The following is a 120,879-nucleotide window of genomic DNA, read 5'->3' as shown; positions in this document are numbered from 1 at the left end:
CCTCGGGTTCTTCTTCCTCCTCCTGATCCTGGCTAGAAACTGCAGCCACCCATCAGCCATCACCAAACCCTCCAGCGCATACTCTGCAACACGACTCTCTCTATACTGGGTGGCGACTATTGTCACGCCGTTGGAACGCAACGAGCGTTTCCCAAAGCATTATGTCCACGCGTCGTTGGGTGTATGAAAAAAATCTCCCGGTTCTCGTTACCTCGTATACTTTTTTATTCCAAGAGTATCTACGTCCGTTAAGGATACCGAATGTAACGATTTCGCATATGCCGAGTTTGCGGAACGTGATGGAAATTGAGACGTAGGTAGTTGGATTTTAGGCTTCAGGGAATCCGGGCGGGAGCGAAAAAATTTATAAAATCATTTCACCTATATACACGGTCGTTTCACTCGGCCGGTTACTCGCTCGGCTAATATACAGCTGGACAGCCAGATACGCGGCCAGTTACGAACCAGGCGAGATAATTACAGAGCGCTGTCGGACCGCTAAGTCAAACAACCTAAACATCAGTCTGTTCCTGCATAGGCGCCTCCGTCCGGGGAATGCGGTATGAAACCTATACTCAAACCTTGGCTCAAACCGCATTTTTTCACTCTTCTTTGACGAAAAAGTTCAGGTAAAGAAAAATTCGGCCCAACCAACTAGCTGAAAAAATATCTATGATCATTTTGGTCAAAGCGTGAAACTTGGCTGCAGGGTGAAAAATTTTTGTGTACAACTAAAGTGTAACTCATTTTTCGACTGTGGCTGTGAATAAAAATTATTGTTATAACCGTTTTGTTCCAAAGTTTTCAATTTCTCAACAATTCTGATTAAAGTCTGATAATGTCGATAGATAATAGTATCGACAATTTGTGGAGATACTATACTTTGAATGGATGAAGTTTTGATATCGAAAATAAGTACTAATTAAAAAAAAAAAAAAACTGAACCGGTAGTTGTTCAAAATTCAATTGAAATTCGTCTGAAACTATCGAAACTACAAAAGTTTGAGCCGACGCATGAACCGCTGCTGTTCATATCGCAAAAAAAAAGTGATGAGTAATTTTTAAAAACCTGTTCTCAGTTGGAAGATGTTTCTTTGACATTCAAAGACACGTGTCTCTATTAATTATCGTGTAGTTTGCGGCTCTTCTCGCATTTCCTGCCAATTGCACGCCTATTTTACAACCGATGTTCTAAATTTTCATAAACGTCTGTAATTCTGACAACGTATATTATCAGGGTGTCAGTTTTCAATCAGTACGTAACATTTCCTGCAATTAATTCCGTATTACAACGCTGTTCGTTATTGGCGATGCAATTTCGTCTCGGGTGGTAAGAATTGCGGTATAACGTGAATTCGGGCTCTCATACGCTTGACACACCGGGCAAATAAGCGATAAGTTGTAACAATACTCTTGACATACGCCACTGCGGGTGAGATCCTGCGGGATGGGAACTGGTTTTGTGGTTGTGAAAACGCGCGAGTCCATGTATGTAGAAATCGGTAAGTGTGAGTGCGAGGAGTGCAAGCGGCGAAGAAGGTACGAAAATTATAAAAGTTGAGCCGCGGAGCCATTGCGGATGCCGACCACATCAAACGGCACCGAAAGACATTTGAAATTGGTTTTCCTCGGTCGGGCTGCGGTGTGAAAACATTCGATTATTAGTCAAACACGTGGCCCACGTGGAGGAGCAGAAAGATCGAAGCGCTGCACGCTGCAGCGGCGGGACCGCCGGACCCGGAGGCTGGGAACAAATTTGTTCTTCTATTGTACTGCGCCCCATTCTGTTCCCTAACTTGTAACCTGCACGCCGATTCCTTCACTTAGCCCTCCTTTCATATCGTCACAATCACGAGTCGAGAACTCCCAGGCAACGAGATCCCCCTGCATCGTATATACATATACAATTACGCTTTCTTTTTTAAATGTTCAACTCGACCACTCGTATATCTTGCGTGACGAGTGACGAGGTAAACGTGTCTTGTTAGACACATCCTCTCCCCCTCTTCCACCCCTCACCACCGACTGATTGATTAAAATTATTATAATGATATATTAATGCAATTGCACCGATAACGACAACCTGCACGTCGCGAGAGAATTTCGCTTTGTCATTGCGTCGTTGAACCGGATTTTATGCATGCATCGGTATTTTATACTGCCGATTTTTTCACACGTCAAGCTCGCTCCGCCGCTTATCGAACCCTCGTTACAAAGTCGAAACTTCAATCCACATATCGTTTCTTTGCCGATTTTTCCACCGATTTTCAACCGATTTCTCTTCCAACCGACTCCTTATCTATCCACAAATTGAAGTGCGATTATTCAAGCATGTTATAACTCGTTGAGCCAGCTGTTTAAAAGTGACTAAAATCGCAAAAGCATAAAATCGGCGTAAATCGGATTACACGAGGAGTGTCGTTGACTGCAACGTCGCGTGCGGAGGGGTGATCGAACCGCAGCTTATTGTTGGGAACACCAGGAGTTAACTTCAGGCTTTCCATTCGGCATAACGATTTTAGAATATCTGTGACAATCCTGTCCTGTGCGTAGCTGGAGCATCGACCACGACAAAAGAATGAAACTACTTACAAACAAATATTTGTAAACGTATAATACAGAGGTAAATAAATAGATCCATACACATAGACCGATATTTGTACGGTTCGTGGATAGTGGGGGGCCCGGTTTTGAGCCGAGCAAACAATGCTTCGCAAAGAAATTCCCAGGGACCACCGACAAGCAGTTTTTCACTTCGGATCCTTGCGGTGTATACCTCGGTAGGCAACCGTGACCCTGGTACAGTTTGGTAGACTCTTCACCTTGAAGATGGTCACCCTCTGTCCTTCTCTCGCCGGGACCCACTATTCATTCCCTTATATTTCCCGCAGTTCGGCGGGCTAATCGATTTGAAATTGGGCCCGTGACTGACGATCCTTCGGACCTCTCTCTCGCTCTCTCCCGCGGTCCCATTTCTTTTGGAAAGAGCGAAGACCACCCCGCGACGGGACTGACGCAAGCATTCTATGTTCGCTTCGCTTCACCGTCGGCAAACTTCGCCAACATCCGGACAGTATCGCCGATCCGAGGATCGATTGCAACAGGTCCGATCCACCCGAACTGATCGGAAATGAAATTAGAAACGGATTCGACGAACGCTTGCCGGCGAAACCAAGCTGCGGATTCTTCACCGGCTCTCAAATATTCGAGCCAAGGGACCAACCCTCTGGCCGGTGAAAATATATGTTCAATCTTCAAGAAATCTCGAATTTTTGAAAATGGCACGGGTTCCATAGTAAGTATTTGATCAATTAGATTAGTCATAAATCGATTCTGATGGATATCGTTATATACCTAATAATTGATATCGAATACACAGGTTTTTTCTTTCAACTACCGATTTCTTAACCGATTTTACGGCCAATTTGTGAAGAAATACATGTATTCCCGACGCATTCAAACCGGCCACGTCGATTTCCCAACCGATCTTTCAGCGAGGCTACATACATGCGATTATATTCTCCGAATGACTTGTGAATGAATATCAAGAGGATGCTTTCAAACCGAATGTAATTTAGACGATAAAACGGAGCCAAATCATCGACACGCAATTCCCGCCGCTAGCTGGATCTCCATCCCTCCGTCCATATACCCATAACCGTATGTACCAGCATATACTATAGGAAAAGAGGAGAATCGGTTAATTTACCAATTAACGTCAATATATATTTGACTTTGGTTTAATGCGCGAAAGTGATTTCATGGCAGGCGAGAGACGAACCGATCTCCTCACCGTGATCGAATCGTCTGGATATGTAATTATCTCCGATACTTACTTCGGTTGTACACGAATAGTTTCCTAAGATCGGTCTTACAGTGATTAAACCGGTATCCTCAAGACTTCACCGCAGGTGAAATCGGGTCAATTAAAAAATCTTTTTTGGGATTCCTCTCAACGCTTTATATTCCGCAATAAATTTTTTCATAATTTCTGTAAAAGATCGATCAGTCGAGTATACAATTGAATACCTTGGCCAAGCTGACGACTTTAGAAAAGTCTTGATCGTCCGGCAGTTAGTTCGTCGAGCACTATTACCGATCTCCGAACGAGCCTTGCCGCTCCTGCGCAGGAAGGGTGTGAGGTGGATCCTCTTCTTCGCGGTTCTGCTCCCCGTCAGGATCGGCATCGGTGCTCTCCCTGCAGAGATATTTCAACAATTCCGAACGCCTCGTAAACCTCACTCTTCGCCTTGGACGCGGCGTGGTGTACGTGTATGGTAGCGTCGGGAAACAAGAAAGGGCTTATACGGCCTTAAAGTGGTTGGTTGCCTCGCCATGCCGTGCCTCGGAGGGCCGCCACTCCCAATTTGTTGTGGAGTTAGTGGAACGGCCGAATCTGTGCGCGAGGCTAAGTGTGCAGGATGCATACTAGGTGGACCGAGCGTTATGGCAGAACCCGAAAACCGCTCGTTCCTCACCCCGAGAGGAGGAGAGAAGGAGAAGCCGAAGAAGAAGAAGAAGAAGAAGAAAAGGACGAAATCGTGTCGGATACAACGTTTTTTCCCATATCTAACCATGACTCCCTTCCATTACCTCGTTCCCGAGTCAGTTTTGTGGATAAAACATAACTACACACATTAACGGGGTGAAAAAACGGGCCGAACCAAAGTGAAAGGAGAAACAAAAAACTTTTGGAGATATTTATTTAACCGAATACCGTTCACGGATTATTTTTGGTTTACGGTAGGACGTCGGGCTGAATACCGCGCATGCTAATCCTTGAATACGACATCGTGGCACCAAAATTCATATAAGGATCGTACAGGATCGTACATCGGTGATTAGCTAGACGTCGGATCCTCGTAACTCGGTCTTAAAGAAAACTGCTTGGCCTTAATTTCGGAGTTGAGCCTGGACTTGAAGTGTGAACGAATGTCATTTCTCGCCGATTTATTACCGATCATGAGCGGTGTTGTTCGAAATTCTGGACCGTCGCAAGTTTTTGAGTTTAAAAAAGTTTCAGTCATCATCGGTTAGTTGTTATCGATACCGATCTTGACGAATCGCCAAAAAATCGGCAATGATTACGAAGAAAAATACTCGAGACTGTGTCACATGGAACAAATTTGCGTGACGCACAAGCTTGTCAACTTCGGGTCCCAAAGAATCGGCACGAAGTGTGGTCTGCTAATGTGTCGTGGGCTTTGCAGCACGAATAGCAAGGCTTTGGATATTTTTCAAGACTATCGGGTTGACGCTGTTGATGCATGTAAACGTGGGTCAGCTCCGTCCGCATACGTGTGTCTAGGTATGATCGTCGAAGCCACGGAGGCGCGTTTGGCCGAGTAAAAGGAGGAAGATCCTCCCCCGGTCGACGAAGAAGAGGCTCTCGTAGTTCGGGCTTCGGGCACGCCCTCCCCGAGCACAAAGCGGCCTGTGGTATAAATTGGTTTGTTTGCCGCGGAGATGAAAGGGGCCGCTAAATGCTATCTTTAAGGTGTCGGATCAACGCAAATGTGGCTGAGTTACTCGTGATTATAGGATACCCCAGGCCCGGTCCATGCCTCGTTGCCGAAGCACCCGCAGCGGCGTCATATCCCGGGGAATCGATCCCCTGACGATTTTTTATCCCTCCATCCATCCGTAAGCACCGATCATCCTTTTGATCCACCGCAGCTGTGGTTTTCACTTCGGAAATTGACATTTTTTATCCAACCTTTGTCGAATTCCTTCAAACTGAAAATTCCAGGATCTTATGAACATTTGCTGATGTTCTCTTTTACACATTTCCCGTTGTGCTAAGAAAATCGGTAAGCGTTCAATTTTTAAAAATAATTATTCATAACCGGATATAACGTACTCAATAAAATCGTAAAAAATTAAATAAAATTCAGTCTTCTCCTCAACGATTTGTCGCCGATTTCTTCTTAAGCCTTCGCGATGACCGATTTTTTTTTTCGTTTATAGTCCACATCCACAGACAGGTACGAAGGTCATAATTATTTAGACTCAATTCTCGTGTATCCAATTCCGACGACTAATTACAGAGTTTACAAATCGTTATTGAGTGATTTTTTTTTGATACTTGTGTATATACATCTTATATTTACAATTTTTTTTTCCCTATATTGCCAAGACAAAGTCCGCGAAGGATTTGGCGTGAGGTGAGATGTGTTTTTTTTTTTTTCCATGAGGATGGAACGAAGCATGTACGCCACTGCCAGTCCGTCGATTTCTCTCTCCCTCTCGGCTCGTCTCTCTCGCGCCTGTTCTTTGCCGCGGCAAAGATGTGTAGGTAGGGTACGGGGAGAGTTGAACGAGCAAGCGAGCTCGGCAGACATTATACTACAAAATAATAATTCATAAATTATACGTGGTGCGTCTGTTTAGTGCGGTGGCTCTCGCAAGTCGTTTCTTATACCGATCTTCTCCGCTGCGGCACCTCCGCGTTCTCCCATTCCCCCGTAGTCGCGTTAAGCGTTCCTCACACTAATCCACACTGCGGTGAAATCGATTCCACAATTTTATTGGCACACAAGCCTTCACATCTATGTATACATATATACATTACACACACCTACAACCTGCATAACCGAAAATTCATTATACCAGCCATTAGCAACACGTAAATCGGCACCGCCGATTTCTCGCCGAATAAGAACCAGGAGCAGATTTTTATTTGACCAACATTTTTCACCGCAAACTTTGATTTGTTATGAAAGGCTCTCACGTTTCGCTTGCATTCTGTTTTTTTTTTTTTTTTTTTACCCCTCTTATCTCCCGCGATAATAAATATTTACAGTTCCATGTAAAAACGCTCTGATTAATCTGTACGAGATCAAAATAACCTCAACTCGAAATCGGTTCAGTCAGTTTTTTTTTTTTTTTCTTGTGCGGGCGCTCTTTTACTCGCGAAAGTCTTAGCGGAAAAGAGCCAACACAGAAACGACAGATCGCGGCAGCCGCGTTTTGATCTGCATAACCAGTAGCCTGCTTGTGTGTAATTTACATTAATTTCTAAGCCTCATTTTGCTATTTCGTAGATCGAGATTTCATCTGTCTCGTTTATACGGCAGCTGCGGTAAAGTATATTTCTCATATTTATTGTAGGCATGTGTATTTATGAATACCGGGTAGTAGATATAGGTATAGATACGTGTAAGATACGAGGTGTTCTTTGGCCGTATTAATATAATCATCTGATATAAAAGCAAGAAAAAAAATCGTCCGTTATATTGTATTATATGTACAACTGTGCGTTTGTGCTCGTGAAAATTTTAGATCGGCGCAGATTACGCTCTCGAAACTGCCGAGACCAATTATTACAGTCTTGGTAAGTCACCGTTTTACTTGTTTATAACTGCGCTCTGCCTCTCTAAGCGTGTCGATTTATTAAACTAATTAGAGCGCGCCGGTCGTACGAGGATTTATAAAAATAATCCGAAAAAATTCATGCAATTAGAAGCACGTTTAGAACCGGATATTCGAACAAAAAGTTAATAAATATTTCTTTCGCTTAGAAAGTTGAACGCCTGTTTTGCATTCAGACTAAACAGTTGACGATTATTCGGTAAAATTGATGTCTAAAATTGGTTGAAAATCGATCATACTTTTATTTTACTCCGATTGTTATCTACAGATACGTTTTTTAACGTTTCCTTGTAAAATCTTGTCGGAAATTCGACCACGTGACACTCGATACGGCGAAATCGGTACGCCGCTCGACTCGTCCATGCTGCACGCTGCAGTTTAATGTTATTAAATAAAAAGCTGGGGGCGTATAAGAGAGTTTTCGGAAGGCGGGCACCTTTCTTAGTCGCACCGATCCCCCGTACCCGAAAAACCGGCAACTCATCACACTTGTTTTCCGCCTGCCCGCGATTAGGTCTCCGCCACCTGGGGGGCCGAACCTTTCACACCTTTCACACCTTCGAGTTTCCTTTGTACACGTTCCTCTACGCCTGAAAGGCCCTCCACCCGGCAAAGGATAACACCGACGGAAAATCGGCGCTTCGCACCACCGACGTATAATTTTTTTCCCAATTTGATCATCACCTTTCAGACAATGATTATTCATCGAAGGATATATGTACGTCATTTGCTTCGAATAATGCAGGGAATACCAGCGGAATCGGTGGTCGGGACTATCCAAGTTTTGGTAAAATCATCTCAGCATTTTGGTAAAATCAAGTGGCAAGTGTCATCAGAAAACAGCGATCGGTAATAACAAAAATCACCAATTTCGGGTACAATCTCATTAGAACCGAACTGTGATTGACTTGAGCAATATGAAGACACGTGTATCTATAAATGTTATAAAATCCTAATATTGAAATAGTAGCAATATAGATCGGAAATCGGTGATAGAAAATTAGCGATTTTGAGCGTAATCTACTGTTTATTTATTTTATGAATACTGAGATCGTGAATATCGGTAAATAGTCTTAAAAAAATATCGTCGTCAATTGTAAGTAACCGGAAATCGGCAAGTCGATGCATAAATCCTTCATGATCTAATAACAATTCAATGTATTTAGCGATTTATTAAGCAGGTACAGTTAAGCGATACATATTGAGAAGGTAATTCACCTTAAATAGTAATAAATCGGAAATCGGTTATAAGAAATGAGCGATTTTGAGTATAATCTACTGTTTATTGATTCAATGAATACCAAGACGGCATGTAACTGTAATGCGATGTAAATGTCTAAAAAATATTATCGTCAAGTGGAAATAATCGAAAATCGGCAAGTTTGTCTCTGAATCCTTGATGATCTGGTAACAACTTGACGTATATAACGATTTATTAAACAGGTACAGCTAAGCGATACATATTGAGAAGGTAATTTACCTTAAATAGTAACAATATAAATCGGCAATCGGTTACAGAAAATGAGCGACTTTGAGTATAATCTACCGTTTATTGATTCAATGCACACCGAGATCGGCATGTAACTGTAATGCGATGTAAATGTCTAAAAAATATTATCGTCAAGTGGAAATGATCTAAAATCGGCAAGTCTGTGCCTGAATCTGTAACGATCCGGTAACAACGTGATGTGTTAAGCGATTTATTAAACAGGTGTAGCATATTGAGTAGACGTGGTTATAAAGTTAAGCGATACATACTGCGAAGGTAATTTACCTTAAGCTGCGTCAAGTGGTCGGATACGTGAGAAAGAAAATCGGTTTAATTATCGAGGTTACGTCCTTTGAGTAACAAGAATACGTTAGAGAAAATAGGATAAAAAATGCAGCGTGTCTAAAGAGCTAAGAACAGTATTTTACACTATTTTAGGATTACTATACCTGCCGATGGATAGGGAGAGGGAGGGGGGGGGGGGGGAGGGGGGGCGATGTAGGTATACATTGCCGTACCTGAGTAGCGGGCCAGGAGGCCGTCTTTTCGTCGAAGATACAAAGGAGGCCATAAACGTCAGCTTTTTAATTTATCATCGCCGGCTGCAGTGTGGGTAATCTAATTAATTTAATGACCGATAAAGCATTTGACGCCTCTCCCGTTGTACCCGCCACCAGCTCGCGTCGCGTAAGGGTGTGACATGATTCTTTGAAAACAATTACTCAGCTACCTGCACACTTGTCAATTGATTCGAATACCACAGGACTAAAAAATTTCGATCGTGAATACAGCGTGTTTGAAAAGGCGCGCCGTTTGTACCGCCAGCAGCAAAATGATACGGCAATTCTATTCTGTTTCTTCCCTTAACGCAACTTTCTTGACAAATAACAGAAAAAATTAATATATATATATATATATATGCACACAATGGAAGGAAAACGAATCGGGAAAAGACAAAGGGCTCCTTCACCCCAGAAGCCAAGATTTTATCTCGAGGTTTCTCCTGTTCGGTGGCAAAACACTTCGGGACCGTAAAAAAGCTATTTGTTCAGCCCCTAATGGAGGTCGGAGTCTGCTTTGGGGTGGAATGTCGACGGAATCCTGAGATCGTCGGAATCAGAAATTTCTTTCAGACTGTATCCGACGTAGATGAATCTATTCCGTGCGAAATAATCTGCAAATTGCATGTAATCGAGTGCGACATTTGTGCGAGTGGAAAATTAAACATTTTTATATTGCAATGGTGTTTTGCACACAAATTTTTTTTTTCTATTCATTCGCCTTCGAATTATTGTCGCGACACATTATAATACGCCCGTACATATCCGTGGAGATAATAATATCAGTGAATCCCAAAATCTTTGTTAAAATTCTTCTACAAGCTGCAGCAGCCGTAATGACCTCACTTTGTAGCATCGTGCAGTGCTCTGGCAACGAGTTCAACATTTCTGGAATTCACACCGGCCATACATATCCGGCCGTCTGTCGATGCGTAAACACTGTACTTCTCCCTCATTCTTTTGACCTGAAAAAAAATAAAAATAAAAAAAACGGTGCGGTTTCATTGATCGGGTGTATAAAGCGACTGAGAGGATCCGAAGTCCGTTTCAGAGACAGAAACCAAAGCAACATCTCTAAACCGGTTAAAGGAACGATCATGGGAAGAAAAAATACCAATGGATCGAATTTTGTTTGGGTACACAAACTTGCTCAATTACCTGTTCCGGAGTCATTCCCGTGAAACAAAACATTCCAATCTGATTGGTAACGTGATCCCAGTTAAGTTTCGTGCCGGTTTTATCCAACTCATTCTTGAGCGCCTTTCGAATGGAGTTTATCCTGTCTGTCATGGTCTTCAGGTCCTTGATCCACTGCCTTTTTAGATCTGGATCGGTGAAGATCTCGTTCGCAATCCGTACACCGTTTACAGGGGGACAGGAGTACATCGTACGAATGATGATCTTCAGCTGGGATCTCACTCTGGCAGCTTCATCCGCACTGGCAGTGACAAAGCTCAAGGAACCGACGCGTTCTCCTGGATTTTTGAGAAAATATCAATCAGCCCTGATGTTGGAGAGAGTGGAATCACGGTAAAAGTTCACTTCGTATCGGTGCAACGGGTCGAACGGAAGGTTCGAAAGCTTCTGTCTAGGGAAGTTTATTCGATGTCTTGTCTCACCGTAAAGTCCCAGGTTCTTGGAATAGGTCTGCACGAGTGCAAATTGGTGGCCATCGCGAGCGAAAATCCTGACGGAAGTAGCGTCCTCGTCCAGGTCGCCTGGAGCACGAGAACGAGGATTTTGTTTTTCAAACTTTGAACTGTCAGAAACTGGGTGTTACTTTTTTAAGCATCCAATGTTCCTTATTACCACTTGCCAAGCCCTGGTACGCCATATCGATCAGTGGAAATAATCGCCCCCTTTTTATCGCCCTTGAAATTCCCGCCCATTGTTCCGGGCTCGGATCCACACCGCTGGGGTTGTGCGCGGACGGATGAAGCAGGATAATCGACCCTTCGGGCATATTCTGCAAATGAAAAATTGGGATATTCTCGTCTCGGGGTAAAAATTTCCACATTTCTAATACGGCGGGTAACCGAACCTGACTTATTATACTCATCCGAGAGCTTAGCTTCGTTTTTGTTTCCGCTCACTTGTAACAGCGGGAGAAATAAACTTTCATACTTTTATGAAATTTGTGATAAAACGATTTTGTCATTTATTTATTGAGCAACTATCTTCGTAATGCTGACGACTATGCGGTTACCGATATGTCTTGAAGAACTCCCTCGTAGTCGAAGCATTTCTTTTCGTAATTGTAATACCGGTACATTTTCACCGGTCCAAGATGCCCCAATATCGGCGCGTGAGCAGCGTAGCTTGGATCGCTGATCCAGACCTCATTCGGGCCTCTGTGAAATTTTGAAAAAAATTCCAACCATACGCGAAGTGCTCCGATACCGGCAACTCCTTGTACCGCCGCAATCTGGATAAATGAAAATCGATGTTCTCTGGTAAAAATATTACCGCTTTGCAACGGAGTCAAGAAACAGTTTTAAAAAGTTATACCTAGTCAGGATCCATCAAAATTCGTATTTTTTTTTTTTTTGTAATTCCAATTTCGTAACGTACCTACAAATATTCAAGTATATGCACAGAAAATTTCTCGAAGTTACGCGCTCGTTTGAATTTGAAACTTTGATCGCGTTTTTCTCAAAACTAATGTTTTCAAAGTCGGTGAGCAAGATTTTTCGAAAACGGCTAAACCGATCAGTCTCAAATTTTTACACAAGCTTTATGAATATATTTTTCATTCCTTGATCGAAGGATTTTTTTCGCCAGTAAATATTTTCCGTTTTGTAATCAAGCTAAGGCGAAATTTTTTATGAAAAATCGCAATTTTTATTTTAAAAGTCGCCGTTTTGTTAAAAATTAATATTTTGCTTATTCCTTCGATTAAAGACCAGGTACTACCTTGTATTGACCGAGTCTTTTTTGTTTTTTTCATCGGATGATCCATTCCAGAGATATCTCGCTCACCGCAAGACGCCTTTTTTTAGAGGTGCTCCCGAAGATCGGTTATATCAGCTATGAAAGTCGTTGTATATGTTTAGAAATAAAAAATATGAGAACGAAGCTCAATGTTACCACAGTACATGTATAAATTTTTATAATAAAAAATTGAAACGTCTCTTCATAAAGAATCCTTTGAAAATCGCGTTTTTTCGGCCTCCTGACTAATTATAACCCTTTAAAATCCATTCTCATTCTTCAGATCGATATCCTCGCCCCCTTAATAAAATAAATATCACCGCTTACTCGCCCCTGCTTTATCAGCTCGGAATCATCTCCCAACACCAGCTTGACGCTGTTTAAACAGAAGTCCGCGGAACCGTCAATGGGAAGGTATTCCTTGTGGAGTTTTTTTGCCGCGATTTTTTTCTCCGCCTGAAAATCACGCGCACAGATAACATGGCGACACGTGTTGATTACCTCTCCGTGTCTCGAGAGATCACGGCCGTAAATGATGGAGCTTTCTGTGATAAGTAAAACCGACTGTTATCGATAATTACAGAGGAAATTAGCCTTCCGGATTACCTGACGAACGCACGGCAGCACCCATGGTTGCCCCAATTCGTCCCGATAGACACCCGCGCTGAGATCAACCTTATCGGTATTCGGATCTTGGTTGTAGGCCTCGCCAATTTTCAACATCAAATCCGGAGGCCCAGCCTCGACGTGATTCCACCACGGAGAGCTGAAGGAATTGGGAAAATTTTAGTCATCGTGCACTGAGAGAAATTTTTATTTCCGGTTACCGCTCAGTCCTTAACTATTTTCATTTTTCACTATAATCGAAAAATATAGTTCTAGGTAGAAAATTAAAATTAGTTTTGTAGCTGCTACCGGACAGTCTAGTATCCGTTGCTATTCTCTCTGATTACGATCACTGTTTCTATATTTTCTTGCAACTGTTGCGAAAATTTAATGCTCGTGCAACGATAATTTGACGTTAAAGCCTTGTTTAATTAAAAAAGTAGAGTAAACCGTAGAAACTGATCTTGCGTTGCAATTACCAAAAAAGGATCGTTTTACGCGTATCTCGTTTTTCGTAATTCCAACAACCTTCAAACAGTTTTTTTTAACCATACCTGTTTTACTAAGTTTTTCTAGTTACTATAAAAAATGAAATTTTTCTCAGTGTACTATTACGATCGTTATAAGTACGTCACTCGGTAAAATCAGCGAAATATCAGTGAAAGGTCACTGAGTAATTGGTTTATATGGGGCATTCCATGTCAAATTGGCAGCCCATGTAGTATGATGTTATTGCTGGCTCAAAAGGGTCTCGGGTTTTTTTTCAGATTTTTTTGTACCACTCGTGAGATCTTAACAAATCAAAAGACCAATTCTGAGAATGCTATTTTTAAAAATCTTAAAAACCTCGTGCCGTTTCTATAATTTGAAGTATGATTTTTGAACACAACACGACGATGGGATGTCAATATTTGCTCTATTTTTCACAAGTTTTCAGTTTTCCCTCGTTAAAATTGGAGTTTTCGATTCTTGTTTTTTTTTTTTTTTTCTTGTTTATAATAATTTTCTCACGTTATGCTCCGTTGCACTCATTGCGGTGTTACAAATGAAATAACTGTGATACCGCGGTACTAATTATAAATTGTAAAAAAGAATTGAAGAAGGCTGTAAGTGCCATTTTCTTTTCAAAAAAATAATTCTTCTTAGAAAGTATGCGTATGCGAAGGCCAAAATTTTCTCTAAAAAAAAAAAAACAACAAATATTATCTGGAAGAAAAAATGCCACTCGGAGCCTTTTATAATTTTCCTCTTCAACTAAAAAAAAAAAAAAACAATGAATCGTACACAGAAAGAATTAAATGCACCACTAATTGCCGCCGATAACTTTTACGACAAGTAAAACAATCGACATATTTCCAAGTATAAATTCGACCGATGCCAAAACTGATAAACAATAGAATTTGCGTAATTTCACGACGATTCGCGAGTAGAATTGTACAATTAAAAAATATCCCGCGGTTTATGATGTCAGTATTTTTATACCTTTTGTCTTTCATTGTTGCAGATGCAGGCGGTTGAAGTTAACCGGACGAGCAACGGACAGTGACTGATAACTAAATAAATTCCCGAGGATCGTCGCCACGGTACGAATCATATTGTACGACGTTTCTGGTATAAATGTGACGCCGGGAAAAAACGCGCTTTCTCAGTATTCACCAACTTTTGAGATTACTTTACTTGACGCTCGGCCTTATCGCGCGGCTAATTCATTGTCAGTTCGAAGTAACACGAGCTTGATACCAGTCAAGCGATGAATTTCATAAAACGTACGTACTTGTTTCACATTAACATTAGACACTTGTTTTTCAACAACGAATATCGTGTATTTCTCAACAACTCCTTAATTCTCAGCTAATAATACATCGGTTATATTTTGAACATTGAACCCGATTGAAAATAAAAAAATGGGTACAATCTATTTCGATCGACGTTGTCGGAGAGAGCTTTTACAACATCGCACGTCCGAGCACAAGCAGTGAAATGCTACGCAAGCTGTTCGAGCGCAAATAAGCTCGTATCTGTCGCTATTTTAGTCATAAAAAACGAAGAAGTTGTCGGCGTTGTTGTTGTTTGTAATTTATTGATTACTCAGTTTTACAGTGATCGAAATATGTTTAACGGTGGGACGTACACCGGATAACTATTAATCATTGAGAAATGTCCGCGAAGCGACGTTGCCGATTCTCGCATCCGTCAACCGCCGATTGACCCAGAAATCGAATCGCGTTTGTTGATTAATGGATCTTCGATACGTTTGGCAACCCCATTTTTTTCATTAAATATCAAGAAACCACAAAGGATAACGGTTATTTTTTATGATAAAGTATTCGCATCGTTCATTCTGGAAGCACGAGTAATTTTTCACCTTTGAGTATTGGAAATTCCGTATTCAACTCCACACGCGAAATTGCCTCGACTTTAAAGTCAAATGTCTCTTTAGAACGATTGGCCAGCAATGCTTGAACTTGTTGCGTTCATCCGGATTTAATTTATCTGTATTATATGTGTATACCTGTGAAAATTATATTCTCACATTTCGTTTCGTTTCACGTTCGGACTACCTTACAAGCTGCGCATTAAAAAAAAGTATCTGAAAATAAGGGAATCTGTTTTGTTATTTTTTAAAAACGAGTTGCTCAACGCACCGAACACTGATACGATGTTTGTACACTTGACTCGTTATCGGCGTTACTCGGTAATATTAATTTTCCTTGTCCACTGTTATATGTAATCACTGACGTGACGTAAAATGCGCAGATATATGTATATATATAAGCAACGGATAGGTCATCGGTCGAAACAAACAGAATTAAAAATTTCTACACGACAACAGAAGCCGTAATTTTCATTGAGTCATTTTTTAACGAGAGTTAATTTCAGTCATTTCGTACCCACGTTATTTTTTTATTTTTTTTCTACGTACGCATAATTCACCCCATTGATGAATAATCAAACTTGGGACTAGATATTCTGCCACGCGCGTGTAAGAGGGACAATAATTTAACTTTTATCACATTCGCTCGGTCTGCGCACTATGTAGCAATTGCTGGTGATTTACTGCCCATAATAGACTAATTACTACTTTCTTAGTTCAGGATTGCCCAATTCACTTTAAGTCAACACATCTGTAACCTTATCTAACTTCATCTTTAACACAGTTTGCTCAACCCAGTGTTTAGGGTTAGATATTTTGTGACATTGTCAAATATTCTTCAACAGATTGTAGGAGTCGTCAATCGATGGATTATTTCTTTTATAAGTGGACGCGAACAAAGATTCGTGTATTTATCGTTAGACCACAAAAGCAGCAAGATAAAAAGAAAACAAAAAGAAAAATAAAAAAAAGAAGAAGGAATCGCTCGTGGAATGGTCAGCATCTTTTCGTTTCGAGGGAAATTCGCACGTTGGAAGCATTTGGCGAAAAATATAGTTCACATGGGTATTTTTTTTTTTTTTTTTACAAGAAACTGTGACGTGTCGAGTAAAACCTGCTCTTCTTCTCTCCTCCGTGTGCATACCAGAGAAATCGTGGGACTGGATAGTTCACCCGGGCGCGTTTAAATACGGATAAAAGCTCGAGTTTTCTTGGTCATCTTTCAGCAGTGTGCGTAGACACGTACGACTAATTGTCGTAACATGTGCAGCGGGGTAAGAAAGGCGGGAGTCGTCGCATATTATATACTCGGTATAATTTACATGGAGGAAATGGATGTCGCTGGGTATAAGAAGTTAATGATTACACGTAGTTAGAGACTCCGGAGTACCTACAATCTGCATCGAGGGTTCTGGCCTTCTGGCTACCGGTGAAACAGGGAAAGGGAGGATGAAAAGAATACGCGGAGTAATTTCACGTGCAGCAACCGCACCGCGCGCGGGATCATGGAGGATGCAACGGGGCATCGAGGAGGAGGGTTCGTCCTTTCCGTACCTCGACGTCGAAGGGGGATATCTTGTTAGTGCGAGAGGAAGAGGCGTTCGCCGTGTTCGCGTTCCGTATTCCACTCCGACATGAACGGGCACACATCGTCCTGCTTGGTGCACGTGCAGAGGGTCCGCTATTCAGCGTATGGCGACCACCGGCAACTACCTGCAATCCATTTAATCAGCCACCTATGCGGTCTCGCGATGTTGATACTGGACTCTCTGCCCACATATGCGACTCGTTCGTACTTTTGCACGCTACGTGCGTTTGTCATCGACTGACATATGCCTGTCATCGTAAGCGAAGCCACTCTTTCCCCGATGCCGCTCCACTCGGCGTCCTCGATGAAAAACGGCGGAAACCTCACGGCGCGACGTGTATTACAAATGTCCTTCGATTTTACTCGCCGATAGTTTTCCTCTTTGATACGATAAGCCGATGCTGATACGCGTCGATGAATATTTATATGCGACATTTTTCCTTGCAGGGACGACTTGGCGGACAATCGAATTCTGATATAGCATTGGATTCGGGTAACGGAACATCGGAGGTCCGAGGAATGGCGAAATGCGTGACCAAGATGAACAAAGACGACCACATCCTCAGGGGAGCAGTTTGCGGCGAGACTCAAGTTTTCTTATTATAATTAAGGCTTCGGATACTCGACGTCGATGCGTCTCTCCCGATGGTCGTGAATGTCGGTTTTAACGTGTCAAAAACCAAGAGGAGAAACAGGATACGAACGTCATCCTACATCCGACCACTTCCTTGAACCGACGTTTCGAAATCGGCAAAAATTTATCGCCGATCGTTATTTGCGTGAAAGGAGAAAGAGGAGAAAATATTACGTACGAATAACCGAATAACGACCCGACTATTCTTCGTCACTCTCAAGATTCGCTCCGGAAGTTATTCGACTCCGCAAACCTCATGGCGCGTCATCGAATATCTTTACAGCTCGGTACGACCACTCAACAAATCAACAACAGCTACACTCACTCGTCAGTTTTATCGGCACGAAAGGAAGAGACCGAAGCGTACGAAGGGGAGACTGTTTCCGGCGATCACTTCACGTCGCTTGCACTCGGAAACGCTCGACGATTCATCATCGAGTAAATCAGTAGGTAGGCAGTATTTTAATAAATAACAGTCAACGCGAAGAGGCTGCAGTAATTGGGATCCTCGGTGAAAGCGTTTTTCAGCAAGCCAACTTCCAGGGAAATTCTTACGATGTATAAATATTACAGACGCAAATAAATTACACCAATGAAAATGCTTTATCGACGCCACGTGTTTCCGGATTGTGAAGGTAAAAAACTAGACCGATTTTACAATAATTTGGAATCTTTGCAACAATATGCATCGCGAATATTTACGAATCCTTGTTTCCAACCCAAACATATTTGCAGTCGAAAATATGAAACTTTAACTCTTACGCTTTCGCGCGAGCCGCCAGTTAATGGGGATCGAATCGAGGATCGATTTCCGTGTGTAGTCGGGATCCTCTCTTCATCGACGCCTCGCACGCTATGCATAATGCGATGCTCAAATTATTGGGGATGTCTGATGCAGCTGCCCAGCTCACATGATGCGCCATGGGCTACACTCATCCCTATACATCAGGTATCCAAACCGAAAACAAAACCCGAACCAACATGTAATAGGCAAGTTTCATCTTGCATATACGCGTATTTCGAATTTGCACTTTCACGGTTGGAAGTGAGTTGGTGAAAAATCTCCAACGATTAAACGGCAGACGAAAATTTCACAATCTCAGGCCCATAGTCGTACGTTTTCTATTTTACTGACGCGTAGGAGACGCTCACTTAATCTTTCCACTATTCTGTTCTTCAGACATCGTATAACTGGTTGACGATACTTCGTCTTATCTATATGGCCGCTACTGTAACCGGAGCTGTAAACGGGGAGTGAAGTAAATTCGGGTAACTGACATCGCTTTAATTAACCAAGGCAAACAATGATGTAACGACTGCTTATCGTCTGATTCAACGATACAAGGTGTTCTTTTCCTGCAACTGGAATATGCCTAAGATAATCGATGCTTTTTCTAGCAAAATCCGTTCCGCAGTTTTACAATTACGAATATCCGACCACCGATATTATACACAGTGTGTAAATACACGCAGACAATCAATCTTTCGCTTCGGGGGTTTAACAAAGTGCAGGAGATGACCGATGGTACGATTCGCATAACGAACCGACGACTGGCCTCTGAATATCCATTCAGTCCGTGGATCCACCGGTCATTGTTCAAGTTTTAAAATCGTATGCAACATGATCGGAAATATGTGTCTCGAACGGTCCGGGCGTCGATGTAAGAATGCGGCGGCATCGGCGTCGCGGCTGAAAAGGCATTAACATCGGTACACCGACCGGTCATTTAGTTGTCAGGATAAACTACACACTGCCCGATTTCACCCCGCGGATCATCGACTTGAATAAGAATGCGCACATCCTCATCCGTCAAGTATCACTCAAACAAACACATGCGTATACCTGATTCACACAGTTGCTACCGCGTCTGCACGCGACTATAATATATAAATGCGTATATCCTCACCTCGTTGGTTCAGAACTGTTATGTTTTATACCTCTGCCGTGATTGTACACCAATTGCAATTCGAACGCAATCTCGCACTGAGAGAAATTTTTATTTCCGGTTACCGCTCGGTCTTTGACTAATTTCATTTCTTACCGCAATCGAAAAATATACCTGCAAGTACAAAATGAAAATTAGTTTTCTAGCTGTTACCGGAAAGTCTAGTATCCGTTACTGTTCTTTCTCATTACGATCAGTGTTACTATATTTTCTTGCAACTGTTGCGAAAATTCAATTCTTGTGCAAGAATAAATTGACGTTTAAGCCTTGTTTAACTAAAAAAGTAGAGTAAACCTCAGAAACTGATTTTGCGTTGCAATAACCAAAAAAAGATCGACAGTAGCGCAAAATGGTTAGGCGTACCTCGTTTTTCGTAACACCAACAATATTCAAACAGTTTTTTTTAGCGATACCTGTTTTACTCAATTTTTCTAGTTACTGTAACAAATGGAATTTTCCTCAGTGCGGGGCTTAATTGTTATATTGTTTGGGCTGAGATATGGATTTTTTTTCATGTTCATCGCGATGGACACGTAGTCAAGTGTTGATCATTTGACATTTCGATAGTGGGCCAAAAAGGAATGTCTGATAACTAAACGGTCCAATGCCAGCGAAATTCGTAAGAAACTGAGGGACACAGGTACGTTAAGTGCGTGTAAAATTAGAAAACATGCGGTAAATTTTGAAAGAATGTAATAACGAAGCTGCGTAATTTGAAAATAAATAATAATTTAATAACCCAAGTTTTCACCGAGTGATATATACCTATACGTATAATTTCTCACTCCGTGCCAAGTTTATAAAAACGTCTTGTATTCTTACAGCTATCGTTGTAGATGAAGAACGATGATCAGATTTCATTATATACGTGTGCAATTTCTGCTGAGCCAGATATCCGTGTAGATTTATTTATCTCCGTAAGTATCTCGCGCAACTACTCGGTCGGTTTTATTTACTTGAGCATATATATCGCAGCCGGGCTGTCCAAAGTCGATATATTTCTTTGAGACGTAGGTACGTTGTACCTCCGCCTAGGTGTGTAACAATGTGGAAATGTGGTTAGATGGTCGGTTACGTGGGCGAGCTGTGGATGGAACCGCCATTTTGTTTTCTTCCTTCTCCGTGTAAGTATTTTAAGCGGCGGGCCGGGCATCACAAGAGAGAGAGTATAGAAATATATAAGTATTTATCGCGGTGTGTAATTATGCAAATCGTCTGCATGTTTAGTACCATTAAATTACCGGCTTGCGCATGCGGTCGTACTATATATCTAAGATATATATTAACCGCGACTATAATACACGTACGTGTATATGTGTGTATGTACGGCGAAAGATGGCAGAGGTATACATGGGCTGTATAGTCATGTACCTGAATCCGTGTAACACGCGTATCTAGGTAGGAATACGTGTATATCTGCGCGCGTGTGTGTGTGTGTGTGTGTAAATCACTTGGGTACATATAACGTAAACTTAATCTATACGCAAGTGTGCTGCTGCAATTTTACCTTCAATTATAATTATACGCACGTGGTTTAACGTCGCTTGTACGCGCGTGTGTATACATATATATATAATGTATATGCAATGTGAACTTGCATTATATACGCTCTTCGCGACTTACCAAACACGCCATTAATCGAGCTGCTGCTGCTGCTGCTGCTGCTGCCGCTGCTTATATTCTCGCTGAACTGCTCCTCCGCACTGCAAGAGCTGTGTAATCCATCACCCGTGTTTAAAATCGATCTTATCACTTTCAATTTTCGTAAATTTATACCGTCTGCAGCTGCGCTGCAGTGTGAATCAGGATGCGAAAGTGGCGCGAAGACCTTTATCCTGTTAGATCCTGAACTAGAAATCTCTCTTACCTATTCAGTCACCCTTGTTGGATTTTTAAACGAGATAATACGGGTAAGCCGATTAATCGAAAAACGTCGAAGACTTTGACGTCAGTTATACTTATATTAGACAGCGCTAAATACTTCGTACAGCAGGAGCCTCCGTTTTTTTTTTCGCCGGTAAAGATCTCGCGTATGAAAGTAAAAAATTTCAAGGTACCTGTAATAATTGAGGACTAGCCTGAAAAAAGTAATTGAAAGTAAAAAAAACGGGAGATTTTAGTAGACGTAAGACATGAATATACGACAGTTTAATATGAGTTACTGCCTTGATATCGCGTTGTTAAAACTGACCATGGATGGCCCCGCACTGCAACATATCATGAAGCTCGAGTTTATGATATGATTAATAATACTCCTAAACGATGCAAAAAGCAATTCAGTCACGGATAGGCGGGATCAATTTATTAACGCTTTGATGTTTCTTTGATGGTTTCTCGGCTGAATACGGCGAGCCTGTACCCCGGCATAACCGGAGAACGAATGTTCCCAGAGGTTCGTTACCTATACGTAGTACAACGCGCATTCGAAAGCGTATCTATACACCCCGCTATACACGGGTATTTATGTATACACGCTTCTCTGAATACCCTTCCTGCGCTGCCTGCCCGCCTTCCTTATTATCAACCAACAATGAACCGACATTAATTCAAAAGCTTTGTACCTATAATGTCTGAACTCGCGGCGTTGTTCGGTATCACGCTACTACTCGAAACACAAACCTGCTTCTTGTAGATACAATATTATATCATCTTATTTCACCTCGTTTTATGTACTCGCCACGCAACCGAGCTCGTATATCTACCCACAGGATCTTCCGCGAAGTTGGTGCGATGACCATCACACGTCTCGTTTACTCGTCGTCAGGTAATGTAAGTTATACATTACACACACTTCGAAATCGATCTTTAAGAATTCTTATACAAGACGACCCTCGAAATCACTCCGAATTTAATCCCTCACCTGTATTGAGCATTAATTTACGTTTCAAACCGAAATAGCAAATCGAGTTTTCTATTGTACAAGTTTCGTGTACGCGTTTCATGAAATACTGATATTTCAATATCGCGAGTGAAAAAGATGCGACGTTGAGAAAAAAAATTGATAATAATTTTCGTAATGCACTGTTGCCTCTCGGAAGATAGGTAAAGCGTTGAAGTTGCCCTGCTTTCTCTCAGATTATACAATGCAATCAGGTGACACCCGAGGATCAACGGTCAGCGTGCGACCGAGAGAATCGTGTAGGCATAAAAACGACCCGCAGCGGTGTTTCCCAATACCAATAAGACTGATCCTGATCGTTGTGACTCGGTTTTTCTCGAGGTATCGAGGGGCATCGAGTGACCGTGGCTCACGCTTCGTCACGGCTACGCTCGTGTCTCGAGCAGCCGCGGAGTTTCTCTTCCAGGTCCGCGCTCTCGGGAGTCTCTCTTCCAGGTCCGCGCTCTCGGGAGTCTCTCTTCTAGGTCCGCGCTCTCGGGAGCCCGAAACGCTGCAACCGCTTGTGCGTGGGCAATCAATCGCATACACGCAACACGAGGCGAGGGCAAGGCTTCTGTAATTCCATAAAATACCCGCAGAGTTTTGGTCGAGCCGCTGGTCCAGGGCAGCGAGCGATCGAGTCTCCAGTTCCAGTTCGAGCTCGTGCTCACTCACCGATCGTGCTGTAAGCAGGCCTACGGCTCGATGCACACCGAGGAGTGTTGTTACCGCGACGAGCAGCGCGGGCCAAGGTGTGCATAATTGATTGTTCCCCTTCGTAATTGCACCAGGAATTGACCGGGTTGATCGATCGCTTCGATTTGTATTATGTACTCATACACCGTTATGCCCTCGTATATTTCTACCCACCCGCTTTCTTCGATCCCCCTGCAGGCATATCGTCGATTGTCGTTTTCGATTCTACGATATTACGATATTATATTGTTAATTTACCGTCCGCTAGACCACACGAGGGATCGCGTATATACGTCGATATAAATAATATCTGTATGAAAATCGAATTTGACTTACTTATACTTACGTGTATATTGTTACTATTCGTTTCAATCCCAGCTGTAATCCATTTACGGCTATATCTTTTTTAACTCGTACCTATGTCCGATAACAAATTTACGCGGGCCTCGTTATATAGAGTCGGCGAAGAAATAATAGTCGAATCGACCATTCAGAGTATTATTATTACCATTATTATTATTTGTTACTAACTTTCTAAATACTTATACCGCACATGTAAATGCCGACGAGTTGGAATAATTTCATAGATACACATAATTTTATTACATGGCTAGGTCGCTTTCTTAGCCTATTAATCAAACGCGTTGGCTACAATTAATTTAATTACGAGTAGGTATGTACATAGTAACAGAAACATGTAGGATGTAATTATGGTTTCCGATAAACTAGAATTTATATTCAGTAGCTGAGGTAAAAAAGAAATGAGAAATGCATGCTTCTACAACCATGTTATCAATATCTTGTGCCGATTATAGTCTCTCCCCAGTCGGGAACTTTAATTATTTCCATAAATTACACTTTTCTAGATTCATCTTCACTCGCACACTTGAGACGACGTTTAATTGTATTTTTTACATTTCTGTGACTTCAAAAATCTGCCAATAGGAATTTGTATTTTATATGAAATGTATCATCTTAAGGTGGTCCGTTGGATCGAGGAATCACGGTCAGCCGCCATTTGATTCGTATTACTAATTCAATAGGATGACCGAAAGACCGGATCCCACGCGATGTCTTTCAACAAAAACAAATCAAGACTTTGACGAAAAAAGCTGGTCATAAAAAAGCAATGAGAAGGAAATAACATCGCGCAGCAGCCTCGAACGGCTCTGAATCCTCGAATTGCGGGGAGAGGGGGTGGTAGGAAAAAGCGATTTAAACGAGTTAGTTATGCCTTACGATCGAGTCGCTGTGACAACGAGAAGAACTCGTACAATTTTTGCCTCCGCTGGACAGTGTACAGGTGTACAAGGTATGGAATACTCTGTTATATTCTCAGGACACGTTTAGACACGCGTGGTTTTCTCACGTTTGGCAAATTACGCATCCACCAATTCTAATTACCGAATCTATAATGACCGTCCCGATTTAGGATCTCTGGCTCATGTCGAACCTGACAAAGTACATCTTACCACGTTCCTTTTTTTTTGACTCGTCGTTGGATCTCGAGGCACCAGTAATCGAATACGACTTTATGCAATTATTCAAATCACGTCGTCAGGAGTAACGTTCAGGACGAATGAATTCCGACAAGATATATTTGAAAATTTGATGCTGCCATTTATTGCTACACATGACCATACATTTTATTTTATAAACGTTTATTATCAATATCTTGCACAGTACACCTTCACGGAAAGAAACCCTCGACTTTTTTCTTGTAGAATTTTATCATTATCAATGAGTTGAGGGCGCGAATTTACACCCAAGTTGATGGTTTTTTCCGTCAGGGCACAGACGTTGTTACTGCAAAAAACTCGCTCAAACAGTTGTATGAAATCTTCATTTGGTAACTTCGTGCAATGCTCTGGCGACGCGTTCCACATTTCCAGGAGTTATACGAGCCACTGCAATCCGACCGTCCACCGACACGTAAACGTGATGTTCGTTGCCCAATCTTTTCACCTGAAAATCGTTGGTTTCGATTATTCATGAAGGAAAGTAACCAAAGACATCAGCCTATAAATGCAGTTTAAGCATGGCTGCCGTTTACACGCATGCGATTTTATTTCGTCTCTACGATAACTTCCAGCTATCCCCTGTACTTCAGCTGATGCTAAGATGAAGTGTGCTGGGGAATTACCTGTTCTAAAGTCAACCCACTGAAACAACACATTCCGACTTGATTGGTAACGTGATCCCAGTTTAATTTCGTGCCAGTTTTATCTAGGTGTTCCTTGAGCGCCTTTCGAGAGGAGTTTATCCTGTCTGTCATGGTCTTCAGGTCCTTGATCCACTGCTTTTTTAGATCAGGATCCGCGAAGATCTCGTTAGCAATTCTGACACCGTTTACAGGGGGGCAGGAGTACATCTCGCGCATGATGATCTTCAACTGGGATCTCACTCTGGCCGCTTCATCTGCACTGGCAGTGACAAAGCTCAAGGAACCGACGCGTTCCCCTGAATCGTGAAAAACGGATCAAAGTAAAGAAAAGCGAATACATATTATACTTTTATTATTTTCTCACCGTAAAGTCCGAGGCTCTTGGAATAGGTCTGTACTATTGTAAACTGGTGACCATCTCGGGCGAACAGCCTTACGGAAGCAGAGTCCTGTTCTGTGTCACCTGTGAAGTAGAAACAGTGTCATTTAACTCGAGGATATTCGTCTCCTTTCTAGAGTGTCTATCATCGTTAACTACCCTTTGCCAAGCCAAGGTGAGCCACATCGATAATTGGATAAATTCGCCTTTTCTTCAACGCCCCCGATATTTCAGCCCATTGTTCCAGAGTCGGATCCACGCCGCTGGGATTGTGCGCGGAGGGTTGAAACAGGATAATCGATCCCTCTGGCATTCGCTACAACATTTTGGTTTGAAGAATTCAACATACGGCACCAAGGCGTCGAAACTCGTTCGGTATTACCGATTTCACGAAAGTTAATAATTACCCCGATGTCTTCAAGGAACCCAGGGAAGTCGAGACATTTCTTGTGATAATCGTAGTAGCGGTATTTTTTAACGGATTTAAAATGTTGCAGAACCCCCTCGTAAGCACCGTAGGTCGGATCACTGGACCATATTTCATTAACACCTCTGTAAAATTGGGACATGAATTCTAGCGTGACACGAAGTCCGCCAGTGCCACCAACTGCTTGGATCATCGCGACCTGAAATAACGTCAAGAATCCGGGTACTAGTGCTAATGAATCTCCGAGTAAATACAAACTCAGACAGATTCCTTCCATCCGTTTGCCTCATATTTCGTGCCACCTAATAAAATAGTCATCGCATACTCTGCCCTCAGCCAACAGCTCCGAGTCCTCGCCGAGCACCAGCTTGGTGCTGTTCAAGCAGAAGTCCGGGAAACCGTCAATGGGCAGATACTCCTTGTCGAGGTTCTTCGCCGCCAGTTTCTTCTCGGCCTGAAAATCACCCGGGGCTTTAGTGGCATGGTTCCAAAGTTTTTACGGTTTCGGTTGCAATTCGAACACAACAACGGTTTACCTGGCGAACGCAAGGCAGCACCCACGGATTCCCTGAATCATCTCGATAGACGCCAGCGGTCAGATCCACCTTTTCAGGATGTCGATCCCTCGTGTAAGCTTCCCCGCTTTGCAGCATCACGTCCGGAGGAGCAGCGGACACATGACTCCACCAGGATTCACTGAAATTGAACAGAACCACTATCATGTTTAGTTATCAAACCCGAAAGACAACGACTTCGAATCATTCCTTGCACTCGACCAGTTTCCTCACTTTGGCCAGAAAAATATTCTAAGATTCCGTGAATGCGATCAATGGAAACGTATTTCATTGGTGGTGTTCGTTCACAAGAAGAACACCCAGGACCTGTACCATAGATGTAAACACTCTCCAAACACGAGCGTACCTCAGTTAATCACAACGGCTTTGTTCTCGTGAAAATAATAACTTACGAAACAACAAGCGTTGGTTTCTATCGTGAACAAAAGTTATTACACCGACAAAAATCAGTGTTCGGTTTCGTGGGAAATTGCATTCTTGGAACTTGTTTCATCGATCAACAACAAACAATTCAAGTACTCTCCGAACATTAAGACGCAAGTAATTCGACAAGTGCGTAAACTTATCATCTGTTCAAGCTTATCGAAATTCGTAGAGGTAGAAGCTTTTTTCCGCACCGACAACCCGAGTGCATGAAAAATTGTTGACTTTATTTAATGATCGGCAGTAGGAATTGTAGACAGAAACATTCCTGAATAATTTTGCACATTTTAGAGAATGGTATAAGTGGAATTGATGAATAAGCCGGTCTAGTAAAGAAATAAATTAAGAAATAACGAATTCGAGTACCGCCGATGACATTCCAAAAATAAATCATAATATTATGGATCCTCAACGTAAGCCATCATACATATTCACGTTCATCGTTCGATAAAGCAGACGCCGTTTACTGGACTCAGATAATACTTTACGTCTACACGCTTTTACTCTCGAATGAATTGACAAGGTTGAAAAATCATTAGCGACGTATTTAAAATTCCATTAACTTAAATCTTCAAAGATCGGTAGACATTCATTTGCGATTGCATTTACAAGGAATGCTTGCCCGGATTTTCATATCCTCGATCACTTACCTCGAGAGAAACACCATGACAGTTTCGGAACAACCAAACGACTGGTACGTTGTCCAGCGAGTAACTAATATCGGCTCTATTAGAATGCCCCTCTGTATACCGGTTGTTCTAATAACCGTTTAGATACGAACTTCCGGCTAACTTGACGATACACTTGACGTATGTAAACAATTTAGGAACGCCTTTGGACCGCTCGAGCTGCGACGTCAAATATTCCCACACTTATTCTCTTTCCTATGACATCACACGTGTGTGTCTTTCTAATTCATTTATCGGTTTCGACACTTTGTTATCACGACTTTAATTTTTATCCATCGATTTCTGCTGGAACTGCTTCAATTATCTTCATCTATCGTGCAAATTGATGGATAATTTGTTTTCAACTCATTAATTGTATTATGAAGCTCACGGTGGAAATCTAAATGGATAAATCGCACAGATAAGATATCTATACGTGTCTGTTTTGCTACTCTACGTACCAAACAACTCGTTGGATAAACATTTAGATTTACAATTAGACGTCACTTGACTACATTGAATTAGCGGTATCGTCCCTTCTAATTCAGCCCAAGAATAGTGTAAATATCTGTAACGTGTTTTCTGATGTAATGGAAATATAAAAATTTTCCTCGGAAAGTGAAATTTAAAATAAAATGTCATCCAATTCATATGTAATTCAGCCCTGCAACCGAACGCTGGGTTCGAATCTGAAAAACTGTTTCCATTCAGCCGGAGTATAATATAGATCAACGTCGAATAGCAATAGCGAGAAATTTTGTAAGGTACTTAGCTCGTGAAAATAGTCATAGTCATGCAACGTCGAGTCTTAGAAAGAAATTTCATTCTTCGACTACATTGGAATTGTGGGTGAAAATAATTGATTATCACATAGAGCGATGACCGCTACCGATTAGAAGAATATATTGGATTAACCTTACGAATCCCCGCGATTTGTGTTCACAGTGATTTCATAAGTTACACTACGCTCATGATGCGTAGTAAAGTATAAACTAACCAAAGTCTACTTTGTTTGCTATTAGTTTAATATTGATAATCTAAAAAATACAATGTACTCATACTTACGATTCACTGACCGAATATTATATACGTTGAAAAGAACGTCAAGAATAATTCGAGAAAATCAGTGCGAGAATCTGACGATGAAACTCCATCAGCACTGAGTTATCGTTACGACGATAACTGCTCCGAATACAAGTGAAGGTAGATTATTTCTTGTTGACGTAATGGGAATGAGAAAAATCTTGATCATATGGTAATGCCTGACCATTGGAAGTAAGTGACGCACGTCATCGACCGAGAGTGCATTATAAGCGGATGAGCAAGTTTCTGGGGGCAGTCTAATAACGTTATTCACAGTGAACAAGCTCCTCTGCTTCCCATGCACTGATCCGCCCTCCTCAGTTCTCCGCCATCTTGACTGCACGGCTTTTGCAATTTGCATCATACATAATGCGCCAATTTGGCACAAGCTGCGTTCTCCGACACGAATTTATACAACTTACGTTAGTTTTTCAGCTAAACAAGATTTCAATGTCAATTTATTGTTTTCCCACAAGCATCAAATTATCGCAATAGTTACGAGTAATCGCAATCAAAACGACAAGTGACAAATGCTAGATTACACTGGTCAACTGATGTCAAATTTTTATTTCGTCCACGTAACTAATAAAAGAAAAAATAGTTTTATTGGATAAAGTTTGCTTTTGTAGGAACAGAACATTATTTCGGATTTTAAGAAAAATTAGCATTTACAATCCAGATAGATTTACATCTAGAACCCAGACTCAAAATTCGTGTTGACCGGTGTTATTTATGAACGTAAAAAAGTCAAAAGCAAACTTTATGAGTAATAAATTAAGATTTTGCTTGTTATTCGAAGTATAGAATCAAAATATATTCATTCGAATATAAACTAAAAGAAAAATTTTTTTTTAGTGATCTGTGTTATCTGCCTAAAATTACGTACGAAACTCATTTTGGATTAGTACTCGGAACCGTATTTTTTGGTTGTGGCAAAACATGAATAAAACTTAAAGAGTTTAAGAGAAATGTCTCGGTGCAGGCGAAAGCTAAGATTATGTCAATGTATAGACAAGTATACAATGTATACAAGTTATTCAAATTACCAGTATCGTTATTCCTTTTAGCTATACGTCATGGAATTCTTATTAGAAGAAAGAAAACGAACTACTTTCCTATACCACTAATTATTCGTTTTTTCATTTCAGAGATAGTCTCTCGCTGATTCCGAGTCTCCGATTTGAAATTCGAAGACTATAGGATCTCGAGAATATGAGGAATCATCGTCAAGAATAACTGACAACGAGTGTCGACGGATGCAGGACCCGATTCATCCCGTTCCTGTAAGGGTACGGCTGTGTATAATACGGTAGGTATAATATTTTGATCGCATCTCAAGGAAAAACCAGCCGTGGGCCCCTTGTTTGCAGGTGTATAATGGTTATGCTTCGCACGGCATGTAAACTGGATTAGTGACGCTGCGGTGGACCCCACTTTGTAAGGTCTTGTCTTATACGCTCGCGGTAGAAAACCAACCGCCGCACAGTCACCGCATGACCGAATAAGTTGACGCTTACTTTCTCAAAGTTTTTCTTTTTCCCGCTCCCCCGAATGTTTTTTTTTTCCGGGTACACGTGTCTTTCCCTCAGACGGGCGAGCAGACCGATACACCGTGCATGAGGCTTTCACCGAATCGTTACCGATATTTAATTTACAGATCGCAGAGTCATTCAGCTCTGCCGATAATTTACCCCCAGAGGCGGGTGATTTTAACAACGAAATTAGTCAGTCGACTATCGCTGCTGTCGTTATGTTGTGATAAAGGTAACGGACGAGTTATTCTTGAAATCAAACGACAGAGTTCGAGGAAAGTGTGAGTAATTCTCAGTCGAATAAGGAAGACCACCGCGGTAGTTTCGCTCCCACGCGCGAGGCGTCAGGGTATCCAACGGTGGATGCCATTCTTCCTCTTCTTTTTTACACCAAATTGACGTCGGCCAGCCTGGGATCTAAATGTACGAATGGATCACGGATCACGGGACAGACCCCGCCGATCCTCGAGGTTTCTACGGTTCGTCGCGCGTCGAATTGCCGACGCCGCAGCCAGCGACTAAAGCAGATCGGCTGAAACAAGGTGAAAAAAGCTTTGTGCCTGCCGTAGAAGACACAAATAAACTTAAAAATAAAGGTAAGTCTTCGTCATTTCGGGGTAAACGATCAACGATCAGTCGTTAAAGTCGTTGTCTCGACTATGTCCGTTATCTTGCTTCCTAAAACCATTGTACATATAATATCGGTCTCTAATTTTTAACTCCATGTAGAAAGAAACTCACCCTTAACGCACTCGCAAGAAGCTAGATGACGTTACAAGCTTCGATGTACTCGAAATATAAGTCTGTAAACAAAAACTTTGCCTTCGATTTTCATGAATTCTCGTTTAATTCTCGCCAAACCTCCGGTTCCCTTTTCATTGTCTTCTTGTACCTACAGCGATTATAATTATCATCACCCGCAAGAACTGTTGTACGGAAAATAAACGGTGAAACTTGCCACTCAACCCCAGCAAATAGGCAACCAAAGTCACGTCTTCTATTTATACATATTGAAAGTGTAACTTCGGTTGCCTATCTGCTGGCGTTGAGTGACGAGTTCACGAAAAAAAAATCGGTAAACGTACACCTACATGGATAAGCGAGATAATTTTCGCGTCATGTTTTTCCAAGCCGTTAAAAAGCCAAAGGGGGTGACGATGATCATGGCGAGCATATTCTGGGGTGGCAGAAAAGGGCGAATGGGAGACGCATTCATCGGGGTGAAACAGGATAGTCGTATCCGACTTTGTATAGGCGAGCCGGCGGTGCATCGTCCAGCAAAAACAGGGGTAGGCGGAGCTCTCTGACGAGCCGGTAACTGCCTGTGAATAATTTAATATTATATGTCTTTCGTCCCCTTTCATTCTTCGGTTGAAACCCCCGGATCGCCCAAGTCTGTTTCCATCCCCGATTCCGTCTAGCCGACCACGTTTTCACCGCAGCTTCGATTTGATTAGGTATGTAAAATAAAATCCCGCGTCTACGTCTCCCCCTCCCCTCCCATGCATTGAAGAATTGACCCTGAATCAAATCGAAATCTAAAACTGTAAAATCGTGAAATGAAAATGTAATGTGACAGCAGCTCGTTACAGAACCGATCGAGTAATTGAACAGGAGAATTGAAGAAGGTTGTAACTGCCTCCAATAAAAAATTTTTTTTTTTATTTTGTGCATATTTAGATATCGCTTGAGTTTAAGAAAAAATCACACTTACAGTCTTTCTTAATTACCATCTTCAATTATTTGTCAATTTCTTACAGTTTCCAAGATCAAAAGCCCTGTGTTATTATGCCTGAAGAGACGGTTTTCGTCATGTTTCTAAACACAACTTGTCGAAATATATTTTTTTTTTTTTTCACTTGTATGCCGGTATTTTTCATTTCACTAATTTTTTTTTTTTTTTTTTCTGTTCCGCTTATTAGGCGCGGTTGCGTTGTCGGGAGGTTACAAGGATCCGAAGATACCTAACCGTGAACGACGCACGGCAACGTCGTGGGCGTTTCAAGGGAGAGAGCGCGAGTTGTGCAGCACGCGGCCTGTTCTGTATTCTTAATTACTTTTTAATTACCGTTAACAGAGTAGAAGCATCGTACAGATCGGTTGTACAGGTATTATTCGAGGAAAATTAGGAGCTCCAGATCTTGGCTGCAAATCGGAATTAGACCGTGAACGATGGGGAGATTAATTGATATCGTTATATTATATACGCCCGCCACATCTCACCTCAGACAATTACTAAAAAATATGCATTATGGACTAGATAAAAAATTAAACACGTCTAGTAAAACAGCGGTTTCGAAATATCACCGATCAACGTTACGACACACGTGTATATGCGAGTGAATTCCTAACTACTTCATGGTCCGTCGTCTGCTAAAATTTAATGCGCATGCGTTACTATACGAGAGCGTCTGTTTGCCAGGGGTACTAACCGTCATAAATTTAGTCGAAAGTTCCCCGCGATTTATCCAACCTGAAAAATCTTTACGATTGTCAATGGCAGTTGTGCTCAATTCATAAGTGTCGACATTTTTTAAATCATAGACAGTTGGCCTCTTTGGCAAACAGTCAATGCTCTAGGATCCTATCGCGTGCGCGTTGAATTTTTGCAGACGACGGATCATGCGGTCGTTAGAAATTCACTCTGTATAAATACATACCTACCGTACGTATTACCTAAACACGGTGAAAAATAATCATCACGCTTAATCGCGTACAAGCTATGCTCGATTTGCCGGTGCTCTGGAGAATTAACCGCGATTATTCTCGCGGTCGCGTGGCGTCCAACCCTCATCTGCTCTTACACGAATATAATATACGTTGGATATTTCGCCTGTATAATATTATATAATTGCCGCGTGATGTTTCGCAATAAAATATACATTGTACGCTGGAAATAAAAGAAGTGAACAAAAAGCAACAAGTATAAGTCACGGCTTAATACCTACCTGTACTACGTGTAATACGTTCGCTGGGGAAAAATATCCCGACGCCCATTTTCCATATGCGGTGCTTATTAACAATCTAATTGTGCAGCATACCTATATATATATATGTACAATAATTTCTCAGACCGCATGCAACCCCGAAGGGGAATAATTGTTTCAGACGTTGAAGAAATTATTTTCTGGGTGCAAATCTTTGCCGTTGTAATTTAATGGAAAAAACTAGAAATAGTACATGTTCCGCTATACAACTATCGGAATAGTAATTTTTTTTTTCACTTCATATTCCTTATACATTTACTGCATGGTATCAGATATTGTACCGGAAAAATATTGGAAAAGATATATAAAAGGTATAATAATAGTTTCATCGAATCATGTTCAGTTGTATAATCAACGTTTAATGAAACAAACTTTATATAATATCATATACATATTTATATACATTTACATATTACAGTAAGAAAAGTAATAATAATAACAGCAACAACAATAATGTTAATGATAATGATGAAGATGAGAATAATAATCATTCACTCTTAATATTTATTTGTACAATTATGTTATGATTATTATTAGTATTATTAATTTTATTATTATTATCATTATTCTTATTATTGTTATTATTATTATCGTCGTATACAGGTGAATGTAAACATGTATAATGCGATATATTACGGTTTTCTAACGGCCGCTGGGAAATGTGAGAAAATGTATGTATTTCTTCTATTCGTACAGTATGGTATATAATACAAATACACGAACGCTATGAGAATTTTCCTAAATTACAATTTGACTATAAATCACCGCTAGTTGTTTTAGTATTATCATTTTTTTTCTTTTTTCGTGTTTTCACGTAACGTAACGGAATACCCTAACACCATGGAGAGAGAAATGTATGATTTCATCCCGTTAAAAGTCAGGATTAACAATATTTTGAATCAGCAGGGTCTCCGGATCATCGATTTGCCGGTAACGGTTTGGGCAAGGGGAGGGAGAAGAGGGCGACTTTCCTTGGTCGGCCCAGAATCGGGCCCTGTGATTGGCAGGTGCCGGTTTTAAAACGACTTTTCATTGGCCAACGCGAAATACGTGATACTTAGGCGAGGCGACGCGATCGTAAACCGCAACGACTAGACTCCAAGGGAACCCATCTGACCCATTCGCACGGTCTGCAGAAACCGGGCGGACGGAACGAGGGAGGTTCGAACTCTCCTCTCCCTCCTTTGTTTCTCCAGTTCCTCTCTCATTGCTGCGTTTCATTTTCGCGGGCTTCCTTTAATTTCCTCTACTTCTTTTCTTCCTCAGCGCGCGCGGTGCAACCTTCTATTGGCTGCCGGTACGCTTTACTGCTAAGTAACGATAATTGATATCGCAGCGCGTTGCTGATATTCCTCAACTGACGCTCCGTAAAGTCTCTATGCCTTATACCTGCTCCCGGCAAATTGGCACGCCGATTTTTAACCCGTTCCCATAGTCGTAAACTGGCCTGCAAGAATACCGCCGGGATTCACTACCTGGTATTAGATCCAAGTTCTCTTAAACCATCCAATCCTGATCCGCGTCACATGCCGCGGAGAGTCAATGTTCAAAGATTGCTCGTTATGAACTGGAGACGAGTTCTCGAAGGACCGAAACCAGGGCTCAACTTCCCTTGAAAGTATCTCTTAACGAGTCTTGACGAATGTTTAGAATTTCCCACAAACGCCTCGGGAAGCTAAGAAGCCTGAGGAAACACGGAGCAGCACTCGCTCTGTAATCTGGAAGTATTTCTGCACGTGACTCAGTCTCACCGTCGAGTCCGAACAGCATCAACGACTGCAATTGCGCACATGACCCGGAGCGAAGAAAAATGGATAGGTACTATAAGCGCGTATCGCATTCTGAACAAGGACTGGATTGGAACATCCGCCAGTGCGGAGAAATCGACCAGGAGTAAAGGAATTGGAGGAAAATAAAAGAACCGATGGTTTTCGAAAGTCCAACGGGCTTCCATTGTCTTCAAACGGAAGAATGTCTTCAAGTACCAAAATCGCTTAATGCATCGAGCAAAATACGGGACTACACTCGTAACCGTAATTGCGTCTGGTAACCATTTTCGCATCTCCAACTTCGGTGTCTCGCCCAATTCATGTTACAAGTCCGCAACAAACGTAGTCATGCTACTACGTGGACGCCAAATCTCTGCAAGATTGACCCTGACTGTAACTGGAGGTCGTCGAGCTGTCCGGACCACGGGGTGGTTGGGGTAGGGCAAGAATGGTCGGGGATGTCGTGGGGGTCGGTGGGAGACTGATGGGATGGGGCACCGATAGGCCGAGGGTAGTGTCAGGAATAGGAGCGGCAGGACCGAGTCCAAGCATAGCGGGAAATCCGGCAGCGTAAAGGCCATAGAGGGACGCGGTGGACGCCGGAGTCGGTGCAGAGCTCGACGATGTCTTCCCGGGTCCCTGGAGTCCCGAATGAGAACCAAAGAGGTTCGCCGTGGCCAAAGCCGTGGCGTAAACGGCGGCTGCCTGGTGAAGGTGCAAAGGGTAGACACTGGGCGACGTCGTCATACCTGAGGTGTAGATGCTGGGTCCGCACCACGGCGGTAGAAGTCCGACCGACGTCGAGGTCGAGAGGAGCGGGTTCAGGCTCGACAGTCCCGCTGTCCTGTTGAAAATCGTCAAGAATGAATTTAGGAAAAGAACGTCCGTGGACAAATTTTGATGGTCGTTAATCATAGGGATATGGGTTTCAGAACGTCGCTTCGTGCCTCGTGAGGTTTTTTGTCTTACTGAGAATTGAAGCAACTCTTCGAGAATCCCAAACCAACAGCACTTACGACTGCTTGATGGATGCGTTCGAGCATCCTCCGGTTAATCACCGGTAGTTATGATTAGGTTCGGAGGAGAGAAACTGTTTGGATAAATCAACTAGTAATCACAGATTAACAACAATAAGTGCATCGTATATCGAACTGCGAATGGAGAGTACAACGCCAGTGCAGCAAGTGTGATCATGCTTCCCGAGTGAAATTTCATCTTTGATAGATCGTCGCGAGTACAGCGAGTGATTGATTGGCACGGTTACAACTATCGAATCCCATACCTGGAAGACCGACTCGCGGTTGAATCCGTCGAGGACTCGATGATGCTCTCGATGCTGAAAGATTTGTGGGCCGGATTGAGCGGCTTCGGTCGTTTGGGTAGAATCCTGGAGTCGGAATCAGTGCCGGGAAGAATAGTCGTGCCGGACTGGGCCAAGGTGCCAAACTCCTTGACGTTGTACCCGGTGGAGAACTCGCTCCTTGGAGGAGTGTGATACTCGGGTGGTAGGGAGATGGCTCGTTGGTCTCTAGCGACAGGATAAAGGGTGTGAAGACCCGCCAAGCTCGAAGTCGCCTGGAGGAAGTCGATCTGCCTCTGCGTGAGGCTGATTCCTTGGTGATGGTGGAATGATCCGGAATTGTTGTCCGAAATTGAAGGTCCGAAGCTCTCGGCCCCGCTGCAGTTGTTCGTCGCAGCCAACCTAGCCGCCGTTTCAGCCAACGCCTGGCTCTCGGCTTTCGCTGCCTTAGGGAGCTTAAACCGCTTCCGACGACGGAGGAACGAACCGTTCTCGAACATCGACAACGCCGCTGGATGCAGCGCCCAGTAGGCACCTTTGCCCGGGGTGTGAGGACCCCTGGGAACCTGGAAGACAAAAAGTGGGCGTCAGACACTCAGCCGGAAAGTGCGCTTCAAGTGGTTCGAGAAGAAAACGGAAACGGGAGTCCAGATGAAAAATGGCTGAACCCTTTGCTTCGAACGGCCAACAGCTAATCTGAATCCAACGAACGAAACGAGTATGGATGGACTTGCGGAGCTTGAATTTGTACGGACGTTGGCAACTCACTCTGCGAAATTGTTCACGAGGTAGAAGCGACTCCTGGGTCCGTATTACCGGCAAATGTGAATCAAACAAGTTTGACGGTACTAGCGTGATGATTGTTCGCCGTGGTACAAATTTGTTCATTAATCGATATTAGCGTCTGTATAGGTAGAAGCAACGTACGAAGGAGCGTGAGTCAGACCGGCTCAAAATCAGGTGCGCTTCTCGGGTATTTCTGACTGCTCGAGCAGCTCGTACGGAAGTTTAATCGATTCGCAATCAGAGAAGAAAGCCCCCGGGGCTGGTGAGACGAGCTGCTCGCTCAGCCCCTCACATCAAAGCAAAATGCGAGTGATCGAACTCGCGAGGCTTTCGACCGGCGACCGAAATGCCTATTGGCTAGAATCGAGAAATGGAGGAAAGGGGGAACGGCCGCAGATCCTTTGATCTACTCCCGTTTACAGTTATTTTACTGCCATAGACCGGTGCTTTTGTCCGATTGCACCCGATACACATTGTTAACAAAACGCCGGCGTCAGTCGCATTGTTCCCTCACGGAGTGCGTGTGCAAACTGAAATCAGTCTTTTGACGGCGAAATAACCCATGAAGAATTTATCCCCGCATGTTCCTTCCACGTCAATTCTCGTCTGCAGCGCCTGCAGCTCGTGAATTTAATCCTTTGTCCAGTCGCTACCTACTTTCACGAAATGTCAAATATTTATATTGATTCCTAATAGACCGTCTCACGATAATGCCTACAAAACACCCCACGCGCGGATATGCACTAAGAAAATCATCCCTGCAGACGTCGAAGTGAGTCACGACACTTGACGATTATTCATCAAGTTATCTCCTCCGATCTGCACGAATAATTGTTAAAAACTTGACGTAATTTCAATATGGTCGGCGAAAAAAATCGCGTTACATTATCAAAGGTGTTGAAATTGCTCTCGTTCTCTTGAATCGTGACTAAAAAAAAAAAACAAAAAACGGTGAAACTTGTAATTGCAGTTCACGGTGTGACCGCTTCACGTACGGATAAATCGCCTCTTGTAATTCAAAATAGGTAGATACGTTGACTTTTACATTAATTTCGGATGCCAAGGAAGGGTTTGCTTTTTGCTATATTCTTGCCGGGGACTTAGCGGTCGGATGAATGGCAGCGGTGATCGAAAAAAGACAAAAAAAAAAAAAGAAAGAAGAAGAAACAACAACAAAAGAAGACAGAGAAAACCTGTAGCAAAGATTCCAAGAATATTGTATACATATCGGTAAGTTTTTGTTACATTTGCGATCGGACGCGCTGTGTGGCGATTTACTTCTTTCTCAATCATTCGCTGCGATTGTATAACACTTTTCCAACGAACTTGCGGCTCTACTGTCACGACCAAAAAAGTAATTACAGTATACTATTATGCCGCAAACCGATCTCGATCGATGACCTGCGCGCGGACTCTCTGTATTTTAGTACCGATCGCAGAGTCTAAGTAGATACGAATATTTATGGCGACTGAACAGAAATTGCGGCTTTGCGAAAATGACACCAGACGCGATACCATTTCGGCATGTGATTCAACCAGCTAGTTGCAATCGTAAGTTTCCTTTTTAAAGAGAGAGAGAGAGCAAACGAAATGAAATGTGACTAGCTGTCGCTTGAATTACAGCCTACGATCAGAGCTTTCAGTGCTGCCTTGATCTAATACCTACTTACACGTGCTGGCATTTCGTCGCAAGAAACGACGAGTGGTAATCCGATATCCTGGCGCGAACCATCCGCGTCACAATATATACATTCAAGCCTTTATCGAACACGACGTGAAGTGATTTAGATAGCTGCCGTAAGGCGAACGGCATTGTGACATTCACCGGCACAATCGCATCGTTGTGATCAAAGAAAAGTTTAATTATAAATGCATTCCTACTAGTATGCAACTTGATAGGCAATCTTAACACACGCTGTAGTCCAGCCTCGACGGCTGCACGAGCATTCAAATCTCCAGCCCTCCACACGACAGTTTCAAACAGCATTTAGTGTCTGAATTGCGACTGAATCAATGATCTTACTTCCAACTAATCATCGCGTAACATCTAACGCATTTTGAAACTACAGTGTTCCATGGTGGCCGGTATTTAAACGTCGCATTGTCTTCCCAAGTAGAAAATCGAATGAGATGAGAAAGAGATAAGATGAGGCGATAGGAGAATAACGTATAAACAATTATTCAATTTAGGATTAATGAGTGTAATTATGACCAGAGCGAGACCGTCTGTGCGTAGGGTACACAAGTTTAATGACGGCGGTAAGATTACGCCGAAATTGGTGTAGAAAATGATACGGTACCCGTGTAATCTCCACCCTGAATCCTGCGGAGCGCGAGCCAGGTTTTCCTAGGTGCTAATAGTCGGGGGTTCTGTACGCAGCCTGAGCGGTTAAATTTTTAGAAAGAGGCGTATCGGAAGTCGCAGCTGCTCTCATTTGACACTTTCACACACGTTAGACGACCGGCCGATAGTCCCTGCACTCTACAGAGCGTGTAATAATGTAGATTCTCGAGTCTTTTTCCATGGGTCTCTACATACACCCAACGGATTCGAGGTCTAGCCGGGTCTAGGATGACGACAAATAGAACTACACGGTAGATGGCCGCGGGATGATGATCGTCTACAGGTGGCTCACAGGTTGCAATAATGACAGGCCTCGAAGCCGCCTTCACACCGGGCCCTCGTCTTCACGGCGTTGGCTGGCTAATCTTTCGAATTTATACCTTGGTACGTTCTTTTATTTTATTTATTTGTTTTTTTTTTTTGTTTTTTTTATTTTTCTTCTGATCTGTGCACATGCGTCCGATGCATTGGTATACACCATGTTTTTCACCCTAGAGGTGTTTTCAGTCCATCCTCTCGATCGCGCTCTTCGATCTTATACCTGTAAGATTTTTACTCTCAAGCTTTGGAGTGTCTGTGTGTTTTCATCGTTCCCGCATGGCGACTGGTACGGAAGAATTTTTAACATTCGTATAATAATATGCCCGAAGCTTTTTCTGCCGTCTACGGTGTAGCGTGACTGATTTTAAAAACAAACTATTGAAATGCTAGATTATTACGACTCCTAGCGTCATTTCGGTTTGCCACTGCAGGGCATGAAACAATCGTAGATTAATTGGTAGAGAATTGCTCAATTTCTACTTTCATGCTTCGGGAGGGAATTTGTGTCGAGCCTAGGAAGTGTTTTCTGGTATAATTACTGAACTCGCGGATCAGTCACCGTTGCCTGTTCCATCGGTTTTTGATAATATTGTAGAAGGTTGAGAGAATGAATGGGGTACCATTTTGATAAACCGTGAATCATATTTCACTTCAAATACGACGTTCCGCTCTGTTTCCCGCACTTAATCGTAGGATTAAGAACGAGATAGTCCCGAAATCCTGCCTAAACGTCAATTTGATATTTAACCATCGCAAAGTGGTATCGGACCTACGTGATCCTTCTCCGTCGGGCGACGACGTCGTATCCTGCGGAGATAATTACATCGGAAAAAAACATTGTACACAGCGTCCGATCGCGGTGCAGTAGACAAAGTGACACAGGCACCTGTAAATAACGATCGGTATACGACCGCGTTCCCGAACTTATCATGCTTGCTTCTCGAGCCAAGAGGAAGAAAAATGGTGCGCCATCACGGCCGAGGAAATCGTTGGGAATCGTCATCAGCAACCGTAAACGTCTTACCTTGATGAAGCAATCGTTGAACGATAGATTGTGCCTCAGAGAATTCTGCCACCGTCTCGTGTCCCGGCGGTAGTACGGAAATCGGTCAGCAATAAACCTGTATATCTCAGCGAGTGGTAGCATCTTTTCACGGGATGACCATATCGCCATTGCCGTAAGCGAGATGTAGGAGTAGGGGGGCTTCTGTTCGCCGTATGACTCGCGCGATGGTCTTGGCATTTTATCTTCGGCTACGCCCGCTGATGCCGATATTCCTCCACCACCGCGCCGATGACGATATTCCGAATCGATGTGTACGATCTACCAGCTCGTTCCAGCCGCCGCGATCGGTCGCCTCATCTTATGACGGTGAAATTTGACTCCGGGTTTCGCTTCGTCTTTAGGTTATTGCGCGGGGTTCCTGCACGCCGAGGTCTGCAGGACGACCTGTTCTTTTGCGAAGTAATCGAGCAGAGACACTTTGAAACAACGTGCGAAGTGTTACATGGTGGTGATTGAACGACCGACGCCTTTTGATGAGAGACTTCCTTTCTTGTTTCCTCGCCTTTTCACGTCTTCGACGGCTTGTAACTGTGGCTAAACCTGGCCAAGTCACGACCTGGATTCATTCGACTCGCACTGAGTAAAAACCGCGCGCTGCACCGTCACAACCGAACTGACGATACTCGACGGCCAACTTTAACGATTTTTATATTCTTTAACCCCGGGGGTTTAATTACCCGTTCACATGCAACCTGCACGTACGTTACACTGGCGGTTGGTCTGACCCCAAGTGAAATTGTCACTCGAAAGAAACGCTAGATAGCTTTCGGCGAGCGTTAAAATATCCCATGTACTCGGTGCTCGAACAGTGGTGGAAAATTGGAAAATTTCAACGTTCGAACGATCTTCTTTATGCTGTAAAAACACCACGAATGTTATGTTTTTCGTAAGAGCACGAGACGATCCGCTGTCGCGTTTGTATCCTTCACCTTAAACAAAGGACGAAGAACTGCACGTAATCACACTGCCGCACTCGGCTGCTGTCTCTTACGAGTTATAAAATCGCGTGGGTACGAAGAGAACAAGGCCGGGACGCCTTTCTACGCGTGGGATAATAATCGGCTTGCAACGCGGTGAGAGCGAGTCTGAAAAACGTGTCCGACGGGATACTCGCTGAGAAATATACAAGGTACAACAGTGTCCGTTGATTATTTTCGCGCAGATATCGCGAATCAATTAAAATTACCGCAAGGGGGTCGCGTGCCCCGCGAAAATCGTATCGGGGAGTTTCGTCTCTCGGCGCACTCCGCACTTCAAGCTTATGGCACGCGGGCGAAGTTAAGGCCGGCTTGCGACTGCGACTGTCTATGTGCCCCACCGTGGGGTACGCCCCCCGTTCTCCGGGAGGCGGAATTATGCCCTCGGACCGCGCGCTGCAACGGAAATACGACCTTGATACGCCTCAGCGGAGCCACGCCCCCGATCCAGGGGCGGATGTCGGGGGGAATGTCGCCCCGAGAGCGAAGGAGGACTCTGGAAAACGAGGAGAGGATGCGAACCACGGCAACCGGTGGGCCGCAATAAAGGCTCGACTGACTGATGAGGATTTTGGAATTTCTACAATTTTAGTGAGACCAATGCGCGCGAGGCGATATCGATCCTGGACCCGGAAATTCTCGGCGCCCAGTCGATCCTGGGTCTTGAGGCGTGGCTAAGGGGGTTACCGCCATGGGGCGGAACGGGGCGGTCTCAGCCTCCATTTTGTTTTTTACCTTTTTCACAAAGAACGAGCAGACACGCCGCGCGCGGTATCGATCAATCCACTAATTTGACGGTTCACCGTGCGCCGCACGCCGCTTGCCTTTCCATACATAATGGCTCGCTGATGGGCATTGTCCGTCCGTCGGTTCGTATGTCGGCCTCGAGAGTTCTTCGGTTTATTATTAGACGCTGCGGGTGATTACCGAACGGTGAGACGGAGGGGTAAGGGCAGAGGATGAGAAGAGGAGAAAAACCGATCCCCGATCCCTCGCAGTACGCTCTGCACGGTTATCTTCCGTTCTGCAAATGCTCGAACACCTTGGGTATACCCACGATTTCATCGGACGTCTACACGCGAAATTCTCGCGGAATGCGTTAGCGGTTGAGGATTCAATTCGCAATCGCGAATACTTTTATTGGACGGTTACAGTTCATTTGATACACGTAAAACGGGCGGAACACACTCCGGCCTTCGGGCTAATGCGCTATTTCTAATTACGAGATAACGGTTATTCACCTATGACTAACTCAATTACCGCACCTCCTGCACATACGGTCGTGAGAAGTTTTTGCACCCCTCCCCGATCCAGTAGTAAGAAAATAAGACATGGATGTAAGTTCTAGTACATGTAATAGTTGCACTAAGCAGCCGATGCTGCGGCAGGAACTACTTAATGGTAATCACCTCCGACTGCGGAATGGAACTACGTAGTTTTGCGTATGAATTATCCGGGTAATTACATTCAGGTGGATATTTTACGAACTCAACTCCTTATCGGACCTGCCTGCGCCTTCAATTCACTCGCTATTTCGTAAAGGTGATCTCGGGAGGCAGGAAAATGCTGCAGCAAGTAGAACCACTTCTTTCCATTCAACTTCAGTATTTTACACGTTCCAAACGCCCGGTGCGTCATTCTGTGTGGATATCGTGGGAACAAACCTGCAACAGGACGATAGTTATAATTAAATCATTACGAGGTCGCGTTATCGTTATCGATGTGATACCGGATAATACTCCGAACGAATCTCCTTCTTCGAAAATCTCTGTTCTGTCTTCCTTCGCGTTTTTGTTGGAATCGTGATGTATCGTTAGTACTTTTCCGCTGTCGATGAAGTACATGGTACCGTTTACGTCGCCCGCGTTGACAATCAGATCGTCAGCGAAAAAGTTTAACAGGATGAAATGGTCAGCGACTTGACGCAAGAAATCCTCGTGACACCCAGAGAATATCTGGTGGTTCTCCAAATGGTGAATGAAGAGAGCATTTTTGATCTCTCTTCGCAAATAACGAGGAGCCTCCAACACCTTGAATGTAATTTAATGTGAGTGTTGCAATCTCGGAAACGAGTATTCTGATCACGTGGTCTGAATGTTTGGGTACCAGATGAGGGACTTGTCGACCCCTGTTGAAATCCCACAAGTTGCACCCGTAGGTCCACATGTTCTGACGCAGTACGTAAGTCAGATCGCACGTTTCCATGTAAATTTTAAAGCGCTTAATTATTCGCTCATACGTTATCATCACGTAGTGACTGACATTTATCATCGCGCACATGTCACCAACGATCAAAGCGAACATAACGAACATTATGATCTCTAGCATCAGGATGTAGCAGGTGTAGTACCAGGAACTGGCTATTGGCAACCTGGAAGATATCAGAGCAAGCAGTTTGACAGAAAGCAGAACTCTCACTGTTATACTGGCCATATTTTTCTACGTACCGCCGTGTCGTGGACCCTCCATACAAAGCAGATACGTGAAACACGTTGCTGAAGTACACAGTTCGACGAGTCGAGTCGTCCAAGTCGTAGATATCTTCCTTGATGGTCATAAAGGCCAGGATACACGACGCAAGATGTACAGTGAAGAGGAGTATCGCGATCAGGTAAGTTAACCGCATGTTGAAGATGTTTATGTTCAGCCTTTGGCACTGAACGTTGAAGAAATCGACAACTGCTGCCTGAGTTCGAAATTAGCGGACGTAAAATACTTATTCTTCAAGCGTTACTTTCCAAAAGTACTCACCAGTCTGAGAATTCGATTGACACGCAAGGTCGCGTACAGTCTTTGCATTGTTCTATCCCGAAAAGTAAACGATATCACTTCGATAGGAACGACTGATGCCAGGTGAGCGTAAAAACCCATCGGAGATTTAACGAACCTTGACAGAATTACATAGTTTACGCTATGATATGGTACCCGTTTTAAAATTACACGGTGTTTCATTGCTGTTGAAACATTGTTACTTTGGCGATAATTTCTCGCTGGTCCTTTACTAGGATAAACTCACCTCATCCATATACGTCTTTTGTCTCTGACAACGTTACCAGATTTATCCTCAAAAGCGCTGTTGGCCTTGATGTACATCGTAACGAGGAACAAGAAATCAGTAAAGTACTGGAAACTAATCCAGTATATGTTGAATTCACCGTAAGCAATTTGATAGATGATCGCGCATGGGCTCAAGTAATAGGAAAAAAACAATACGTTTCGATCCCAGAGGACTATTGGTAGCCAATTTGGATCGACGACTCTCATGCTCAAAAAACGAAGAAATCCAAATAGCCTCGTGCCCTGCGGAAGAGAAGCAAGGCAGCAAGGAAAAAGGTAGGACATAACAATAAGAAAGCCCGCTAGCTGCACAGTTTCACGGAAGGTGCAACAAACCTTGTAAAATTGTTCGTCGGTTGATGAATCCCCGGTTGTAACGACGACCACCTGGTCGTCAAAGTTGGCCGAAATGTAGTCGGTATTGAGTTCCATGGCATTCATGAAAATATGCTTAGCCTTACGGTGAATGGTCAAGGCGCGATAAAATTCATCGGCGTCAAAAATTAGCGCTTCCATATGGGCCGTGACGACGATACTTACAGGCATTCGTACGGTGGTCGACCCGATCAAGTTCCCATAAACACTAAATTACCTATCATTATCTTTAGAAGTAAATTACAAGCACGCGTCTATACAGTGTCATTATACCTGCCTGGTCCCAGTGTCGTTACGTAGGATCCATCCGGGGCTACGACTTCGGCGCTGCCTGTGTGAATAACGCAGACAAGATCGACGACGTCGTTGTAGTGCACAATGACCGAACCGTTCGGATAAAACCAGACTCCTCTAAGGTGCATCAGGAGGTATCGATAGAAGGTTTCGCTCGCATCAGCCAATCCGGGACACTGAAGACCACAAGATCATCCGTAGCTAGACGACACGTGATTTCTAATCCATTATAAAATGTACCTTTGACAAGCATTCGCTGTACAAAGCGCAGAGTACGTCCTCTCGAAGGGCGGGATGGAAGGCGCCAAAGAGCCGATCGACGGACTGGCCTCGTTTGTGCCTCCAAGCGAGCTCGAAGTAGGAAATGACTTCGCTGTAAGAATCGGAACGCGATCGAGACTATACATGCATTTTGCCATGGTTGCGACGAGTCCCAGAAACCTAGACGTACTCGTGTAGTTCAGGGCCGATCTTTTTGTTGTTCATGAAGTTGACCAACGTTGTCATCCGGTCTTGGTAGGCCGTCAACTCGACGTCTCGTATTGCCGAATCAGCCATTACCTGGCCCATCAGAAGCAGGAGAACCGTGAACGTTACTGCTGACATTATGTAAAACACGTTCATCATCGACGGTGTCTTGATCTGTAACTCTTCGACGCCGACGCGCGTCAGCGTACTAACAGCAATGTATAATGATCTTCGGTAAACTATCCAATCGGTGAGCTTGTATTTGGTACCTTTGTAGTCAAATCGCAGAAATTACTGATCTTACTACCGCCATGAAGTCGCAGCAGTTCTACAGATTATTTTGGAAAATTTTGGGTTTCACTAACTCGCTTCAATAAAGCTGTGCCACTGTGGACACCGAAGACCTGCCTTAAACTCCGCAGTGTCCTCGTATTTTGCATCAAAGATACAGCTGGTGTAGAGGACTACGCAAGCGAAAATGTGCGCAATCAGGAGAAGAATGGGGAGGAACTTCCCATACTTTATGACCTTGGACCACGAATCTGATTCCTGGAGATAGTTTACAGCTCCAATGACACGGTGAAGTTGGAGAACTCTCGTCAGGTAGAAGAAAAATAGATCCTTGGAGGAGCTGGCGGACATTTTAGAGTCAGAATATATATAGAAGCGCTACTGGAAACGTCGAATTTTGTGGAGTGAAAATTCAATCGTGTGACATTTTCCAGTCGTCCGCTAACTTACATCATCTTCCGCAGGATCAGCTGCTCGAACGGAAGTAGGCCGAGGAGGTCGACGAACATCGAAGTCGTCATGTACTGCGATGCAGTGGACAGTGGATGCGTGACCAATAACCCTTTTTCGTTGAAGTACCCTACGTGCATTCTGACATAGATATCCAAGAGGGCAGCGATATTTAAAAAGGTGATTACCCGGGTGATGAATGTTCTTGAATCACTAGCCTGGACGATAATTCGCATGGTATACAAAATTGTGGTCATAATAGCGCAAATGCACCTCTGAGCCTCGTAGTATTTCAGAAACCTTCCGTCCGGACGAATAGTCAGACGTAGGAGACACCACCTGGTAAGAAAGTGTCCGATAAGTCATTTGCATCTCGAATCACAGATCCTCGAATCCCTCACTTGAGGAATTTGAAGTTTTTTAGCCGCTCAAATGGCTCGCTGATCACATAGTATTCAGGATCTTCTTTATTTATGGTGTACACGAAGAAAGTGAAGGATGGAATTGGCGGGCGCACCGTATGGAGTACCTCGACGAATTCCGGTTGCTCCTTGGCCTGCTCTCGCAGTTCCAGAACTTGCTATTTGACCAAAATGTCAATGATAACTGTTCAACGAGTACGAAAACGTTATTAATCAATCCGCACTCACCTCCATTCGATGAAATTCTGCCAGTAGCTGGTCGAACTCGAACTTCTCTTCGGGAAAGTTGCTGTATACACGGAGAAAATCGTTTCGGCTTATCGTGAGGAACGACACGTAAGTGGAGGTGACCACCGTATGGACAACCGGGAGCTGCAGAGACATTTCAAGAACGTATATAGACGTCCCAGGGCCAACCTTGCGATGGGGGATGGACGGTTCCATGTGAATCATCTCACAGTAGCCCTTTTCGATTATATACATCTCCGTGCAATGCCGCCCACCGTAGGAAAGAAGTTCCCTCGGAGGAAGAACAGCGATCGAAGCAATGGAGCAGATATCCCGGATGAATCCTGCCTCAGAAAAACGAGTACCAGTCGCTTTCGCGTTCATGAAATTGCAGATATTCTTCATACCTTGATCCATCTCCGTGAAGAGAGGCACGTTACTTATCAGACGGTTGAATCTCTCGTATTTCCAATTCGCAGACATCTCTGGTGACAGTGTGCTTAGCACATCTTCGTTGGTCACCACTCTGTAGCCCCTGTCGTATCGCATTTCTGTCTCAAGATACGAGTCGACTCGTTTCTTCAAGGCCTCTGGTACCGTGGTCTTGTTTAAATGATAGTGAATAGCCTGACTAAGATGGTAATGCCGGGCATATATAACCTGCCCTGTGGACAAATTGAACAGCTTTACCAGTTACCGGATTGCTTCTACTAAGGTTTAATTTGACCTTACCTAGAATACGGACAGACGTTAATGATGCCATGTAAAATATGTACAATAAGGCGCCGAATATTATCAGGATCACCCAGAATGCACATTCCATCGAGGACCCTGGCCTGGCTATAGGCGTTCCAATACCGAGCACTATCTGAAGGACGACCAATAACGAGTAACTGAACACTTTGTGAGTCAGCTGCTCATGACCTGTCAAAAATCGAGCTCAATCGGATAAACATTCATCTGCTCTGCAAGTATCCAGCAGATCCGACTCACCGGCTAGAGCGGTCGAAATCCACGACGTCGGAGGGCAAGAATCGACTCCGAGTCTGGCGGGGCAAGTTGAGAACAAGAGCATGCCGGTAAAGAAGAAACTGATCAGAATAACGTAGAGGCTGTATTTCACCATTCGAAGAACGACCAGTGATATCTTGTGAGAGTTCTCTATCCTCGTAAACATGATCTCTAACTGTAACTCGACATGAAAGCATTACTGTTACCGGTAATTGAAAAAACAGCAGGTTTCTTACGCTGTTTTAGTTTTTCTGTTCAAACCATACTTCGTACCTTGTATAATTTCAGCATTCGAAGCAGTTTCAACAATCCCAAGAAACTGTATTCAACAGGCATGGCACTCACCAGAACCGTCCAAGGTACGGCGGCAACAAGATCAAACCAAAAAGTCCAGTCGTGGAGACGAATCTTAAGGATCTGTGACACCTTGATAATGGTAACTACGAATAATAATCATTATTTTAAATTAAGCGAGGCGCCTTTGCAGACTCATTCTTGTTCAGTAATTCATAGACCATCTAGAAACTTGAATTACGAAAGAGGTACATACGTACTCCGATCGTTCTTCTGTATGGCGGTGCAAAGAACGACCCACAAGTCGGCTGTCAGTACAAGACCGATAAAAATGGTCCAAGCGTGAACGACGTCCGTCTCAAACTCTTGAAAAGCTATACTTACCGTAACTGTACATGAAAATTATCAACTGAGCTATTGCTACACTCTACACTCATGTCATCAACTTTTTTTCTCATACAGCTCCTAATGCTGTATAAAAGTTGCAGCAAGTTAATTTTGCAAGCTTTACAATACTTTAAATACACCGTGCAATGTTCTCGCAATATTGTAAACGGTGATGCAGTATAGGTAAAAATACTGTACAAATGCTTCTGCAATACTGCGTACTATCTGAGCTACTTTGCTCGAACTCACGTGTATAAGATAACGTTATTGTAGAGATTAAAACTATCGTATCCCACAGCTGAAGCACCGGAGAGCCAGGCTTCAATATCCACGGGCACTTTGAAGATTGCAAAAACACGGCATCCGAGGTCAGAGCTATGTTCTAGAAGTTAATAAGGAAAGAAGATCAATGTTTCATCTTTCTTTCAATGAATATTCGGGCTTCCTTTGTATTGCGCCAGCCTTCGAAGCGAAGCTAAACGAATCGTACATCGGACAGCACGAGTGTATCCAGGTACATGAAGGTGTACCGAATATCCGTAGAGGCATAGACCTGCTCCATAAGATTTGCTCGTTTCTTCATTTCTTTGATGCCTCCATCGACTCGTTGCGCACCCTGAAGAGCGCTGAGGCTTGTTTTGAGCCAAGCAACGTCGGTGTTACGATTATTTTGTCTGGAATGAAATGTGGAATTGGAGATAAAGTTCAAGTGAAATAGAGAGAGCGCGATTTGGATTCCGTTGGGAGTATTCGATGCAATAATTAATGTAGCGGCCGTACTAACATGACATTTTGGTTTTTCTGCAAATAAACACCAAGTTCCGTCATAAACTTTGCACCTTTTAGACGCGTATCGATCACCGATGTAATCTCACTCCATATTTCTGGATAGCTAGGAATTATTATCCTAGCAAATTTGTTACGCTCGAGAACGTTCAGTTCGCAAGGGGTGCAGGCTAGGACGCTAACGCCACTCCTGTAGCTTGCTAGGAGTGCGATTTCACCTGTGCGGTTCGGAATCGTTAGTGAAACCTTGACTCGATAGAACGAAGAGAATTGAAAAGGGAGAAAACCTACATACCGAAAATCGTCCCACCGGAAAATGAAAGGATTGGAGTCTCATTGTCCTCTTCTGAGAGTACGTGGACACTTCCACTCACGATGTAAATAAGCCGATCCTTGATATCGAACTTTCTGAAGATATAGTCACCCGGTGAGACGAATTTCCGCTCGCACAACAACGACACGTTCCTGAGGAATGGCACCGGCATGTGGCGAAACAGCTTAGACTATTTTCAGCACATATAATAGTAAGCTTTCATTTCTAATTATGACTTGTCATTTTAGTCATTTTAACTGATTGAGATACTGACGTGTTTGAAGGTAGCCCACGACAGCTCCAGACTGCATTCAGCCTTGAATATCAATGGATACATGATGAAATCGCTGATCCGGAATTTCTGACCACCCTCTGTTTCCCAAAACGAATCATAGTACTTGTGGATCTGATGACGCGTCTGAATCGTTACTGCGGACTTAAAACATCAACCTTAAACTTTAACGCGCCTTACTCAACGGCACCGAAACACTCCAACGTATATTAAACTGCCTATTACAAGGCGGCCACGTTCCTTGTCAATAAATATAATCCGTTTTTTTATTTTTAAGCTACCGTTGATATCCTTTATCTAACCATATAAAAAAAAATAATTCCGTTCAGTGAAATCTACTAATACCGTCATGAGCTCGTCCAAAATCGATCTCTTCAGCGTGAAAATACTCTTGGCGTAGTCTCTCCGTTGAATGATATCGACCATATAGGCGAGCAGGAGTGAACGAATACCAAGAGCGCCGATCATTGCAAAGACAGCAAAAAGCACATGATCGGTCGAGACGGGCAGTTCTATGGTCCTGAAGTAAATTCAAATTATGATCTGTCTGTTCTCAGGTTAATACTGCAAATATAAAGTACAAAATGCAACGACTTACCCGTGCGAAGATACGTGACCGATGATCACGTAGAACGATATCCAAAACCAGTCGTTGGACCTGTAATTGTTCGGCTCCAAACGATCAACTACATTCTGCAACCACCCGTATTCTTCCTTTTCAATGTCAATCCGCCACTTGAACATTATCACAACAGCGAGCATCGAAATTACCAGCAAAATGGTTAGGACTTGCACCAAATGGATCTGAATCGAAACCCAAGTGATACCATTCGTGGATTTTCCTAACAATAGTTTTAGAATCTTTTACTGAAGATTCCTGCCTAGCATACCCTCTAAAAGATAATGCTCGGCGAGTAATGAACACAGTTTAGAGGTTGGCCAATGTATACCGAAAAACAAGTAAAGACGGTATATTCGTATCAAATGGTTGAGGGACCACAAGTGGAAGACTCCGGGATTTGTGAGCGCCAAGTCTGAGCCATACCAAAGGAATGCGTCGACAGGTATTAAAGATACGACGTCTAGTAGTAGCCCGAGTCTTTTTCGTGGCTGGATTCCTGATACAACAGATATCGAGGTCCAAGTCCTGTACGACAACGCCAAGAGGAAGTCGGCACAGTACAAAGCCTCCATCATCATCACATAAGGTTGCTTAAATGCGTGAGAACACAATGTGAGACATGTTGCTATTAGAAGCAGAACCGATTTTCTGAATAAAGCTGCTGAAAGAGACTAAGAGAGCCGGATTGAAATTAAACATGCGAACCAAGGGGGTACTCCTGGGCTCCTTTGTGATATCCAGCAGAAATCCTCTGAAGGTTACGCAGTACAATATGATTTGAAACTCCGCCACTATCGTCACGAGGATAACTGCGACCCAGACTGGTTCCGCATGTAACATAATCACAGTGCGCAAAGGCCTTTCATTATCCGCAAGATGATCCGCGATCTCGATTTCTGGTTCGGTATTTTTAGACGTAATTAAATTGGTAGAATCCGGTCGATGGGTCATTTTCTCAATACTATGCCTCGCGATTTTCTTTGACGACATTCTGATTCAATTCGAACTCCAAGTTTTTGTACCACGTTTTACTTTGTACAAGCGACACGTTTACCGTTTTCAAAATCAGGTTATGATAGCGCAGGAATCTCGAAATGAATAAGATTGTTGAAAATAAATCTGACGATCCAGACAAGTGGAAGAACGAGATTTTGTTGTTCGGTGTGACCAATTTGTTTTGCAAAAATATGATCTCTTTGTGCTGGAATGTCAAAATCTATCAAGATATATGACGCGAATTTATACGTCAAAACAATCGCAGCATTGTATTTTCCTCGTATTTTCTGAGCTGTTGATCGTGCGTTGGTCGCGAAGTATTTTTCCTGAAAATCGATTCTGAGACGGTAAGTTTTCAAGTTCTAAATAACGCGAAAACAGTGAGACAAACCCCTTTGGATTTTTTCAGTCCATTTTCCGCAGGTTTTGAGAAATGCTGTAATCGATTCATCCATAACCTATATCGACGTAATTTTTCGAGGGTAATCCATTGCGCACAGTCTTGACACGCTGCGAACAACGAATCACGACTCACGGCTGAAAAACAACAAATTTGCACTGGGTTTTCGAAGGGGTGTAAGAAAATCACGAATTCAGAGCTACAAAGGTTCAGTTCGAGTTTATTCAATATGCCTTAGTTGAAATACAAATAAAGAGGTGCCGGTACATACTACCTTGCCAAATTTCCGAATGGAGTGATTAAAATATGTTATATATAGTAAAACATTATACTGATAGTAATATATTATACATAATATTATGATGATATAACCTACAAACTGATGTACTTAGTTGAATATGTCCAATAGTATTGCATTTCGTAACATGAAAAAAATGCAATACATTGAACGAACATTACATGATAAGTTTAACTACTATATATGGGGTGAAACTGCAATATGCATTGCAGACAGAAAAAAATGTACAATGTTGACTGACAAAGTAATTAGTGTAGTTTGTAAGCGCAGTTTCAGTTCGGAACTGCGTAAACGTGCAATGCACCTCTGCAAAATACTAGATGTATGTAATAATATTGTATTGATAGTATTTTATGTGCCCTCGAATAAAAATACTAATACCTGAATGCATTTCTCCGTATTTTCTTCCTATCTCCTCGGACGCTGATGCAATGGTGCTACAAATACCTTTAGGCAGCGCTTCAGGTTCAATTGGTCTGGAAACGGGCATTTGAATCAATTTAGTACGAAAACGTTTCCGCTCAACAATAAGGAAACCTTGACCCCTTTGTATTTTTGGTGAAAATTTTCGCGATTTTGAAAAGTGCTGGAATAAATTCTTTCGTGCACTATTCGGACGTAATTTTGCGAGAGAAATCGATTGAGCGCAGTCCCAATACGCTGCGAGCAACGGATGAAAAGTTACAGGCAGAAAACCAGAACCTGAGTTTTTCACATTTTTCAGCTGGTGATCTTTTCGTCGTCATTTCTCTCCCGTTGATCCCACGCTCTTTTTGCTGCGTTTTCTGAGTTCCTGGGAGTCGAATTAGTCGAGAGAAGGTCATGCAAATCGAATCTGAGACCAAAAATTTTTGGGCCCAAAAATAAGTAAGGCTAACCCCTTTGTATTTTTGGTGAAAATTTTCACGATTTTGAAAAGTGCTGGAATAAATTCTTTCGTGCACTATTCGGACGTAATTTTGCGAGAGAAATCGATTGAGCGCAGTCCCAATACGCTGCGAGCAACGGATGAAAAGTTACAGGCAGAAAACCAGAACCTGAGTTTTTCACATTTTTCAGCTGGTGATCTTTTCGTCGTCATTTCTCTCCCGTTGATCCCACGCTCTTTTTGCTGCGTTTTCTGAGTTCCTGGGAGTCTAATTAGTCGAGAGAAGGTCATGCAAATCGAATCTGAGACCAAAAATTTTTCGGCCCAAAAATAAGTAAGGCTAACCCCTTTGTTTTTTTGGTGAAAATTTTCGCGATTTTGAAAAGTGCTGGAATAAATTCTTTCGTGCACTATTCGGACGTAATTTTGCGAGAGAAATCGATTGAGCGCAGTCCCAATACGCTGCGAGCAACGGATGAAAAGTTACAGGCAGAAAACCAGAACCTGAGTTTTTCACATTTTTCAGCTGGTGATCTTTTCGTCGTCATTTCTCTCCCGTTGATCCCACGCTCTTTTTGCTGCGTTTTCTGAGTTCCTGGGAGTCGAATTAGTCGAGAGAAGGTCATGCAAATCGAATCTGAGACCAAAAATTTTTCGGCCCAAAAATAAGTAAGGCTAACCCCTTTGTTTTTTTGGTGAAAATTTTCGCGATTTTGAAAAGTGCTGGAATAAATTCTTTCGTGCACTATTCGGACGTAATTTTGCGAGAGAAATCGATTGAGCGCAGTCCCAATACGCTGCGAGCAACGGATGAAAAGTTACAGGCAGAAAACCAGAACCTGAGTTTTTCACATTTTTCAGCTGGTGATCTTTTCGTCGTCATTTCTCTCCCGTTGATCCCACGCTCTTTTTGCTGCGTTTTCTGAGTTCCTGGGAGTCGAATTAGTCGAGAGAAGGTCATGCAAATCGAATCTGAGACCAAAAATTTTTCGGCCCAAAAATAAGTAAGGCTAACCCCTTTGTATTTTTGGTGAAAATTTTCGCGATTTTGAAAAGTGCTGGAATAAATTCTTTCGTGCACTATTCGGACGTAATTTTGCGAGAGAAATCGATTGAGCGCAGTCCCAATACGCTGCGAGCAACGGATGAAAAGTTACAGGCAGAAAACCAGAACCTGAGTTTTTCACATTTTTCAGCTGGTGATCTTTTCGTCGTCATTTCTCTCCCGTTGATCCCACGCTCTTTTTGCTGCGTTTTCTGAGTTCCTGGGAGTCGAATTAGTCGAGAGAAGGTCATGCAAATCGAATCTGAGACCAAAAATTTTTGGGCCCAAAAATAAGTAAGGCTAACCCCTTTGTATTTTTGGTGAAAATTTTCGCGATTTTGAAAAGTGCTGGAATAAATTCTTTCGTGCACTATTCGGACGTAATTTTGCGAGAGAAATCGATTGAGCGCAGTCCCAATACGCTGCGAGCAACGGATGAAAAGTTACAGGCAGAAAACCAGAACCTGAGTTTTTCACATTTTTCAGCTGGTGATCTTTTCGTCGTCATTTCTCTCCCGTTGATCCCACGCTCTTTTTGCTGCGTTTTCTGAGTTCCTGGGAGTCGAATTAGTCGAGAGAAGGTCATGCAAATCGAATCTGAGACCAAAAATTTTTCGGCCCAAAAATAAGTAAGGCTAACCCCTTTGTTTTTTTGGTGAAAATTTTCGCGATTTTGAAAAGTGCTGGAATAAATTCTTTCGTGCACTATTCGGACGTAATTTTGCGAGAGAAATCGATTGAGCGCAGTCCCAATACGCTGCGAGCAACGGATGAAAAGTTACAGGCAGAAAACCAGAACCTGAGTTTTTCACATTTTTCAGCTGGTGATCTTTTCGTCGTCATTTCTCTCCCGTTGATCCCACGCTCTTTTTGCTGCGTTTTCTGAGTTCCTGGGAGTCTAATTAGTCGAGAGAAGGTCATGCAAATCGAATCTGAGACCAAAAATTTTTCGGCCCAAAAATAAGTAAGGCTAACCCCTTTGTATTTTTGGTGAAAATTTTCGCGATTTTGAAAAGTGCTGGAATAAATTCTTTCGTGCACTATTCGGACGTAATTTTGCGAGAGAAATCGATTGAGCGCAGTCCCAATACGCTGCGAGCAACGGATGAAAAGTTACAGGCAGAAAACCAGAACCTGAGTTTTTCACATTTTTCAGCTGGTGATCTTTTCGTCGTCATTTCTCTCCCGTTGATCCCACGCTCTTTTTGCTGCGTTTTCTGAGTTCCTGGGAGTCGAATTAGTCGAGAGAAGGTCATGCAAATCGAATCTGAGACCAAAAATTTTTGGGCCCAAAAATAAGTAAGGCTAACCCCTTTGTATTTTTGGTGAAAATTTTCACGATTTTGAAAAGTGCTGGAATAAATTCTTTCGTGCACTATTCGGACGTAATTTTGCGAGAGAAATCGATTGAGCGCAGTCCCAATACGCTGCGAGCAACGGATGAAAAGTTACAGGCAGAAAACCAGAACCTGAGTTTTTCACATTTTTCAGCTGGTGATCTTTTCGTCGTCATTTCTCTCCCGTTGATCCCACGCTCTTTTTGCTGCGTTTTCTGAGTTCCTGGGAGTCTAATTAGTCGAGAGAAGGTCATGCAAATCGAATCTGAGACCAAAAATTTTTCGGCCCAAAAATAAGTAAGGCTAACCCCTTTGTTTTTTTGGTGAAAATTTTCGCGATTTTGAAAAGTGCTGGAATAAATTCTTTCGTGCACTATTCGGACGTAATTTTGCGAGAGAAATCGATTGAGCGCAGTCCCAATACGCTGCGAGCAACGGATGAAAAGTTACAGGCAGAAAACCAGAACCTGAGTTTTTCACATTTTTCAGCTGGTGATCTTTTCGTCGTCATTTCTCTCCCGTTGATCCCACGCTCTTTTTGCTGCGTTTTCTGAGTTCCTGGGAGTCGAATTAGTCGAGAGAAGGTCATGCAAATCGAATCTGAGACCAAAAATTTTTCGGCCCAAAAATAAGTAAGGCTAACCCCTTTGTATTTTTGGTGAAAATTTTCGCGATTTTGAAAAGTGCTGGAATAAATTCTTTCGTGCACTATTCGGACGTAATTTTGCGAGAGAAATCGATTGAGCGCAGTCCCAATACGCTGCGAGCAACGGATGAAAAGTTACAGGCAGAAAACCAGAACCTGAGTTTTTCACATTTTTCAGCTGGTGATCTTTTCGTCGTCATTTCTCTCCCGTTGATCCCACGCTCTTTTTGCTGCGTTTTCTGAGTTCCTGGGAGTCGAATTAGTCGAGAGAAGGTCATGCAAATCGAATCTGAGACCAAAAATTTTTCGGCCCAAAAATAAGTAAGGCTAACCCCTTTGTTTTTTTGGTGAAAATTTTCGCGATTTTGAAAAGTGCTGGAATAAATTCTTTCGTGCACTATTCGGACGTAATTTTGCGAGAGAAATCGATTGAGCGCAGTCCCAATACGCTGCGAGCAACGGATGAAAAGTTACAGGCAGAAAACCAGAACCTGAGTTTTTCACATTTTTCAGCTGGTGATCTTTTCGTCGTCATTTCTCTCCCGTTGATCCCACGCTCTTTTTGCTGCGTTTTCTGAGTTCCTGGGAGTCTAATTAGTCGAGAGAAGGTCATGCAAATCGAATCTGAGACCAAAAATTTTTCGGCCCAAAAATAAGTAAGGCTAACCCCTTTGTATTTTTGGTGAAAATTTTCGCGATTTTGAAAAGTGCTGGAATAAATTCTTTCGTGCACTATTCGGACGTAATTTTGCGAGAGAAATCGATTGAGCGCAGTCCCAATACGCTGCGAGCAACGGATGAAAAGTTACAGGCAGAAAACCAGAACCTGAGTTTTTCACATTTTTCAGCTGGTGATCTTTTCGTCGTCATTTCTCTCCCGTTGATCCCACGCTCTTTTTGCTGCGTTTTCTGAGTTCCTGGGAGTCGAATTAGTCGAGAGAAGGTCATGCAAATCGAATCTGAGACCAAAAATTTTTCGGCCCAAAAATAAGTAAGGCTAACCCCTTTGTATTTTTGGTGAAAATTTTCGCGATTTTGAAAAGTGCTGGAATAAATTCTTTCGTGCACTATTCGGACGTAATTTTGCGAGAGAAATCGATTGAGCGCAGTCCCAATACGCTGCGAGCAACGGATGAAAAGTTACAGGCAGAAAACCAGAACCTGAGTTTTTCACATTTTTCAGCTGGTGATCTTTTCGTCGTCATTTCTCTCCCGTTGATCCCACGCTCTTTTTGCTGCGTTTTCTGAGTTCCTGGAAGTCGAATTAGTCGAGAGAAGGTCATGCAAATCGAATCTGAGACCAAAAATTTTTCGGCCCAAAAATAAGTAAGGCTAACCCCTTTGTTTTTTTGGTGAAAATTTTCGCGATTTTGAAAAGTGCTGGAATAAATTCTTTCGTGCACTATTCGGACGTAATTTTGCGAGAGAAATCGATTGAGCGCAGTCCCAATACGCTGCGAGCAACGGATGAAAAGTTACAGGCAGAAAACCAGAACCTGAGTTTTTCACATTTTTCAGCTGGTGATCTTTTCGTCGTCATTTCTCTCCCGTTGATCCCACGCTCTTTTTGCTGCGTTTTCTGAGTTCCTGGGAGTCGAATTAGTCGAGAGAAGGTCATGCAAATCGAATCTGAGACCAAAAATTTTTCGGCACAAAAATAAGTAAGGCTAACCCCTTTGTATTTTTGGTGAAAATTTTCGCGATTTTGAAAAGTGCTGGAATAAATTCTTTCGTGCACTATTCGGACGTAATTTTGCGAGAGAAATCGATTGAGCGCAGTCCCAATACGCTGCGAGCAACGGATGAAAAGTTACAGGCAGAAAACCAGAACCTGAGTTTTTCACATTTTTCAGCTGGTGATCTTTTCGTCGTCATTTCTCTCCCGTTGATCCCACGCTCTTTTTGCTGCGTTTTCTGAGTTCCTGGGAGTCTAATTAGTCGAGAGAAGGTCATGCAAATCGAATCTGAGACCAAAAATTTTTCGGCCCAAAAATAAGTAAGGCTAACCCCTTTGTATTTTTGGTGAAAATTTTCGCGATTTTGAAAAGTGCTGGAATAAATTCTTTCGTGCACTATTCGGACGTAATTTTGCGAGAGAAATCGATTGAGCGCAGTCCCAATACGCTGCGAGCAACGGATGAAAAGTTACAGGCAGAAAACCAGAACCTGAGTTTTTCACATTTTTCAGCTGGTGATCTTTTCGTCGTCATTTCTCTCCCGTTGATCCCACGCTCTTTTTGCTGCGTTTTCTGAGTTCCTGGGAGTCGAATTAGTCGAGAGAAGGTCATGCAAATCGAATCTGAGACCAAAAATTTTTCGGCCCAAAAATAAGTAAGGCTAACCCCTTTGTATTTTTGGTGAAAATTTTCGCGATTTTGAAAAGTGCTGGAATAAATTCTTTCGTGCACTATTCGGACGTAATTTTGCGAGAGAAATCGATTGAGCGCAGTCCCAATACGCTGCGAGCAACGGATGAAAAGTTACAGGCAGAAAACCAGAACCTGAGTTTTTCACATTTTTCAGCTGGTGATCTTTTCGTCGTCATTTCTCTCCCGTTGATCCCACGCTCTTTTTGCTGCGTTTTCTGAGTTCCTGGGAGTCGAATTAGTCGAGAGAAGGTCATGCAAATCGAATCTGAGACCAAAAATTTTTCGGCCCAAAAATAAGTAAGGCTAACCCCTTTGTATTTTTGGTGAAAATTTTCGCGATTTTGAAAAGTGCTGGAATAAATTCTTTCGTGCACTATTCGGACGTAATTTTGCGAGAGAAATCGATTGAGCGCAGTCCCAATACGCTGCGAGCAACGGATGAAAAGTTACAGGCAGAAAACCAGAACCTGAGTTTTTCACATTTTTCAGCTGGTGATCTTTTCGTCGTCATTTCTCTCCCGTTGATCCCACGCTCTTTTTGCTGCGTTTTCTGAGTTCCTGGGAGTCGAATTAGTCGAGAGAAGGTCATGCAAATCGAATCTGAGACCAAAAATTTTTCGGCCCAAAAATAAGTAAGGCTAACCCCTTTGTATTTTTGGTGAAAATTTTCACGATTTTGAAAAGTGCTGGAATAAATTCTTTCGTGCACTATTCGGACGTAATTTTGCGAGAGAAATCGATTGAGCGCAGTCCCAATACGCTGCGAGCAACGGATGAAAAGTTACAGGCAGAAAACCAGAACCTGAGTTTTTCACATTTTTCAGCTGGTGATCTTTTCGTCGTCATTTCTCTCCCGTTGATCCCACGCTCTTTTTGCTGCGTTTTCTGAGTTCCTGGGAGTCGAATTAGTCGAGAGAAGGTCATGCAAATCGAATCTGAGACCAAAAATTTTTCGGCCCAAAAATAAGTAAGGCTAACCCCTTTGTATTTTTGGTGAAAATTTTCGCGATTTTGAAAAGTGCTGGAATAAATTCTTTCGTGCACTATTCGGACGTAATTTTGCGAGAGAAATCGATTGAGCGCAGTCCCAATACGCTGCGAGCAACGGATGAAAAGTTACAGGCAGAAAACCAGAACCTGAGTTTTTCACATTTTTCAGCTGGTGATCTTTTCGTCGTCATTTCTCTCCCGTTGATCCCACGCTCTTTTTGCTGCGTTTTCTGAGTTCCTGGGAGTCGAATTAGTCGAGAGAAGGTCATGCAAATCGAATCTGAGACCAAAAATTTTTCGGCCCAAAAATAAGTAAGGCTAACCCCTTTGTATTTTTGGTGAAAATTTTCGCGATTTTGAAAAGTGCTGGAATAAATTCTTTCGTGCACTATTCGGACGTAATTTTGCGAGAGAAATCGATTGAGCGCAGTCCCAATACGCTGCGAGCAACGGATGAAAAGTTACAGGCAGAAAACCAGAACCTGAGTTTTTCACATTTTTCAGCTGGTGATCTTTTCGTCGTCATTTCTCTCCCGTTGATCCCACGCTCTTTTTGCTGCGTTTTCTGAGTTCCTGGGAGTCGAATTAGTCGAGAGAAGGTCATGCAAATCGAATCTGAGACCAAAAATTTTTCGGCCCAAAAATAAGTAAGGCTAACCCCTTTGTATTTTTGGTGAAAATTTTCGCGATTTTGAAAAGTGCTGGAATAAATTCTTTCGTGCACTATTCGGACGTAATTTTGCGAGAGAAATCGATTGAGCGCAGTCCCAATACGCTGCGAGCAACGGATGAAAAGTTACAGGCAGAAAACCAGAACCTGAGTTTTTCACATTTTTCAGCTGGTGATCTTTTCGTCGTCATTTCTCTCCCGTTGATCCCACGCTCTTTTTGCTGCGTTTTCTGAGTTCCTGGGAGTCTAATTAGTCGAGAGAAGGTCATGCAAATCGAATCTGAGACCAAAAATTTTTCGGCCCAAAAATAAGTAAGGCTAACCCCTTTGTATTTTTGGTGAAAATTTTCGCGATTTTGAAAAGTGCTGGAATAAATTCTTTCGTGCACTATTCGGACGTAATTTTGCGAGAGAAATCGATTGAGCGCAGTCCCAATACGCTGCGAGCAACGGATGAAAAGTTACAGGCAGAAAACCAGAACCTGAGTTTTTCACATTTTTCAGCTGGTGATCTTTTCGTCGTCATTTCTCTCCCGTTGATCCCACGCTCTTTTTGCTGCGTTTTCTGAGTTCCTGGGAGTCGAATTAGTCGAGAGAAGGTCATGCAAATCGAATCTGAGACCAAAAATTTTTCGGCCCAAAAATAAGTAAGGTCAACCCCTTTGTATTTTTGGTGAAAATTTTCACGATTTTGAAAAGTGCTGGAATAAATTCTTTCGTGCACTATTCGGACGTAATTTTGCGAGAGAAATCGATTGAGCGCAGTCCCAATACGCTGCGAGCAACGGATGAAAAGTTACAGGCAGAAAACCAGAACCTGAGTTTTTCACATTTTTCAGCTGGTGATCTTTTCGTCGTCATTTCTCTCCCGTTGATCCCACGCTCTTTTTGCTGCGTTTTCTGAGTTCCTGGGAGTCGAATTAGTCGAGAGAAGGTCATGCAAATCGAATCTGAGACCAAAAATTTTTCGGCCCAAAAATAAGTAAGGCTAACCCCTTTGTATTTTTGGTGAAAATTTTCGCGATTTTGAAAAGTGCTGGAATAAATTCTTTCGTGCACTATTCGGACGTAATTTTGCGAGAGAAATCGATTGAGCGCAGTCCCAATACGCTGCGAGCAACGGATGAAAAGTTACAGGCAGAAAACCAGAACCTGAGTTTTTCACATTTTTCAGCTGGTGATCTTTTCGTCGTCATTTCTCTCCCGTTGATCCCACGCTCTTTTTGCTGCGTTTTCTGAGTTCCTGGGAGTCGAATTAGTCGAGAGAAGGTCATGCAAATCGAATCTGAGACCAAAAATTTTTCGGCCCAAAAATAAGTAAGGCTAACCCCTTTGTATTTTTGGTGAAAATTTTCGCGATTTTGAAAAGTGCTGGAATAAATTCTTTCGTGCACTATTCGGACGTAATTTCGCGAGAGAAATCGATTGAGCGCTGTCCCAATACGCTGCGAGCAACGGATGAAAAGTTACAGGCAGAAAACCAGAACCTGAGTTTTTCACATTTTTCAGCTGGTGATCTTTTCGTCGTCATTTCTCTCCCGTTGATCCCACGCTCTTTTTGCTGCGTTTTCTGAGTTCCTGGGAGTCTAATTAGTCGAGAGAAGGTCATGCAAATCGAATCTGAGACCAAAAATTTTTCGGCCCAAAAATAAGTAAGGCTAACCCCTTTGTATTTTTGGTGAAAATTTTCGCGATTTTGAAAAGTGCTGGAATAAATTCTTTCGTGCACTATTCGGACGTAATTTTGCGAGAGAAATCGATTGAGCGCAGTCCCAATACGCTGCGAGCAACGGATGAAAAGTTACAGGCAGAAAACCAGAACCTGAGTTTTTCACATTTTTCAGCTGGTGATCTTTTCGTCGTCATTTCTCTCCCGTTGATCCCACGCTCTTTTTGCTGCGTTTTCTGAGTTCCTGGGAGTCGAATTAGTCGAGAGAAGGTCATGCAAATCGAATCTGAGACCAAAAATTTTTCGGCCCAAAAATAAGTAAGGCTAACCCCTTTGTATTTTTGGTGAAAATTTTCGCGATTTTGAAAAGTGCTGGAATAAATTCTTTCGTGCACTATTCGGACGTAATTTTGCGAGAGAAATCGATTGAGCGCAGTCCCAATACGCTGCGAGCAACGGATGAAAAGTTACAGGCAGAAAACCAGAACCTGAGTTTTTCACATTTTTCAGCTGGTGATCTTTTCGTCGTCATTTCTCTCCCGTTGATCCCACGCTCTTTTTGCTGCGTTTTCTGAGGTCCTGGGAGTCGAATTAGTCGAGAGAAGGTCATGCAAATCTAATCTGAGACCAAAAATTTTTCGGCCCAAAAATAAGTAAGGCTAACCCCTTTGTATTTTTGGTGAAAATTTTCGCGATTTTGAAAAGTGCTGGAATAAATTCTTTCGTGCACTATTCGGACGTAATTTTGCGAGAGAAATCGATTGAGCGCAGTCCCAATACGCTGCGAGCAACGGATGAAAAGTTACAGGCAGAAAACCAGAACCTGAGTTTTTCACATTTTTCAGCTGGTGATCTTTTCGTCGTCATTTCTCTCCCGTTGATCCCACGCTCTTTTTGCTGCGTTTTCTGAGTTCCTGGGAGTCGAATTAGTCGAGAGAAGGTCATGCAAATCGAATCTGAGACCAAAAATTTTTCGGCCCAAAAATAAGTAAGGCTAACCCCTTTGTATTTTTGGTGAAAATTTTCGCGATTTTGAAAAGTGCTGGAATAAATTCTTTCGTGCACTATTCGGACGTAATTTTGCGAGAGAAATCGATTGAGCGCAGTCCCAATACGCTGCGAGCAACGGATGAAAAGTTACAGGCAGAAAACCAGAACCTGAGTTTTTCACATTTTTCAGCTGGTGATCTTTTCGTCGTCATTTCTCTCCCGTTGATCCCACGCTCTTTTTGCTGCGTTTTCTGAGTTCCTGGGAGTCTAATTAGTCGAGAGAAGGTCATGCAAATCGAATCTGAGACCAAAAATTTTTCGGCCCAAAAATAAGTAAGGCTAACCCCTTTGTATTTTTGGTGAAAATTTTCGCGATTTTGAAAAGTGCTGGAATAAATTCTTTCGTGCACTATTCGGACGTAATTTTGCGAGAGAAATCGATTGAGCGCAGTCCCAATACGCTGCGAGCAACGGATGAAAAGTTACAGGCAGAAAACCAGAACCTGAGTTTTTCACATTTTTCAGCTGGTGATCTTTTCGTCGTCATTTCTCTCCCGTTGATCCCACGCTCTTTTTGCTGCGTTTTCTGAGTTCCTGGGAGTCTAATTAGTCGAGAGAAGGTCATGCAAATCGAATCTGAGACCAAAAATTTTTCGGCACAAAAATAAGTAAGGCTAACCCCTTTGTATTTTTGGTGAAAATTTTCGCGATTTTGAAAAGTGCTGGAATAAATTCTTTCGTGCACTATTCGGACGTAATTTTGCGAGAGAAATCGATTGAGCGCAGTCCCAATACGCTGCGAGCAACGGATGAAAAGTTACAGGCAGAAAACCAGAACCTGAGTTTTTCACATTTTTCAGCTGGTGATCTTTTCGTCGTCATTTCTCTCCCGTTGATCCCACGCTCTTTTTGCTGCGTTTTCTGAGTTCCTGGGAGTCTAATTAGTCGAGAGAAGGTCATGCAAATCGAATCTGAGACCAAAAATTTTTCGGCCCAAAAATAAGTAAGGCTAACCCCTTTGTATTTTTGGTGAAAATTTTCGCGATTTTGAAAAGTGCTGGAATAAATTCTTTCGTGCACTATTCGGACGTAATTTTGCGAGAGAAATCGATTGAGCGCAGTCCCAATACGCTGCGAGCAACGGATGAAAAGTTACAGGCAGAAAACCAGAACCTGAGTTTTTCACATTTTTCAGCTGGTGATCTTTTCGTCGTCATTTCTCTCCCGTTGATCCCACGCTCTTTTTGCTGCGTTTTCTGAGTTCCTGGGAGTCGAATTAGTCGAGAGAAGGTCATGCAAATCGAATCTGAGACCAAAAATTTTTCGGCCCAAAAATAAGTAAGGCTAACCCCTTTGTTTTTTTGGTGAAAATTTTCGCGATTTTGAAAAGTGCTGGAATAAATTCTTTCGTGCACTATTCGGACGTAATTTTGCGAGAGAAATCGATTGAGCGCAGTCCCAATACGCTGCGAGCAACGGATGAAAAGTTACAGGCAGAAAACCAGAACCTGAGTTTTTCACATTTTTCAGCTGGTGATCTTTTCGTCGTCATTTCTCTCCCGTTGATCCCACGCTCTTTTTGCTGCGTTTTCTGAGTTCCTGGGAGTCGAATTAGTCGAGAGAAGGTCATGCAAATCGAATCTGAGACCAAAAATTTTTCGGCCCAAAAATAAGTAAGGCTAACCCCTTTGTATTTTTGGTGAAAATTTTCGCGATTTTGAAAAGTGCTGGAATAAATTCTTTCGTGCACTATTCGGACGTAATTTTGCGAGAGAAATCGATTGAGCGCAGTCCCAATACGCTGCGAGCAACGGATGAAAAGTTACAGGCAGAAAACCAGAACCTGAGTTTTTCACATTTTTCAGCTGGTGATCTTTTCGTCGTCATTTCTCTCCCGTTGATCCCACGCTCTTTTTGCTGCGTTTTCTGAGTTCCTGGGAGTCGAATTAGTCGAGAGAAGGTCATGCAAATCGAATCTGAGACCAAAAATTTTTCGGCCCAAAAATAAGTAAGGCTAACCCCTTTGTATTTTTGGTGAAAATTTTCGCGATTTTGAAAAGTGCTGGAATAAATTCTTTCGTGCACTATTCGGACGTAATTTTGCGAGAGAAATCGATTGAGCGCAGTCCCAATACGCTGCGAGCAACGGATGAAAAGTTACAGGCAGAAAACCAGAACCTGAGTTTTTCACATTTTTCGACTAATGCTTTTTCCATCGTCATTCGTCTGCTGTTGGTCCTACGCTGTTTTCGCTGCGTTTTCTGAGCCCTTGAAGTCCAATTAGTCAAGTAAAGGTCATGCAAATTCGATGCAGTCCCAATACGCTGTGAGTAATGGATAAAGAGTTACAGGCAAAAAACGAGAAATTATTCGAATCCACAAATAATTACAGAAGTGTCGAATAGAATTTTCAATCCTAAGGTGAAACACTACGAATAATCATTCACCCGTTCTTTACTATTTGTCTTGTGTGATGAGCGTGAACATACAATTTGTTACATAGTACAGATTACAAAGCATAGTATCATCAATAATACATGTGCAATGTGCATTATATATTATAAGTATCTGTAAATAGGCACTAGATCGTATATATAATTCAATCAACTCTATTTCTCTTACTTTCTTACATTCCAAAAAGCTATGTATTATGTACATAATATATTGAAATGTGGATATAAATAATGAGATTCCTCATCATCTTAACTATTGCTGTAATTTCTTTCATGTTGTCAGAATGCAAAATGTCATGTTAATTAAGAGCAAAAATTATTAAAGTATCTACAGGAGTGTATGTGCGGATGGATCCATTTCAGTAACTGATATACTCCAGGGAAGGCAGAAAAAATTAGGCATACATTTTGCGCGTATTGTAAACAATCAAAAACAGCTTCAATTGTACCCGTACGTTAATTGTTTCATCATAAACAATGGTTACGCAATTTTCGCATCTTCTTGCGAGTGTACGTAGATTAGCTTGTGCAAAGTATTCTATAATTGCTCCGAAAATTCTGTGAAATACTTCATTTATATAATAGCCATTTTTCGAGACACTCGGTATACACTTGTTTAAAATTAAATAAATTATAAGAAAATCTCAACAATGATTGACTCAATAATTCATAATGTATATATTTTTCAATATAGTAAGCTTTACAAAAAATAAATAGAGTGACAGGGACAGAGAGAAAGAGAGAGAAAGAGAGACAGATAAGCGGAGAATTAAAAGCATCAGAGAATTAAATGTACGTGTTGTGTGTATGCATGTATGTGTACCTAATGAGTATAATTAATATCTTACAGCGAAATATAGTAAGACGTATCTAGGTATAATAGAGATACCATATCGTATAGAAAATTGAAAAACTGCATCAAATTATAGTTGATTGCATGATTTGTATATATATTACGTAAAGATTATATGATTATATTCTCAACTTTGAATTTAACAAAACGATTCTAATTCTTTATTCGCAGTCATCGTTCATTAGCTTCTTGATTTATAAATGTAATATATCATATATATATATATTTATTCATAATGATTTTCAATTTGTTTTATACCTCGTATATAATTTGCAGGATCTCATTTTTTCATCATCATTTATATTAATCTAATTATAAAATATTGTCACTAGTGGCCTAAATCACTGGCGTGTAATTTTTAATTACGCATTATATCTTCAAAAATCACAGGTGCGTGAACTTTGTACGGATAATTTACGACGAACACTACAATTGTTTAAACAAATAAGTATAAGATTCGGGTCTCCAAAAAGAAGAAAACAATTGAGCGTCGGGTTTTCTTTTTTTTTTAATTGCAATTTCCGTTCCAGCGTACCGAGGATTTTTGTTACAATAATTTTCGTAGCACATTTTATAGGCGATGTAAAAATAATTAATACCCGAATCGGCATTGTATAATTATGATGACCGAGTGTGTTACAGGAACGTGTACTCGGAAAATTGAGATTGGTATAAACGATTAGAGAAATAGAAAGAGAGACTGGTAGTTTCTGCAAAGATTAAGTGATAATTTTATAGTGCGTAAGTCAAACGTTCATTCAGTTTAATTAATGACGCATAATTGCGTTGTCAAAAGTTGATCCATGAAAGGAACAACGCATTACAGGTCATTGTTTGAAACATACCTGTATACATATATATATATATATATACGTCCATATATCACTTTAGGCATATTGAAATTATATTTCCATCTTTGTTTGTAATATATTATTATATATATGTATCTATTATTAATAATATTGTAATCATTAATATTATTCACATCTTTGTGTTTCTTTAGATTATATTTCAGTGTGTTATTACCGTTATTTCTGTGACTCGTATTCTGGATAATAAACGTGATTGTTATCGATTATTTATTCGTTATCATAAGTAATTTTAATATTATCATCATTATTATTAATGTTATTAATGTAATTGTATCGTAATATTTAATTTACAACTTCTCACTAGCATAGTCGAGTCGATGGCTTTCGTTCGTGTTGCGTATTTTTTATGTACGTTCTGAAATCATATGAATAAATTAGTACGCAGTAGTTGCACAATTATCAAGTCTGTGTATTTACAATAGATATCAACAATCAATACCGACGGGTAAGTATTATTATGAATGCAATTATTATTGTTTAAAAATTACGTGGGTAATAAAACGAGCAAGGATTAGTAGCACAACAGAAGAGAAAGATTGACATACACCTCGATGAAAATTATCCTTCAGAAAAAACAGAATAACAAAATCATACAAACATCGCGATTACATATTTTAGGGGAACAACTTTCATCGAGGAGACCTTAGACGTTTCAGAATCCAAATAAAGGTGTAAATTGCTGTACTGAAAAAAAGTGTTGAACGGAATGAACAAGTGCATATCTCAAAATAGTTCTAAAATATATTCATAACGTACGCTGAGTCTATTAAAATATCGCTCAAACATTGCATATTTCGACTTTCGCAATGGTCGAAGAATTGTACTTGCAAGAATAATTATATAAAGGAGGGAGAAATACTGTTTAAAGCTTTGCCAAAAATTCACGCATACTGCCAAATATTCATACAAAATATATAATATAGGATAGGTAAAACATAGAATGAAAAGCGATTAGTCGTCGTAATTATCACTGACAAAATATCGTCAATTAATTCTGGGGTAACAAAGAAGCCTTGCCAAACATTATGCGTTCGTTCGTAGCTACGGAAAAACACGAGCAGGAAAAATGTCTGATTGTTTAAAAATTATACAGGTTGCAGTTACATAAATGCGGAGCAAATCATGCGCAGGAGAAACGTAGGAGAGAATTGTCAATTGATTGTTAGTCTATTTTTTGGGATTGTTTCCTTTTTTTTTTCTTTTCGTTTATTATTTGTTCAGCTTACCTATCCTATTCGCTCAGTACTGGCAGAAGGGACCTTTTCAAAGGTCAAAATAAAATTGCATTAGAAAAATTGTGGTATAAATAACTTACTGCGAGTTTTATTTTTTTTTAATTATGAATTATTATTATTATTATTAAGATGAATATTATTGTTATTAGATAAAGAGATGCGAGTAAATAAAGTTAAAATTGAAAATCACCTGAAGGACATGAAGAAATTAAAGAAAAAGCTCAAGAAGCTTGTATAATACGTAGAATTAAAAAATTATAAAAAAAAATGCACAATATTTGCTGATTAGTATATGATTTGAATAAAATATCGTTTCGTCAAATTAATCGAATCGAAATATCACTTATTATTAAAAAATGTATACAACCCCGTTCCTTTTTCCTTCCGCACGAAAATATATAATATTTTTTATTCTGTACGACTTTATTGTCATAATTTTAAGATAAAAATCGATCAAGTAAATAAATAAATGAATAACTACGATATTATTTTTCAAATGATAAATCATCTCGTTTTACTCACAATTCGATGCTCTGTATGGTCGACGATGAGCAAGTCGAGTCGACTTTGACGTGGCAATGCTTGTGACATTTAAGCTGACAGTCCCTGCACTCGTAGCCCTGCTTACCCAACCTTCGAGCCAAAGTTCGCTTGCAAACCTCGCAAATTGTGCCTCTGAATATTGCAGAAAAAATTCATTGATAACGCTACCAAATCTCTCTCCTTACTTTCCCCCCTCGTTATTTTCTCTCAAGTGAACGCAGGTCACTTGACAATTTAATCTTACCCTGGCATGTGTTTCGCAATGAAGGTGTGATCGTTGAAGATGTGCAATTTCGTGCCTTTTTTTCTCCATTTACTCTTTTGCGCGAGAGACAACGGCACGAGGTAGTGTCTGAAAATGGTCGAAAGTTTACAATTTCAGACTCGAAATTTATGGATTACAAAGCCTGAGATCGACTGTCAAAATAAACATTCGAAGGAAACTTTTTTTAAAAATATTTCTCAAATTTTTACTCACTTCTTTATCCCGTTCTCCAGGGTTTCCAGAACGAGGGTCGAAGCCTCGTTCAGATAAGTTCGCGTCGAAGTTCCGCTCACTGCAGAAGCCTCGCTCAGACTCGACCTCCTAGACTGTTCTTCTCTTCCTGGTACGGACAGCAAACCTGTGTAAATGTTCTTGCATTACACGCCAGGAGTTTGCCATATGAAAATTTACAATTTCACAGAAAGATTTCACTCGATGGACGAGCATTTCTAGTAATCTCTAGCGGTATACCCTCAAAATCTCTATTTCCATACACCTACACAATATTATTGTCCTCCAAACTTCACTTTTGGGCAGGTATAAATCGTGTAAAACGGGCCTAAACGTGGAATCGACCAGTTCTGCGCCTGCATATAGGCAACCGGGCGTTACAATATCGTTCCTAAGATGGCAGATTGAAACTCGGGCTGCCTGTCTGCAGGCGCCGAGACGGCTTGTTACCACGTTCAGGTTCGGTATACATATAAATATATACCCTATTCAATTACTAACAGCTATACAGAAATGCAATTCAATTAAAAGCGAAACGATAAATGTATCAAATGTATTTTTATATACAACTGTGAAATGAACTTACCAATTTGAGTAGGTGCCGTTTTGGTTATAATATGTAAATAAAAACAGAGAGTGTACAGTGAGTATGAAAACGATGATAAGAGAAACTATTTACGTCAAGTTATGTGAATAAATGAAATAATCTTACATACAACTATTCACTTTCATTTACACATTCCATATGTACTTATTGTTTGACACTTATCAGGCAAAACAATATTTCCGGCAGCCAATAATATTTATGTACACAAAAGTACAGCCCGCTATTCAATGCGAACATGTACAGAGCTTTTCATGTTAATCAAATTACGTAGAAAGGTTGTGATATGATTGGCGCGAGACTCTTCCGAGTGATTGAAAAATTCCTATAATACTACAATAGAAAAATGGACGCAGTTGAATGATGCTTTGATATTAGTATTTCTTAATCGATCTCTGTACGTAATTCTTCGTTTTTTTTCCCACCTGACACTAGATCTTCTTTACAAACTAAATCGATCCTAGTAAAACTACACATCAATCACGAGATAAATGAAGAAGAGAAACGTCCGATTTGTCACTTTTAAAACTAACGCATAACAATTACATGTACGCAGATACTTCATGCACATCTTACGACAAAGTGTATGACATTTTATGTGCCAAAAATCCCGAGTGTTAAGTCAGTGTTGAACGATAACGTAATAATAACGACAGTCTGCGATTATTTTATACTATAGAAATTATTATTTTTTGTTCGCGTTATGTTCATGGTATCCTCACCTGAGCCAGGATCACGAGCTCTGTCGGCTGATATCGACCTCGAATGGGCTTCTTCGTACGGTGCATCACCTTCGGGTCCGACAGACCGACTCCTGTTCTTTGATCGGCCAAGGCGCCTCTTTATAGTCCCAAAAAAGTCCCGGCGTTTTCTCCGCGTCCTACCTCTCTCTGCGAGAATAAAATTGGCGTGGTAAAAAATTATCGTTTAAATAATTAACGGCGAGAAAACTCGCGACCTTACGAACCTCTGAGTCCTTCAGAATTTGAGGAATTCGGAGTGCTTTCTGGACCCGATCCCGTGCTGTTGACTTTTGTACCGTGCTGAAAGATAGAATAGGCTTTTTTAATGGCTCTGAGTGACGAAAAATATGTGTCTAATGATGACTGCACGACATCGATCGGCTATCTTTTTGCAAGAGTTAAAGATTTTTAGCTGCAGAGTACATCAAACGGGAGAGGAAAGGAAAAACAACAAGCAATTACCTCAGGCGAGACTTCTTGCCAATTTCCAGCTTCCGTCAGTGCAACCTGTTGGATTAGTAAACACACGGCACTCAGCATTCGTTATTATTAGGCTCTGAAATTTAGGTTTGGAAAGTCAGTCTCTCGTCTGGTGAGTTCTCTACCTTAGCTGCCAGCTAATTTTAATAAAAATACCGATGGATTATTCAAGTCGGCATCAGAATTTCAACATTTTTTCGAAACCTGTCCGATCGTACTTTCCAAAATCTTTTTAATCGTCAACGGAATCCCGCACGTTTCAAACTCAGTAGTCAGTACAACATATATCCAAAAAGACAATACAGAGATAATGTATACCAACAAAAGTCTGCTTGTTAAATAAGATAAAACAAAATGGCAGATGCGTCATTTGTTACTGTACACGGGATTTGAAGCTAAACTCTTGAAATTCCACAGACACAAGATGCAAATTTAAATTTTAGACAGCAATTCGAAAGATGATGATGGTGTAATGTCTCGTACCTTGACGATTTGTCGCTCTGGCTGCTGTAAAGAGAAAACAGTATGCATTTTTGTTAATGACAACAGAATGGGATCCGAATCTTTTATCAAACAAATTTCAGTGATTCCACTCTTAGTCTTTAGCTGAACAAAACCAAACTTACTCTCTGCTGGCTGTGGACTATCAGCGTCCCTTTGTTCCCGTTGAATTGGCCCGTCCTGTACGGAGAATCAAGCCCATTCCCATTGGAGAGGTAATCTGAAATTGGACCGAAACTTCATATGCAACGTTCTGGTTTCTGATCGTCAAGCAATCAAAAATGGATAAACTGAAGTCTAGTCTAATGTCGATTTCCCCAAATTCTATACAACGACCAGTCAATAAACACATAAGGAAAAGAGAGAGGTTAAAAAACGAAAACGGGGTAAAGACAACACATGGGTACAAAACCGAGTAATCATATATATGGACAAAAAGTGAACACGATAAGAAATTAAAAATTGAGAAATTAATAAATGGAAAGGTACGATAAGAACGGATGTAATGGGAGAGGTTGGGAAGTATAAAAACTATGACAAAAAAAAAAAAAACTGTTGGCGGCGTACTACGATCAGAGGGTAGACCACACGGAATAATCGACTGTGTATATCATAATTACCACCCCCTGGAGACTGACTGCCAGAATCGTATAAGATAAAGGTGCTGTTACCGTTGTTGTAATTTAAGCTAGTGTTGTTCAGATGTTTTGTTGGTGTGTAGCTACGGGTCGGCGATTGGACCGGCTTGATGCTCTCTTTGACTTTGTACGGTTTGGTCCCGATCTGCGGCACCTCGGCGCCTTCGATGAAGAGGAACTGAAAGTTGAAATATCGAGTGAGACTAGCCGCGCCATCGAAGCATTCGCAATGGTCAAACGGAACAAAGTTGTAGGAGCAACGAACAAATGCGAGGACATCGGTCCGACTCGATGCTCGGTACAGTACATAGCGAAGCCCAAAAATCCCCTGTCGAAAAAAGGGAATGTCAGTGACACGCCTCATGCTACCTCGACTGTCAGGGTCCCCGTAACTTCGTCCTGTTCATAAGGCCGAGCCTGCAGAGGTATGATTTGTCTCTGACTAGGGTTGATCAGCAATTCCTCCACACCCACGATCCCAAGTCCCAGGAAACGCTGCCCTTTATTAACGTGGTCGTAAACCTCCAGCAGCACCTCCGACGTGTTCTGACTAACGTCGCTGAAAAGAAATTTCATCTCACAATAAGACATTCAACAAAGACCTCCCAGGGTTCCCGGAAGTTCTTTGAGACCGCAAAGAATCCGGCACGAAAAACGTTCGCATGACTTTGTGGATTTGGGGGTATTTAGAGAATTAATGAATAGCTACGAGAATTCAACACCTTCGTCCGAGCGGTTAATTTACACGAATCGAGTAACCGTATAAGTGACTGTCCCACCGATGGTGTTTCAATACATGAAACTTACAACAAGAAAGCTTCGTCCCAATGCGGATTGTTGACGTTGTCCTTTTTGATGGAAGTTTGATTTTTCTGTGGTGGTTCGTCGAGTTCTACAACGCAGTAGGGTTCCTTGCACCCTTCGGCACCACCGATATCGGATGCCTTCACAATCTTGACCAAAAGTCGTCGATCGCCACGGGCGTATTGCATGGTAGGGGAGTGCCTCTGGTGGATCTGAAGATGTTGTTGATCTGTCACTGTATTCGAATAATTCTACAAGCAAAGCGAATTGGAGAACGTGTTCGTTTATTCGTTTATTTATCGCCGGTAAACAGAGGATACATGAGAATCGCACCAAATCGAGGAGGTTTAATCATACGAATGTGTATAGGGGACTGAAAAGGAGGATGAACTTTTGGAATCCATGTCATTCGCAGTAACGTTGGCCATTTAACTACGTGCAATGTTTGCGCGATGTCGCAGAAACGGTTCAACCGATTTACTTCAAATTTAGAGAAAGCGTTGTTGGATAGTTTACCCTCCTTGCCATTATAAATTTGTGAATAAAAGAAACCTCTTGAATAAAACAAACCCCTATCAAATTGAATCTTTGCAATGGTGGTGGATAAACAAGTTCCCAGAATTGGCCAACTTTTTTAACCACCTACTAATTCTTACCTCTTTAAAAAACTTTGCTCACCATACTGTCGTAGTGAAGAGGCAGGGAGAATCCCGGCTGCGGTGGTGGTTCTCTCCATAGTCTAGGGCAGGTTGGGTACTGTACGAGGTTCAGATGAACGTTGGTGCCACGAAGCGCACCGACGACGATCTCGGTCACGACCTCTTGCAGCTGGCTCTCGTCCAGGTCCTTCTTTATGGTTCCAACCGGAGCCAGAGACACCTTGACCTGGGGGTGAAGCGTTCGGTAACAATTTCGTTGACAATTCAATCGGTTGAATGAACAGGCGAAGTCTACCGCGTTGGTAAAGGTTCGTCACTGAAATTCTCAATGATCACTAATTGGCAGTGCTTCGTAGCAGGAGAAGAAGAGCACGAGGGTGAGATTTACTTGGTATAGTCAACTACTAGGTAAACATTTAACGAACCTCCGGCCATCCGTCGCACTTCAGATCCAGCAGCAGCTTTTCTGTGATACAGACCAAGTGAAGTCGCGCTCGGAAACGGTTGACGTTGACGCGATAGTGACTGGCTTCGACCTTTTCACCTCGCTGTCGGAACGCTTTTAGCTGAAGAGCCGGCGTCGCTTCGCAGTCGCAGGTAATTGTCTGTAAATACACAACGTCACGCAATTGTCAACGAATAATTACTCAGGGGTAGATGATGCTACGTCATCGATCGTGACGATTATTCAACGCTGGAGCGTTATTTATAATTCGGTTAAAACACACTTACGACGTCGTCCTTCGAGTCGCATTCGCAGAAGATGTTCGAAAGGACGGGTGAATGCGTCTCGGGAAGAACCCGCACGAACTCGACACCGACACCATGCTGAAAGTAGATAATTAGCTGGTAAGTTGGAGCAAATGGACTATATCGTATGTAACTGCGTACACTGGATCGAGTTGCAAATACGCTAAACAGTTTCGTGCATCCAAGATTAAAATGGTTTTTCATCGCTTCGTGTACGGTACCCGAATATATATAATTAGTGTAATTACAGTACCTGGTTGGATCTAGTTACTTCGCTCGAGATGTAACAGGATATAAATAATAAAAAAGAAAAAAGAAAAACCAGGAAACCAATCCTGCAGCGAGACACGTTGTGTAAATCTATACGGATTGAACATTGAGTTTCTTTTGCTGTGCTTAACTTTAAAAAGCACACGAATACATCTTTTGCGAGTGAAAAACAGTAACTGATGACGCTTCTGCACGAGCGTAATTTTTCAAATTCGGTGTATGCACATCTTTACAACCGTACGACTGCGCCAACTTCTCATTTTCTATGCATGATCGATCGGTAACTGTAACATAGCTCTGAGAATTCACCATATTTTTACATCGCGTGATCCGCTGCCATGGCCTACATGTAGGACATTGATTTCTAACCCGACTAATTTCTACACACGAATAATGTAAACAAAGGAACTGATTTGTGGGAACGACTAGTTGATTTGATGTTCCCACAGAAACCACAAACCTCGAATCGTTATCCTTATCCCTAACACTGCCTCTTGCAATTGCCCCTATAAAGGTCACACGCAATCCACATTACAAATATACGTCTCATATATTTTTTTTTACACTGCAGTACATGGGAACTGAAGAAAAAATGGAAATTGAAACATGTTTATATATACTTTGTTTTATACGAGAGAAGTTTGAAGAAAGATTTATTTACTCGGCCATTCATTTTGTCTTTAAGCCTGTTTATTTTCTTACCGTATATACAAAAAATTAGGCGAGAAATTATTCTAAAATAATCGATTCATCTTCGAGGAATTGTTGTATTTGAAAAAAATTCACATTTTTTCAACTTGCTACGTGTCAAAATTTTGAGTTCACTAACGAGTTCGATTGATGAGATACACAAGTGATTGGAAAATGTCAATTCCATGGTTGAACTTTTGTTATCATAACAATCTGTTTTCATTGCCATCATTGAGGCTAAATTTGTGATGATTGCCTAACTAAGATATAAAATAATAACATCCAACTGTACTTAGACTAGTTTAATTTTTTTTTTTTAGTGAGTAAAATGTGTGTCACTCATTCAGTGTTATGTAAGTTTTGGCCCTTCGGTATAAGAAAAAGTGAAGTGATCAGAAACGGACGTAAATGCGTGTCAGCGACTGGCATGTACATATAATGAGGTCGCGACTGAAGATAAAATGCTTGAGTTATTCTTAGCTTCCTTTTAATTTGTTTACCAACGCCTTCTTATCCAAACTGTGTATGCAGACATGTAAACGGCGTGCAAAAACAGCGCAGGCTTTGTTTTATTACAATATCACGTTTCGCTGCAGATTCCTTTGAATTTCCCGTAGTGGTATGGAACATGAGTTGATGTTAAAGAGAAAAGTAATGAAATTTTTCGGTTGGCGTATAGGCATAAAAAAATGCACGAGATCACAATTTTATACGATTGACACAATTTTTTAACCAGATAGACAATCTGCCAGCAAATTTCATTTGAAATGAACCGCATGAATCAAACAAGTCCACACCGCTTTAATCTAGCTGCCACCTTGTTGTAAAGTAAAATGGTTCAGGGACGATAATTTCTACTCTACGACTGGTAAGCCGTAAGTATAATAATACAGAAGGAAAGGTGCGCTTGAATCCAAACCTAACGGATCGCAGTTCTCCGTTCACTCGTGGTTCCTAGTTTTCTCTTCCACGCACAGCTGAACATCGCACGGAACTCCGTAGAGTAGCAGTGACATAAGCAGAAAGTCAATACGGAGCACACAAAATTAGTTTTCACCAACTTTTAGCGTTGTTACATGAGAAATTCATAGTTACATGCATGCCTGCGGTCAGGTTTTTAATTAGCCATGATATCACGTCTGCCGAAACCATGGTCGCCTGAGTAATCGCGAACCGTACAGCGAACGAGGGACCTTGGCCGGTTCTGGTGTGGTGGGGATCCAGAATTAAATTCGGTAAAAAATGAAAACGGGTTACGGACCGTCTATCATCCACTGGATCCCGTAACACAAGCCACGACTCTCGAACCGTATCTTCACACCCTGATCCGCAAACCGATCTGCGTGTTTTCATTGAATATTTCTTATAGCCAAAGAAAACCGCGTGCCGTAGTATATTTCTCGTATTGACATACGTGTCCGTGCCAAGGATTAGGCATTTTGAATCAGGTATTTGAGCTATAAAAATTTCGTGGGTGAAAAATTGAGGCGCTTGTCTACGTGGACCTTGTAGCGGACGTCGAGAGGATTCCAACGATACCTAACAAAGCGATATTCTGACGATTCTGTGAGGACATATCGCGTCTGGAAGCATGAGAGTAGCCAGCGAGGAAAGTGTGACTGGCGCGCGAGCCGATCGCGCTAGTGCCCGACCGCTAGTTGGGGCAACGCCGTTCTGGCGTTCTTATTCAATACGCAATAACTCACGAATAAGGCATGGGAAGGATGCTTTGTCGCATATCCTTGGATTCCTCTTACGCTCGGCTACAACCTTGGCACTAAGAGAAACAATAATTTCATACGCCGTTCAAAAAAACCGGCACCATTCAATATCCCGGAAAACTGAAAGTGTTGAAAATAATGAATCAAACCAGAGAACTGCTTTCTGAACAATAATTGTTCACCGTCTTTACTCTTCGCAGAGATAATCTAAATTTTCAACGTATGTACGGTGTTTGTTGATTCAATTTGTAATACTAATACGTAAAAAGTCCTGAAAACGGGTATAAAGCTGCGCCGTTTGAACAAATTAAAATTAAATGCTATGTTAATCGTATTTTTTATAACAAGCTATTTCGCGTAATGATATAAGCATTTCAATCGAGTTTATACGAACATCTGCTTTTATAATTGCGTCACAATTTCATTATCGTTAAGCAACATTATATAGGTATAATTGGTGGTCAGTGTACAGCCACTCCTTGGAGCAATTTATAGCCGATGACATAGGCTCTCTACTTGTTACGTATAAATTTTTACGTTCCGGCTACTGCCGCGTATATGCGTGACTCATATTATTCTTTCCTTTAATTCGAACCATTATCGTACTACATTATTTATGTACGTGATATATCCGCTAATTAGCTTAGAGACAATATCACATATTCAACATTATCTCGTGCGTTTTCGCGATTATTTCTTCTTCAGTATAAACAGCCATGTTCAAAATTTGTTTGACAATTTGTACCATACCATACTATCAGCTCGTTGACCCATGCATGTACATGAATTTCCTTAAAAATATCAGAGGCTCTGATCTTCCACGTCCCTGTCTTATCCTATCGATCTATCGCTTCAATCTGCGAAGGAACAAACCTATCAGACCCTACGAGTAGGAAAATGACGCTCCACCCGTCGATCGATCGCTTTCAAAGCTGCAACAGCCCTTGGTCACAGCTATAAGTTCATCCCCTGTCAATGAAGCGCAAAGTATTGGAGACACGCCGATCGAATTCGACGCTTCGATGCGGCAACAAGGAAAACTTATCCGAATTAATTGGCTTTCCAAAAGTTTATTGACACTACCTTTATCTATAATTATGTTAATGATTGACGCACAGTCTACGACGGGTTATTGATAATACTCCCAACATCGAAATGTAGGTATAGTATTGAAACCAGTTATGTTACGTTTGTCGAGTTGGTGAAAGTAGGGAAAAATCACATGCGGGCTTATAATAGGAGCTGACACTAATCGCGACGTGCATATGCGTAGGGATGTCAAAACATATACACATCTCAATCATGAATTCCAACACGTGCGCGACGCGCATAATTAATTCGCTCATTACAGCGCGGTTTGTCCATAGCGAATGTAAACTAACGATAATGTATAAATATAAGTCGCGTGACGTTAATAAGAACTTGGGTACAAATGACATGGAAGTCTTTGCACCGCACGCTGAGTGCATTCTAATTCGCAGTAATCAATCCGTTGCCAAAAATCAACCCTGCGATATTGTAAAAATATTTGTATTGTGTGTATCTGCTTCCGAAATTATGAAACCAGATTTTTTTGAGACAAATTTGAGATAGGGAATTCCTAAAGAAGAAAACGAACTTTCGGAAGCAGATAAAAGTATCTTTTTATTCGTTCAGTATTTTTGCAACAATTAAAAAAAAAACATTTTTACACATCCCCAAAGCCGACTTGAGATAACCGGTCTCATTTTCAACGACGTGTATGCACTGAGAAAAATTTCATCTGTTACAGTGACTAGAAAAATTGAGTAAACCAGGTATCGTTAAAAAACTGTTTGAATATTGTTGGAATTACGAAAAACGTGGTGCGCCTAACCATTTTGCGCTACTGTCGATCCTTTTTTAGTAATTGCAACGCAAAATCAGTTTGTGAGGTTTACTCTACTTTTTTAGTTAAATAAGGCTTCGACGTCAATTTATCGTTGCACGAGCGTTAAATTTTCGCAACAGTTGCAAAAAAATATAGCAACAGTGATCGTAATGAGAAAGAACAGCAACGGATACTAGACTTTTCGGTAACAGCTAGAAAACTAATTTTTATTTTCTACCTGGAACTATATTTTTCGATTGTGGTAAAAAATAAAAATAGTTAAAAACTGAGCGGTAACCGGAACTAAAAATTTCTCTCAGTGTACGTATACACTGCAGACCGGCGGCGTCATCGCTTCGGCGAGGATTATTTTATTTTTCATTACATCAGAAACAGACGGTATAGAGGCGAAGGTTTCGTCACGGGCTGTCAGTGGCCTCACGAGTGGCCGCCGCTGACGTCATCCGTTCGAAATAACCACATGTCTTTGCGCATGTGCGCTCAAAGTTCTGCACGCGATATGTATGTATGTACATAAAAGCGACCTACGTATAGATATAAGTATGTTCTGTCTACGTACATTATGGCATAGGCAAAGAGTTAAAAGGAGTTCACACAGCGTCGTAAATTGGACGTACGTAACGAGTTCTCCTTGCGCAGCTACGTCCCCCGTGATTACAGGAAAATTGATATCCGAAAATCTAAACGAAAGAATTTCTCGTCATTTCTCAAAATATTTTCGCTATTGCACGAAATTTAAGAAAGAAACTTAAATTCAAAAAACGTCTACCAACAGTTTTCCCGATATTCGACCAATGACGATCAAAATATCACACAGCGGTGATTCAAGTTTGTTTTTAGACGGCTTCTTATACTTTTCTAGCTTCCAAGATTCTAACGCTCATATACCTACCCTGCACATCCGGTGCGGTACCCACCGAACAATAATTCATTTTAGATCTCTCTTTCTGGCAATTACTTCGCTTCTACGTATATTTCTCGACTCTAGCAAGAGATTCCCGCAGACAGTTTGAAAGTAACAGTTGCTTAATGGCCAGAGAAGATTAGACAGCACATCTAGCCGAGCACCCAGCCTAGAGTATAAAATATTGACTAAAGCTTTCTATTTCAAAGTTACAATCACGTTTCGACGATTACAAAGGGTTCGGATCGAAAGCGCGAGCTTGATCGTTAAGCGCGATTTTATCTATACCTATGTTGTACGCGTATCCAGGTACGAACCTCATTATAAATTTATGATAATTTACCCGCGGTGGTTCGGTGAGTTTTACACGTTTATGGATACAGGCGTATAAGGGGTTGCGGTGACGTCACAGCTGCGACGCTTATCGATTCGAAACGCGCCTTGTGCCACGCGATGACGTCACGATATAAAAGAAGTGTCCGCGTAAAGGTCTCCGTGAAATTTCCCTTAGAATTTCAAACGTCGGATTTACACCAGAATCGTCGAAAAATGTTCCACCCCTGGTAAAAATAATTTCTACGCCAAACTGCGATAAAGTGCAGTTCGTTGAAAATCGTAGGAAATTGTCGAAAGGCGTCGAAAATTGTAATATTTTGCATATAAAATGAAAAAATTTTTTACGAAAAATTATAAAAATTTACAACTTTCTATAAAAGATGATTAACAATTTCCCACACGGAGAAAATAGATTTTTCTCTCGTAGTATTATTAGAATTCCGTTGGAAAGTGCAAGTTCTTGTGAACTCCATGAATTTTTGAACCACCGCTAGATGTCGCATATCTCTCACGAGGAAAACTTACGGCAGACAATTAAAAAAACTACCTAGCAGAATTTCGTTCTGCATTCAAAAACTGATCTTATGTTTTGAACACATTGCAGACGGATTTAGAGAATCTGTCGTATATTTTTAAACTCACCTTGTCGCAATATGCGAGTCTTGTGAAAGTAACAAACATTTGATACTTTTCTAATCCAAGAATTTCACAATATTCGACAACAAATGATATCCATTTGCGAATCTGCAATTGTTTATAAAATCCGACGATAACCTATGTAAAATTCTATGTCAGAACTACAAAAGTTTCCGAATTTCTCTACTTATTAGCAAAACCAACTTTGTGGTTAGGCGTCTAAATTATTTCCACCAGGTGGCGCCGCATCGATTTGTAAGTGGCTTAACATCGGAACAGGGAACTCGGTGACATCTTTCACCGCTAGGCTGAGTAGCGAGTTATCCTTGTCTCGCAAGAGAAACAAATCGAACTATGCAACTGTCGACCAGGCCAGTACAAGTACGCTTTCGCGTAATTATAGTGCAGATGAAAACACGTTATTTACTTGCGTTATTAATTTCACCAAACGTACCCAGCTATAAATATACCTACACCTACATGTGTATATAAATACATGTACCGCATGTGTTTATATTTTGGCACCTGCTGATGTGCGGTCAATGCTTCGAAATTAATCAACAGCGCGCCTACGCGCATATTAATATTGTGCAAAGCAAATACTTCCGGAACTCGTTTACATTATCATAAAAGCTTTTCCAAGGTGAAAGAAGGGGGGGAGTATTATTGCTTACTTTTCGAATGAAAAATCTAGGTTAAAATTAACAAGGTTAGTGAATACTTGACCGACCGATACCGCTTCACTTCCGGTGATAAGACTTCGCCGTGAACAGTACCTTGAAGCTATCGCGTTTCCGAGAAGACGAGGTTGAAGTTAATAACGTTGCTGTAACGATGCGTGTTTCGGAAAAATCGTTACTTACTACCTTTAGAATTGTCCAAAACTTAGTCACCCATGATAAACAAAACATATTAACATTTTTAAAATCCAACTCCTAGAAGGCCGATCTAAAATTCCTCAATGAAGATTTTTCTTCCCCATATTTCGTTACGATAACGTTACTAACTTTAGGCTCTTCCGAAAACTGTGTTCGGAATCAATCATTTAAGGTCTTATGGGACGTATATATTCTAAACCAAAAGTGAGTCTCGGTGAGAATATTGAATACTTCGCAATGAAATTAAAATCTGAAAAAAATCAATGACAACCAAGATAATAATAAAATTCGTTTTATATATTAATAATGCGAAAAAGATGTTAATAAAGTATTTAAACAAAGATTTGTGTAACAAATCTCTAGTGACCTTTTTGTTTGTTTCGTATAGAATGAATTGATTTTGTGGTTTTACGAATATTAAGTATTTTATTATTGAGTAGAATCATTTAAACGATAGATCTTGTTGTGTAGTCTAATTGTTGTCTTTAAATTTAATATTAGTTGGCAGTTTTTTTCATACCCCTTGTAGGGACCTCACATTTAAGCTTACTGTACATTCGAAATTAATTCTGGCAATAAATTATTATTATTATTATTACTATTAAATTATTATTCTACTGAATAGGTATGAATTTTTTTGGAAATATCCCCTTTCCCAAATACTCTAACGCTCTATTTATGAAACTATTTGTTTCAAGTCTCTAAAACTTCTTCAATATAACGTATAACGATTTTACGAAAACTGTTCCAAAAATTCAGGACTTTTGATACATTTTTCCAAAATTGCGAAGTGTTCAATCTTGTCAGCGAGACTCACTTTTAGTTACGCATACACGTCCCATAAGACCTCAAGTCTATACGTGTAAATTTTGCTGGTAGACACCGAAGTACGCGGCTGTTGTACGATTTGCAAAATCTTGATTGAGGAAGAAAAGTTAGATCGATACGCATCCCTGTGTTCACCTATAATTGTTTATCAGCCCGGCAATGAAACACAAGATTGTTATATTATGACAGCTGGTCGGCCAACTGTGTCGGTCGTAAAACTGATCGAACGATTCATCGCCGGCATTCGCAGTAAAGCCAAATCTCTCAACCGGCCCCTTGAAATGAAACTGATCCCTAAATTCCATAGCGAACAATGCACGCCTCTGTTTGCATTCGATAACAAGTCTCTAACGCAACTCGTAAGTGGGCCAAGCGAGCAAGTCTCCCTAACTGCGTTGAATCGCCTCAAGTCCAGCTGCTCTAACAGTGTAAAATTTGTAACACTTCTCATGGTTCACTTCGAATCGTTCGAATTACTTGACGATGAGAATATCTCGGTGATTCTCGATTCAACGGATGCAAGGAAAGAAGTTGACTTCACTATTGGTTCGTAACGTGAAAATTCACACTTTCGGTGAAGCTGAACATCTCCTTGGTTCTTACCTACACACCGGCAACCGAGTATATTAATAAATGCAAGGACGTTCTTTACGTTGCAACACGCGATACACGATCGATTCTGGCAATTTTCAAAGCCAAAAATCATCTCGTAAGCATTTGTGTTTGTTTTTTTTTTCAAGTTTCTTACGTCCAAGTCAATTTCGACACAAGTCGACGCCGTTGTTGATTACTCAAAGTCTGCCAATTGCGACACGCTCCAGAACTGCAACACCGTCACGTTTATAGTAAACGCAACCGTGTAAGCCGAGTCAGAATTGAAACGTCATTCTGTAAGATCCCTTCCGTACAACTTTTGAATTCAACTCTCTTCAAATGCACTACAGAGACTGAGCGGATGTTCGTAAACGAAAAATTTTTTTTTCTAAGAACGTACGTGCCGAGTAGACCTGGTTACACGTTATGCCAAACTGTAGACGTAAGTATCTGCGGAGCTGTCGTGATTATTCTTATTCAAGTCACGTTTGCTCGGCAGCGATCTTTCAAATGCCCCGAGCCCACGAAGCTCGTTCCGCACACAAAAGGCTCGTTCGTTATTTCATCCTCATTCGCACATATATACATACAGCCGACACGTAGTCGGGGATAAATAGCAAAAGGAGAGAGAAATAGCAATAAGAATAATTGGCACTTAATTGGAACATCGCCTTCCGAAACAAACGGCGTGATCCAGAGTCTTGACTCACCTCCTCGACAGAGCCGGCGGTGAATTCGTTGAGTGAAATTACCCAGGTAGCGAGTAGCTCGTTGAGGATAACAAGGTCCGAGTGCAGCCACACTATCAGCTCGTTCACCCATCGCACAGCCTCGGCGTCAGCCCCGGTAGCAGTTGGAAGATGAAGAGCCCTCGAGCTTCGCGCGGGGCTTATCAAGGGACCGGAAGTCTTCCGTGTGAGCCGTTTCCTCACCGGTGGTGTCGGCGGCACGTACCCCGAAGATCCACCCCCACCTCCGCCGGGACCAGCGGCCAAAGTTCCGGGACCAGCACCGATCGACGAAGACTTCAGTGAAACTGAAACCGGAGAGGACGCGTTCCGCGAATTTTGGGCACTCCCTTTGAGCCCACCGGCACCAGGACCTCCGACACTAGCACCAGCACCGGGAGTGACAATACCGTCCACAGTTGCGTGCGCCGCGAATCCATGACCGTCTTTAACGGATCCGGACGCCCCAATGGCGTTCAGGGCGAACCGATTGTAAACGTATTTACCAACGCACAGCACTATCAGCCCGAAGAGCATCCAACCGAACACCAACATCGATAGTGTATCCATGGTAGTGTCACCGGCCGAGTCAAAACTGCATATCAGATCGTCCACCCGCTCGGCCAAGTCGGCCATATTGCCCCATCGTTCTGCCAACCAAGTCCAATTGGAATCCAAAAACATTCTTTTCTATTTTCACCGACGAGCAACCGTCTCCCGGCCCCCACCAAACAGCCAACCAACACGTTGCCTATTTATACCCTTTCCTGCACCCTGGGCTGCTCGCCGGACGGATCTCACGTTTCTCCTCCGCGCTACCGGCGCCGGTTATGCGGATTGCGATGCTGACGAACCAGCGGCGAGATCGTTTCAAACTCGATCCGAGCACGTGGCATCTGTCAAGTTTCAAGCACTTCACCCTCGTGCGGTGTTTGTTATCGAACGGAACGTTTCGCTTCTATCGGCGAATCAACCGCGGCGTAAGGCACTGCTGCAACTGCTTCGTTTGCGATGACCCAAATTCTCATCGGATTTCCCTCGGTTATCAATTTGCTGCTCGCCACTTTCACCGACAGGAAAACTTACCCGATATGAACTCGGCATGTCACCATCTGCGAACAGTCCAGGGCCGTGGATCGTTAATCAACTTACGTCGATCGGCGCCTGTATGTGTAATATTGTATAATATACTACATGTAAAAGTTCACGAGATTCACGATCGATGTCAATGTTAAGTAGATTCAATTTCCTTATGTAAATTCCAAGTAAGTGCACGAGCTACTTGAAATTGGTACTGAACGTTAACTGTGTCCGAAGAGACAGTCGTTTTCTCAAACGCGAAGAAGCTGTGAAGTTCGGAGAAGTGAATACCGTATGATATTCGAAAGCGAAAGCGTCGAGAATTCCAAATGTTTTCCGTCACAGCAGAATGCTAGGATGAGGGATACCGCAATGCCAGTTTGTTAATTTTAAAAGTTTTCTCTTACCACATTCTGGGACTTGGAACTAATCGGCAATCCTATTCTCGAACCGACAAAAGCTGTGTGTACACTGAGAAAAATTTCATTCGTTACAATATCTAGAAAAATTGAGTACTAACGGTGATCGTAATGACAAAGAATAGTAACGGATACTAGACTTTCCGGTAACAGAAAACTAGAAAACTAATTTTCATTTTCTACACTGAAAGAAATTTTATTGCAATATTTGGTTTTCCGCATAGCGTTTTAGGGACAAACGAGGTACAATCATAAACATTCTTAGAATAATAGGACATTACACTATTTCTATATATATTAATATTATCTTGACAAGCAAGAATTATTATATGATCTTTGAAACATTGTTATAAATGTTGTGCATTTCGTTATTCACTATCGTACTTTTCACGACTGTACCGCCGATTGTCCCTAAAATGCTATATTTTATTGTACTTTTGTGTACGGGGAAAAGCAAATATTGCAATGAAATTTCTTTCGGTGTACCTATAACTATATTTTTCGATTGTGGTAAAAAATGAAAATAGTTAAGGACTGAGCGGTAAATGGAACTAAAAATTTCTCTCAGTGTATCAAACTCATGTGGTGCTTTGAACACGTGGTCAGCCTGGACGTTTCGTAGTATCTGATAAAAGTATCCCATACGATTTGCACTTGGCGGAAAAAATTTATTTCTCAATTCATCAGATAAAACGAACAAATAATCGCGGTGTCGGTGATATTATTGGAACCCTATCTCTCATCGATATTTTCAGAAACAATGACCGATCGCTCATGTCACAACAATGTAAATCTGACTACAGTGCATCGAACACATCTCAACTACGAACGAATGGTATACCTGTGAAATGTGCAGAAATGAGATTCGACTACCGATATAAACCGCAGCATCTTCCTCTCCGCATCAGCACCGCACCCCGAACGTGACCATCATCTCCGCGTGGGGTAAAAATCGTCGATCTCTATCTGCCACTCGAGTGACGGACCACAGTTTGCACTATTTCCATGCGGTCGATCTCCACTTTATCCCGACCATGCGGCATCTGTCAGCTGCGTAAACTCCCTAACCGGAATAACAGAGCTTCCGGTGTTCGCGTGCCCGCAGGAAATTACTAAAATCGCGAACGGAGATTACGATAAAAAGTCTCGGTCACCAGCTACCGCACCGCATCAAAGCTGCGAACTCGCGACTCTCTGTGCAAACCGCAATGCCGCTGCCATTCGTTCGAGTACCGGTTCGTTCGACTGCTCGGAAACTACTCCGCACCTTCAACACGCCGACTCCCGGAGACCGACTGCGAAGAGAGACCCCCTTCCTTGTGCCTCACGAATGCCAACCTTTGACGCCGTCCCGACGACCGAGTATCGATCCACCTACACCGACCTCGACGCACTCGTAATGCACTGTTGTGTTTTCGGTATGATACGTCGTCTCACACGCACGATTTGACGCAGAGCTAAAGAGATATCCGCATTATCTTCGTCCGCGAGATACAACATTTTAAACGTGTTTGTAAGGTGTAAAATAATCGCGGTACGGACTTCCATGGAACACTGTTTTATGTAGATCTAACACCGTCTGACTTTCGAATTCTGAATTATTGACTTAGAAAAATTCTCACGTAGTACTCCACACCGGCGACTTCTGGTCAGTTTTTATTTATTTCAATTTTTTATTTTCACGTCGTCGAGTCCGGAAGTGAATTCGTCAACGCGAGTCTCTTTAACGTTTACGCAAATGAATTCACGTCCCATTGGGCTATCGAGCGATCACCCAATTCGGCGGCAGACTGTTTACGATACTTAAGTGTGTATACGGTTTCTTGGCACTCGCCTCGTCTCCGTATCGAGTATAACATCATCGACGATGTTACCTTGGAAATTTGACTTTCATAATAGCTGTTTGAATACAATTTTTTTCTTTCCATATCTAATGTGTCGACTTCCGTGGGAAGATGTGTATGTACATACATGTAACGAATTATGTATCTTCAAAATCCTAGCGTTACAACTTAATCCTTGACTTTTCAGAAATCATTCCCAAGTCGCACACTTTCGTTTCATCTCTTCTATTCTCACCGAGAATTATGTACTTATTTTACTCGAGGACCATGCATTGCCACGGTCAAAATCTCGAAGTTTTTTTTTTCGGTAACTCTTTCCACTCGAAGTTGCACGTTGTATTAAACGTGTTTGAAAAACTTAAATCAACATTAGCAAATCTTCACTGCAGAACAATGAAAAGAACCGGTACAAACTAGGCTATAATTAATCCCGTTTAAATATATTTTATTTCTAGCATATCATTATAATTATTTACAGTTTGCACAATCAAAGTCACGTTGGATATTAGGGAAAGATAGGCAATGTATAGTACAAGTTATACATTATAGGAATACAAGGGGGGGGAGAGGATATATATATACATATACACATATATATATATATATATATATATATATATATATATATATATCGGATAACGGTTGTGAAAATAATAATTCGATGTGTACCCATATGAATTCGTGTAAATATCACGTACACATTAAACGTATACAAGAAACTTTTTATGGTATAGCGTAATACGGTTATAACAGTATACATTACACACATTTTTGGTCCAACCCGATTTTATACGCGTAGATATAATAATGTAACTTATCAACCACGGTGTACATTCCCATGCCACAAGATATACATACTTTTTCACTTCCGATACTGTGTGTATAATTTATTCACTCAATTATTTGTCTAGTTATTATAACCTCGTTAGCCTGCAGTGATCCATATACGTATGTAGGATAGCAATAGGCGAATCAGTTATAAGCGCATGCAGTACGGAGTAATAAAATATATACCGCTGAAAATTCAGTTTCATTTTTTCTCCTTCTCCTTCTTATCCTCGCTACATTTACAGTATTACAGACAAATCTAACAATTTTCAAAACGCAATTCGCTAATTTCGAGTACCTGTTACACCCAGTCAATGTGTACCAGAGTAAAAACATAACTATCGTACCGATAACTTGTGACGAAGATTTTTATCGAAACTTTGTCTTTATGTATGACGAAATGTATTTTCAAATTATCAATCAATTTCACCGGACCAAAGAATTTGCAAAATTGTTTCTATCGTGTTTCATAGACGCCGTCGGACCATGTTCAACTTTTCGCAATGGTCGATTTTCTCAAAGATTCGCGCTGACCAAAAGTCAGCAGTTACGTAAAAATTAATTGAAGCCAATCGACGATGACTTTTTAATCATTGAATAAACAATTGCGTGATTTCTATATTATTTATATGAACCGTATAAGCCTGCAGCGTGTGGAAAATTATATATAGGCATATCATAAACCTGTGATAATTTGGTATAATCAACTTTTTTATACAGAATAATATAATATATATATATATATATATAATATGCAATGCATACAAGTTTTGGTTGCGCTCTCGCGTAGTAATTCGTAGACTAATACTGGCTAGTATTGATTTATCGATTACATTATTTATTAGGTACTAATTTTACAACGGCGAATTGAGATATACTTCGGCACCCGCACTCGCCGCATTCCGAACCCAAATTTCACAGTCAGAGAAACCTAACTGATTTTGTAATGCTGCTGTTAATGCGTCGTGGCATAAATCTTAACGAATAACAATAAATCTTACTCTCTCATCGCCTGTTATATTTCGTCGCAGCAATCGGTATTATCGACCAGTCTCGATATAATTGTCATAGATTCATATACATGTACGTATATTAGTAATTAGAGTACTGCAGATCAGTAAAAATCAAATCGTATATCAATTATTAATACAGTAGCACCATAATGACACATGTATACGACATAAACATTTCATGGGATTGCTTAGGAATGATATTACGTTTCTCACATTTATTCTTTCTCTTTCTGTACCATTTTTTCCTTGCTCATTTGTTACTTCTTCTTTGCATTTCAGCTGCTAAATAATTCTGATGTACGGTATAGATATAATAGTTACTTATGTTTCATACGCTGATCTGGATTGATATACAGACATTTATTTTCTTCGTTTAATAATATTAATAATAATAGTAATAGGGGCATATCTCAATTAGTTCAGTATTCAGTATTGTCTTTACGTAGTTTCATAATTATCATATGTACATTTAAACTTCACGTTTTGCGCCATACTTATGGGTGTTTCGCAATATCATGCGAATAATCAATTTATTATCAAACGACGCGAGTATCGTTCAACGTGCTGATGAACAGGCATATTTAACAAGCATCAAATAGTACAATTATCAATTATCACGTTTGTCAAAGCTGCTTTGAAAAAGTTTCAAGTCTAACTAGTCCAAGAAAAAGAAATTGAACTCGAGTTTTCAAACATCCCAGTTTGAAAAAAATAAACACTTAAATCCTGGAAGTGATCGGTAAACGTAAGGATACCCAAAAAATAATGAAAACTATATAACGCAAGTCTTTATTGCAGCTGATGAACTTTTCCGGTGACTTTTGGTCGACATTTTTCGCTTATAAATAGGACTTGCAAGATACGTAAAATAAATGTGTACTGTTTTCGGATCCCAGGATGACTTTCGTACATTTTTAAATGCATCCCACGTAACATATTTCCGACTTATAACTGGTCTCAGTACGACATTTCCCAGCCAGGGCTACGTGAATGACTACTTGAATAAAAAAAAAAATTAAAACTAGAAATAAACTAAAAGTTGATGAAAATATACTTTTTTAAATGAACACTGGAGTAACATAAAACTAATTAAATGATTTGTACAATTACCATATACAGATTGCTGAACAGTGAATACGGTGTATGTAAATATGATTATGCGATGATTTATTACAGAAAGAAAAGGAGCTGTTGAGAATCTCTTTTATAGTAACCTACAACTTCCATATCAAGAAAAAACCAGATTTTCGAGGCGTTTTGAAAGTGAGCCAACTGAAATCGCGCTTAACAAATGGCCATTGGTACTGAGAGCATAGATTTCTATGCTGTTAGCTACTATCTTTATAACGTCTAACTAAACTCGTATCTCGCTATTTCCCGTTATGATTCACTTAACTACGGATGGTGTGTATATACAGCTGCAACTGATAGCTTAATTTTAGTATATTTCCTTTTTTTTACTTACCATTTTTCTAACTACTTCAGTCACGGCAAGAATTCCATTCGGCCAAACAATCAATGTTTTGCACGTTTACAGTCTTTAGCCAAAAATACGTCAGAAAAAAATATGCAGTCGAGGTTCGTAGGTATGCCGGAAATTGATCAAGTTGAATTTTATAGAAACAACAGTTAATGAATATGAAATTTAAAAAAAAAAAACAGACATCACAATACCTTATGAGAGATGTAGTGGTCAAGATTCGCGGTTTTTCCCTTTATTTGAAAGCTATCCCAACATAAGCAGAAGTGGTCTAATCGAATTCATATCGATTTTTTTTACTTGCACTATCTGAACGGTCATTCCGTCGGTTAGTCACTTCAACGCTTCTTTGACTAGACTACTGTACGCCGTATAACCAATCAATTTTTTTCCAACTCGACCACCAGTAAAAAGTGAAGTAATGGCACGGACTTTTGCGGGTCAGCAGTTTAAAATAACAATTGAAACTCTATTTCCCGTTGAATCGTAGAATGATAAGAATTATTCGCATTGATCGCTAAAAAGTAGATAAAAGCGTAATATTATGAAGTCGACCCGGAGTTTTTTTCCGGTAATTTTTGTCCGTGAGTGCGTTTGTACTCTTTCCTATATTTTTCAATAGTAATATCGGCGCGCTGAGAGTCCGAAAGTCCCAAATTAGTCGGATCAAGGCTAGCGGCAAGTTTGAGGTAAGTCTCTTCCATTTCTCTGGTAACTTTGACATCCGTGGGTTTCGGTAGGGAAGTTATGGCAACACCGTCACCAACCGCAAGACACTCGCTACTCGACGAGAATTGATGATAATCATCACCGTCGTCGGTTGGAGATTCGAAGCTAATCAGATCCGCGTGACCGTCCTTCACTATCTGAAGACTGTGAGGATGGCTGGACCTCGAGTGATGAGAGTCTCTCGTTCGTCCGCGAATGGCGTTGCAATTCTGCCCATCACCAGCTTCAGTTTTCTTCCCGCCCAGGTCCATGAAACGTCTGTGTGTTCCATTTGGTGTATTATTGTCGCTTCCAATGTCCATCAGCTCTGATTTTCCGTCCTTTATCTTTGTCAAGGCCGTGTTAAGCGTCTTGACGGACATCTCGTCGTTCGACTTCCGGTCCGCATCCACCGGCTTAACGCCAACCTCTCGCTCGATCGGTCCCGAGGCTTTTATCCACTCTGCGACCCTCTGGAGTTGCGAATTATCGCTCGGCAATACCGGCGAATTTTCGTCGCTGCTGGTCGACGTCGAGCCGCCAGACCTCGACGATTTCGCGGTGCTGTGAACAAGCGCTGTGTTCGGTCTCCCGATTCCGTTTCCCCCGTTGGTCCCGCTGGTGTAAAGTATCGTCTGATAGTGTCCCGCGTTGTCCAGTAGGATGTTTTTCGAACCGGGTGTTATCCTCATCGAACAACCACGAGGACCCGTAGTTCTGTCCTGCCAATTGGACATCAAACTGTTACTGTTGTTTATATTATTGTTATTCATACTGTTCACCGACAACTTGCTCAGCATTATCCTGTTGCTGCCAAGCTCGCTCGAGGTGCTCGGCGGATCGGAACTAGATATGACTAAACTGTCGCTGCTGAAACTCGGGCTTGCCGTGTCTTCCGACTGCTGGAGTCTGGTGTCCGTCTGTTGCTGGTGGTGCTGCATGTGAAGGGACGTCGAATCCATCGTCAAGGGTTTCACCTCGATCAGCGTCATTCGCGGCTTCGCGATTCCGCCGTCAGTCCTCGCTCCTCCGTTCACGTTACTCTTCCATGTCCTGTCGTTTATCACGTCTATCGTGTGATCGCTGGCTTCGGTCCTCCCCGGATCCGGACCGGCGTCAACACTGGAATTTGCGGAGCTGGACTTGAGCCCCCCATTCGATCTCAACCTGCCATCGTTCTTCCATATTCTGTCGTTTATCACGTCTATCTGCCGCTGCGGTAGAGAGTTCTGCTTTAGGTCGATGAGATCGATCTCGCTGGGCAGCTGCTCGTACTTTGTCCACTCTCTGCCGGACTTAGATGACAGTCTGTAACTACCGTGAGACTCAGTTTTCTTCGAAACTCTGTAATTCGCTGATTGCCTCGACGATCTTTCTGCCGGGTTCTGGTTGAACGTCGCCCGTTTCATCGGACTGTACTGAGAGGCTATCTTCTTCGTGCCACTGTCCTTCTGAGCCTCGTTTTTCTTCTTCGACTGCGGACCGTTGTCACCCGACTTGACCGACTGAGCGGCATCTTTCCTCATCGAGGTATGATTGAGGCTGCCCCTCTCATTCACGTACTGCAACTGCAGAGCGGCACGCTTCGCGGTATTATTTACACTTAAATTAGACCTGCTATCTTCGCTTTGGTTCGACATTTCATTTTGGCCTTTCAACTCCGCGCCGTTATTGTAATGGGACATATTTTCCGGGATGAAATTTTGACTCGTGAAATTGTCCGACTCGTTTCGATGGATGTTCAATGTCTGGGTTTCCACGTCGTTCGTCAGTATACTCCTGTGACACGTGCAAGTGTCACAATGTTTCGCGAACACTCTCTCGCGCTCCCGTTCCTCCAATACCTTAGCCATTATCGCAGCCGACACTATGTCGACCGGTGGCTTAGAGTCGTCGCTCTCGTCATCGCTGTCCTTCTCGACGTTGTTGGTCTTCGTAACGTTGTAGACCATCGCCGTTGGCGGAAAGGTCGATATTGGCACCGTTATACTCTTGACATCCGGCGGAGCTACGGCCTCATTTGGTACCCTCTTTTGAGAAACGTACGTTCTCACTTTCGCCTGGACTTCGGAGGGGAGCTGAAATCGAAATTATATATACTATTATCGTCGTCGCTTCTGCCAACCACTAAAGTTGTTTCAAATATTGGAATCTACGCATTGAACAAATTGAGGTAGCATTAGCAGACGTTGTACCGAATCGTATCTCTGGCTGACGAAATTCGAAGGCTTACACTGCAGCAATTGGATGGCAAGGTTCACGTCGTTTCTGTACTTCTCCTGAAATGAACAATTACGTTATTAGAGAAAGCGGACGTCGAAAGACCAAATCTCACGCGAAATCGTAATCGATTTTTATACTGTATTCTAACATTGTCCTGTGTTAATCGGTGTATCGTATAATTGGCATCAGCCAATCGGTGGGAAAGGGTTGCAATGTCCTTGGTGAAGGCGCTTTTCTCCGTTTCGCATTTATCCACTATCCTCAGCAGCTTATCCTCCAAATTTTGATTCACCTTCTGTACTCTTTTATGGGCCTCGTATAGCCTTGCATATTTATCTTGCCACGTGAGCATTTCCTCTCTCATTGAAGCCAATTCGCCGTTAGGAAACCTATCAGCCTCGTTAAGAAATTGAGTCTCCATAGTGACTATGTGGCTATCTCTTTCGAGCAGCCTCTGCCGTAGATGTTCTATTTCAACGTGCAAGTGCATGTCGGCATGATTTTCGACGTTGCCGCGGCACTGGGCGCAAATGCATCCGCATTCCTGAAACAAAACAAAAACAAAAAATCACAATACACACAAATAATAGACATCCAGCTTAAGTTACATAAGAATTCTTTTTGAGTGACTGCATGACATCACACGACAATGTTACTTGAAGACTTCGTGTAATCACGAATTCGAATCACTGATGCAGACAAGGTCGTTATTTGTTTAATGATCTTTTCACATGAGTGAATAGTTTAATTTCGAAGGATATAACTCTTTAAGACAATCTCGTGGATTATAGCCAATTTAGAGTATTCCAACGACCTTGATGATAGCCGGTTCAGAGTAGAAATAAATTTTATACTCCCGGACTTTCAATCGTCAACAAAAACTGAAAGAAGTTTCAAACTGTATTGGAATTAAAAGAAGATTTTTATATACAAATTTTAATCTCGATTCTAAAGACTGAATTGTCACATGAATAGCCATAGTCTGGGATAAAAATAACTGCAAGGATAAATCGTATCGTACTGTAATGGAAGAATGTAACAGCTTCGGACGTCTTCGTCTTATCTGCAACTTTTATTCCGTGATCAAAAATTTTCACTCTACACAGGAGTCTTTACAAAAAGTAAATTTATCTATATAAAAAGTAAGTTTATCTGTATAAAAAGTCTTCCAATCGACGAAGAAAAATGAAAGGCTATTAAACGAATAGTTCAAGGAGTTCTGTCGGTTCTGGAGAAGTTATAATCATCCTCTAATGTACAAATTTGAAACTGAACATCTTTCAACGACTATCTACGTAGCGGAAAACCCGAGGATTTCGTGCGTGTTTTGAATTTCCCATATTCCGTACTACGATTTCCCGCATCGAGGGGAAGTACATGTATGCAATATGTTTGCCGCTGGGGTAATCAAGGCGCGTGTTCCATCCACGGACTACAATCAACATTAAAACGTTGGAGAAGATAAAAAAAAACAGATACAAATGTCGTTATAGATTGTAGACACAGTGTATATGAGGGACATAAAATGAGGCTGAAGTTAGTAACGTTAGTAACGCAATGAAACATTTGCGGGGAGGGACGTCAGTATTTTACAAGTTTGCAGTGACTTTTAAGTAGTTAAGTTTTCAAAATATGACTACAATTTGCCTTATTATGATTTATTGAATTTCAGACATTTCCGCAATCGCGAAATAACGATTGTTCGAAACGTTAAGCATTGCGATAACGTTACTAACTTCAGGCTCATGATAAAAAGGCGTCACGTCATCCCGCTGCAGCGTCGGTTGTCGGTAAAGAGCGTCGTCGTGTATGATGTACGTGGAGGAAGTGATCTCGTTGGCAGATAAGGGGGCGTCGGAATCTCTGAATTGGGTTTTTATTGTTAGGGAATACGGTCGTGAGAGAAATGTCTTTGTAGTTTTTAAAGGTTTTTTTTTAGAGATCTGAACGTACATACCTTGCACTTTTCATCGGCCATCGTGTTGTGTCAGCTGTCAAATAAAACGGGTAACTTAAACGGTAGAACGAGTCCTCGACGATTTGGAAATTACGCGTCCTCATAACCCTTCGATATGTAGGAATGCGTCACAGTCAGTAGTCTCGTTTCGAAGAAACAAGAATTTCCTTTAACTTATGTACGTACTGTATATCTGTATACCTGAACGATATCTGGTACAACCCTTCGCTCTTAATTCTTCGAGACAATTCGGTTTTCCATCTGATAAAATTTTATCTTTGTTACTATTGTATTCAGTGGAAAAACAATACTTCACACCGAAAAATTATGATCGTCGATTGCCCGTTTTTATTGCAAAGGTTTTAAATAAATACACGGAATTTATACTTCCGCGAGAGATGTATCACTGAATCGCTACCTCACACTACCTTCTCGCCAGACGTCAAGTGTCGTCCACGATCTGTCGTCTGCACGGATCACGAACACCTTTTCTAGACCTGCCGTCGTACCCGAAAAGTCCACAGTTCACAGCTCGCTCTGTGATTTTTTTGTTATACTAACTTGGAGCCGATAGTTAGTCGTACGGTTAAACATTCGACGCTTCGTAGCAGAGCGTTTGGTCGGTAACAGACCACCCGGCTCGACCGACTGAAAAATTATTTACATTCTTTCCATAAGCCATCCTGAATGTAAATAAAAACAATACTGTAACACTATTGGTTGAGTATTTTCTTCGCATTCGGTTGTAAAGAATTTATAGATTGAAATACACGAATGAAGAAAACACCATTATGCTTTATTGATATCACATCAAGAGATTTTACAACTACGTCAATACCGTATCTAATTTATAGATATCATCTGAAATTTCTCAAGTTTTTTATAACTTTTCCAGTAAACCGAAAAGGCGTTTTCACTTTTCGGCTTTACTTAGTCTGCTTCATCGTTCATTCATCAACAGGTGGTTTTATTTGAGGCCTATCTCATGCCGACACTGCAGAAAGCGCACTAATCTAGAATGGCTATAGATGGCACCAAGTGACCAGTTATTCGTAACAATACACGTATCCCACTTGTTACAACTTTATTCTCAGTAAACATGTCGATAAGTGCATTCCGCGTAACAAAGTTCTGCTATCAATGAGAATGTTCCACTTTTTTTTTTGCTTTGTACTCTCAAGAATCGTTTCCAGATTTTATCGATATAAAAATGTTCTCTTCTAATTTTATCGAAATATAGTAATCCCGATTCGGAATATAATATCATGACATAATCGTGCCTGAATTCAAGAATCAAATATCTTCAACTTTGCAATTTTCGAAAATTAACAAAGTGGATGAAAAAAAATTATAACGAAACTTACGTACCTCTATTATTTGTCTATAAACTTTAAAGACGAATTAAAATACATTTTTTTCGCGGCGAAGGGGGTAGGGGGGCACAGGCAATAACTTACATATTTTTCACAGTCAGCCTAACAAGCAGTTCATTAGCAAATCGCAACTTCTATTAATTCGCCAACACCCTATATATTTTCAACAGAATTATATTAGGGTCAAGTACGAGTAACTTTTTTTTTAAATAAGGAACAATCGCAGGCTTCAGCCTTGAACTACAACTGCCAGAGCGTTTCGCATAGCCACCTGCACGCGCGGAATTATTTTTAGTTTTTAAATGAAGCTGTATTAAAGCACCGAAACCGAGGCCACAAAGACCGTACATGTATACGCATATACTTTCTTTATCTTCGTAACGAAAAAAAAAAAATCATCCGTAGATTTTCAGGATAACCATATAATTTCAACATCTCACCATAATAATCGTTTGTGAAACGGTAAATACGAGCTGAACGAACAATACAATACGTACTAGATATACAAAACACATAACTTTCCCAGTAATGGTCGCTGTATAACAACAATTTTATAATCCTATCCAGGCAAAGTAAAACCAGAGGGTATAATGATAGTAATAAAAGCTAATGCAGACGGTTAAACCTGATGGAGGAGATATGACGTGGCGGGCGGGGGGGAACGGAACATAACAATGAGCACATCCGTGTTATACCGGAGTCAATGGTATAACGTGGTATACGTATATCACTGCAGTAACATAATCGACCTCGTTGCTACCGTTGTAAAGAAAATAAAAGAAGAAACGAAGGAACGAGGCTTGAGTGAGATTAGTAGATCCAGAATTCCGCACGGTTGTTCAGAATCAGAGCCTCGCGAGTAACCGCAAACGTTGTAAATAGGTACATGCACCGTCACATTTATAATTTGATACTATCTCTGTTGGTATATAGGCGCGTGTGACCAAGCGTGTGTGTGTGTGTGTGTGTGAGTACGTAGGTATGTACAGTACAAGTATGCACATGCCGGTCACCTTGGTGTGAATAGAGAGACGGATTTCTTCAAACAACCACATCCGGTATGTAGAAAATAAATAGCTGATGCTGGTGTGGTATACCGCATATGCCGCGTTATAAACGCCGGAGAAGAAAATATGAAAGGAATACCTATCTGTACGTGTACCTTTTCATGGGTATTTTGATCAGTTGAACCCATCAGTTGTGGGTAGTGAGTGATCCGAGTGTATGACGAACATATCGAAATATCACAGTCATCGAATACGGGAAAAAAATATTGCATAATCGTTGTTGTGATTATTTCTAAGAGTTTCACCGCTTCGCGATGAAGAAAACATCATGGATCTTATTACACGTGGATGCATTTATGCTTCAACAGCTGATTATGAGAGCTGAAATCAGAACGTAAATCGTGATTGATGAGAACGTCCGAACCCATGCCATGATCGTATCAAACTTATTCGGAGCACCCTGGTACAGCCGAACTAATTATCTCACAGGAAACACAAATATATACGTGAAAGTGATGCGGTTAAAATTTTTCTCTTTTTTCTCTATCAGGGGCGCACGGGTGACTTAAAAATTCGATATGTTTCAGCCTCGTTCGAAATTAAAATTTCAGATGTAACTCGATTGTTAGAGATGAAAATATAACGAGTTTCATAGAAAATTGAAGGTCCACGAGATTGTGGCGTTCGCAAAAAAGTAAGGATTAAGAAAAGTAAGAAAAAAAATATATACACCGCAGATAAGATTATCGGACCGATTCAACCAAACCACATGTACCAGCTGAACTACACAATAATATCGGGTGTATTGCACTCGGGTTCCTGAACAATTAGAAACAGGTGTCAATCGTATCTTGGGTACTCACGCACCGGCCACAACAGGGTCAGATAAGAACTGTATCGGCGAGAAGTGAACGGTATAATCAATGACGAGTAATCCGACAAAAAATAAATAAATAAATTTATCGAGTAAAAAAAAAAAAAGGAAGATACGGTTCACTGTAGTGTTTACGCGATTGCTTATCCACGCTTCATTTTTCTGCAAGCTAACCCGCAACGCGATGTTTGCTGAATGCAATTTGAATTGCCACGGTAAAAAAATGGCTGCTGTGAAAAACTGATAATATATCCGTTAGACTGCGTAAAAAAAAAAAGAAATTTTTTCAATCTCCCACTTGGTGATATCGTAGTTTTTAACGTAACATTGAACCTCGTGCAAGGAAATCGCGTGCGATTCTTTTAAGCGGTACCGCATCTGGAATATGTATGCGCCATTTAATTAACTCGTAAGAAATCCAATTCTGAAAAATTAGCCATCAAAATTTTTAATAATTTTATTTTTCCGATAGACAAGCACATCGAGTTCGGTTAAATTGAATAAATTTAATCTATTTCAGGTATTTGATAGATATTATTCGACGTTTGACTGTAACCCAGTCGAGGAAGCTGGTCGTTTATCCTTGGTAAGCATTTTTCGAATAGGTGAAAAACCACGTTTTACGCAATCTTGAATACCTCGAAGATCGTGCGAGTAAAAATTTTCTAGGATGCGCTGACTCGAAGAAAATATATAAATTGTCAAACGCTACCATATGAGCGTGGAAGTCGCGTTGGATGTTCGGCATTGTTGTTAATGTATCGGAGTTTGTTTTTCGAAATTCAACAGATTACAGGCAAACGAAACTACATTTTGACCGTGTAACATTGCGAAATGCAGCTTCGGTTTCATATCTGCTGGCGTTGAGAGGCGAGTTCCACAAAAAACTATAACTCCTCGTTTTTGTCAGGTAATTGTCACGACCGCAATGCTCGAATTTGATTCTCGCAAATCAGCGCTTTACAGTATAACGAGTCGTCACTTCTGAGTCTCGCACGTATATACCTCGAATAAACTCCTCGGGAACCGAATCAACTGTGTGACCGGAAGTTGGTTAGCACACATACACGCGTATCGTGCAGTACAGCTGGTTTGCATACGTAATCTACGCTCGCATCGTTAAGCGCTAATTTGCGAATGCTGCACGAACTATTAAATACTACACATTATAGGCTTGCATATCTCCTCGGGTGTTATGAAATCTCGGTATAAAACTATAAACGCGAATATAATTGTGATGGAAAAATTATATCACTCTATACTTCCTCGATTAAAAATACAGCCAACTTGGTAGGAAAAGTTCGCCTGTTAAGTAACGATCGTGGTAAACCAATTTTGGCCAGCTGCTCGTTGCGGGTATCCATTTTCTATAAAAATAATTTCTTTTCAAACGGATGGTTTCTGCTTTTTATTGACGATAATTTTTTCCGCTTTTATTTTTCGATTCGAGCCGAACCGTTTACTAATTTTGAATTAAAAATCAGGAATTATGTACATCGGAAATAACTATAATGTATTCGAGTGGCATAAATAACATTGGACTGCGATTAATCGTAAGATTATACTTTTTGAAAGTAGAGGACGACAGCTAGCAAACGGCAAAATGTATAATGGCACCAAGGCACTTGGGCAGGATAATGAGGATACATATATTTATACAAAATTTACATACTATTTATACCGATACATACAAGATGTGCACGAACGTTCAAGATTCGCTTACTTATCGCGCGTTTATTACACAGCGATTCTAATCGTTGAAACATGCCGATCTCGCGGACACCTGCGCGATCGATCGATCGATCGATCTCCACACGGTCAATAATTACGTAACAGGTATAGTAAGTTACAAGGTTCGCCTTCGGCATAGCGGAAGATTTTCTTCGACGATATACTAAAACGCGAACCGTATCAAATTAGAACCTAATTCGTTTCGCATTCCGAGGATTTTATTCCCGAAAAATATCTCTAGTATATCGTAACACGAATTTCGTTTGAGCGTATCATGGATATTTTCTGAGAGCTCTTGGTCCATTTGAAGGCGACCCGACGAAGCCTTCACGAATGTAAAAGCACGTGGAGTGTCGGGCCGCTCCTCTCTTGACAAGTCAAATATATATGAGCATTAGTATAAAACCCTCTCGACCAACCAATACGTATGGATATAGGTATGAGTATATGCAGTATGCATACAACGCATGTAGGTATATACGTACTTATATGGGTACACATAAGGCATGTAATATATTCGTACACGTATGTACGTATACGTATACACACAGGTCATAAGTCCCATGCATAATCTCTCACACAGCTTATACGCAGCTATATACCCATGCGTAAGATGTTATACAGAGACGAGAAGGAGGAAAATAATAAAAAGAGTAAGAAGAAGAAGTAGAAGATGAAGAAGAAGAGTCGAGTTAGCCCGGACGGCACGAGGGAATGCTAAACTAGACAAGATTTATTATATCCTCCAGTACACGGTACGGCGTGGGTGTGATTTGTATTATAAATATACGTACACATGCCCGCTGCGTCCGTGAGTTATATCGCGCATGTATGTGTACGTATGTACCTATCGTCGTGATTGCCCGGTATATTCCGCGCTCTACGACTGGCGGACTGGCCCAAAGGCCGTAACGAAGTTAGGTAGGCCAAGGTGACGGCGTTATCACCCGTCCGGCGAAATGTCGCTATGTTTGTACATAACGCAATACCTATCTATTAAAATAGTTTCGTAGATATAGATGATGCGACTACGTGTAGCTAGGGTTACGCCTGATTGTCGGCTGCATAACATCGATAGATAAATGTATTGTCGATTTATAGGCGGGAAACAGTCCCGACAGCAAGAACGCGCTTATCTTATTGTTAATCAGAAATAAATACTGTACTTAGGAGCAGCTGCTTTGTGGTTTGGAATTATTTTCGAAGATTCTTCTTTTTCTTGAAAGAAAATTGGATTCGGCGAATTCAATTCATCGTACTACAATTAGCATAGTTGTAATATGATATTGATGATTCGAAATTGAGAACACGTGGATGGGCAGATGATGTTTCGAATTGATTGGAACGTACCTATATTCGACGGAGAATTGAAATCGTTGTTTTTTTTCCTCTTCCAACTTCTTCTTCTGCTTCAACTCGTCCAAGATCGGTAACAAGCCAGGAATCCTAATTAAAAGGGACCGCAATACTACACGTAGTCTGCGGGAACATCGAAATCTGATATCACCGCATCGGAACGAGTTAGGTTGGGTTAGGGTTGTGTGTAGTTAACCATACATTCTCCGGCGAATGTAGAGGATTTGAAACGCGTTGTCAACCGCGGAGTGGATGCCGAACGTATACCTATAAACGAGAGACGCGAGAGAAGATAAGGGGTAACAAATGGGCCCTTAAAGTCGTTCGGCGAGCCTAGTCTTCGCCTTTTTCATTACTCATTTCTCTTTGAGACCAAACTATACCATGAGCTTTTTTAACAGCGAAACGATCCGTGTCGCCTGATCCAGGCAACCCGAGTTACGGATGATGTTCAGGTTCAGCATCGAATCCCGCCACGGCCATCCGAAATGATGTCAAAACAAGTACCGCATATCCAAGGTAGTCGAAACAAATAATATTTGACCTTTGGTATGACCGTGACGGCATACGATGTCCAACATGAACATGAGTTGTTACTTCGGTTGTCTGAATCAGGCGCACGGATCCTTTCGCTGTCAGAAAAACTCATGGTATATATAAGTACATTATAATAGTACACTAAAATGCACAAATGCGTTAACTATCCGGCTAACTTGTTTTCAGTCCGAAACAAAAAGCGAGTTCGATTCTATACGAATTATGTGGCAATGACTGGCTATGCAGCTGACGTTAGAAACTGGGATGCACTTGGGATATAATTCGCATAGAATCGATAGTCGCATTTTGTTTCGTACCAAAGACAAGTTAGCCGGAAGATTAATACATTTATGGATTCCGCTGCACAGTACTGAGTTTGATTACGTAAAAATTTTATAAAAATGATCCGTAGACGCATATCTTAAATAATAAATAGTCAATGATTGTCACAAAGTTCGTATAGAATGAAACTCGAATGCTGTTTCGGACCGAAAACAAGTTAGCCGTAAGGTTAGGGGCATTAGCGAATGTTGCTGTACAATATTGCAGCATATTCTTCGTCCCGAGTTGTTCCCGTTAACAGTAACAACAACGAAACGTAGTAACAATCTACGAAATGTGACGTCCGTCACCGCCATTGCTGCTGCTGCTGCTGCTGCTGTCGCTGCTGCTGCACACTCTATTACCATAATCATCACCGCGTCACGATGATAGTCATTGTTGTTGCATTCGTGGTAGTTGTTGTTGTCGCCGTATGGGCGACGCGGAGGGCGCGCCGCGGGGGAGAAGAGGTCACGGAGGGTATAAGAGGTCGCTCTGTGTAGGTGCGCTCCCGGGCCCCGAGTCGGCGCAGCGCGGAGCGACGCAACGCAACGCAACGCAACGAAAACGCAGCGCAACGCAAGGCGCGACGGGACGCGGCGCGGAGCGAGAGGCGTCGAGAGGCGGCGAGCGCAGGTGTGCGCCCGCCAGTCTGTCGCCAGTCCCCCCTCCCCTTGCCCTCGGCCCCCGCAAGTGCCTTGGACTGGGTCTGACCGCCCCCCGCGCCGCTCGGCAACAGGTAGTACGCACGTACCTATGCGTACTTGCGCATAATCTTTAACACCTCGCACGCCTGTGACGTATACGTATACACGCGTAACGCGCCCTGCGCTGCTACGTGTGGGTCGTACTTAGGCCTACGTATGCGCGTTACGACTTTTAACCGCGTATCTGCGTGTAACCGTGTGCGTATTGGCTCGCTGCCTTATTACATGGATGTAAGGAAACTGCGAGACCCGCGACGCGAAATACGATGCCATCCGATGCAATAACCACGCTTTTTCATTATGTACTGCACACGTGACTTGACTCCCGTCTCTCTGCGTTATTTTGCGTACATTTATTTTGTGCCTTGGAATGCGCGCGGATTTATCGACGCACTTATTGTCATTTTTGAATTTAGATACTGTCAGTTATATGAAAAACAAATTTTAGAGACGCTGTTTTCTATTCTTATGCATTGCCTTATTTTTCTTTGTTCTCTGAACATTTCGGATTTTTCAACTACGAGATTTTTTTAAGAAGAAACCCGTGGTACGGTAGGCAATTACAGTCACGTTGTAATTACATATTACTGAAAATTCTGTGCCCATGATTGTTGCACAGCTATTCCTATAAGTTTCGGGGAATTCGTTCGACCTTCGCTATAAATTGCCAGACTGCGAAGTTGAAATTGCATCTCTCAAAATCTAATTCTACATACATCGGTATCTTGTAACTATATATATTTATCATCAGTCTCCTGCAATGTTAATGTCAACTAACTAAAATTTGATCCATAAAGACGGGAGTGGAAAATTTTTGTCTTTCGCATGAAAATCTACGCGTACCACAATATGCGTCACCGCAGGATAAGATATACGACATCATAACAACATGACCAGAACCGCAGGCTTCCACCGAAAAAATACAGCTACATCTAATTTTAAATATTCTACGTAGATTCGTTGACAGAGTAAATTCATATACGCCAATAGTATAATAACCACTCCGACGCATGCGTACCGACCGAAACTAAACTACGCGCATCTGCATCGCGAAGTAATACTACTGTGCGGTGAGAAAGATGAATGATATTTTCACGACGTATGTGAATTAAAAATCTGACCCCGCGTGCCTTTTTAACGGATGTGCACAGCTGCGAGCGAGCTGGTGGGACACCTCGGGCATCGATTATAACGCGCCTGTATACATTAGGTAAATCAATTTCGTTTAAGCGCCACTAGTTCGAAATGAGTCAGAGCCCGAAGTCCACGGTACGCCGGTTTCTTCTGGCTACCTACAAGACGAAGCCGCCGCCGCTTTGGACTGTATGGGAAAAGAATTCATCTCCTACCAGAGTTACAACACTGGTCAATACGAGTAGCCGTAATCAGACAGACAGCTCTCGGCGACCAACGCGATCGCCAACTCGAATGTCGCGTGTGTTGCCCAGTAACCGATATGCGGCATGCCCATGTAGGCAGTCCGTTTTCTTCTTTGATCGTGTCCTCGTCCAACGCTGAATCGGTAGGTATAATTAAAACGGACACGGGTTTTCCAATTTTATCTTTCTTTTTTTCCCTTCCTTCCTTACATTTCGTCGCTGTATTTATAGGCAATGTTTCTATTCGTTTTTTCCATGCAATAGAATCAGTTGCGTTACGTACTGTCCTGTATAGTACACATACGTTATGTACGCACAAGTAATGCGAAACTATGCGAATGCAGATATCGTCGATGTCAGGTTTCGATAAGTTGATTAAATTAATCGGTGACCGAGACCGCAGGGTATGTAGATTTGGTTGAGAAAACAAAAATTTAATTTTTTTATCGTCGCGGCAGTATGTGAAAATGAATTCGTTACTCGAGTTTCGTGCCTATGCATATCTTAAGAATTTGAAACAGTCCGGTACTGCGAGAGATTAAATCTGGCGGGAAGTCGTTAAAAATACGTATAAAGAGTGCCTACTTGTCATTCGTTCTTTTTCCCATATTTTTTGTTCCTTCTTTCATTAATTAATTAAATGCGAAGTAGTTTTGACTTTTGGGGCGATGAATTTTAAAGATTATTCAAACGCGTATCGTTAGTGAGAAATTGCAAAGAGTCGACGCGACTCGTTTAATGCGCTTATGTATTTATAGTCATACGGTTAAGTTTCCGTTTAGATATAACCTAAACCATTTCCCGACGAATTAAAACTGTCCCTGTGCAAATACTTGCAGTTTTACTGTCTGTAATATAAAAACGTGCCTGAATTAATCTGCGATATGTCTTATATACACAATATAACATAATTTTCATTATACGCAGGTGTCAAATACACGGTATCTTCGTACATCCAACGATCATTCTCAAGTGGGCTGTGCTTAAATACAATTAAGATCGAAATCAGACGAATTATTGTAGATATATCGCTTGTACCGCGATATCTACGAGTGGACCACCACCTGCAGGGGAATACCTCGTATAAACCTAAAAGATAATGAGTACTCGCGCACCTACAGTTACACGTTAAAGATAAAAGCGGGTGCGCATTTCGCCAAAATAATGGACTCAAATGTACCGTCGGCTAACGTGTATACCAGACCGGTCCAAAAAAATCGACTGTTGTTTTTTTTTTTTTTTCAAAGTCACACGCTTAACAATTGTAGGAAAAGGAAGCAAGACACCTGTAAAAATTTGAACCGTTAATGTTGACACTTGGTGATTCCTGAACGCCATTTTTTATTTTCCATTTGATTAACACACGAAAATAATCAAAGTTTCATTCTAAATTTTGTAGCTCAGAATTAAACGCTCTACAAAAAAGGTCCCTTGTAATTTTTTGATAACTCAACACTTTCGTGCAAACATGTGTATAATGTAGACGCGTATAGTTAAGGTTTTCAAAATCACTTGTCAGCTGGATCAGCGGATGTCATCGTACTGTAAACACCCGTACACATGCCCGCAAGTATACATACCTTTATTCATGTATGTGCTTGCGTTATATACACGATCAGCTGACACCTGTGTGGCACAGATTCTCGCGCAGGTGTTTCAACTTTTAAGCCCCTTTCGTTAATTGTAAATGGCAAAGCACTCGAGCGGATAAACTCGACCTACCTAAACACCTGCTGTCCGCCTAATAATAATAACAACACGACTAATTATACAATGGCGATATAAACACAAACCGAGGTGTATAATACATGGTATATACCTACACCTCGTTCAACACGGTATAAAATAATTTCTCTCAAAAGTGAAAATATTCACTATAAAACGAACAATAATGTCAGATTATTTCTTTTACTATCGCAAAGATAAAATTCGACGTATATATTGTGTAACGAGAAGGCAAACTCGGTCTTTTCAGGACGGACGTAAGTTTGCAATACGAGTCGTATGTGATCCGAAGACGAATATAGCGCATAAATACGCGAGATGAAAAGACCGTTGCCTCCTTGTCGCTCACGATTCTTTACATAACAAGAGTACATTGCGCGTTTTTTCACGAAGTACGAAATTGAGGTTAGAGTCGCGTAATGTTAGATTTATTCGCGACGGCGCATGCGCATTAACTCCCAGGAGTTAAAAGTGGTCTTTTCTATACTCCGCGCATGCGCATTAGCAGACTCACTCTATCGTCACAGAAACGAGTGTACTTTCCGAACGGTAAACGAGCGTAGAAAGACGTATAGAACATGCTCGCGTTATATAAACAAATATTAATTATAATAATACGTCGTGATACAGATTATTGCTTTTCGCACGACGTACAATACGCCGTTTAGGTATAATGATAACAATATTGACGAAAATAATAATAATAACAATATCAAGACGCAAATTCGCCGCAGGTGGTGCGTTTTTCGGAATCCCTAGCCGGAAGATCGATCCCTTGAATTTTTCTTGTACGAAAAATTTTTCCCTCACCTCTCACCGTGGGTTATTATAGGCGGGTACGGATCGTCGGCAGCGCTTCTTACACCTGCAGCAACGACCCTCGGAGGCCCCCCGGCCGGTTAATGGCAGTTCGGGATTTAGCGGGGCGCCGAGACGCCGACAGACGTCCCCCTGCCCCCCGCATACCAACACACGTGCACACCGTATATACACGATTCACGCATAACTTAACCTGTGCACGAGCCGAACGAACCGAGAAGCTTACCTAATATGTTGCAGAAACTTATAGGCGTAGACACCGTGTGTAACTATGTATGTACCTACATGTATAATGACCAGCTGCAGGAAAGAAAGGCTGATCGTGATTTGAACGGATATGTCGTTATGAGGCAAAAAATAATACTGTTTTTGTCAATTAATATACTTGTTACTCCCTGATTATTATAGTATGCGTGTAAAGTAGAATATGTACATTTAATCTCGATTGCAACGATAAATTCTGACCCTGTGTATACTCCTATCGATAAAAATGAACGAATTTTCCCACATACGATCATACAGTTATTTGGAAAACAGGATTAAATCTTTTTCCGTATAAATAAACCTCCACGCATTGCGCGTGCACCTCGGTACAACGCGAAGCAGAATTGTATTATATTATACATACAAGTATACTATAGGTAGGTACGAAAAAGCTTTCGGACGATCTGACGTGATAAAATCGTTGCGTGGGCGGTTCGATTTATGGGACGGTAAAAGTTGGTCATACCGTCGCGGTGTCTGCGGTGCATGCAGCATCGGTGTGTCGAGAGAGAGGACGAGGATACGAGTACAGCACCAGGTATGTATGGGTAGGATACCCATACACCTGGATACGTATGGGTGGTAAGAAATGACACGGCGCAGTCTCTTCCAGAAAGAGGCTCCCACGATGCTAGTGGCCCTCCGGTGCCTCTGGAGCCGTACCGTCGTCTCGGAGGAAGGAAAGGCTGCGGGTTGTTGTTTGCGAGTAGAATGGTACCAACGATCACGACGGCGTCGAACAACCACCGAACCCGAACAACTGGATTACGACTACGCGTGTTCAGGCCGTACTATGGATTCTTCGTCGAAGTTGAAGGGTGCCGAACTTCGCTTTACGCACCTTGGTTTGATTTGATTCTGCATTTTTCGATACGTTTGAAATTTTAAGAGATATTGTATTCGCACGTTTTACAGAATCGTATCGATTATCGTTTATGTTTACCTGCAAGCGGATGTAAAATTTTGTGTTCCATGGACGTACGAAACGATCGTTTTGGCGCCAATGTGAGGCGGGAGGGATTCCGAATTCGAAAAGTTTCCAAAGTGCCGGGTTTAAAATTTTTTTGTCGTTAAACATAGAGGATAGAAGTCAAACCTTGACGAAACATCACAGTTCCGAATGGTTCGAAAGGGAAAATTCCGAAACGGTATAACTCCGACAGGTCAAAGTTTCGAAAGTGCGAAAAAGTGAAAATTTTAAGGTCTGAAACCTTGAAACTCTGAATGGTGGAATATTTTCAGTTGTACGAATTTCTGGTTTGGTAAAATTTTACCACGTTGATCTTTCTTTGTTTTGGATTTTTGATATTGTTACGTTCGGAATTCTGGTTATGCTGATTTTTGATTTTGCTGATTTTTTATACCTATTCACTTTCGGAATTTTACTCCGTCCAAACTGTCTTTCTCGAAATTTTGCTCTATCGTAACTTGAATTTTCGGAATATTGCAATTTGGAACTTTGTGTCGTTGAGTTTCCAACCATTCGAAGCTTTGTTGTTTCGTAAAAGTTTGATTTTTTTATTTCAAGTTTCGACACTAAATAATTCGGAGTTAGGTGCTGCCGGAATTTTTCATATTCAGAACTTCAACCCCACCTCTTCAATGTTTCCGGGATGCCGGAAGATTTAATTTGTACATACTTCTTGTGTATCCATAGAAATTAATTGATGAACAACTAAATGTAATTTATAATTCTTACAAATTACGTTTAGGTAATTTTAAACCCTTTGCATACTTTATACTCGGATCCAACTATTTCGCTAAATCTGCACAACAGTTGAAACGATATGAAAGTTTGAGCCCGAGATTTCAATCATAGTTTCTCATAAAAACTGTACACTTTGACAACAATCTGTATTTTCTCATTAAGAAATCTCAAAGACACTATAATTTGTGAAACAAATTAACAATTCTTTATGAAGAACTATGCATATTTACAATTTTGTACAAAATGATACGAAATGTTTCAGTTTCTGTAGAAATTAGTAGTCGTAGAAATTTTCAGCACAATTTTCCAAAATTTTTTCCATACGGAATAAAAAAAACCATGACAAAAATGACACAGATTTTTTAGGCGTCCTAATTTTCACAGCACTGTTTACATATTATATACAAGAATGGCAACTGTGTATTACAGAATTTCCATAATTTCTACCACTGGTAAAAACAAAGACAAAAAACCCGAATATTCGATACGTATAACACAGGTCAACAAAAGAAAAAAAATTTTCGGCGATTTATATTTGAATGAATAAATTTTTCACTTACAACCTATGAAGTTTGTCTTTGTTTTTTTTTTTTTTTACATCGGTAAAAAACCGGCGAAAGTGTTCGGTGTACGTTACAAACAGCAGGTAGCAGAAGCATCGAAACAAAAACCAAAGCGTATCAAATAAAACAATTTTTGTCCTTCACCGGTAAAGTGTAAAAAAATCAAAATTTGACAACCGGAAAGCCTTCCTAAAAATCCTTACCAACCGTTGGTAATTCCATCTAAATACACATTTCATCCCAACTCCAACGATCCCGCGAATGAGTTACGTTACGCGTTAATTCAAGGTAAAACGATCTTTTGCCAGGTCCTACCTTGCGCTAACGTAAGAAGATATACGGTAGAGGGAGGTGTATATAGTACCTGTGAAGGAAAGCTCACGCACAGACCCACCCACCCACCCACCCACCCACACACACATACAAATACCGAGCTACGTACGTATGCGAGGATGGAATACAAGAGGTTGTATGCGTCGTCGTCGTCGTCGTCGTCGTCGTCGGCGGCGGTGGAGGTGGAGGTGGAGGAGGACGAGAACGGACGGGGATGGACACCTGCACGCCTCTGATTGTATGTAAAGATCCTGCGGAGAGGTCTCGGTTCTTCTCTCACAGCTCGGGTTGGCGCAGCACGGTTGCCGGCAAGTGAGGCGGCGGGGGGAGGGGGGGGCAAGAGGCGCGAGAGAGAGGAAGAGAGCGAGAGAGAGAGAGAGAGAGAGAAAGAGAGAAAGAGAGGCAGGCAGGCAGCGTAGCGAAGCAGAGCGGTGGTGGCGGTGGCTAAGCCAGAGAACTCTAGCCGTGTAGCGGCGGCTAGGTGCCGCGGCGCCGTCGTGATTCAACTCGGTGCGCAGGTGTGCCTCAGACTGGCCGGCGCCTCCCTGGAATGCGCCTCTCCCTCCCTCCCCCTCCTCCTCACCCTCTGTCGTTCCACTCCTCGGCGGAGCAGCTATACATACCCGCCTGTGTGCTGCCGGCGAGGCGGGCGAAGGAGGCGAAGAAACGGCGGCGGCGGCTAAGAGACGGACGGACGGACTCGCCTCGGCGATCTTGCCTCTTGCCTCTTTGCCTCCTGAGGCCTCCACCGGTGGCTCCGCAGGTCGCGGCACGACGACGTCACGTCCTCACGGCAATCAGTGCAGCTGCCCGGCAACCCGGCGAACCGCCAACGCGTTCCCACGGGCCAACCAAAGCGGTTCCTCGCCCGTCCGACGTGTACCATACGTACAAGTTACGTATGTATGTTTTGTACGTACCTACGGCGGTACGACGCTATACGTACAAACCACCGGTATTTCGACTTGTCTGGTTTTCTCGGCAGCGTCAACGGCCTGCACACAACCCGATATTTCACTGACTTTTTTTTTATAACTCCGATCGGAAGTGACGACGTCGCGACGCACGTAATTATCATACGTATACCTGACGTAGGTGGATTATATCTATTTTACGTGGTCGTTTATACACGTTGACTGCAATTTTGTCGTGCAATTTTTATTTTATTTTTTTTCGTCACGAACAACTTGCCGGTGAATCGAAGAGGGGAGATTCTTAAATTGCGACAACGAAATACATACGTATCGATGCAGTATATAGTACGTGTGCGGTAATATACGTCGTGTCAAAGTTGAAAGTAAGTTTCGTTTTTCAATTACAATTGATAAAACTACGTACAGTTTCGTTTATTCGTTGTTTGTAATGAAATAAACAAAGTTATATGCCAAAATTATATGTACTTTCACCTATAATTCTGTTATTTCCGTATGCAATGGAGACCAGGATACGTGTCTTCCACCAGTTTATTTTTACACGAGTATTATGTCTGTTTTCGTTTTCACAAGCATTTCGGTAAATCGAAGGTACTGAGCAAAAAAAAAATTCAACAAATTTTCGACATGAAATAACACCACGGTTTGTAACTCACAATTTACAGATTTTTACAACTTGCATAGGCATACCTGTATACACATATTATACACATACATAACGAAATTCGTACAACACGCGTGAGCGAGTACACGAAACGAAGTTATGTGCTCGTATATATAGGTATAGACCTATACAAGGACCAAATGGGAAACGATCTGCCGCAGCCGGAATTCTCTCGCGAAATTCTTATTCCCTTCGCTACAAATACCTTGTATATATATGTATATATATATATATATAACGTCGTATGCACAAACTGACAATGAAACGAGCTCGGCGACTCTTCTCTGCCAATGCAGGTATTCGGACGTTTATTCTTAGCTCACAATCGGGGGACACACGCCGATTTGAACAAATGGATATTTCTTACGTTACTTTCGCCTGCAAAATTTATTCTGACATTATAAGGTATTTATCTCAAAGTTGTACGCTGTACGTACAATTCATGGTTACAGGACAACTACCAGATTTCAATTAATTATTAGAAGTAAAAACCGATTTCCTGTTCCCCGACATTTGTAAAAAGAATAAAAGCATTGAATCGCGGAAAAAATTTCGGTTTTTCCGTTGCAAAAATTCTTCCGATTACGAGAATTTATGCAAAAGATATATCAAAGAATTTCCTGTGTAGACCATTTTCCTGATTTCCATAACAATTACCAACAAACATGTTATATCGGAAACAATGTGAAGTGAAGCGATCGTACTTGAAATTTCGGCACGCTCTGAAGTCGTTTGAATTTTTTAACGATCCCAACGAAGAGAAGGACCGGTATATTTAGTTGTAAATAAAGCCCAGATAATGCAGCGTCGCCGAGGTTTGAAAAATATCTCGTTATTTCACGACCTCCACCTCCAACTTCTGCTCCCCGCCACCTCTGACCCGCCACCAAAGAACAGTCTGATGCATAGAGAGGAGAACCATGCCCGTATAATAATCAATGCCAGACTGTTGGCGCGTGGTGAAACTGGGTTATATATGCGTATTATAACGCTTCTACATACCCATACGTATAGACGTGGTTGAGTCGCAGACGATGTGACGACTTCGGCCTTTTTGACACGCAACTGTTGTTTACCGCAACCTCTCTTTCACTCCGACCGTCTCTCTTAACGATGGTGATAAAAAACTAAAAATGGAAAAATATAACAATTAGGGAAACTGCACACGTGTGTTACAAGGTAAAGTTATCGTTTATAATATATTTTTTTCCTTTAGTTCTATTTTTTAATATCGCACCGAGTAATGCAAACGTCGATTTGGATTGATTTTATTGAATTTTTTTCTGCACTTTCAATTTTTTTTTTTTTTCTTTGTTCAGCTAAAACATTGCTTGAACGGTCTCAAAATTGCCGAAAAATTCTCAAAGAAATTGTAAGTGCTGTAAAAAAAATGGAGAAAAAAGTCAGCGCATCATGGGCCCAGTCTTGAAATGTTTGAAATAGAAAATATAGTTGTTGAGAATTTGAAAGAGTTCTTATCGAAATCGCTCTCAATATTAATAAATAATTGAGCGGTCGAATAAAAAATTGTGAAAAAAATTCAGTGTACCGTTTCAGAGTTTGGACGATTGGGAAAATTTTTTGAAACAAAATAAGACGTTGGTCGGGCATACGAATGGGATTCCTCGCATGTACGTACACTTACACATGCAGTAAGAATTACTGCCGCCTTGCAGGGAACGAGGATAATTATTCGTTTTAATCAACTGCTGTAACACCGTGCACGAGCTATAACGGGGGTGCAGAATGTGCAGGCGGAGAGAATCTCGTAAGCTGCTATTCGCACCGGCTATTATTACCCGCATCGCATGCACGCATAGACACACACGCACACACACATGGCTATTATACAGCACCTGAATCGCTGCAGAAATCCGTGTGTGCACGTGCATATGTGTACACATATATAACATATATATATATATATATATATAAACTAGAGCAATCGTATAGGTGCTGTTTTATTGTTTGCTGTGCATAAATTAGGTGACATATCTCGGACGGTCGGTTGTTCGGTTAATTAACATTTATCCCGTCGGTGGACAAACACGGTCACACCTCGGAAGGCGATGGTCGCGGTGCCGCGGTCGCAGCACATAGTGTTAAGAGAGAAGACTGGATATTAAAAACAGATGACGAACAATTTTTCTGGCCGGTTTGAACAGCTGTGTAAATATAACAAGATAGACACTCTCCATGCCTCGTATGCGCTCATAACGATCTTTAAACTATTATACACATACAAATACCGATGTATAGGTAAATACGTTTCGATCGCTTAATACGTCGTGATTTTTTTTTTTTAATTTTTTTTTTTTTTTTTAACTCACTCGTACACCCGCCGATGATCTCGGTACGGGGGAGGGAGGTTGGAAAAATTGTCGAGAGTTTGGAAAACTCATCACGTCGAGTTTTACCGGTAACGTGAAAAAAGTCGTTTCAGAGAATTTTTGAAACGTAGAAAAGCGCACGGTGTGATATGAAATTAACTAAAACATGGAATTGCCTGCAGAATTCTGGAGAATCCATGCCTTGCTTTCGTATGCATGTATTTATATTCTTACTCATTCTGACGATTTTATTTCTTGACTTTCCGGTATAATTTTTTCCTTCTGCATTTTGATTTTTCTGTATCTCAACTTTCTACAAAATTTGCAATGTGAATTATTAATTCCGTAGATATTTTTATTTTTCTTATACTCCTGTCGCTGTTGTTACCTAAACGACTGTTTTACAACTTACACGTTATGCGTGTATAAAAGTTATACATATTACATATAGTATGTGTGTATCCCTCGTATGTATTTTATAATATACTCGTTGTACACTGCACGGACGTTGTCGCCTTGGGCGTATAGATAAGATTAGAAATCAGTTACAGACCGAAACTTAACGAGTAAACATAGAACGGAGCGTGCGCCTTCTCGACCATTTTTATTTTTACAATTCACATGTAATTACGGATTTTCTTCTCTCAATCTTATCATATTTTCCAACCAATAATGATCAACTATTAATGAAAAAAATGTTTCGTTACATTTATCGTTTCTAATGTATAATCGAACATTGTATAAAAATTAACTCGAATATTTTTCACCGCGCGTCGAAATTAGAAAAAATAACGACAACGAATAACAAATGAATCAGACTTCTGTGAATACATTTATTACAAAATTCAAACGACAAAAAACCTGAAGAATCGTTTTGATCTATATATAAAGAAAAAAAAAAAAAAAAAGCGAAAAACACTTAAATTTCTTAAATTCCACCGGATTTTCACTATACGACAGAGTTGAAGCCGCGCTTCTTCGCGAATCTTTCCGTACAAAAAGTCCGTTACGTACGGCGGTACGAAGAATTGCGAGTTGTAATGAAAATCGAAAAGAATTCCTGAGAACATAACGAGATACATCGCCTTCGCATTTTCTTAACCGCGATAGGTACGTACAATAAAATTGCGATACGTGGCTGTGACTCTTCGAGTCCGCGATGTTCGTCCGACACAAAACGTCACAGTTGGCAGAGCCTGGCTGGCTGTGAGGGATACGGATGGTAAAACGAGGGAAGGGTCGGTCGGTCGGTCGGACGGTCGGTTGGTCGGCTCACACGTGCGCCTTGCACGTGCACTCCGAAGCACGGCTCTAGCCTCTGGCACGTAATCACGAATGCCAAGATACACCGCTCGAAATAATCCCGCAGAGACTGCGTCGAGGATTCGAGAAGAAGAAGAAAAAGAAAAAGAAGAAAAAAAGGAAGAAGATCGAGCTAAAGAACACAAAGTGAAGGAAAAAACCTTTTCGCCTTATTTTACACATACATGATACCTTAACCATTTATATTTATAATTCAGGTACCGAAAATATCGGATAATCTTCGACGGTATTGTATAATGATATATATGAACGTTGCATTTTATTATTATTATTACTATTATTATTATTATTGTCATTGTTAATGTTGTTGTTGTTGTATACATATATTTGTACAAAGACACGAAATACCGAGTTAAAGGTATAGGAAAGACGACTTGTTCAGCAGATTCGTCGTACGTATTATACTTGGGACGATTTCGTTCCTCTGTCGGTAGGTGATCTCGAGTCGAAACCGGAAGCGCAGTGCCACAGCCAACAACATCGAAGCGCTCTCGTGTTATATACCGAGATATACGTGCGCAAGTGTAAAATACGCTTGGCCATGGATATTACAACATATACACGGTGAAAATATTTGATACATGATTTTTTTTAATTGTCGTTCAAATACGATCACGTCTACGGTGTTCAAATATAGGGTATAGGTATACGACCGACATGCCTTACAGAAAGAAGATGAAGAAGAAGAAAAAGGAGGAAATAAGAATAAGAGGTGAAATAAGATTAACCAAAGAGGCGTACGTCTTTTTAACTCTGCCGCGACGACGGAGACTGTCAAGAGTCCAAGGCGATGCGCGATATGTACAGTAGGTATACATACAGAGTACGTTAATACGTACAATACTTGAATAGAATAATGGCTCAAAGTGTGCATGCGGAGCTGGCCGATGATCGTACCTACCATGCATACGTACAATATACGTAGGAACGAACACATGTCACGCGTAGCAAAAGCAGCTGCGTTGCCGCCGCGTCGCTGCATGGAGTATACTATAATGTGTTATTAAAGTGATCTGAACTTTCAATTGGTTCGAATTTGTCCCAGCTATACAAGCGCGAGAGTGACACCTACACACGAGAAAAGAAATTAACCGAGATACTTGACACAGAGGGAGATGACGAGCGTGTACGTATAAACGGCCGATAATAATCGACGGGCGGAAACAAGAATTCATAACACTCCCGTTCATGCATATGGCATATATATATATATATATATATATATATATATATATATATATATATATATATATATATATATATATATATATATATATATATATATATATATATATATATATATATATAATATAACCTATAAAATATGCATAAAGGGAGTATTTAATATTCGGCGAGTCGCTGCGGGCTCCAGAGCTTGTACAGACAGACGAAATTTTGTGTTTTTCTTACACGTATTACGTACGTTTTAGCTGCACACCGGCGAAACACGCATAAGCTGTAAGTAATATGCGAGTGCCTGCATACGAAGCGACGAGTATCATTACGCCATTTACCGTTTACCGTTATCACGCATACACGTGAAACCTGCATCCGATCCGTGTACACAAAATTCCGTGTTTCGTTTATTATTCTTTTTCCAAATCTCCTCTCTTATTATCGTACCGACTCTTTATAACGCTTCTATACACCTGCATATGTACAGGTTATGCACGGCGTACGTAAGCTGGTGTGTATTAATCCAGTCGGAATTTATGCATATTTGAAATTGCAATTCTTCGATGCCACCATTCCCTTTTTCTAATCAATCATTGTGAGGTGAGGGACGTCGATAGTCTTAATCCGAAATGTCTTCCAAATTGTCCGGTAGCTTTCGGCCGCCATCTTGAATTTATTGAGGAAATTGTTTTGTTTTTTTTTTTTAATAAATCGGCCATTTTCAAATTTTTTACTGAAAATTATCATAACTACGGGACCGTCCGTGAAATGCGGTACCGCAGTTTTCAGCTTCGGCAGTTACTCCGTCGAGTAAATTTACCGTTTCGACGACAAGTTTATTTTCGAATTCAAATAACACGGGCAATAAAAACAAGATCACAAATTGCTCATTTATGAAAGGTAACCTTACTTCGGTGAACGCCCCCTCATTACCATCCGTGGGGTTTTGCTTGCTCCCCCCCTCTCGAACTGACAACGTAGTTTATGGACGACCCTTAGGCTTGTAGAAACTTTAATTCTCCACAACTTCGGATGTAACAATTTCCTATCGAACGATTCATATTTTTCGACTCAAAGTATTGATTCAAAATGGCGGCGGACAAACTACCGCAGAATCTTGTCAAAGTACCCCCTCCTCTGCCAGCTTTCAACGATAAGAAGAAGAAAATAGTGGAATCGAATAATTGCAATTTCAAATGTATGTACTTTCTACATTACACGCATACTCCATATACTATATATATTCCGTTTCCCAGACTGACGTACGAGCGTATGAAACATATGAAGCTGCTATCACGGCGCGGTTTGTGCAGGAGGTATGAGGTGCAGCAGCGGTGTTGCGATGTTGGGATGGGACAGGAAGCCCACGATTAGCCGACGGCTGGCTACCGTAGCGCGTCGAGTGAAGCGAGTGCGACACAGCTGCGCGCACCGAGAGTGTAACGTACCAGACGTTGCAGCAACCGACTCATCAACTCGTCCGCTCTTCGTCCATCCGCTCGGGTTGCCGGCTCCTCGACACCGCAACCTCGTCGTCGCAGCCTCTCTTGTCCGTATACAGTACGTAAGATATACGTACGTACGAGTACCTCTACGGAGACTGGCAGAAATGCGCGTGAAATTGATGAAACGAAGATGAAATTCAAAAGAAACGAGTCGGAACGGTTATATAATACAGTGATTTAACCGGCTTTTGAATAATTTTTGTATTTCACATTTTGCTCGAATCTCTTTATTTGTTTATTTTATTTATTTTTTTTTTTTCCTTGTCGTATTGAACAAATGGTATTTTATGGAAATTTAAATGAGGGGGCGAAAGAAGGTTGTACAATATCTACACTGTGGGAGAAAATATTGGTGAAATCTAATACCACGGAAATATTGTAAAATTATCGTTTATTGTATGATATAGGATCTCGAATTATACCGAAATACTCGACTTTTTCAACATCATTCGAGAGTCGGGAAACTTTCTTTTTATGTCGCACGATACTTCTCCATTAGTAAAACTGTATATATCGCAAACAGAATTTGAAAATGAGGTACATAATTGTCGTAATTGATATACATGTTACGATAATTCACGACACCGTGACCACCTGTACGTTGTGGCGAAGGGAGAGAAAGAGAGAGAAAGAGAGAGAGAGAAAAGGAGAAAGATAAGAGGATATCTACACGCCTATAAATAAATATAATTATAATGACTGCAATATTATACGCTTGTGGAGTCTATAACAGTGTACATAATCGATCGTGTATAAGCACATGCACGCATGTTACAACTTGACGATTCAACGTCGGTGTATAAAAATAAAATCTAACATGTCGACATGCAACGCGCGTTCATCCGGTGCCGGCATACTCGTATTATAATGTGATTGTTGCATACATATAGGTATGTATTGTACGTATACACGAGTTAAATGCCCATTGTGCACTATAAAATCGTACATGTGCACGTATAACGGATATATTATAGGCGCACGCATGCAGCAGGAAGCGCTTGCGATGCATCGGCTCAGCTGACTGAAGCACTACCAGAGGCAAAACTCACGGCTAGACAGCAGGTAGAAAATCGTGTACGTACAACAATTCACCGGCACGCCGTTGACTGCCGGTATACCCTCGATCCGACAACGAAGACAAAAATAGACTTCGATAAAAATTCCATTACATGCGTACCTACGTACGATTTGCAAAACAGTTTCATGAAGCGATCGCCTTTTACCTCCGAGAGCAAAAAAAATCAGATAGCGACGTTTGAAGTAGAAAAAAGATATATAAAAAAAAAACACGCAAGAAATAGAAACAATGATTTGCCGAATTCGATTACCTACTGAATATACCTATGTGAAGTTTATAAATCGCACACTTGAACCAACAAAACCGCGGAATTATCATATTACATGTAACCTGACACTCTACAGGTCATCTTATTGATATCCGTTTTACAATTCTTATACGACTCATCGCTATTTCGACGAAATCAACGATAGCGTCGATCCGTATAAACGTTACGATTATTCCTCAGACGTTGAGATAAATCGTGTAAATAATGATAAATAAACGTTTGTATGTTACGTATGTATAATACTCAATTGCCAAACAACAAAGCGTCGATAAGATACATGCACAAAGTGAATTCCTAACGACTAAATGTTCGGTCTTCTGCCTTAAATTTATTGTACACGCGCTACAATTTGAGAGCAATTATTTGCCAGGGTTACCATCCGTCTAACCACAAATATTTTGGCAGTTTTCCGTGTTTAGCAAAACTGCCAATAACAGCTGTCAAATTTTTTTCTTTCTTTTTCACGTCAGACAGTTGGTCGCCCTGTCAAACAGTTACTACCGGATCCGTAGCGCGTGCGCGTTAAATTTAATCAAACTACACGCACCATGCAGTCGTTAGGAATTCACTATGTACAACGATTATCATCTGCACGGCGACTGCCGATTTTCGAGCCGATTACTCTCTGCAGGGGATAAAAATCCCTAGTATGTAAAATAATCTTTCCGCAGATCGGTATTATATAACGTAACGGGGGATATTTTTACCCTCGCGACAAGACTGCAGGCACCACGTGACGGAACCGAGGATCATCCCTGGGATGCGAAACGAGTGGGCGAATGAATCACACGCGTGTTGCACGGATTTCGAGCGGGTTCCCAGCTCC

General features: G+C 41.5%; 6 protein-coding genes and 4 long non-coding RNA genes across 23 annotated transcripts; 3 read left to right on the top strand and 7 right to left on the bottom strand.

Annotated features, from left to right (window-relative positions):
* Positions 1-9,055: 9,055 nt before the first annotated feature.
* Positions 9,056-14,930, bottom strand: LOC124182436 (aspartate aminotransferase, mitochondrial-like). 2 transcript variants are annotated; one of them, XM_046569737.1, is made up of 8 exons: positions 14,732-14,930; positions 12,958-13,117; positions 12,679-12,807; positions 11,627-11,845; positions 11,230-11,386; positions 11,040-11,138; positions 10,579-10,895; positions 9,056-10,385 (listed from the first exon to the last, which is right to left on the bottom strand). In XM_046569737.1, exons 2-8 carry the CDS (start codon positions 13,072-13,074, stop codon positions 10,263-10,265), a joined length of 1,161 nt encoding a protein of 386 aa, XP_046425693.1. In that variant the 5' UTR covers positions 13,075-13,117; positions 14,732-14,930; the 3' UTR covers positions 9,056-10,262. The 2 variants fall into 2 exon arrangements, with proteins under 2 accessions (XP_046425693.1, XP_046425692.1); XM_046569736.1 differs by lacking the exon at positions 14,732-14,930 and adding an exon at positions 14,440-14,635.
* LOC124182448 lies at positions 14,613-18,163 on the top strand. Its single transcript, XR_006870764.1, has 2 exons — positions 14,613-14,723; positions 17,367-18,163. It is a non-coding gene; the product is annotated as an uncharacterized LOC124182448 (long non-coding RNA).
* Positions 18,164-21,104: 2,941 nt separating this feature from the next.
* On the bottom strand, positions 21,105-42,175 carry LOC124182434 (fork head domain-containing protein FD4-like). 2 transcript variants are annotated; one of them, XR_006870761.1, is made up of 4 exons: positions 40,856-42,175; positions 36,363-36,946; positions 34,481-35,924; positions 21,105-21,117 (listed from the first exon to the last, which is right to left on the bottom strand). XR_006870761.1 is itself a non-coding variant. In XM_046569733.1 (3 exons), the coding sequence occupies exons 1-3, from the start codon at positions 41,072-41,074 to the stop codon at positions 35,435-35,437; spliced, it is 1,293 nt and encodes a 430-aa protein (XP_046425689.1). In that variant the 5' UTR covers positions 41,075-42,175; the 3' UTR covers positions 33,797-35,434. The 2 variants fall into 2 exon arrangements, 1 of the variants encoding a protein (XP_046425689.1); XM_046569733.1 differs by lacking the exon at positions 21,105-21,117 and having other exon boundaries at positions 33,797-35,924.
* On the bottom strand, positions 24,690-27,800 carry LOC124182435 (aspartate aminotransferase, mitochondrial-like). Its single transcript, XM_046569735.1, has 8 exons — positions 27,692-27,800; positions 26,580-26,739; positions 26,369-26,497; positions 26,024-26,242; positions 25,776-25,932; positions 25,602-25,700; positions 25,217-25,533; positions 24,690-25,038 (listed from the first exon to the last, which is right to left on the bottom strand). Exons 1-8 carry the CDS (start codon positions 27,706-27,708, stop codon positions 24,916-24,918), a joined length of 1,221 nt encoding a protein of 406 aa, XP_046425691.1. The 5' UTR covers positions 27,709-27,800; the 3' UTR covers positions 24,690-24,915.
* On the top strand, positions 29,871-31,795 carry LOC124182452. The gene is made up of 3 exons (XR_006870770.1): positions 29,871-30,101; positions 30,450-30,920; positions 31,456-31,795. It is a non-coding gene; the product is annotated as an uncharacterized LOC124182452 (long non-coding RNA).
* A 1,187-nt stretch (positions 42,176-43,362) lies between the features above and the next one.
* LOC124182029 lies at positions 43,363-52,115 on the bottom strand. The gene is made up of 28 exons (XM_046568806.1): positions 51,870-52,115; positions 51,493-51,754; positions 51,141-51,384; positions 50,888-51,062; positions 50,525-50,686; positions 50,233-50,440; positions 49,936-50,155; positions 49,642-49,825; positions 49,401-49,533; positions 49,025-49,153; positions 48,744-48,910; positions 48,453-48,645; positions 48,192-48,383; positions 47,867-48,124; positions 47,460-47,803; positions 47,211-47,389; positions 46,810-47,148; positions 46,434-46,699; positions 46,052-46,337; positions 45,841-45,973; positions 45,580-45,776; positions 45,268-45,514; positions 44,891-45,174; positions 44,626-44,761; positions 44,322-44,560; positions 43,981-44,245; positions 43,604-43,904; positions 43,363-43,538 (listed from the first exon to the last, which is right to left on the bottom strand). Exons 1-28 carry the CDS (start codon positions 52,113-52,115, stop codon positions 43,363-43,365), a joined length of 6,165 nt encoding a protein of 2,054 aa, XP_046424762.1.
* Positions 52,116-67,173: 15,058 nt separating this feature from the next.
* LOC124182418 lies at positions 67,174-87,773 on the bottom strand. 10 transcript variants are annotated; one of them, XM_046569693.1, is made up of 18 exons: positions 86,869-87,770; positions 84,511-85,640; positions 75,056-75,151; positions 74,749-74,928; positions 74,343-74,549; positions 73,668-73,915; positions 73,230-73,419; positions 72,843-73,038; positions 72,348-72,442; positions 72,205-72,228; positions 71,704-71,748; positions 71,466-71,541; positions 71,221-71,388; positions 69,877-70,021; positions 69,643-69,750; positions 69,378-69,530; positions 68,847-68,879; positions 67,174-67,975 (listed from the first exon to the last, which is right to left on the bottom strand). In XM_046569693.1, the coding sequence occupies exons 2-17, from the start codon at positions 85,210-85,212 to the stop codon at positions 68,852-68,854; spliced, it is 2,661 nt and encodes an 886-aa protein (XP_046425649.1). In that variant the 5' UTR covers positions 85,213-85,640; positions 86,869-87,770; the 3' UTR covers positions 67,174-67,975; positions 68,847-68,851. The 10 variants fall into 10 exon arrangements, with proteins under 10 accessions (XP_046425649.1, XP_046425648.1, XP_046425647.1 ...); XM_046569692.1 differs by lacking the exon at positions 68,847-68,879 and having other exon boundaries at positions 69,877-70,003; positions 86,869-87,773; XM_046569691.1 differs by lacking the exon at positions 68,847-68,879 and having other exon boundaries at positions 84,511-85,692.
* A 962-nt stretch (positions 87,774-88,735) lies between these two features.
* On the bottom strand, positions 88,736-96,577 carry LOC124182415. 3 transcript variants are annotated; one of them, XM_046569683.1, is made up of 5 exons: positions 96,499-96,577; positions 96,081-96,341; positions 94,272-94,667; positions 94,096-94,179; positions 88,736-93,978 (listed from the first exon to the last, which is right to left on the bottom strand). In XM_046569683.1, the coding sequence occupies exons 2-5, from the start codon at positions 96,099-96,101 to the stop codon at positions 91,735-91,737; spliced, it is 2,745 nt and encodes a 914-aa protein (XP_046425639.1). In that variant the 5' UTR covers positions 96,102-96,341; positions 96,499-96,577; the 3' UTR covers positions 88,736-91,734. The 3 variants fall into 3 exon arrangements, with proteins under 3 accessions (XP_046425639.1, XP_046425640.1, XP_046425638.1); XM_046569684.1 differs by having other exon boundaries at positions 96,509-96,545; XM_046569682.1 differs by having other exon boundaries at positions 96,081-96,540.
* Positions 96,578-105,241: 8,664 nt separating this feature from the next.
* LOC124182447 lies at positions 105,242-108,056 on the top strand. Its single transcript, XR_006870763.1, has 2 exons — positions 105,242-105,508; positions 107,923-108,056. It is a non-coding gene; the product is annotated as an uncharacterized LOC124182447 (long non-coding RNA).
* Positions 108,057-111,704: 3,648 nt separating this feature from the next.
* On the bottom strand, positions 111,705-115,946 carry LOC124182453. The gene is made up of 3 exons (XR_006870771.1): positions 115,822-115,946; positions 113,376-113,500; positions 111,705-113,271 (listed from the first exon to the last, which is right to left on the bottom strand). It is a non-coding gene; the product is annotated as an uncharacterized LOC124182453 (long non-coding RNA).
* Positions 115,947-120,879: the final 4,933 nt, after the last annotated feature.

This window comes from Neodiprion fabricii, chromosome 5, assembly GCF_021155785.1.
Source record: "Neodiprion fabricii isolate iyNeoFabr1 chromosome 5, iyNeoFabr1.1, whole genome shotgun sequence".
In the NCBI taxonomy this organism is placed as follows: Eukaryota; Metazoa; Arthropoda; class Insecta; order Hymenoptera; family Diprionidae; genus Neodiprion; species Neodiprion fabricii.
The sequence above is the reverse complement of the archived record's forward strand: the minus strand, read 5'-3'. Positions and strand labels throughout refer to the sequence as shown.

Bases quoted from the DNA above. Each gene is read 5' to 3' on its own strand.
- LOC124182436 (XM_046569736.1), bottom strand. The intron at 11,846-12,678 runs GTAAGCGGTGAT...TCATTTATCCAG, and splicing joins AGCTGATAAAGCAGGGGCGA to ATTGCGGCGGTACAAGGAGT. The intron at 11,387-11,626 runs GTAACCGCATAG...TTTCATTTGCAG, and splicing joins GAGTTCTTCAAGACATATCG to AATATGCCCGAAGGGTCGAT.
- LOC124182435 (XM_046569735.1), bottom strand. The intron at 26,498-26,579 runs GTAAACCGTTGT...GGTGATTTTCAG, and splicing joins TGCTGCCTTGCGTTCGCCAG to GCCGAGAAGAAACTGGCGGC. The intron at 25,534-25,601 runs GTGAGAAAATAA...TTCACGATTCAG, and splicing joins CAAGAGCCTCGGACTTTACG to GGGAACGCGTCGGTTCCTTG.
- LOC124182434 (XM_046569733.1), bottom strand. From the start codon at position 41,074: ATGCCAAGACCATCGCGCGAGTCATACGGCGAACAGAAGCCCCCCTAC. The intron at 36,947-40,855 runs GTAAGACGTTTA...TTTGTCTTCCAG, and splicing joins TCAACGATTGCTTCATCAAG to GTTCCCAGGGGTCCTCACAC. The intron at 35,925-36,362 runs GTATGGGATTCG...GATTTTCAACAG, and splicing joins ACCGCGAGTCGGTCTTCCAG to GACAGCGGGACTGTCGAGCC.
- LOC124182029 (XM_046568806.1), bottom strand. From the start codon at position 52,115: ATGACCCATCGACCGGATTCTACCAATTTAATTACGTCTAAAAATACC. The intron at 45,515-45,579 runs GTATAATGACAC...TAGGTAATTTAG, and splicing joins ACGACACTGGGACCAGGCAG to TGTTTATGGGAACTTGATCG. The intron at 44,561-44,625 runs GTGAGTACTTTT...TTTCGAACTCAG, and splicing joins TCAATCGAATTCTCAGACTG to GCAGCAGTTGTCGATTTCTT.
- LOC124182418 (XM_046569691.1), bottom strand. From the start codon at position 85,212: ATGTTTTTGGATTCCAATTGGACTTGGTTGGCAGAACGATGGGGCAAT. The intron at 72,229-72,347 runs GTAAGTTTGGTT...TTCTCTTTACAG, and splicing joins TAGTCCACAGCCAGCAGAGA to CAGCCAGAGCGACAAATCGT. The intron at 67,976-69,377 runs GTGAGTAAAACG...ATATGATTTCAG, and splicing joins ACCATACAGAGCATCGAATT to AACGTACATAAAAAATACGC.
- LOC124182415 (XM_046569683.1), bottom strand. From the start codon at position 96,101: ATGGCCGATGAAAAGTGCAAG. The intron at 94,180-94,271 runs GTTAGAATACAG...TGTTCATTTCAG, and splicing joins ACCGATTAACACAGGACAAT to GAGAAGTACAGAAACGACGT. The intron at 93,979-94,095 runs GTACAACGTCTG...TTTCGATTTCAG, and splicing joins TCAGCCAGAGATACGATTCG to CTCCCCTCCGAAGTCCAGGC.